General features: G+C 39.2%; 5 protein-coding genes and 1 long non-coding RNA gene across 9 annotated transcripts in view; 4 read left to right on the plus strand and 2 right to left on the minus strand.

Moving 5' to 3' along the window:
• LOC113171859 (epidermal growth factor receptor substrate 15-like) overlaps window positions 1-1,268 on the plus strand; it is a 10,819-nt gene extending 9,551 nt beyond the window's left edge. The window contains exons 7-8 of the mRNA XM_026374603.1: window positions 914-1,105; window positions 1,189-1,268. Of these exons, the coding sequence (XP_026230388.1) occupies window positions 914-1,105; window positions 1,189-1,268 (272 nt within the window). The remainder of the gene's footprint in view (window positions 1-913; window positions 1,106-1,188) is intronic.
• A 26,965-nt stretch (window positions 1,269-28,233) lies between these two features.
• On the minus strand, window positions 28,234-35,247 carry LOC113172502 (tissue factor-like). The gene is made up of 7 exons (XM_026375496.1): window positions 35,103-35,247; window positions 34,075-34,186; window positions 32,303-32,392; window positions 31,897-32,000; window positions 31,312-31,490; window positions 30,832-30,997; window positions 28,234-29,043 (listed from the first exon to the last, which is right to left on the minus strand). Exons 1-7 carry the CDS (start codon window positions 35,167-35,169, stop codon window positions 28,907-28,909), a joined length of 855 nt encoding a protein of 284 aa, XP_026231281.1. The 5' UTR covers window positions 35,170-35,247; the 3' UTR covers window positions 28,234-28,906.
• A 9,487-nt stretch (window positions 35,248-44,734) lies between these two features.
• On the plus strand, window positions 44,735-92,729 carry fam110b (family with sequence similarity 110 member B). 3 transcript variants are annotated; one of them, XM_026375491.1, is made up of 5 exons: window positions 44,735-44,870; window positions 62,203-62,332; window positions 75,287-75,874; window positions 87,415-87,827; window positions 88,073-92,728. In XM_026375491.1, the coding sequence occupies exons 3-5, from the start codon at window positions 75,752-75,754 to the stop codon at window positions 88,974-88,976; spliced, it is 1,440 nt and encodes a 479-aa protein (XP_026231276.1). In that variant the 5' UTR covers window positions 44,735-44,870; window positions 62,203-62,332; window positions 75,287-75,751; the 3' UTR covers window positions 88,977-92,728. The 3 variants fall into 3 exon arrangements, with proteins under 3 accessions (XP_026231276.1, XP_026231278.1, XP_026231280.1); XM_026375493.1 differs by lacking the exons at window positions 44,735-44,870; window positions 62,203-62,332 and adding an exon at window positions 73,265-73,765; XM_026375495.1 differs by lacking the exons at window positions 44,735-44,870; window positions 62,203-62,332; window positions 75,287-75,874 and adding exons at window positions 76,759-76,882; window positions 77,117-77,215 and having other exon boundaries at window positions 88,073-92,729.
• On the plus strand, window positions 80,452-82,637 carry LOC113172510. The gene is made up of 3 exons (XR_003299749.1): window positions 80,452-82,007; window positions 82,155-82,182; window positions 82,582-82,637. It is a non-coding gene; the product is annotated as an uncharacterized LOC113172510 (long non-coding RNA).
• Window positions 92,730-116,198: 23,469 nt separating the features above from the next.
• Window positions 116,199-121,664, minus strand: atg10 (ATG10 autophagy related 10 homolog (S. cerevisiae)). The gene is made up of 7 exons (XM_026375498.1): window positions 121,609-121,664; window positions 118,238-118,344; window positions 118,005-118,133; window positions 117,595-117,730; window positions 116,973-117,070; window positions 116,779-116,876; window positions 116,199-116,539 (listed from the first exon to the last, which is right to left on the minus strand). Exons 2-7 carry the CDS (start codon window positions 118,340-118,342, stop codon window positions 116,431-116,433), a joined length of 675 nt encoding a protein of 224 aa, XP_026231283.1. The 5' UTR covers window positions 118,343-118,344; window positions 121,609-121,664; the 3' UTR covers window positions 116,199-116,430.
• Window positions 121,665-127,457: 5,793 nt separating this feature from the next.
• cnpy1 (canopy FGF signaling regulator 1) overlaps window positions 127,458-130,119 on the plus strand; it is a 22,630-nt gene continuing 19,968 nt past the window's right edge. Inside the window, exons 1-2 of one of the 2 annotated variants that reach the window (XM_026375499.1) lie at window positions 127,458-127,577; window positions 129,537-129,639. In XM_026375499.1, the coding sequence (XP_026231284.1) occupies window positions 129,546-129,639 (94 nt within the window). In that variant the 5' untranslated portion in view covers window positions 127,458-127,577; window positions 129,537-129,545. Of the gene's footprint in view, window positions 127,600-129,536; window positions 129,640-130,119 lie in introns of both variants that reach the window. The other variant, XM_026375500.1, reaches the window with a different exon arrangement.

Consider the following 130,119-nt stretch of genomic DNA (forward strand, 5'->3'; position numbering starts at 1 on the left):
CTACACAGCTCCACAATTACGGACCCAACATACATATACAGTACCAACAGACATATGTATATCTCAAATTTTGAAAAAGTCCTGACTGCACTTGTTAATGTTTGGCTTTTTCATCAGCGAGAGTCCCACCCAAACATTTTGTTTTCCCCTTCTTCCAAACTACACTAATGTTCAAATGAACTATGTATTTAAGACCACACAAATACAAAAACAAGCATAGTTTAGCACACATGCTGTATAATGTCAGAGGCATTCAATTTGGTTCCTTTTTCCTTGTTTGGAATCCTATACTATTTATTGTTACTTTATATTTTGTGTTTCTTGAAAATTAGGCTATTCAAAAGAATATTGATTTGTTTGTTGTTTTTGACAGCCAGCCACGCGCTATATTTTTCTTTTTATCCTACCACAACCGATTTTCCAATGTGTTTTTAACTTGATTTGTAGATGAGCTTTTCAATGAAGATCTGTTCCCTAACACTGACTCATCTCGTAAGTAATTCTGTACTATTTTAAAGGTGTTAAGTAGATCAAGAGTGTGACTAGTCAGTTTAGTTTAGTATTGCACATAATGTGATGTATAATGTACAGATGGAATGATGTTATATGTATCACTGTAAATCTAGTGTAAACTATATCATTGTAATCCAATACAGTTCAGAGATATATTTTATATTGTACAGTATGCATTAGTTATAGATTTAGTTGCCTAATGGTGTTACAAACACCATGAATGAGGCCATAATTTATGTTTTTATTTAGCACTTAAAACATTAATGCCTTGTTTACAATAAATGTGTGCTAATGCTCAAGTTTTCCTCTTTCTGATCAAAATTATCAAATGACAATATGATGGCTATCCTGTTTTATCCAGCATGTCACTAATTTTTATGTTAACTGACATGTCTTTCAGATGGATTCACTTCAGACCCTTTCAAAGGCAGCAACCCCTTTGCAGCAGATAGTTTGTTCCCAGAAGTGAACACCTGCATTGATGAAGGGGCAACAAATATCTGTGATGAGGTGGACACTAGTCTGTCCTGTGCTGAAAACAAAGCCTCAACAGGAACTCAGTGCTTTGAATCTGAATTCCCAGATGAAGACAGTGACATAGAGATTAGCTATAGTCACGAGGACCTCAATGCCATAGCTGTGGTTGATGATTCTCTTGGATTTAAACCTATTCAGAGCTCATCAGAGGAGCTGGCACTGGAGCCCATCCAGGGCTGGAGGTCTCATGGTCAGTATTCTGTAGAATCAGACCCTAATGGGTATGAGCTGGACCTTGGTGCTGGTTCCCCTTCCTATGACATAGAAGAAAAAAGTCTGGGATCTTTAGCTGGAGAGGCTACCACTGAGGCAAGAGCAGATCAAGGTAATTTATACTCAAATGCAGTTCAGCTTTTCAATATGACTGCACATCATTTAGATGATAATTTTTCTTTTGCCATTTCACAACATTAATCAGTGCATTTACATGCACTTAACTAGTTGAGTAACAGTTGGCTTAATCAAGTAATCAAATTTCTTAACTGTCATGAAAATGGGAAACCCTGGTTACACTATTCAGAATATGAGATTAGAGTAACCTGATTTCCCAAGGTAGATTTCTCCCAGAAAAATCCAATTGAATATGCAACCATATGTATATCTAGAAAAGTGTATATTCAATATTATGAATTAATTGTTTTATTCTGTCTTAATTTCAATGTGACTTATTTTATAAGTGTTAGCAGTGCACTTTTAATTGAATTCTCTCCCAACACACCTCCCGTTGGGCTTCCTGTTAGAAGACCTGAGGTGACATTCACCTACACTACCCTCCTCCATATCTAGTAGGGAGGAGGATAGGCAAGCTAGCTATGGCAAACAAGTGCTGGAATCAAAGCTAACTGCGGTCCAGCTAAATATTAGATTGTGCGACTTTTTTTTGGACGGGCAGAGTATTCTTTCCAGGCACTTAGCTGTGGCATTCAATATATGAATATAACATTTCTGCATTTATGCATATTTGAGGTTTTATGGAATAAATGCAAAGAAATTACAGAATGTATGTAACCAAAACAACAAGTAGGTAGGCATATAAAAAGGGTCAGAATGACAAAATCTGTAACATCCTTTAAATAAACAGAATATAGACACACATTTGTCAACATCACCCCCTAAGAAGCAAAATAGATGCTAAGTTTAAAACTACATACAGTATTTCACTATGCCGCCATGTTACTACCATAAAATCCAACTAATTGCAATTTTTTAAATACATCTGCTACCAATATCATATTTAAGGAATAAGGTCAACAGCTACTCAGTCAGCTCTTCAGCTACTGGCACTTACAGAAACCTGGACCACTCCAAAGAACACAACTATCCCAGCAGTCTTATCCACTAATTTCACCTTTACCTTCTCACACTCCTCACCCATCAGGACAGAGAGGTGGGGTTGGACTTCTCATCATTGACACTAGGAATTTTTCCCTCACACTAACTGTCAACAGTCGCTCATCACTTATGTATGTGATTATAACAAAGCCTGCTGGGTAACTTCTGTGATGAGCTTGACATGGTGATCTCCCACTTCCCTGAAGATCACACTCCTCTCATTATCTTTGGGGACCTGAACATACACTTTGATAAGTCTCAGGCTACTGAAATCCTTGCACTTCTGAACACGTTTGACTTGAGACTGGTCCCCACTTCTCCAACACACAGAGCTGACAACTACTTTGATCTCACTCTCATCTGGAACTGCACCACAGATAACATCTTAGGTTGCTTTCACACTTTAATTCCTTTGCTTTTGTCCAAATCAGTTGATGAGTTTGTAAACTTGGAGCAGTTTCTCCTTGGTTTGGCTTTGTTTCACACACAGAAAAATCCAAGCGAAGAAACACGTCACTTCAAACTACACAAGAACATCCTCTCCACTTATTGGTCAGATGTGTCTGCTGCGGGAACAGGAAAAGTAAATACAGGAAGAAGGTGAAGTGTTGTGCACGTTTGTGTGACAGCAGGGAGATGATTTGACTATGAATGTTAACGCAGGTTGGTCATCCCGTGTGATTATTGCTTATTACGCTACATCAGACCTGGTGTCTGTGAGACACTTCATCTCCTCATGTCTCCACGTTTGTCCTTGATTAATCAGACAGCATGTCATGACAGAACCTCAGCACTCTCAATCCTGAGCAGTTTTCTTCCCTGGTCTCTACTATCCTACCCCACAACATGTCCTCTCTACTCTTGACACAGACACAGCCATTTACAGATTCTGCACTACATTTTCAACTTGTCTGGAGAGTCTCTCTCCTCTGTCTTCCAAGCCTGCCCTTACATCAGCTACTAATTCATGGCTCACTAACCAGATTTGTGAACAACTCAAGAGTGATTAGAGAAAGTGGCACAAGTCCAAGGCTCTAGCTAACATATATCATATGATATCAGAACCTGCTTGCATCTTTTTTCTCATAACATCACCAAGGCAACAGAATAGTACCAGGAGAAAACTCAACAACACCACTGAATCCAGGAAGCTTTTCTCCACTTTAAATCACTCATCTAATGCCCTCCACCTAACCCCACCCACCTCTCTCACTGCCTATGGCTTTGTCACCTTCTTTACTAGTAAGATGACAGCCATCAACGCCCAGTTCATTCCTTCAGCACGTTGCCACTTTGACCTAGGATGATGCCTCCACCTTCTTTCTCTTAAACCATCCTACCACCTGTTCTCTAAATCCCATCCATCTTTTTCAAGCAAGCACCCACACTTATCCCAGCCATTCCACAAATCATAACCTTACATATCTTACAACAGGCACCTTTCCATCCTCATTTAAGCAGGCCCACTCCTTAAGAAACCTACTCTTGACCCCTCCCTTGTGGAGAATTCTGGACCAGACTTTTCTCTTCCATTCCTGGCCATGACCCTTGGACAAACAGTCTTCAATCAATTGACTGACTTTCTTTCTAGGAATGACCTCCTTGATGTCAACCTGTCTGGCTTCAAGAGTGGTCACTCCACAGAAACAGCACTTCTGAAGGTCATGAAATCTTTGCGGGCAGCAAAAGCTGCATCTCAGTGTTGCATCTTAATCTTACTTGATCTATCTGCAGTTTTTGACACAAGTCTTACTTGTCTTGGTGAACATTAAAGGTATCTTGGCAGGGGCATGCTCACTGCCTCCCCCCCTAGTATGCAGCAGGGTTTAGTTCTTGGTCTTCCAGTTTTTTTCTATCTATACTACATCCCTAGGTTCCATCATTCAGTCACATGGCATTTCCTATAATTGCTATACTGACAACACACCCTTCGGACAATGCAGCCTAGTTCACTGGCAGGCACTGGTTATATCTTATCTCGACTACTGCAATGTCTTATTGGTGGGATTACCAGCATGCACTATCAAACCCCTCCAGCAGCAGCATGTCTCATTTTCCATCAGCCAAAAAGGACACACATTACACCACTCTTCAGATCTCTGCACTTGCTTCCTGTAGCTGCCCACATTCCACATTACAATCAAAGCCCTGATGCTTTGCCTACAGATTGGTCAGCCCAACAGCACCTTTAATAAATGAGCAGATGTTTGAGATGCAGTGATATGCTACTCACTGCATCAGTTATGGTTAAATAACTTGTTGCCAGCTGAAACATAATCATCTAAGCAGTAATTATCCAGTGGGAGGTTTTTGCCTAGCTGGCCTTGGTCAGGAAGACAACTATGTGCCTAAGACATAGCCTGTAATCACCCATATGAGGATGGGTTCCAATGTATGGCGCCACTTGTACAAGTACATGTCCATGTTTCCTAGCATCTCTGCTAGGAAAAATGCTATAAGCTGAAGGGGAGGCTACCATAGCGCAGTAGGGCTAATGAGAGGGAGACAGATTGAGAGGGCAGGAAGGGGATCTGGGATCATGACAGTACGTCATGTAGGGCGGCCATCGATTGTACGGTTCAGCACACAACCTCCCTATGAGTGAGGGTTTGAGTTTGGCACGGTAAAAGTCCTCCTCCACAATGAGGGCAATGTCCCAGTGTTGTGTCTGGTGCTGTGTGAGAGCCTGAGGTAGAATATAAACGGTGCTTGGACTATGACAGATATACTCCCGAGGAAAATAAAAAGGACAACATTTAATGGTCAGTAGCTCCATGTTGGGTGTGCAGGAGCATGTGAGAGGTAGAGTGCTTGTACTGTTGCACCATTAAACACACACCACCTCCCATTGACTTCCCCGATTCCAAAGTTCTGTTCATGCGATAAAAAGTAGAATTTGGTAATCCTTTACAGTAATAAAATATAAAATACTGGTAAGCGATTACTACCTATTAATATTTCTTCTGATACGTCAATCCTCCCACCTAAATTTTCACACTCAAAAGTTAAATCTAATGCTGAAGTGTTCCCTGTGCGCATATCTATTCTAGTATCTAGAATACCAGAATAATCTAGAATAATTTAGTATTTACAAAAACCATGTTTATCCCATTTCTCTATTACTTCCCCATCTGCATCTATGTGCATTATCCCCACATTCCTACACCCGTCATCATCCATATCTTTATTTGTATTAAATTATCTAAACATAGCCTCTTACAAGGATTATAATAATTACTAATTACAACTTTCCATTACCTCATCAACATTACATAATTTTGTTTGAACAGAAGAATAACCAACTATTCTGAAATCCAAATTTGATCTCAACCACATTTCCTGAACACAAATAACATCTGACTTCAGGGCTAAATCATCATCAATAGATCAATACTTGAAGGTGACTACCTTCTTCAGGTCAGCCATTATCTTCCTCTCATTTACCCGATCTGATTCCTTATTTAGATGTTTTCATGCACTGCTCCTTCCTTCATTACCTCCTCTCATCTTCACAGCCTCTGCATTAGTTATCTCACTTTGAAATTTTACCCGCTGTTTTTCCTTTTCCCTTTTCATTACCTCACAGTCACCATATGCCACATTATAATTTCCATCACAATTATTATCTAGCACACTTCTTCTTCCTTTAAACGTCTTGGCTATATTGCCAAGTCTTGGCAGTTAACGCCTCACTGTAACTCAAAAACCAGTAACTCAGAGAGAATTTCTTCTTCAAAATCAATTACCACATACTCACTATCTATTCTTGCTCCCTCATGAGTTACCTCGTTGCCTCCAAGCACCCTTCACATTTTTTCCTTTTAAGTTTGCCTTAATTTCATCCAAAGTGACACTGACTGGAACTCACTAGATCACTCCTTTTAGCCACTTATTCTTCTCCAAATATAGGGGTGCTTAAAACCACAGCAAAGGCACAGCGTGTGATTAATAAAACCAAAACTTTTTTTTAATTGGCCAAGACACTTTGCAGCGAGTCTACTCTATGTGTCACTTGCTCGGCACAGCTATCTATTCTTAAAGTCAAACATGTTGCGCTTACCCTGGCCATGAGTCCATTAAAAGCTAATCCGTGTGTTACTGTCAGCAGTGAAGCGCAGCTGCAGCACTAAGGCACAGAGTGTGATTAATAAAACCAATATTTATTGACCAAGACACTTTACAGCAAGTCTACTCTATGTGTCACTCACACGGCACACCGATCTTTTCTTAAAGTCAATCATGTTGCGCTTACCCCTGCAATGAGTGCATTAAAAACTAATTCATGTGATGCTGTCCATGCTAAAGCACTGCCCAACAGCACTATGGTGGCCCCACCCCCTGCCTCCAATCTCAAATCCTCATCAAATATGTCCAGTCAAACGGACACGGCCGAATATCTCACAATGACAAAAGTTCAATCGTACAGTGGTGTGAAAAAGACTTTGCCACCTTACAGATTTCTTATTTTTTTGCATGTTTGTTACACTTTAATATTTCTGATCATCAAACAAATTTAATTATTAGTTAAAGATAACACAAGTAAACACATCATGCAGTTTTTTAAATTAAGGTTATATTATATTATTATTAAGGGTAAAAATAAATCAAAACTAAATTGTCCTGTGTGAAAAACAGTTTGCCCCCTAAACCTAATAAAGTTGTTGCTGCTAAGGGTGGCCCAACCACCCTTAGCAGCAACAACTGCAATCAAGCGTTTTCGATAACTTGCAATGAGTCTGATACAGCGCTGTGGAGGATGTTTGGCCCATTCATCTTTGCAGAATTGTTGTAACTCCTGACGCAGCAAAACAGCCTCAGACCATCACACTACCACCGCCATATTTAACTGTTGGTATGTTCTTTTTCTGAAATGCGGTTACTTTTACGCCACACATAATGGGACACACCTTTCACATTTTACAATTACATTTTAGTCATTTTAGTCAGACGCTTTTATCCAAAGTGACTTACAAGTCATTACAAGGTAGGCAGGGCAGTGTGAGGAGGTCTTGCCTAAGGACCCCTACTGGAGGTAGGCCACAGCTGGGATTTGAACCCCAGTCTCGGTGATGTTACCACTACACTAACCAGCCGCCTTTCCAAAAGCTCAACTTTAGTCTCATCAGTCCACAGAGAATTGTCCCAAAAGTCTTGAGGATCATCAAGATGTTTTCTGGCAAAACTGAGACGAGCCTTTATGTTCTTTTTGCTCAGCAGTGGTTTTTGTCTTAGAATTTTGCTCAGTTTCTGTCTTATGGTGGAGTCATGAACACTCACCTTAATTGAGGCAAGTGAGGCCTGCAGTTCTTTGGATGTTGTTGTGGGGTCTTTTGTGACCTCTTGGATGAGTTGTCGCTGCGCTCTTGGGGTAATTTTGGTCGGCCGGCCACTCCTGGGAAGGTTCTCCACTGTTCCATGTTTTTGCCATTTGTAGATAATGGCTCACTGTGGTCCACTGCAGTCCCAAAGCTTTAGAAATGACTTTATAACCTTTTCCAGACTGATAAATCTCAATTATTCTCTTTCTCATTTGGTTTTTGAATGTATTTGGATCTCGGCATGATGTCCAGCTTTTGAGGATCTTTTGGTCTACTTCACTTTGTCAGGCAGGTCCTATTTAAGTGATTTCTTGATTGCAAACAGGTATGGCAGCAATCAGGCCTGGGTGCGGCTAGAGAAAATGAGCTCAGGTGTGATGAACCAGAGTTAAGTTATACTTATGTTATGTTTGACTAATAATTAAATTCGTTTGATGATCAGAAACATTAAAGTGCGACAAATATGCAAAAAAATAAGAAATCAGTAAGGGGGCAAACTCTGTATATCCCTACTTTTCACACCACTGTATATCCTTATCAGATGTATCCAAACAGCCGCCAAATGACCACCACGATATTTGATTGGTTAGATGTAATACCTGATCTATTCTCTGTGTATGATCGAATGGAGGAGGGGTGGGCTGTGTATGAGGTCTTGAGGGGGATGCCGGGTAATTTTGAACAGTCGGGCTGTTTTGCATTTGATAGGTTAGAGCTCTTATTTCACCTATCAGCCCCTGGTAATCCCTTTCTGAGCAAGGAGAGGAGGATGGTGAATGAGAGCTGATAGTAGCTAGTTGTTGCAAGAGAGCGACTAATTGGGTCAGTTTATGTGTCATCACACGATCGCTGTTATCACGGTTTGGCGAGAGAGGTCGGCTATCACAACGAGGCAATGTGGGTGGTGACGAACCGTTCACAACTTGGGAAACAAATTCTCTCAGATCATTAAGCTCCATTATTTTGCCTAATTTCACAAACAATAATAATGAAAAATAAACAATGATGAATATACAGGCGACAGGCTCAAGTCAGCTCGCAAACGTATTTTATTTTTTTCACAACAAAGACGGTCTACACCCCAGGATAACCTAGAGTAGACGAGTGGCATAGTTTGGCAAGTTTAGGCGCTGTTAACAGGAATACATACTTTTTTGTACTTGGAATTAACATGGGCTCGAATATGGTGGAGGACTTACATGGCGTCATAGTTTTTTTAAATGTCTCAGTAACACTGAAAAGAATATAATTCTTAAGGGTTACTTACTGTTTGGATTTTGCCGGATTTTGTTGACGCACACTCATCAGCTTAAAGTAAACCGGTGAATGCTAAAAAAAAAGCATGATTTCTTCAGAAAAAGCTACACAAAGGTAAGAAAAGAATTCCAGCCTTCGCGTTAAAAACACATGACTTGCAACAGTTTTATGACCAAGATTTTAAACATAATATTTTATACATTTAAATGGTAAATGGTCTGCACTTATATATCGCCTTTCTACCTAGCTGGTACTCAAAGCGCTTTACACTGCGTCTCTTTCACCCATTCACACGCACAAGCACACACACATTCACACACCGATGGCAGAGCTGCTATGCAGCTGCCTTGACTCACCGGGGGCAACTAGGGGTTCAGTATCTTGCCCAAGGACACTTACATTTAACATGGGCTCGAATACAGTGGAGGACTTACGTCACGTGAAAGCTTTTTCCTAGCGACTGTGCTGGGTCTCAGGTTTTAAAAATGATTATTGGAAAGGTGCAGAATTTGGAAAACGTTACATCGCAGGATTACATAAATTTCCCATCAACACTGAAAGGAATACAATTCTTAAGGGATGCTTACCGCTTGAATTTTGCAGGATTTTGTTGACACACACTCATCTGCTTAAAGTGAACCGGTGAATATTCAAAAAACTAAGTTTTCTTCAGAAAAAAGAAGCGTAGGTCGTGAATGACTGCAGGCTTTCTGGGTAAGTCATGTTTTCTTCAGAAAAAGCTACAGAAAGGTAAGACAAGAATTCCAGCCTTCGCATTAAAAAAACATGACGTGCAGTAGTTGTATGACCAAACTGCTAACCAAAAGTTGAAAATTAACTTTGAAACATTAATTAATTAAACTTTAAGTTTGAATTTAACATTAAATAAACAAACATACCTTTTCAGAGTCAGCGTTGTGTCCATCCCGTTAAAATGACAGAGGCGAATGGCAATGCGCCTCCTAAAAGACTCAATTGTTGATGTGACCCGTGTTTTAGGGGTAGGGTTCTTATGCACTCAAGGTGAGATGACCGTTTGCCAGCTGTTTGGTCACGCCTGATAAGGAGACACACGTGGCTCGTGTCGTTGTGAGATAATCAGTCGTGTGCGTTTGACTGTTGTCCGCACATACCTAATGAGGGTTCGAGACTGGAGGCAGGGTGTGGGGTCACCATTGTGCTTTTGGCTGGTGCTTCAACATGGACAGTAACACATAGTTTTTAATGGACTCATTGCCAGGGCAAGCGCTACATGTTTGACTTTAAGAATAAATTGCTGTGCCGGGCAAGTGACACATAGAGTAGACTCCCTGCAAAGTGTCCTGGCCAATTAAAAAAAAATTGGTTTTATTAATCACACGCTGTGCCTTAACACATCGGTTTTAAGCACCCCTTTTGTATAGACGTTAAACTCTCTGGGTCTATTGAAGGTAAGTAAACCCACGTTGATCAAAAAAGTGAATAGAGACAGCTGTCATTCATAAAGGGCATCTGCTATTAATTATGTCAAATTAATATATAATTATGGTTTCATAATTCATAATTATGGGTGTGGGACTATGTAAATTCAATTCAGTTCAATTCAGTTTTATTTGTATAGCGCCAATCCACAACAGAAGTTATCTCAAGGCACTTTACAGTGTAAGGTTTAAGACCTTATAGAGAATATTTATACAAAAAAATTATACAGAAAACCCAACAACCCCATTTGAGCAAGCTTTAGGCAACAGTGGAGAGGAAAAACTCCCTTTAGAGGAAGAAACTTCCAGCAGAACCAGGCTCATAGTGGGCGGCCATTTGCCTCGACCGGTTTGGGTGAGTGGAAAGAGAAGAGAGAAAAGAACAGCAGGCAATAAAGACAACAACAATCAGCAAGAACATTGGGCAGGTCAATTGGATACTGGAGATGTACAGCTCCAGGCCGAGGATACCTGCAGAAAAGTACAAAGAGAGAGGGAGACAGAGAGGAGGAAACACAACTACAGGAGAGAGAAGACACAAAGTTAATGACATGAAATGTTGGAATTTGCATTGATACAGGAGAAAGGAGAGAGGAGAGGAGCTCAGTTTATCAATAGAGTTCCCCCAGCAGACTAACCTATAGCAGCATAACTAAGAGATGGTTCAGAGTCACCTGATCCATCTCTAACTATAAGATTTATAAAAAAAAGGAAAGTTTTAAGTCTAGTCTTAAATGTGGAACCGAACCTGAACTGGGAGCTGGTTCCACAGGAGAGGGGCTTGATAGCTAAAGGCTCTGCCTCCCATTCTACATATGGAAACTCTAGGAACCACAAGTAAACCTGCAGTCTGAGAACGTAGAGTTCTGCTTGGAAGATATGGAACTATAAGTTCTTTGAGATAAGATGGAGCCTGATTAGTAAGGGATTTATAAGTGAGGAGAAGAATTTTAAATTCAATTCTGGATTTTACAGGGAGCCAATGGAGAGAAGCTAACGTAGGAGAAATATGATCTCTCTTGCTAATTCCTATCAGAACTCTGGCTGCAGGAATTTCGATTAACTGAAGTCTTTTTGATGAGTTATTGAGACATCCTATTAATAATGAATTACAATAGTCCAGTCTGGAAGTAACAAATGCATGGACTAGTTTTTTTAGCATCACTTTGGGACAGGATGCTCCTAATTTTAGCAATGTTTCTCAGGTGAAAAAAGGCAGATCTAGAGATTTCTTTGATGTATGAAGTAAAGAGATATCCTGGTCAAAGATGACTCCGATATTTCTTACAGTATTACTTGAGGCCAATAATAAGTCATCAAGGGTGAGAACGTAATTAGACATAGTGTCTCTGAGATTTTATATAACCTCCTTCTTGTCTGGATTTAGGAGAAGGAAATTGGAGGACATCCAGGCCATTATATCTTTTAAGCATGCTTGAAGTTTGACTAATTGATTAGTTTCTCCTGGTTTCATAGAGAGGTATAGCTGGGTATCATCTGCATAACAATGGAAATTTATAGAGTGTTTCCTAATAATATTGCCTAAGGGGGACATATATAAAGTCAAAAGAATCGGTCCAAGCACAGATCCCTGTGGAACTCCAAAGCAAACCTTTGCTGTGCATGGAAGATTCATCATTAACATGTACAAACTGAAATCTATCTGATAGTTACAATTTAAACCACTCTAGTGCTGTTCCTTTGATCCCAATGACATGTTCCAGTCTGTGTAATACAATGTTGTGATCTATAGTGTCGAATGCAGCACTAAGATCTAACAAGACGAGTATAGAGAGAAGACCATTGTCTGATGCCAATAGAAGATCATTAGTAACCTTTACCAGTGCTGTTTCTGTACTATGATGTACTCTAAATACTGACTGGAAATCTTCATACAAGTTATTGCTACTCCTTCACCCCGACCTGTGCTTCTAGGAACATGATAATTAATATGACTTGAGGGGGTTGACTCATCCAGAGAGACATATTCATCCTGCCACAGCCAGGTTTCAGTAAGACAAAATAAATCTATTTAATGGTAACTTATCAAATCATTTACTAATAGGGATTTAGACAAGAGATATCTGATATCTAACAGTTCACATTTGATTGTTTTATTTTTATTTTGTTCTGAAAGAGGAGTTGTCTTTATTTGTATTAGGTTCTTATGAATCACTCCTTTTGGGTTAGTTTTTGATATAAATAATTTAGGTACTCAGGGAGCAGACACTGTCTATGGGGTTATGGTAGTTTTTGGGGGGTGACAGCTGTAAGGAAGCTGCAGAGAGGTGTGTAAGACTGTGTCTCTGCGTCCTGGGCTCCACTCTGAGATGTCAGGGTTTAGGTTGTCTAATAAACTCTGTTATATTTCTAGAAAGCTAACCATCTAAAGTGGGATGGATGCTGTCTCTTCTAATCAGCCCAGGTTTTCTCCAAAACATTTTCCAACTGTCTATGTAGCCCACGTTGTTCGCGGGACACCACAGCCAGCGGTTAAATGACACCATGCGGCTAAACATGGCGTCACTGGTCAGATTGGGAAGGAGCCCAGAGAAAACTACGGAGTCCGACATCGTTTTAGCAAAGTTACACACCAATTCAACGTTAATTTTGGTGACTTCCGATTGGCGTAATTGGGCGTTATTAACTCCTGTGTGAATTATTATCTTACTGTATTTACGCTTACCCTTCGACAGGAGTTTCAAATAGGACTCGACGTCGCCTGCTCTGGCCCCGGGAATACACTTGACTATGGCCGCTTGAGTCTCTAAGTTCACGTTTCTCACTATAGAGCTGCCAATGACCAGAGTGGGTTTCTAGGCGGGTGTGTTGCTGAGTGGGGAAGATCTGTTAGAAACTTGAACCTGGTTGTGGTGAACCTTGGGCGAGTGTCTGGGGTTATGTTTCCTAGGGACCGTCACCCAGCTGGCCTGACTGCTTGGGAACTGCCGGGGGACAGCTAGCGGGAGCTAGGCTAGCTGGTTTATTTTCCACTGTGCGGAGCCGAGTCTCCAAATCAGTCAGCCTAGCCTCCAATGCTGAAAATAAACTGCATTTATTACAAATCCCCTTCGCACTAAAGGAGGCAGAGGAGAAACTAAACGTGACAAACCGAGCAAGAGAGAGCAGGAGGAGAAGAGGGAGAAGAAGAAGAGGTAGAGGCAGCCATGGCTAACAGAGTAGAGCTAACAGACCTCACAACACAAGAAAACAAGAGTCTTAAGTATTATGAATGGTCTTTAAGCAACACGAGTGTATGTTACAACTCTTACTCCAGTAGTGTTTTTCCCTAAAACTATGAATTTAGTTTTAAGTTTGTTAAAGTTAGCAGAACAAACAGAGCAACTGAATAGCGAGTCAGCGTCAACAACAGTAAGTGATACGATACGCCTACCGTAGGAGGAGCAGCAGGTCAGCCAATCGTCCAATGTCATAACTTCCGGGGGCAGATTGTGACGTCACCTCAAGACACTTTACAGTGTAAGATTTAAGACTGTACAAGGTATAATTGTATAAAGAAGTATATAGAAAACCCAATAGTCCAATTTGAGCAAGCACTAGGAAACAGTGGAGAGAAGAAACTCTCTCTAGAAGAAGAAACTTCCAGCAGAACCAGGCTTAGGGTGGGTGGCCCTCTGCCTCGACTGGTTGACGTGAGTGGACAGAAGACATTGGACAGGATATATGGTAATGGCAAAGAGGCCTAGAGCTCCACTGCCCTCCCTCCTTTGGGCAAGTCAGATCAGAAAACAACAAAGCCTTCAGCATAATAATACCATGGTGTGTGAAAGTGCATAAGGACCATCACTGGCTACAAGACCAGCAGCCAGGTGAACATCAATAGGGCCATTTTAATTGAAACATTTTGTCAATAGATTCCAGGTTTAGTCACCTCTACTTTAGCTTCACTACTGGCTCCTCCTTTCCCACAAGATCATACATCAGAGCAAATAGCTGAGAAGGTCATTCTCACCAACTAGAAACTTGATGAAAATAGACGTGTTGCAATGACAACTGACAACAGGAGCACCATTGGGTATATCCCAGTTCCCCTAATTGCATCCAGGTTTCCCTCACTTGCGTAATTTCCTTGCATCTTAGTCTCTCACACTAAAGATACATGTAAGGATATGTGGGGAGAAGAACTGAGGAAACAGGTTTTTAGGAGAGATGAGACCTCCTCTCTGAACTGTTATTTGCTGCGACGTCTGTTCTGATGGCATTGTATCAGCTGTGAGTCGAGCTACTCTTTATTAAAATCTGCTTCTGTATTTTACTTACCTCAGCATCTTATTTATTTATTTGGACTTTAATATTACGCTCCGGATTTTAATGACAAACAGGTTTAGTTATAATTTTGTTACTAAGTTGCTTTACTATTCTTTGTTTTTATTAAGTTTTTTTTGTATTGATGTTACAGTGGTAAGAAAAGGTCTGTGAACCTTTGATTTGGCCACTCCAAAAGGCAGATTTTGTTTTTCTGAAACCCTTTGGTTGTGGTATTTCTCCGGTGTTTTAAGTCAGGTCATGTAGCATCACCCTACTTCTACACAGTTTCAACTGACGTACAAACATTCACACATTATCTTTTTGATACACTTGCGAACTAATCTTCCACCAAATCACAGCAAGCTGACTAGGCCCTGATGCATCTAAGCAGGCCCAAATTATGATGTTTCCCCCACTATACTTTATGATACATTACTTTATAATGTTATTTTTGTCACGATCCCAGCTCATCCTGCCTGCCTGCCTGCCTGCCCCTTATTTCCTTATTTGGTTGGTTTCCTGTTTTCCTCCTCCTGGCCTAATTACCCTTGTCTACTCATTGCCTGCACCTGTGCTACTCCAGCCATAAGCAGGTCCGTTTGTCTCATACCCTTGCCAGATAGTCTCACACATTCCTGAGATATAAACTATCCAGCATTAACGTTCAAACTGACTCCCTGTTGCCCTAACCTGACTGACCTGAACCTGCCTCTTCCTGACCCCTCTTCTATTAGCCTCTCAGATTCAACTGTTCGAACTCTCTCCCTGTGTATGACTAAGGATTTATGTACTGTAGAGTACTGACTTATGGACTGTATCTCTCTGTTTTGGATTATTGGATTTTGTCACTGGCTCACTCTCTGTCAGAACTGCCCAATTGTGTATGAATCCGGACTTATCAATCTATTTTGGGACACTAACTGTTTCATGTTGAGCTTGGGCCAATGGCCATCTTGGAAGTATTGTCCTACTCACCTCTCGCCCTTGTCAATCACCTCTGGATCTTTACCAACTCCACCATTTTCTCTTGTTCTCCACAGCAATTCACATTCAGACCTTCATATTCATCTTCTCCCAATTGGACCTCTGCTGAACGCCCGTTTCATCTGTTGCCTACTGATATTGTTAATAAACTTTTCTAACTCTATCCTGAATCTGTGTTATCTCTGACTATGGAGTCCTTCCTCCGCTTTTTGACAATTTTAGTAAGCAGCTGCTTTCTTTGTGTTGTCCTGCCCATAGACACAGTGCTTGTTCGGTGTTTTACATACTGAAGATTCATGAACACAGATGTGCCAGTTCCAATGATGCAGTCAAATCTGCCACTCTTTGTTGTTTCTTTAATTCATTGATGAGAGTTTGTTGTGCTCTTGGGGGTCATTTGTGACTCTTCACCCAATTCTTGTTAGAGTGGCCACAGTCCAAGAGTGTCTCCATTTGCAGATTGTTTGCTGTAGACCGGTGAAATTCTAAAGTCTTTGACATCATTTTATAACCCTTTCCTGCTTTATATAAATCAACGATTTTTAGCTGTACATTCTCTGAAAGCTCTTGAAAGCTCTTATTCTTCTTGTGCGGAGCAAATTCTAAATGTTTGAGGGGTTTTTGTCAGTCAAAGTATCTCTAGTCCACATGTACAAGCAAATCTTTTTAACAGGACTCAAGGTATGCTAATACCTAACCTGTTTTTATGGTTGTTCTAATTAAAGACATTCTGTCAGTGTAGATCTTTTTTTTTCAGTGGCTCTTTACTTTTGAATTGAGAGCAGCTGGCAACAAGGCAAAACAATTTCAATTTGGGATTATTAAAGTTTGTTTGTGTGTTATTGTGAGCCTCTTTCCACCGCGGATTTCTGTGTATCACTGTTTCTGCTTTCACTGTCTCGTTCCTTGCCCCCGCTGTGCTGTCACTCTGCTGCTACATAAACACAGCGAAAATAAGTCAGAAAGCAGCGTGCATGTAAACTCTTTAATACACTGTTTACTGACCAGTGAGAACGCTGATTTTGCTGTGCTTCTTTTATACATTCACTGGTACCCTGAACTTCTCCAGACTTTACTCAGGTGGGCTGCATGTGAGAACAAAGTTATTCAGTTCAAAGATAACACAGACTTTTTATTGTGAGCCCTTTAGTAGAAAGTTTGCCTAGTGTTCTTGTGAGCCCAGATGTGAATCCACCTGGTAATTGAGTATTCACAGCAAACGAGTGAGAGATATATACATAATGCGTTGTTTATAATCATATGACTTGCTCTATTGATGCGGTATAAACAAAACAGAATAGCACACTCTACACATCAACCTCCCTTCAAGTTAAAACATATGTCACATGTTATACGTGTGATTTTCTTGATTTTCACTCTCCCTAAATGTTTTGCCTCTAAAGGTTTATGTTTCTAGCCTTGACCTATTGTTATCTTCTCCTAGGTCTGAGTTCTGGTTTATCTCAAATTGTTCCTGAGCTCAGCAAACAGGTGATATTGGAATCAGACTGGACTCGTGACACTGAGCCATCTCTCTCCTGTGTTGTTAGCTCCAGTGAAGCAGAAGAATGGGTTAATGATGTTGAAGAGAATTCTCGAAACCTTGCATCTCCTCAAAACTCAGACTTTCAGAACATTTCAGATCAAAAAAGAAAGCTAAGCTTTGAGTTGAGCTATGAGCCAGGTAGCCAGTCTTCTTTTGATCCATATGGATTTAAACTCAGTCCAGAACATGCTAGTCATACCCTCTTAGACCCTGATGAAGCTGAACTGAGCCCAGAGCCTACTGAAAAGGATCCTTATGGGTTTGATATCACTTCCTCCAAGACTGTACGGGACTCTGACCCTTATGGCTTTAAGCTCAGTCCTGAGGAAGAGAACCAGGAAGTTCTGGAATACTGTGGCCATAACAACCAGAAAGCAATGGACCTTTGCACCTATGACAGCATAGAGCAAGTAGAACCATCCAACTATAGCAACCAGGAAATACTGGAACCTAATACCTATGAAAACCAAGACGTGCTTGTGCATTACAGTCACAATGATTGTATAATGCTGGATTTGTACAACAGTGGAAATAAAGAAGTGCTGGAATCATCTAGCTTTGACAACAGGGAATTAGTCAACAATGAAAGCCAGGAATACCTCTCTCATGACCATGAAGAAGTAGTGAAACATTGTAGCAATATCAGCAATCAGGAACTACTTGAACCTTGTGGTAACAAAGAAGCCATGCAATCCTGTAGCAATGGCAGTTTGGAACTGTTGGATTTCTCCTGTCCTGAAAATCAGGAAGTGCTGGATTGTGACAACTGTGGCAATCAAGAACTACTGGATTTTAGTCACAAAGTAAATCAAGACATTCTAGTTTCAGGTAGCCATGACAACCAGGAACTCATGTCACTTGGTGGAAATGAACGTCATGAATTGCTAGGCTTAGGAAGCCATGACAACCATGAAGTTCTGGACTTCTTGAATAAGGATGATTTCACTGAAGCAAACAACAACAAATGTGGTGTGAAACAAGAGCTCAATGTCAGACTCATCAATAACAGTTCAGACAGTTCTGACAGTGATGTGGCCTCAGAAGACCTGCTTGGACTGGAACTTGACAGCAGTACCTGCACTACCAGTACTACAAACACCAGTACTTGTGACAGTTTCAACATTGCCAACCAGGATCTGGCGACATCCAATGCTCCCACCAGACACAACTTGCTTGCTGAAATTGATCTGGGTTCAGTGTTTGGGGCTGGAGGATACATTGGTTGTCCTGATGTAGCTGATGACTTAGAACCCCAGGACAGAAGACAGACAAACTCAGTCACAGGGCCAGTACAGCCTGTCATACCAGTTAGGCCTCCTCGGCCCTCTCTCAGGGTAAGTTGGAAGTCACATAAATTGGGCGACATTCAAAACATAGTCATTTGATTCCAGTATTATCCCACTTTAGCCAAACCTGTCCAGCTTAGCTGTTCTGATTGAGTTCCTTTTAGAGAGAGGGTTTTTTGGATTCTCCATGAATTTGAGATGACTTTTTTTCCTACGATTAAATTAAGTGTACATAAGGACTACAGTGAGATGATTGGGTGTTATCACAGCACCGATATGTATATATACTACACTATACTAAAACTATATACAGTGACAAGAAGAAGTGTGTGAACCGTTTGGGATTACAGTATGTGGAGTGTTGCATGAATTGGTCATAAAATGTGCTCCGATCTTCATCTAACTCAAAACAATACAAAAACACAGTCTGCTGAAAATAATTGTACACAAACATTATATGTTTTCATGCGTTTATTGGACATAACATGTAAACATTCACAGTGCAGGGTGGAAAAAGTATTTGAACCTTTGGACTTAATAACTGGTTGACCCTTCTTCGGCAGCAATAACCTAAACGTTTCCTGAAGTTGCAGATCAGACTTCAATCTGAAGTAATCTGGAGTAATTTTGGACCACTCCTCTTCACAAAACTGTTTCAGTGTAGCAATATTCTTGGGATGTCTGGTGTGAATGGCTCTCTTGAGGTCATGCCACAACATTTCAGTTGGGTTAAGGTCAGGACATGACTGGACCACTACAGAAGGCGTATTTTGTTCTGTTGAAGCTATTCTTTTGTTGAATTACTTGTATGCTTTGGGTCATTGTCCTGTTGCATCACCCATCCTCTGTGGAGCTTCAGTTGGCGGACAGATGGTCTTACATTTTCCTGCAAAATGTCTTGATAAACTCTGGTATTCATTTTTCCATCAATGACAACAATCCGTCCAGGCCCTAAGGCAGCAAAGCAACCCCAAACCATGATGCTCCCTCCGCCATGTTTTACAGCGAGGATGAGGTTTTGATGTTGGTGTGCTGTGCCTTTTTTTCTCCACACATAGTGTTGTGTGTTTGTTCCAAACAACTCAATTTTGGTTTCATCTGTCCACTGAATATTTTGCCAGTAGTGCTGTGGAACATCCAGGTGATCTTTTGCAAACTTCAAACATGCTGCTATATGTTTTTTGGACAGAAATGGCTTCCTCCGTGGTGTCCTCCCATGTATTCCATTCTTGTTTGATGTTTTCTTTATTGTAGATAACAAAAGTGTTAGCATGTGCAAAGATTTCTGTAATCCTTTAGCTGACACTCTAGGATTCTTCTTTACCTCTATCAGCATTCTGCGCTGTGCTCTTGCAATCATCTTTAAAGTACGACCACGCCTAGGGAGAGTAGCAACAGTGCTGCAACAGTAAACCAAAAACTGGTGTGTGTTTTTAAAGGGCAGGACAGCTTTCAGAAACACATCCAATATTATCACACTGATTGGACTCAAGTTTGGCTCACTCCTGGCTCCAATTAGCTCTTGGACAAGTCATTAGGCTAGGGGTTCACATACTTTTTCCACCCTGCACTGTGAATGTTTACATGTTATGTTCAATAACAACATGAAAACTTATAATGTTTGTGTATTATTTTCAGCGAACTGTGTTTTTGTATTTTTGTGAGTTAGATGAAGATCAGAGCACATTTTATGACTAACTCCATGTAATCCCAAAGGGTTCACACACTTTTTCTTGCCACTGTATATCCTAACTTGTGGTTTTGTCTGTCTATCAGCGAGTTATATTCAGTAGATAATCATCTCATAATTCCTTAATAAACAAATATAAGGACTTTCAATAAAAATCCTTGAAACTATTCTCACAATACATATAAATTAAGTTGTAAAACCTGTAATTTGGTCATTTAAATAGTTTCTGAATAAATGGTGCTATAATGCTGGTAATACTCATAATCATACAATGCATGCACATTTGTTTCACTTGTCTCAGTTGTCAGGACATACTCATTGACATAATGCATTCTAGTCCCTTACACTAACCTTAACTATCACAACTAAATGCTTAACCCTACACTTTATCCTAACCACAAGAAAACCTAACTCTAACACTAAAACCTCTTTTTTAGCATGTTTATTTACCAGAAAGTAAATCTGCTTTAGCTACTGGTTTACATACTGTAGCTTCATAGGTGGTAGTGGACTGTAATAACCATCAAGAATAAAAGTGAATTTTGTCGTAAATTACATATGTTGATAGATGATTACCATAGAATACCAATATGCACTAATCTGTTATTAGGTAGGTCTTCACACAGACCCATTTGCAAGATTTGTAGATTAAATGTTATAGCACCAATTTAGATTTCAATACATTTTTTTATGTTGATTAACATGCTGTTTGTTGTCTTTCGTGTATTTTTTAGGCTAAGGAGAGGGCTCAGTCCGAGACTCAGGGCATCGACCTGAAGTGATCTCTGACAACATCATGTTCGATTACCATGTCACCATGGTTCCTATGACAGCAGTGGCAACAGAAGATACAAAGAGTATGTAAGAGTAAGGGGAAGGGAAATAAGGGAAAAGAAGATAGAATTGAATTGGGTGAAGTTAGAAATCATTCTGCTGTATTTCTAGTTTCAGATGTTTTTATGTGTGGAGGTTTCCATGAAAATATTAAAGTCAGAAGAAAAACATAGCAAGATTTGAAACCTATTATGGTGCCATGGGACCAGGTGATTTCACAGGGTTAATTGAATACAGTTAAAAAATGTTGCTGGTCCATCAGCAAGACTGACAGTAAGGTGGATATTAGCAGTTCTCTAAACACAATATCAGCTGCCAGTACACTCTAATGGACACAGTCTCTTAAACTATTCTATGCTTTGCCAGAGGTGTCGAAAGTGAAAAATAACTTTTCCTATTTTGATTTTACAATGAACTTAGCACTGGAACATGTGTAATTGGACTTTGTCACACACACTACCCTCTAAAAGTATTGTAACAGTAAGGTCAGTTCCTTTTTTTTTGCTGTAGAAAAAATATTTGGGTTTAACATCAAAAAAAAAAAAAAAAAAAAAAAAAAGAGACAAAAGATCACAATTTCAGTTTTTATTTCAAGGTGTTTACTTCCAGATCTGATACACAACTTAGAAGATATCATTTTTTATTTAAACCCAATCATTTTTTTTTTTGTTTTCAGACAGACTTCAACTAGATTAAAGTAAATAAGGCTTAATATTTAGCAGGAAATCCTTTGCTTGCAATAACTGCATTTAGCCTCTGATCCATTGGCATCACCAAACGTTTGCATTCTTCTTTTGTGATGCTTTTCAAGGCTTTTACTGGAGTCTCTTTCAATTTCTGTTTGTTTTGGATGGTTACTGCTTTCAGTCTCCTAAATTGCATGCTCTATAGGGTTTGTCTGGAGATCAACTTGACCGGTCTAAAATCTTTTTTGCCCCTAATGAACTCCCTTTTTTTTTGTTGTTGTTTATTTTTTTTTTTTTTTTTTGGGGGGGGGGGGGGGGGGTTGTCATCCAATCAGTTTGGTTGCATCTTTCCTTAAATTGCTGATAAAATGTTTCTGTAGACTTCTGAGTTCATTTTTCTGCTGCCATCATGTGTTACATCATCAGTGAATATTATTGAGCCTGTCCCAGAAGAAGCCATGCAGCCCAAGCCATGACATTACCTCCACTGTGCTTCAAAGCTGAGCTTGTATGTTTAGGATCATGACCGTTTTTTTTTTTTTGTTTCTCCAAACCTTAGTCTTCCATCACTTCACACCATCACAAGGTTTATTTCTGTCTATTTTTTTTTTCTTATTCTGTTTTTTACAGCTCTCACAATGTCTCTGTCTTTGAGTTCTTTAGTATATCTGTTTCTTTCTTCTTCAGGACATTCCAAATGGTTGTACTGGCTATAGCCAATGCTTGTGTAGAGACTCTGATTGATTTCCCATCTTCTCTGAACTTCACAATTTTTTGTTTTTCACCCATAGACAGCACTCTGGTTTTAATGGTGGTTACACTTCTTAACTATAACAGGCAAAACAGTAACATGTTCCAATACTTTTGCTCACATGAAAAATGGGTGGGTTCAAACTAAAGGTGCTATCTTTTTAGTTGTATATCAGACTAAGACGTAAACACCTGAAAATGAAAGCTGACCTTTTGTCTCATATTTATCTTTTGATGTCATCCCAAATGTTTTCAATCTACTGCAAAAAAAATTAAACTCACTGGCCTCACTGTTTCAGTATGTTTGGAGGGAGTGTAGATAAAATGTACATAAATTATATAGTCCGCTATTGTGGTTTTAAAGACCATCTAGTCAATTAATAGTTTTAGGTGTAAGTTAGATGTAAAGGAAGAATGTTGTCAGGTTGTACAATGAGTGCATATGCATAACATCACCACTACAGCAGTGCTTTAGTCATCTTACTTTTAAGGTGCAGTGTTGCAAGCCTGTTTTCCCTTTGACCACATTATCACTGTTGCACTTGTAACCACACCCAACAGTGACATTAGACCATCTTATACCACTGGAGGTAAAAAAAAAAACAACATTGTCAGGAGTTGAAATTACTCTTAACAGCATTTAACCAGAGAATTTAATTCTTAAACATTAATCATTAGCAGTAAACAATGGAACCATCAAGGATTAGTGATTGGTAGAACAAATGGATCAGCTGTTTTGCTTATTCATAAACAGTAGGGTTGGGCATCTCTGATGTGAGGTCGAGGCAATGTGTGTATGTATATCAATATACTGTTAGCAATCTGATTCAGTCTGATTCAAACCTCAATGTGTGGTGTGATTTAAAGCGATCAGATGCAACACAGTGCAATTCGATGCAGGTCAAAATAAATGTGATTGATGAACTGGAAGGAATGATACTATGCAATTCAACAAGTTTGATTATTAACTAATCAAATCAAATCTAGACCTCTGATAAACTTTTCTCACAAGTTCTGTACTATGATTTCTGTATGTTTATAGTATAACATGTTTAAAACATCTGGCTCACAAAATTAAGCCTGCACATTTGTGTATCCAACCAGTTAAATCTAGTAAAAATTTCCATCCTTAATATACAGTATTCAGTACCACTGAAAAATGTGATTATGTATGTCTTTGGTTTGTGAGGAGAATAGTTAGTTCTGCAAGTTTTATGTAAAACATGGTCCCTGCCACAAATAAAGCACTGACATATCACCATCTTTTGAGCTAGTACAGGTAAATGTGTTAGCAAGCATAGAGAAGTCTCTGTTTCTGTGTGCTGTCTAATGTATTGCTGTGTTCTGCTGTGGCTGAAAATGACACTGTGGGGTTGATAAGAGTGAACCAAAACAGTGAAGCTGCGGTCCAGACACATTTCTCATTAATGAGACAAGACTTACTATAATGCTGTGTAAAGCTGAGTGGAGCTGGAGATTCAGCTGCTCATTCTCTTTAGGTTCATCACGATTACAGAAAACCTTCACCTTGTCATATGACCTATTATTTTATTATTATCAATGAAAGCCACTTTAAAATTAAAACACAAAACAAACATTCTAAAACTAAAATATTACATTGTTCTCTCTGTTGAAACTTTTAAAACTGCAGAAACACTGTGCATTCAATGTATTTTGTCCACCTCTTGATTAGTTAACTCACAAATGTAAATGTACATCTATAAAATTAATACTATATACAGTGAAGATGAACATTTGAGAGAATATTGGTGTGTCTGATGCCTATGAACATGACTATCTACCTTCAGGCTGGAGAAGACTTAACAGATTCTAAAGGAACATTTCAGTTGTTTAAGTTGACTTCTACCTCTGTATCCCTTTGCCATGATTGCATGATAACACTGTGAACTTGCTGCTGTCTTTTGCTCTTCTGCAAATGTTCTGCTAATAACCATTTTTGCCCAGCAATATAACTAGTATACATATTTATTTAGATGATATCCAGATGAAACACCTTTCACTTCGCTTTCTAAAATGTGTCTTATGATGGGAAAGATTAATAACCCCTCTGTAACAGTAAAGAGTTCCTTGAAAGTTCAAGATTTTTATTTCTGTAGAAATATGACCATAACATCAGATTTTCACTCAAATACTAGACATGAACTAGATAAAATTTTAAGTCAGCATGATAAAAATAATTATTCAAAATTTTCATTCATCAAATAAGGAACATTATACATTCTTTGTGTATTATTTTTTATCATCATTTGAATGAATTAGAGTCTCAAGCAATGGAATGGCAATCTGATGTGAATCTGAAAGACATAACCCTGTTTAACAAAGAGAAATCTTCACTATCAACATCTGCCTCACACAATTTAATGACAACAGGTCTGTAGAAAAGTGTCACAGCCCAAATGAAGGAGATTTCTGAAGCTCTGTTCTGTTAAAACAGCAGAAATAGTATGTTTCGGAATGGCCCAGTCAAAGTCCTGACTTTAATCCTATGGAAATGCTTTGGAAAGACTTGAAGCAAAAGCTAAGAAGCAAAACAATATTTGAAGCTGTTCTGTAAGAAGGAATGGGCTCAAATCCGGCCAAGCTGATGGACAATGCTATTGCTGCTAAATGGAGTCACAGCAGTTACTGAAGGCACAGGTTCACATACTTTTGTTACACACAAGTATCTAAAGATTTTCCACTATAAATTAATTAGTACATTTTTGTGTGTCTCATTGATAAATTAGGTTCCCTTTATTCACTGTTAGGATTAGAGCTTAAGTCAGGTTTATGCACAAATTGTCAACGTTCATAAACTTTGACTGTTTCTGTAGTGCCATGTCTAGATGTTGATAGCAATTCAGAGATATTATGTGTTCTGGAGAATTTATTAGACAATTACTACTATATCAATAACCAGACATGGATTTAATTTTAATTTAATACCTAACAGAATAAATCTTAATAAATATCACATCATAATAATATTTATATATTTTTCATCATTTTTATCATTTGTCCAGATGTGTTTTCAATTTCAAAGTAACATTCATTGTTTTCAAAACCAGGAGAAATCATAATTGACAGATGTAGCATCTGACTGACAACTGTTGTCCACACTGTACAGTAAAAATTTATACAGTGTTCTTATCTTTATTTAGAATAAGGATTTATTGGATAATTACTACTATATTAATAAGCAGACATGGATTTCTGTTTTATCCTCTTGTAGAATAAGGATAAGAACATAGGGACCTCCTTAATTAGTTTTTACCAGGTCAACAGCATATTTGTTTTTACTTTTGAGAAATTAAGAAAATGTACCACTTTGGACAGAAAGCACATTTGGCTGGTGAAATGTTATTCCATGAAATGGAATGAAAGATTAACAATCAAATTTGTTATTTAAACCAATGACAGGTAAATTATTTTGTTTTGCTTTGATTTGTATTTTTTTACTTGCTGCTTAAAATATTTATTGTTACATGGTCACGACATGGACACATTCAGAATGTTAAAAGCAGTTGTCAGAGCAGAGGGGATAAAGTAACATTTGCATTAGCTTCAAAGTTTTTGCTTTATGTGTTCACTATCATACAGATGTACTTTATAAGCCATAGTTGAGTAAATTAATATTCAAAACAGTGGAAAACAATGTGGTGATAATACCTTTATTTGTGATGTATGTATTGCTGTCTAAGTGATGTTCTGTGTTTGAATAAACACCATATATAATTAATGTAGCCTGTTCTTGAAGATATATAAAAGTCTATTTTCTGCACATTTTAGCTGGTTTGATGATGGTGGTGGATGAGAGCAGAGTTGATGCCACATAACATTGGTAAGTCAGATGGAGAAGTCTCCTTATGATACACAGTGGTGGCTGTGGTTCAATAGGTAGAGCAGTTGACTGCCAATCACAGGATTGGTGGTTCGATTCCCAGTTGCCATGTCACATGCCAAAGTGTCCTTGGGCAAGATACTGAACCCCTAGTTGCCCCCGGTGAGTCAGGTCACATTCACACACTGCTGTGTGTGTGAATGGGTGAATGAGAAGCAGTGTAAAGTGCTTTGAGTACCAACTAGGTAGAAAGCACTATATAAGTGCAGACCATTTACCATTTATACACAGTACTAATGCACTTCAGATAATTCAATTCTGTTTGGGTTAAAACAAAAACCTAGCATTATTCCCACTTCTGGTGTGAAAAAACATTTCACGTTTTCAGCAGTTAACAGCAGTTTACAACAATGTAATTCAATGATTATTATTGTGGAAAGGTGTTAGCCTCTGTGTCTTTTCTTTTGGTTTTGAAAATTATTTTAGTTTTCAAGAGGCAGCTGTGGGTGAAATAATAAGGAAGGCTTAAGTAAAGATAAAAAACATAAAACATTTGTTTTGAAATTACTCCTATAATTAATCCTACTTTAATAAACCTGATTGGAAATTGCTCTGCCTATTTACAGCTGCTCTCTGCAAAGTTGCCATTTTGCAAAATCTGAGTCAACGTGAGCACTAAGTGAATGACTGACCATCCTACACATTTAATACTAATGATACAGTGCATCCAGAAAGTATTCACAGTGCTTAACTTTTTCACATTTTGTTATATTATAGCCTTCCAAAATGGAATTAATTCATTATTTTCCTCAAAAAATACCCCATAATGTCAAAGTGAAAGAAGTTTGTTTGACATCTTTACAAATGTATTAAAAATAAAAAGCTAAGAAAATCACATGTACATAAGTATTTGCGCAATACTTTATTGAAGCCCCTTTACCCCTAGTTACAGCCTTTTTGAGTATGATGCTACAAGCTTGGCACCTATTTTTGAGCAATTTTTTTCTTTCTTCTTCGAAGTACTCTTCAAGCTCCATCAAGTTGGATGGGGAGTATCGGTGCACAGCCATTTTTAGATCCCTACACAGATTCAATCAGATGTTCAATTGAGTTCAAGTCTGGGCTGTGGCTGGGCCACTGAAAGATATTCCCAGAGTTGTCCCATAGCCACTCCTTTGTTAATTTCACTGTGTGCTTAGGGTCATTGTCCTGTTGAAAAATTAAACGTTGCCCCAGTCTGAGGTTGAGAGAACCTTGGAACAGGTTTTCATCAAGGTTGTCTCTGTACATTGCTGCATTCATCTTTCCCTCAATCCTGACTAGTCTCACAGTTCCTGCTGCTGAAAAACATCCCACAGCATGATGCTGTCACTACCATGGTCACAGTAGAGATGGTATTGGCCTGATGCTGAGCGGTGCCTGGTTTTATTCAGACATGACACTTGGTTCAGGCCGAAGAGTTCAATCTCTGTTTTATCAGATCAGAGACCTTTGTTTTTCATGGTCTGAGAGTATTTCAGGTGCATTTAGGCAAACCTTTACTAAGAAGCAGTTTCCGTCTGACCACTCAACCATACAGGCCTGATTGGTGGAGTACTGCAAAGATGGTTGTTCTTATGAAAGGTTCTCTCCTCTCCACAGAGCTCTTTGTTACTGGTACAAAGAGCTCCAGCCTGGACCATATTCCTGGTCACCTCCTTGACTAAGGCCCTTGTCTCTCGTTGATTAGTTGGGCCAGGAAGCCTGGTCTAGGAAGAGTCCCGGTGGTTCCAAACATTGACAGATGATGGAGGCCACCTTTAATGCTACAGAAATTTTGCTGAACCCTTCTCCACATCTGTGCCTTGATACAATCCTGTCGTGGTCTACAGCTAAAATTAATCTGTTTCAGCACTAAGTTATGTCACTGAAAATAAATGAAGAGTCTGGAGAAAGTTTACACATTTAATGTTGTTGCTTGTTGCTTTCCCTCTCTTTTGTTTAAGAAAAGGTAGTATTGCATTTATCAAAAGCAAGAAAGTAGAGAAGAACTGATTCAATTTAATCACAAATCACAGCAGAAGTCATCTCAAGGCACTTTACAGTGTAAGGTTTAAGACCTTTCAGAGTATAATTGTATAGAAAATTACATAGAAAATCCAACAGTCCTATTTGAGCAAGCTTTAGAGCTGAATCGCTTGCATATTTGTAGTGGTTATGTATATTTTGGTTTTGACAGAACTATGGAAAATATGTTCAGAGAAAAACTGTGTATGATAAAAGTGTGACCCCCTCACAATCTGAAATGTGTTTAGAGTTTGAGTGTTTAGTCTGCACTTATAGAGTCTAATAATTAGAAAATCACATTTAATCTTAATTAAAACTGATACTTCGGTTTGATGAAATCTCCTAATGCACTGATGTACACAGGCGCACATAGGCCATTTAAACACATGATAGCACAAATGCCAAAAAACGTACATGTGGTGCTCAAAATGTCAGTAGTGGTAGAGATGTTCTAAGCAATCTAGATGTTCACCTTGAACATAAATCAAAACATTGAATAAGATAACAAGACTTAAATGACCAGCTCCCTGCGTTGGAAAAACACCTCTTTAACCCACTTAAATGGGTTGTGATGACTGAGATGTATGGAGGGGTTTGTTTCTTTGTCTGCAGCAGAGGACCGTCACTGTAACAACGATGATGATGACTGTGAACAGACTGAAGACTGCACCAACCCATGCTCCAACACTCAACTCTGGAGAGGAAATGAGAGTTAGACACAACACACATTGTAGAGTTTATAGACTACACAACAAGAGGCCTGCACCCTTTGTATCACCTGTTCTGCCAGTTTAATAAATAAATAAAAAAACAAAGAAAAATACAGTGTACAATGTACTGTATGTATTTGCTTTACAGGTATGTATGTGTTAAAACATGCTTGGGTTAAAAGTTTTTGCTTTAATAACTACATGAATTGTCCAGCAGAGGGCATCATACATCTGTCAAAAACAATTGCAACAATGAAATCAGTCTACTGTCCAGTCATAGCTTTGGCATGTAAAGGTCATGTCACAATAAAAAACTGAATGATCACCGCTTAAACATGTGTTTCATAGACCTCTGACATATTCCAGTCTGGACACAGACTTGTCAACTGTTTATATTTGACTTAACTTCACATCTCAGTATGTAGAACAAAAGAAAGTATGCTCATGTCTGTCTAATGTTATAGTCTGAAGCAAGACTCAAAACATAGCAACAATTTGGCATCATAGGAAATATCTTCGGAAACTATCTCAGGTTCAGTAAAATAAATTAATATTCTCCCGCTTTTGTGAGAAACATTTGCTACTGTTTTGTGCGTGTTCAAATAACCCTCTAATTAAAATAGTGATAAATCCCATTACTGCCTCAAATTTAGGTAGGGACCAGTCCTCTTGCTGGTAACCATTTTGAGTTACTCTTGTTCATAAAGCTGAGCTGAAACAGGCATAGTTAAAAAATGGCACACTGCCTATTTAGAAAACAAATTGGGCTGATATTTCACTTTATAACTTCACTTAACTCTAGTAGTATACTACTGTAATATTCTCCAGATCCCCTATGTCAGCGGTCACTAACAGGCGGACTGCGGTCCGGATCTGGACCCAGAAACTGTCCCATACGGACCCGGAGCTACAAACCAAACCAAATGTTTTGATTCAGAATTTAGCAGGACACCTTAATTTTGTGAAATGTGATATTTACAGTAGTTAGTTAGTGTACGTGAGAACGCATTGGCCAACTGAATGCGACTTAAGCCATCCCATGTGACTTCACTTAGCTAATCGATTCTGTGGATCACAGGCGGGAAAATTAGCGACTCAACAGAAGATGAGAGAAAGTTTAAAGTTGGAAAAGAATTAATAAAGAAAGAGACAGAGAGGAGAGATACAGATGATAGAGAGGAGAGATACAGATGATAGAGAGGCAAATGCTGACAAAAGGGACTGTGAGACTGAAAAAGGAAGAGATAAATATAAAAATGTCCAAAAAGTGGACAGGGAAAAGAGAGTTTTTAATCCAGAATGAACAGACTCCTTCCTGTTCATATTACCACTGGGAGCACTAAACCAGTGTGTCTGATATGTTCAGAAACTGTGGCTCTTATTAAAAGTGCCAATGTCAAACGGCATTATGAGACAAAACATTAAGGTTTAGAACACACATACCCACTCAAATTTGAAGTGGGATCACAGAAAGTTGCTAGTCTCAGAGCCCAGTATTACCAGTCCACCAGGATCTTGAGCCACATGCTCAATTCGATGTTACATAACAATAAATTTGTCATAAGATTTTTTAATTGTACTGAATTAATTTGATTTGACAGTCAAGTAGCAATTGATTACATGCAGGCTACTTAATAATATATCGCGGTAAATAGTTAGACATTATAATCTTCTGGACCTTTGCTTCCAAAAAATTTGTTTAACCGGACCTCTTTAAATTTTAGTTGAATAACCCTGCCCTATGTAGTGTAGAGTATAGAAAATGTACGCACCTTGTAGAGTGTTTCTTTGTCCATGTGTACAATGCTGTTTGCTCCAGGCACCGTGCTGCTTGGTTTTGGTTCTGGAGGGTATGTAGGCTGCTACCATGAAGCAATAACTGACACCTGCATCCAGTTCTGATACCTCTGCTATACTGGAGTCAGATATGATGTCTCTCTATCAGGTCAGAATAGGAATTGTTATAAGCATTCACTTATTGTACATCTAGATGTACCTACCTAATTTAACATTGATACATTAGACAGTCAGCAATTCAACACACCCTGATCTGACTACAAAATGTATGTATACTTTTAATTTAAAATTAATATTGAAGTAGTCAGTAACCAACCATAATGATAAATTAACTAACTAACTTTGTGGTGATAGTTAATAGGTGTATCCTGAATGTGTATGTATATTTATGGTGATTTATAAGTAACTTGACTGATTCACTCATTAAGATAAGTGTGATTGACAGCTCAATGTACCTTGCCTGTACTTCCAGACTTCCAGTAGCTGATCTTGTATTTGAGGCCATTTCTTAGAACATCTCTAATGCTGAGCTGCTTTGCATCCTTATAAATACCAGTCAGATGATCTGTGATGTTGACCATTACTCTGCTCTCATCCACAGCCCGCACAGTGAATTTTACAGCACTGATATTACCTGAGCACAGAAAAAGTCAGCAGTGATTATAAGACTTCCAGGAGTCAGGAGTTGACATTAAATCAACTGTTTACAACATTACCTTTGTTAAAACTTGCTCCACATCAACCAACTATATTAACTATTTAGTGTTAAATTATAATGCTGCTATTAAGGCACTTTTTTGCAGGATACAGTATGAGTACTGTTAATTCAAATAATTTGGACTGCATTTAACTAATGCTGTGATTTTGGGATTATAAAAGCAGAACCTTTATCCATGATTGAATATTTTATTTTTATTGCCTTTTACAGAATAGCTTTTTCAGTCCTTTTCAAAACATAATGTCCACAGCAGTGCAATTTAAGTTCAGACATTTCATATATAGGTTAGGTGTGTGTGTGGGTGTGTGTGTGTTATACCTACTTTGTCTATAGGGGTTAAATTTTGGGGAAAAAGTGTGAGGTAACTCTTCCTGGTCATTATTATAGTCCATCACAGGTTCTGTTTTAATATCAGCAGAGTAGGCCCTGTGCAACATGAATATATAAATAGGACTTATTAATAGGAGATATGTGATATGCATTCAACATACAGTACTTGACAAAAGTCAAAAATAATAACATAACAACAAAAAAGTCGCTGTAAGAAGAGAGCAGACAATTATTAATTATCTGATTCTTGTCTTTTCAGTCCCTCTTTAAGCCTTTAAGGGGCTTAGTTGGTAGGGCTGTCATCTACAAACACAATTTCCCTTAATGTTATTACATAATAAATAACAAAGGTCTTGTTAAAATATAATAAAGGGTTTAAAATAAAGGCTTGCTCCTACCTGTCGTAGGCTAGAAATTCATTGGTGAGATCACATTCTGATTCTGACACTTGGATGCAGTTAGGACTCTCATTCCAGTTATTATCATCCCTGATGTCACACAACAACACACAGAAAACAGGAGTATTATGACCGCAATTTCGAAAACACAGACTGCTGAAATATGACATATTGCATCTCTCACTAAATCTGTTATATTTACTTAAGATTCAACTAAGTTTTGAAAATACAGATAAGATATTCAGTTTTTGCTGGAGACAGAGGAGCACTGTTTCACTTCATTACAACAGTACATTGCAAACAAAGAAAGGGTTAGTAATTGTAATAATAGTAATTAAGAAAAAAATTATAAGAATGATTATGAGAAAGATCCTTGACACTTATTTTTACAATAGTATAAACATAAATACGGCTGAAAAGTGCATTGGTAAGGTCATATTAGGCAAGATCACATTACACTTAACCCTATCTAGCTTGGAAAAAACAGTGACACAAGCTAAGTGTTATGCTGGTTCAGATTGCCTGGTTTAGCAAGGCCTGTACCAAATGCTGTGGAAGCAAGACAATCTGCAAACATTTCAGGAACAAGAGTGGGGAACCTAGAGCTGATGGAATGCTCAATGTACAATAGTGGTCACTCAGAGAGAAGTTAATCACTACAACGGTGTGAAGATACAGATAAGTGCAGGCTATAGGAAAAATAGGAGGGGCTCGAGGGTATCATATGTACAGCAGTGTATCTGATGACTATCAGGTGACATAGTGAGATGGCCAAAGGAGGACATGAAGACTGAATATATGAAGACCTAGAAATTCTTCATAATGCACAGCTAGGCTAAGTCCAATACGCCAGTATGCCAGCCCAAAAGAAGGTGGATAGAGCATGATGAGTCCTGAATGAAACTCAGAGACAAGCTAGAATGTCTAGCCCACCCACAGGAGGTGCCATGGCAACACCAGACCCTGCATGGTATGTGTCATTGACCGCTAGACAACAGGAACAGGCACTAAGCACCAGGTGCAGACCATGCAAAATGCCTCAGAGACAGTCCAGTACAGTGGCAGGATGCAAGATGAAGGTGGGAATAGTATACAGTGAATGTTTCGAACAAGGGCTAGGCACTCCCAAGTACAGGTGAGAGACTCCTCACAAAGTTGTGGAAATTAAGAGGGCAAATGTCATGTGGGAATTGCACATTCATATAGACAGGAAAGTACTGACTAACCAGACAGTGCGGTGGTAGACAAAAGGAAAGAAGGAGGCAGTGGTGATAGACATAGAAGTTCCAAGTGACAGAAACATCCAGAAGAAAGAGTAAGCTGGAGAAGTACCATGGCCTGAAAGAATCCTTCCTTCAATATCTGTGAATTGTTGGGGCTGTAAAGTTGAAGGTTCACTGATATGTCTGTGTGGTTTAGTTGTATTGTTTTGTTATGTTTACCTTTTGTAGTGGTGGTTTCCTTGAATGCATAAGGAATTATTCATTTTTTTTTGTTTTGTTTTATCACTAATGACATCTAAATACACTTAACATTTCCAGAAGGTTCTCAGCAACTGTGTTTATACTGTATAAGCAGCCACATCAACATTCCTAAACTATTTACCAATAAAATATATAATTACCCAATGTGTTATATTAAAGTTTGATATGTGTGTAATATGCTTAAAATGTTCACTGTCAAATCAAAAATATTCTTTCTCTTTCAGAAAAGCACTTCTGTAATTCTGCAGTATGTACCAAGTGTGTGTGTGTGTGTGTGTGTGTGCTCACCATGAGTATAAGACAGTGTACGTGTGGTCAGACGCATTGGCAGTCCACGTGAGGATAGTTTTAAAGTCCAGCGACACCCATCGAACATTCTCTGCTTTTGGAACGTTTGAATCTATGGGTCAAGAACATGTTATTTTTAATTAATTTGCTTTTTTGATTTCCCATTCTGAATATCCTGTCATCCTGTTTTAATTTTATCAGTAAGTCAGCTTAACATATCATTTACTATCTTGCTACATCAGTTTGAAAAGAACTTGAACTTAACCTCCTCCTCTTATTTCTCATAAACAGATCTGATTTAAAGTCAGATGCTGCCAGTGATCAAAGGTAATGAGTCAAAAGTGACAGAGTGCCTGTTTTTCCATAAGTTTTAAAGTACTTATAAAAACTGTCCACAGTGAGATATGAAAACATTCACCACTATTTTACTGGGGTGGAGGCAGAAATCCCATGGGCAATTTTCAAAGGCTGGACAAATGAAAGCAAACCTAACACTACAACATCAAACATCAGTTTCAGATCAGATCTCTGTTAACTTAAGACTAGGTTAAAATTAAATTGCAATGATGCACTAGCAAGCTGTACAACAACTGAAAGCTGAACACATTAAAAAAACATCTGACCATTAACAAACATCTTCCATCTTGCAAAGAGGAGACACAACACAAAATTGAATACTGGTCTCAGCCTGAACTGAATACTGGACGGTTGCCATCTTGTCTCTTTTGCAATTGTACATAATGCCCAGAAGTAGTCATAACTGTCCTTAAGGGGTTTTACAAACTGCATATCACAGCTTGCCTGTCCTCAGGCCCTCATAACTATTCCTCTTCAGAAGAACATTTGTTTCTTTATCTAATTAAATAAGCACTAATCGTTTTTTCTCTTCATTAATGAAATATACTGCTTTATTCCGATACTTGTAAAAACTAAATCTAAATTGAGACAAAACCTAAATTATAGCAATGCTAAACAAGCAATGCTTCAAAAGTAGCCACCAGAGAATTTTCCTAATCATGTGCTGTTACCTGCAATTTTGGTGACCCACGCAGATAGACAGACTCCCAGATAAAACACATATATAAGAGAGGCCATGTTGAAAAAAAAAGCTTAATTCTTTCTCCTTCACTCCTCAGTGTGGTTCAAACATCTGGCCCTGGGAAAATGGCTGTGGATTATGTTCCAGACTGGAGACCATTCAAGGTTCCGCCCTGTTCTGTGTGCTGATCCCTCCCATATGCCTGTTTGCTGTTGGGGATTGTACAACCATTTGCTTAGTTTGAAATCTGATTAGGAATATGTATGTCTAAGGTCTGACACATCCCATGCATTTTACATGTGGAATGTGCCTCTCTGTGATTGTTAGGATAATAACGTAGGGGCTGGATGGACTTAATATGAAAAAATCTTAACAATAGTGAAAACCCCATATGACAAGTAGTTGAATTCTTTTGTGCAAAGAAGATTCTCACCCTGGTGCTCACGTATTTAACTGTGTTTCTGTTGAAACCCCTGTTGCCTTAGTGGCTTTGTCTCAAGCGATTCAATAGTTCTGCCAGAACCTGGCAATAGGAAATATGGAAATAGAATTATATATAATATATATAATCATAATCATATAATATGATTTTATGTAATATACACCCATTATAAAACTATTAAAGGTGATGATTCACAGTACATGTGAATGCTTTAATTGTTCTAAAATTATCATTTTTTTTTAAAAAGAGGAGTATGTATTTTTATTCAGGTTTATTTTTGGTGTAGTTCTTGATTGGTGTATTTATTGTAAATTGGTCCATATGCATAGATATTACCAGCTTAAGGATTGCACAGGTGACAGAGGGAAGGGAGAGAGAGACGGGGGAGACAGTGGTGGACAAAGGGAAGGGGACAAACACCTAAAAATAGTACTACCAGCAACAACAATACACACACAAAAAAAGAAGAAATAATAATAATATAATATATTAATTAAAACTGGAAAAACATCAAAGAAAAACATGTATGTTAGCTAAACAGTTCATCTTGCCTCCAAAAGCCTTTCTCTCCAACAAAACAGATCATACATGTTTCAAAATAAAATCATTCCTACACATCACTGGAAACAAGTCTCATTCAATCCAATCAGTGCTGATTTAGTACTGTGACGAGTTTTAAACCCAGACTGAAACACCTCAATAATATTATGTTCAAAGAAAGATTTCAAAAGGGAGTTTAGAGGTGGTCCTAAAATTTGAGAATATTGAAGTGTCTGAGTCATGCTTATTAAGTAGTGGTGTCACCGCTGCATGCTTAAAGCTCACAGGTACAATCTTGCTAAGTTGCCTTAATAATATTGGGAACAAAGGGTCTTTAGAAAGGCGAAGTGGGATTGGGTCATTGAGAGATCCAGAAGGCTTCATATGACTATCATGAGTGTGATTATTTCCTCCTCACCAAATTATGAGTGTTGGAGTCCATGATTCACTAACTGTGGCCCTAATCTCATCAGAGAGCACAACTATTGGTCTTCCCCTTCTTCCCCTTCTCTCTCCACCAACCTGTCCTATTTGGACCATGTTATATAATTCTATATACAGTTATAATTTGTAAGGTCTTAAGTCCTACACTGTTAAGAGCCTTAAGATGACTTTTGTTGTGATTTATAAATAAACTGAATAAAATTTCATCCTGATTTGATTATGTTTTTAACTGTTTTAAACAAAGTATGTTAGCATTTGCGTTCATGAATTTTGATGACTGTGGTTGCCGAATGCATTTTATGTGAAAGTAATGAAAAGTGATTCACACTTTGCTCCACATAGACTTCTGTTTTGCTGACTGTTTAAGGAGTTTTGAAAAAAAAGTTAATGAAGAAAAGGTACAAAAAATGTAATGTAAAGTGTTTAGTTTATATAGTTAACTTTATTAATTCCTACAAATGTGACTTAGTCTTCCTTCTGCTCTCCAACTGTTAGCCCCATGGGACAGAAGAGCATGAATGTGGGACTGAAGAAAAGTCATAGTTCACAGCTAAGGCAGTGAGTATTAAGTAAAGGCATTTAGGAGTACTGCAGTAAATACATGAGAAGAATGTCTGAGCTACTATGGGAACATTGCCACAATATTTGTCATTTCAGGGAAACCTCCTGGTAGCAATTAGAGACCATGTGACCTGTAGTTGGGTTTGACCTCCACACACATTCACAAAAACTCAGTGTGAGAATCAAGATATTTAAGCAACCAATGCCTAAATGTCACCCAAAATTCGCAACTTAACTGTGTGTGTGTGGTGGCGATTTCAACACTTCAGAATCATCAATACCAGCTATGCAACTTTATGAGGCCTTTTCTCAGTTAACTACATTTCTTCTATGCTCCATACTGCCCACAATGTTGACTGATTGTTTACAGCACTGTAAACAGTTACTTACTAGTTACTGCCATGTAAAATAGTTGTGACAGTTGGAAAGTTGGAATTTTGAAATTTTGAAGGTCCCATCTGGCCGCTATACTCAAAGTATGACAAAAACACAATGTCAGAAACCAAGCAAAGATTGTGTGTGCACTCCACCCCTGGGTGGGGTGGGGGAGGGGTTTGGGGGTTAATCTACGGACAGAAACGTGATCAATTTGATGGAAGATGTGAGGGAATTGCAGAAAGCAACTAGATAATAATAATAATAATGAATACTTTTTTGGGGAAATTGTGGGTGGACAGCTGCTAGACGGTATGTCAGTGCTACACCACAGGTTTCGGTGTCTTGTCCAAGGACACAGAAACCCCGAACCACTCACCCTGGGGTTCGTAGGCGACTGGTCTACCACCTGAGCTACTGCCGCCCCAACTAGCTCCAATTAGTCAGTAATGGACATTTTTAAATATATTCAGTATCAAAATTGTGCTGTTTACTTCCCTGACAACCATTGGAACTATATGGTTGCCACTACATACATAACAGTCCCCAAAATCAGGTCTATGTTGTTATGATTAGGGAGGGGTGAGAGGATTCTGCTCATCAAGATTTTTATATCTTATAACTGAAAAAAACGAATCAATTTGAAGAGGGTTGTGCCCCTGTAATATTTGTATTTGTTTTTTTCACATGCATGATTTTGCAACAGACCAATAAACTTTGGTAAAGTACCCGTTACTGAATGGAACATAATCATAAAAACAGGGCTGGGGATAAAATGAGGACTCTTTGTAACAACAACAACCAGAAAAACACTGGGGAAATTTATTTAAACACCAAACCCATTCTATTTTCATGTGATTGAGAGTGTTGACGTGTTAGAGTTTATGTTATGAATATGAAGGCAAAAATAGTGAAGATACACTAAATACTTAATGAATGAGATGCTTGACTCAACTATTCTTAACACACCTTTTTTGGTTTTCCATCAGGCAAAGGTCATGAATAGTACTTGATATCTGTACTTTCTCCTTTGTATTTCTTCAGCACAGTAAGGAATGATTCTCCATGTCAATAGGAAAAAGAAGGAATGACAAAAGTAGGGTGAATAGAGGCATGTATTGGAGGCAGGCAGACCAAGTGAGAGAGAGATGACAACGATACTGTGGAACTGCAAACCCTTTCTTCATAGAACCCCATTTTATTTAGAATCTTGTCATCCACTGATGTTTTTTTACCCAACTGCACAGATGTTGTTGCAGTACAGTGAAAAACGTTCTATGTTTTCTCTTCTGCAGGCAAGGAGGTTTTAAAATAAATGAATGAATCTGAGTGTTAGTGTAGTGCAGTATTTCTCATTTGTTTAAATACTTGTCTGATCTAATATTTTTAAAACAGTGAAACACAGACTGAAACAGAAAATAACTGGCCAAAATGTTTTAATCCTAGTAAAACATTAAAGTTTTTCTCAGTGTCATAATCAAACTGGGATCCATTTGATCTTCATCATCAGCTTCTTAACACAGCAAAGGTGTTTTCTTAACAATGTGTTTACACTTTTGCATTGGTTTCAAATATTTTTACATCCCTTTTTAAAACTTACAAAGATCTAGATTTTTATTGGATTAAATGTAGCTGATTGCAGTTAGTTGCTTCATTATAAACCTTAATGCACATACAGTGGCAAGGTGAAGCATGTGAACCTTTTGAAAATTCATTCTTTCTGCATTAATTTGTCATATAATGTGATCTGATCTTAATCTAAGTCAAGGATATTAACAAATATAATGTGCTTAAAATATAAGTGATCTTTCCTGTCTTTATTGAGAACAACACAACAGAACAAAAATATTATAGTGCTAGTAAAAAGTATGTGAATCCTTGGAATTAATAACTGGATGGCCCCCCTGTTTCCTCCACCACACTATTGGGAGGATGTTTTCATGATTATATGTAGTACCCTTTTTACACCAGATGTAGTGTTGTGTGTTCTTTCAAAATAGTTCAGTCTAAGTTTCATTAGTCCACAAAACATTTTGCCAATAACGCTGTGGAGTCTAAATGGGACCTTTTGCAAACGTCAGGCATGCAGAAGTGTTCTTTTTAGTAAGTAGCAACTTCCTTCATGGAGTCCTGCCATAGACCTTGCTTGTTCAATGTTTTACCTACTGTAGACTCATGAACACAAATGTTAGCCAGTTCCAATGATACCTTCAAATTTTTGACTGTCACTTGGGGTTGCTTCTTTACCTCATTGATGAGTGTTTATTGTGCTCTCGACTGGCCGCCTACTTCTTGGTAGAGAAGCAACAGTCCCAAAGTGTCCATTTGTAGACTGTTGACTGGTGAATTTCTAAAGTCTTGACATCATTTTGTAACTCTTTTAAACTTTTTGTAAATGATCAAAAAGGTCATATGGTCATAATTCCTTAGAAAGCTCCTTTTGGCGAGGCATGGCTCAAGTAAGCGTATTCTTCTTGTGCGGCGCAAACCCCAAACGTTTGAGTGGTTTTTGTCGGTCAAAGTAGCTCTAGTCCACACCTCCAAACTTATTATCTTTACTTATGTTAACACTCCAATTCACTGCAATTAGTTTTTTTGAGGTCAATATTCCAAGTGTTCACATACTTCGCACTGAGAGGTTTTTATGCTTGTTCTTGATGAAGACATGAAAGATCCAAATTTTTTTGTGTTGAGGCATTGTATTTGTTAATACGCTTGACTTAGATGAAGATCAGATCACAGTTTCTAACAAATCAATACAGAAAACTATGAAATTCCAAAAGGTTCACATACTTTTTCTTGCCACTCTACAATATTCAGAATTCTGTTCTGCTTTGGGTGTTTTTATGTGGGGCTTAAGTGGGGCTTCCCTCTGCACTGTTATGTAAGGGCAGATTCCAGGAAGTAAGACAGCATGTCTGGACAGAGTTTTTATGAGCAGCCAAAGTGTAATATTTCAGAAGAAAGGCCTCCTCATCCTTCTCAGAGTGCCAGTTTTCTGGAAGTATGCTGTATGGCAATGCACAGCTGGCTTGTAAGCCTGTGGAATGGAAATGTAACAGTGACTCACTTAGACACTCATTCTTTCTGATACGTTTTACTCATTGTTTGTGATACATTTTACTCATGCTTCTGACACAGACACTGAATAACTGCACACTGTTTTCATTAACCACTTGTCCACATGACTTCCCACTCACTGCTCTGTGGAATGTCGATGGAGTAATCTTGTAATCATAAATAGTTGCCAGCTTCAGCTTGAACATCCACACTTCAGAGGATTCATTTCTAAATAAGGAATAAAGTCATGGGATTTAAAATAAAAATAAAATACATTCCTCAAAAAAATTAAGAGAACATTCGGCCTGGCCTTATTATTTTTAATTAAGGGTTTATATTTTCATTCAGGGAGTAGATTATATAATTTTCAAGTTTTAAAAAATGTGCAAATCAATCATCATGACGTGGTAATGCCAATAGCTTATCTGGCCTTAAGAGTGAAACGTCTCATTTTAGCACTTCCTCCACCCCACCCTACTCTGTTCTGAGTGGAGGGGGCAGACTATGCTAAGCTTGACCACAGACTATAAACCATACTGGCTTAACTTGGTTACAGTACTACTTAACTGGGTTAGCAGAAAGACTAAGTTTGCCAAAAATGGATGGATTGGATGAGATATGAAACCAGACCTATGTGAAGTTCTTTGATCAGATAAAAAGATCATTGCTCAAAGTCTGTTTCTGGCTCTGTCTTTGGGAAGAGTAAACAAAGTTATTTTTCCTTCACAGCTGAGAAAACATTTCCCTCAAGTTTTGGGCCTCTGACTTAACTTAACTACCATTGTGAAGTTGAGTGCTTCACAGTGGTATGTATATATATAATGAAACCACAAAATGCATAGTATGACTTCTTTAAATCACACATCCAATCTTGATGAACAAATTATTTAAGTTAAAAGTTTTTACTGACATACATTGTATAATTTGTTCAGAGCAAAATTGTATAACAATGGCCAGTGGAAACCAAAATCATCAGCCTAGGGAAGGCTGTATTCATTATAAATTTTGCCTTGTTCATCAGCGTGTGTAGTCCAGGTAATTAGACCTGAAATCTCAGCTGTTGCAGAACCAGTCTCAAACATCTTTGGGACATGGGATTCAGTGCAACAGATGCAAAGTCATTAAGAGTATGTTTAGTCAATTTTAGTCCTTCTTTCATTTTTTATTATGTTAAGAAAGACTATTAATCATAATTCAATTATAAAACACCAAATACATTATACACCTCTGCTCTTGGCATATGTAATTATACACTCCCCTTCAAAAGTATTAGAAAAGCAAGGCCAGTACCTTTACTTTTGCAAGACAATAAAACAAAAAAACCCTGACCGAGTTATAACCTTCTGCCACTGCAATTAGGATAATTTGAAAGCTCAGCTCATGTAAACATGCTCTATTCCAACTTCAACATCAGACATCTGCCCCACAAGATAATAATAACATAATGTGTTATTGTTATATCCCTGAAAAAATTGTGTTACCACTATGAGAAGGTCTCTGGACATGCCTTGAGACTATTTTCCACCTCATCCATTTACTGTGGTTAAGCAATAATGTTTTATCTAGAAGCATTCCTCCCTGTGTAACTACAATGGTTTTCATGTTGTGCAGATCACACTGTGATATGATATGGTTACCAGATAAAGACACAACATAAACTTGTTCAGTTACTAATTTCTTCATAACTGCTGAAGCTCCGGTGCCCATACGTTATATATCAATATTAATGTAAGTACATTCATACCTAAAATCAAAACTGATTTAGGACTGAGACTGATGTACAGAATATAATTCAGTGTCATAGATGCCTTCATGAACAAAATGGAATATGCTCTAGGACTGAAGAAATAACATCATTATAAATGGTAAATGGTCTGCACTAATATGGCGCTTTTCTACCTAGCTGGTATTCAAAGTGCTTTACACTGCGTCTCATTCACCCATTCACACACACAAACACACTCACACACCAATGGCAGAGCTGCTATGCAGCTGACCTGACCTGACTCACCTGGGGCAACTTGGAGTTCAGTATCTTGCCCAAGGACACTTTGGCATGTGACATGGCAGTCGGGAATCAAACCACCAATCCTGTGATTGGCAGACAACTGCTCTACCTACTGAGTCACAGCCACCCCAATATATAGGGCAAAACTAAATATCTCCACTATAAAGTATGAAGACCTAGATGCTTATCAGTGAGAGCATGTCTGTGTCTGCTTATGTGTTTGCTGCACTCTTGTGGCTGTTCATAAAATTAACATGTCATTTTTTCACATCCACACATGTGAATGTGTGATTTCTTCATTTGAACCTTTATTTATATGAAAGAATTTAAAGAAAGTAATTTTTGTGTTTTCACTGAGTAATGAAAAGCCACCATTTCAGGTCTATATAACTCTGTATAAATTATAGATATATTGTTGTAAGGTCTTAAACCTTACACTGTAAAGTACCTTGAGATTTCTTTTGCTGTGATTTTCCGCTAATAAATATATATATACCATTTACCATTTATCTGGCTGATTGAAAACCACAACAGGAGATCAAGTAAGCAATGAAACAAAACAGCAACAGAAAAGGTAGCATGCAAGGCAGCAGTTAATGTGTATGTTTAGTAAGTGGGGTTGTGAACATGATTACTGTTACAGTATGTGGTGTTTAGATTAGTAGGTTAGATCAAGGTTACTTTAGAAATTAGTGGCACAAGGCTTAACATGTAGTGTGCACTAAAAACAGTTTGAACATTGATATTGTCAGCCTCTTTCTGTTGACAAAAAATATCTTTATATGCCAATTGTGAGCTGGACAGGACGTGACGAGAACCAACTGCCATGTCACAACTGCCATTTGTTACGTCTTTAATTACAAACAGACCAACAGAAAAAAATCTCCCTCCCATCTGAAATCCATAGAAAGAACTGTATGTGTTAGATACCTCATGTTTTGCCTCTGTCAGCTCCTGTGCTAAGGAATGCATGCTCCCATGCACAAGAGAAAATAAACTACTGCCTTATTGAATCTCATTGGTGGTCCTGAGAAGTTAGTTTCAGAAATATTCCTATCACCATTTACATTTAGTCAATTGGCAGATGCTTTTACCCAAAGTGACTTAAAAGGGACAAGTCAAAGGCAAGGTAAGCATAAGGAGCTCTTGCCTAAGGAATCCTAATGGAGGTAGGCAACAGGTGGGATATGAACCCTGGTCTCCCACGTGGAGGGTGGCAATGTTACCACTACATTATCAAGGGGAAATTCTAAGAATTTTCTTCATCACTATAAGGAATCTGAAAGTAGCATATAAGTGCAGATTATTTGCTGTTTCACCTAATGAACTTATTCCGGCCAGGGGGAAGTGAAACCAAACCTGGACCATAAATTTCTAACCAACTACAGTATCTTCAGACTAAGCTACTTGGATGAGTAGTGAAACATTTCTACCTAACCTAACATGACTCTTCCAGATAACTTCACCTGGATGACTGAGAAACAAAAAAAATCTGATTTGATCAAGTGCACTGGCCCTATAATCAAAAGACCGCTTTATTCATATTCGCAAGGGATAACTGAGTGGCTAACAATTAGATGAAAGCAAATTTTACAATAATATAAATAGTCGTGGGGATATGCTAAAGGAGAACACACAAAAAGTCAAAAAATCACAATGTGAATGCTTACAGTTGATACAGATCTGCTCTCCCTTTCATCGCATTCATTTGTCTCATTGCAGTATGACCTGATGGCAGCTGTGTCGAGATAGACAACATTGGTAATATTTTTTATTATAGGAATTTAACCTTCAAAATAAAAGCCAGGGTGGAATTCGATTTACAGCAACTGCAATTTAGGCTATCACACCTCTCTATCATTTTACACATTTTAAATTCTTGATTAATGGCTCTTTTACTTTCACTATAAGACCTCATGCACATCATCATTGTGTAACTTTTTAAATGTTATTACAGATTTTTAAAGCATTTCTGACTGTACTAGGTCTATAAACTAAATTTGGGGTGGGCTGTGCAGGCTTTGCAAGTTTTTGCAGTGAAACAAGCAACAGCCGGAGAGACAGTTTCAATTGTTATGTATTGAATTATTAGCTATTTGACTGAAATTAACCAAAATGTCCTTCATTTCTTTTGTACATGAAAGAACACTGTCGGGCACAACATTTGGCTGTTATTGTGAAAGCTGTGAGCGGATGTGAATCTTATTGCCGTTCAGCGTGACAGTGCTGCTGTCGCGTAACAGGATGCTGTCAAGCCGAGCAAACGCACCGACCTAACGGAGAGAAACCGCAGCAGCATCCTTTGTTTTCAGGAGCTGGATATTCAGGTAAAGACGGATAACTCGCTTAGCTGTTATGTTATCCTGGCCGCTTGCCAGACGTATAAGAACCGAAACATTATTGACATATTGGTATGCTGGACCTGTCTTTTTTTATTTCAAGTCATGTCGAAAATACGGCTATTGTTTAGCAACGTTATACCGTTACTGTTAAACAGAGAGCAGTTAAGGAAAATTCATTGATGCAGCAGTTGGTAAGTTAGCCAAATAAGTCAGGTTAGTGGTGATTGTGTGGCACCGTGATATTACACAGTTTGAGGTTTGACGTGTTTCAAAGCTAGCATCTAGCTCAGGAACACAGACATGCAGTGCTGAAGGCTAATCCATCCATGGCTGTGCTCATGGAGCCTGTAAGTGGGGGTTTGGGATTGCATCACCAGCGCGCGCGCGTGCGCGCGCAGGTGCAGCCGGTGCGGTGTCAGCTGCTAATTTGCAGTCGGATCTTACCAGCTAGACACAGGCGCTTATAGCTATGCAGTAACAATCGATTGTACAAGTTGCTTCGCTTGTGTTTAGTCAGGTATTCTCTTTATTATTTTAATAATTAATTAAGTTATCTGATAAGAAATAATTTCGCTTTGTTAAAGAGCAGCCGTAAATATTGCTAAAAAGTTTATTTTTTTAGACAAATCAATATTTTGCTTAAATTGCAAACAGTAATATTGTCAATGTACACTCAAAACTAAACCCATTTAGTCCATTTAGGGGCTATAATACATTCTGGAATTTGAAGTAAAGGTCTTCTAAAATGCTAATAGTAATAATGCTTAAATTATGCCTTTAGCTTTTGCAATTTAACTTTCAGAATTACAAATTTCCTACCTTACTACAGCTCAGGCATAATGTCAGCCTTTACTGTCTTCTTGAAAGATTTATAGTTGTTCTTGGCAAATATAGACTAGAAGTGTCATCAAGAGTCAGCACAGACCAGAGTTCGGCATAGGTCCAGTTTTGCTAACCTAAAAGCAAAGTTCAATACCAGGATATTGTGTGTTACATTACATTTTTATGTAATTTGCAATAGTACAGATAAATATACTGTCACAGAATAAGACCTGATTGACTGTATGGTATGTGATTCAGTTTCCACACTATCAGCCTACAGACTTTGGCACTTAAACTTATTTTCCAAAGACTGCTTACTTTAAAGAAACAATACATAATACATTTACTATGCTAAATAGTAAAATTACCACTATATCACATCAGACATCAAAGGAACATGCCAAGTTGGACTTCTATGTTCTCTGACAGTTTCACATACTGTGTACTACTCATCATCACTGTCTCTTCAGTTCACACCTGTGAAAACACTTCATTACCTCATAACAATGCCTCAGACAGTATTTTGAATTTGTCTGCTTTTTTGCCTAGAGTCAAAAGACTACAGTCTTACAGATTGTTATTTTAAATGCTGAGCCAGTGCCATGTACTTGCAATACAATGGTTGACAATGGCTAAAACTACTAGAGTAAGGGAGTACAAGACATGCAGTGTAGTTGGTTGCGCTGAGAAACACATATTGCTACTACCAAAAACACATGAAGCAAGGGGTCAATGGTTGAACTTTATTTTTGATGTAAACGTTCCAGACAGTGTGAGGAAAGTTTTCTTTTTATAATTTGTGTGAACCAGTTTTCCACCATCAGCGTCACTAACCTGTGACAGTTAGTGTGTTCACAGGCAGTCAAGTAACCAGGCTGGTTACTAAGGTGATTTTTAAGTGTCATGTAAATGGGAAACCTGGTTAACAGGTTTCTCTGCTTACTCCCAGAGAACTCTGATTACTCTGCCATATAAATGTAACTGGCTTTTAAATCGGCTTATACAAGAGCCTAGTGCATACCAAAGGCTGTGGACACTTGCTTCTTTACAACTGTCAGCTGAGAGGAGCTGCTGGATGAAAAGAGAGCCCCTAAATCCAACTAAAACTTAAACAAACACAAATAATGCAAAATGTTACATTTATCACGCCATGGAAGGTATGCTATGGCACACCTCTTTTCTGGTATTAAACCAATTTTAGTGAATTTCATTTACTGTGGTTTTGCTCAACTCTCCAATCAATTAAGGTTCCACAGCTTACATGATTGTGTGATTGCCAAAAGCAATCATACTGTGTGGGCATGTTCCTGATGAGACGACGGATGTTCTCCTGAGGGATCTCCTCCCAGACCAGGATTAGGGCATCAGTTAACTCCTGGACAGTCTGTGGTGCAACGTGGCATCTGTGGATGAAATGAGCCATGATGTCTCAGAGATGCTTGATTGAATTCAGATCTGGGGAGTGGGCAGGCCAGTCCATAGCATCAATGCATTCATCATGCTGGAACTGACAGCCACATGAGGCCAAGCACTGTCATATATCAGAAGGAACCCCGGGCCCACTGCACCAGCATATGATCTTACAAGGGGTCTGACGCTATTATCTGGGTACCTAATGGTAGTCAGGGAACTTTTGGCTAGCACATAGAGGTACCTCGCCAGATTTTAACTGGAAGATGTTGCAGGCAGCAGAATGTTCTCCACTTCTGTCACATGTGCTCAGTGTAAATCTGCTCTCAGCCATGAAGAGCACAGAGCACCAATGACGAATCTGCCAATCCTTGCCTTCTCTGGCAAATGCCAATTGGCCTGCACTGTGTTGGACTGTAAGCACAGGCCCCACTTGTGGATGTTGGGCCCTCATACCACTCTAATGGAGTCTGTTTCTGACAGTTTGAGCAGAAACATGTATCCTCCTGTTCCTCCTTGTACAAAGGAGCAGATAGCAGTCTGCTGCTGGGTTGTTGTCCTCCTATGCCCCTCTCCACGTCTCCTGGTCTACAGGCCTTATTTCTGGTATCTCCTACATGCTTTTGACACAGCAAACGTTCTTGCCACAGTGCACATTGATTCAAGATTCAGATTCAAGAAAGGGAACCACAATCAAAAAAGTTCCACACCAAACAAATACATACATATTAATACAATCTCTCTCTCTCTTTCTATATATATATATATATATGTATATACACAAGCAATTATATGAGAGAAATCGTCAGTTCCCCCAACCCTTACAGAGGGGGGAGGAAGTGTACAGGACAATGGCCACAGGTAGAAAGGATCTCCTGCAGCACTTAATGCTAATCTGTCTTTGGCTGAACATGCTTCTCTGTCCAGCCAATGCACTGTATAATGGGTGGGAGAGGTTGTCAAGGATTGAGAGGAGTTTGGACAGCATCCTCCTCTAAGCTACAACATGTAGAGCGGGGGTGTCAAACGTACGGCCACTTAAGATAAATCTGAAAGTGAAAAAATGCAATGAGACATGAACGAGAATTTCTAAAAAAATAAACTATTCCTAAATTGTCCGCTAGAGGGCGCTATGGTATTCTAGACACCACAGCGCCACCGAGTAGCTGAAAGACGTTGAAAGAAGTCTTTCTCAAAAAGGAGAAAAGTGGACACCGAGTGTAGAGTTTTTCAAGAAAAATGTACCGCTTCCTATTTTTTCACAGAGGTGAACGGGAAACCTGTGTGCTTGGTGTATATGCAACATGTGTAGTGGGTTCCAGCAATATAATATTCGGCACCACTATGAGACTCGCATGGTGAAAAATATGACAGCCTGCAAGTACAACTGAGAAGAGAGAAGATAAATGAATTGCTGGTGGGTCTGAAGAAACAGCTGTCTGTTTTCACTCGGAGCAGAGAAGTTAGTGATGCAGCAGTAAAAGCTACATAATTGCTAACGAAATAGCATTAGCATCAAAGCTGTATTATAAAGGTGAGTTCATCAAAAAATTCATGCTGAAGGCTGCAGAACTCGTATGTCCCGAGAAGCGACAAGCTTTTGCCAACATCAGCCTGACAAGGAATACTATTGCAGAGAGAAATTCGGAACTATCTGCAGATTTGGACAGCCAACTGAAACATAACACTAAGTCATTTCTAGCATTTACTATTGCAATTGATGAGAGCACTGACATTACAGGCGTTGCTAAACTGGTTATATTTATTTGTGGGGTTGATGAGACATTGGCCGTCACAGAGGAGTTCCTTGGGTTGGTGCCTATGATGGACACCACAGAAGATGAGGACATTTTCAGCTCTCTCTGACTGGTTGCATGTTGTCAGCTTGGGTACAGATGGTGCGCTATCAATGATTGGGGAAAAAAAGCAGGAGTTATGACAAAATTCAGAGAGAAAGTACAAGCTGCGAATGGAGGAAATGCTTTTTGGACATTTCACTGTATTTTGCACCATGAGGCATTTTGTTCCAAGAAAATGGATCATGTCATGGAGGTGGTTGTCCAAACTGTTAATTTTATGCAAGCCAGAGGTCTTAATCATCGCCAGTTTGACTGCCTTCTCAGTGACAATAGCAGTAGTAGAAGTAAGATGGTTAAACCGAGATGCTGTGCTCAAGCGTTTCTTTGAGCTACGAGCAGAAATTGGAAAGTTTATGGAGACAAAAGAAAAACCAGTGATGGAATTGCAATCTCCGGAATGGCTGCAGGATCTTGCATTTATGGTGGATATTACAGAGCACCTCAATATTTTGAACAAAATGTTGCAAGGCCGTAAAAAGTTCACGCAGTATTATGACAGCATACGTGCATTGAAGTTGAAGCTGACTTTGTGGAAGACACAGCTGGCATGTGGTGACCCTGTTCATTTCCCCCTGTCTAAGAGATGTACGTGCAACTGTCGTTAATGCTGACATGAAACGGTACAAGATTTCAGGATTGCTGTGGGAGTTTGAGAAACGGTTTCAGGTCTTTGGTGAACTTGAGACAGAATTCGCAGTTTTTCGCTAACCCTTCACAATCAAAGCTAATGATGTGCGTGTCGACATCCAACTAGAAATAATTGATTTGCAATGTGATACAAATTTGAAGAACAAATTTGCCTCAGTGGACTTGGACACATATTTTCAGTATCTCCTGCCAGGGTAAAAGTTTGAGCATTTTTGGGACTACCTACTTTTGTGAACAGGTTCTCTCAGTAATAAACATTAATAAAACAAAGCTGCGCTCAAGGCTCACACACCAACTTGTAAATGACATTCTGAAACTGGCATGACATGATGCCTGACATTGATGCACTTGTGCAGGCTAAAAGATGCCAAGTTTCAGGAGCAAAAACAAAGTAGTCTAAACTAGACTAATTATTGTAAAATACTGCATCAGAAACTTTTTGCACTCAAAACATACAGTTCTGTTAAAATTAATCCTTGCTGTAATAATAGTTAGAAATTTTGCAATTTAATGTTAGTCACCAGCTTCACTACAAAATAGTTTGGTCATAAATTTTATGTATAGATTTTTTTGTGTGTGTTTCATGTATAAATCTTATAGGCCAGGTGATTACTTTCTTTTGTATACATTTAAAATGGCCACCACTTAGGTTTGTAAGATGTGGGGAGTCAATTAAGTTTTGAGAATTATTGCACATGTGAAAAATAGAGTAAAACTAATTCCTATATCTTGCTAAGTTGATTTAATCTTCAAGTGCAATAGGCTACCATATTTTTCAGATCTAAATACCTGTGAGTTTGGTGTTTTGTGTCTTTTGCACAATCACTGTGATCAGTTTTAATGCACACTTGTAAATGATAAACTGAAGCAAATTGCATGTTTTTCTTGAGAAATTGGACTTGCTTCATAACATGTTTTGTAAAAGGATAGTTCATTAAATAAAAAAAATATCCTAATGTAATTAAAGATGGCACTGGCTCCATGGTGATGGAGCAGCTGCTGCGCTCAGGTCTTTCATATGGCTGAAAATATGACTCCAAAGTTAAAAATGGAGATGATCTGAGAGGGTATAACTTAATTTCAAAACTACTTACTTATCTACACAAAAATAATAAAAATAATAAAATTAAATACAGAAAAGACATCACAAGGAGGAGAACAACTGTAATCAGCTGCAGCATGGCTCGCACCTGCCCACTACTACACTACTGTGCCATCCTGGATGAGCTGCACTACCTGAGCAACATCTGTAGGTTGCAGACAGTGCCTCTTACTACCTCTAGTGGTAAGGACACTGGCAAAGTGCAAAAGTGACCAAAAATCAGCCAGAAAGGATGAGGACAGGGAAATAACTTGGACTTACACTGGAATGATTATATCTTCCCTTTTTGAGCAGTGTATTATTCTGCACTAACTTTTGACCGCTAATAACTTCTAAACACTAACAGCTGTGGACAGTTAGTACAGTTTTTCCAAAACTGTAAGTGGTCTTGGGGTCTTGGGAAATTCAATGGTGTGGCTCCTTAATACAGTTTACCAGGCAAACTTAAATTTGCATATTATTGTAGAATAGTACTTTATCTACGCCTGTAGGGTTTTATGCATATTGGCCACTAGGGGGCGCTATATGAGGGCTTATGTTTTCATCTTTATCTTTAACTCAAATACTGTAATGTTTACAGGTGTGAAATTTCCTACACTTCTACCATCTGCTGGCATGCTTAACATTCTAAAATATTACATTGCCACCATGTGGCTAGTTATGGAAATGCAAATGTTGAACTTATGGTGAAGTTTAGGTAATATAAACAACTCACTGTCAGTAACTGCAAACCACACTGAAGCCTAATACCATACTCCCACCTGCTGGAGAGTTTGGAAAAACTACAAAAACTATCATGCTTACATTTTCCAGTAATATCAGCTACAAGGAGCTGTGACAGCTTGCTTTTAACAATCACACGCACTTTCTTTAGGAAATGCACATTCTAGTTATTATGACTTTTCTGGACCTTAGTCTAGAGATCAGGGAATCTAGCCACAGGGGTTGCAAGCCAGTGACTTCTGTGCCGGTCCCAAGCCTGGATAAATAGAGAGGGTTGCGTCAGGATTCATGCGAATCATCCATAAGACTTTCTACCTGTGGAGGTGTGGAAGTGCTTAGGAGAGACAGCAGTGGAGTTTCTAACCAGTTTATTCAATAGGATTCTAGAGAGTGAGAATATGCCTGAGGAATGGAGGAGAAGCGTTCCGGTTCCGATCTTTAAGAACAAGGGTGACACGCAGAACTGCAGCAACTATAGAGGAATAAAGTTGATGAGCCACACAATGAAGCTGTGGGAAATAGTAGTGGAAGCCAGGCTTAGGAAGAAGGTGGAGATTTGTGAGCAGCAGTATGGTTTCATGGCCCCGTAAGAGCATCACTGATGCCATTTTTGCTTTGAGAATGTTGATGGAAAAGTACAGAGATGGTCAGAAGGAGCTGCATTGTGTCTTTGTGGATTTAGAGAAGGCGTATGACAGGGTGCCGAGGGAGGAGCTGTGGTACTGTATGAGGTCGTCGGGAGTAGCAGAGAAGTACGTCAGAGTAGTTCAGGACATGTATGAGAGAAGTATGACGGTGGTGAGATGTAGGTCAGACAGAGGAATTCAAGGTGGAGATGGGACTACACCAAGGATCAGCTTTGAGTCCCTTCTTGTTTGCTATGCTGATGGACAGGCTGACAGATGAGGTCAGACAGAAATCTCCCTGGACAATGATATTTGCGGGTGACATTGTGATTTGCAGTGAGAGTAGAGAGCAGGTAGAGGAACAGCTGGAGAGGTGGAGGTTTGCTCTGGAAAGAAGAGGCATGAAAGTAAGTCGTAGTAAGACAGAATACATGTGTCTAAATGAGAGGGATCAAGGTAGAAGCGTTAGGTTACAGGGGGCTGAGGTGAAGAAGGTGCAGGAGTTTAAGTACTTGGGGTCAACAGTTCAGTGTGGTTGGGGAGTGTGGAAAAGAGGTGAAGAGGCAATTGCAGGCAGGTTGGAGTGGGTCGAGGAAAGTGTCAGGAGTGTTGTGTGACAGAAGAGTGTCAGGAAGACTCAAAGGAAAGGTGTACAAGACAGTGGTGAGACCAGCTCTGCTCTATGGGTTAGAGGCTCACGTTGCCTGCATTGGCAAGAAAGTCAGATAGGCCAGACTGCGATGGTTTGGACATGTGCAGAAGAGGGATAGTGAATATATTTGTAGAAGGATGTTGGAGATGGAGCTGCCAGGCAGGAGGGCAAGAAGACGGCCAAAGTCGGCTGGTGTGAAGGTAGAAGATGCCCATGATAGACTTAGGTGGAAAAGGATGATTAGCTGTGGCAACCCCTGATGGGAAAAGCCGAAAGAGAAGAAGTAGTCTAGAGATTGGGCGCTCTGCTGCCACTTTCGTGAGGTTGAGAATTGCTTTACATGAAAGGCTCATCTTGGCTGATCTTGGCTTTGTGTTCAGGTGCAGCTTTGCCATTACCAAATTGAGTGGTGAACTGAACATTGCTCTTTGCCATGCTGTGAACAAAATGTATATGGTGGGGCTATTGCTGATTCCCAGGGGTAAATTGTTTTGGCTTGTTACAATTGGCCTCAATTCAGACAGAAAGAAAAGAAACCACAACTAGAAAAGATTCACACCAAACAAAAACAAAATACCATCAATACAGAAATGAAAATTATGAAAATATGTTAATAATATTAGTCCAGTGGAATAACAACAAATATGACATAAATAATGGTTCATCATCATCATTGCTAGTTTCCCACCTCCTTACAGAGGGGGGAAGAGTTGTAGAGTATGATTGCCACAGACAGTAAGGATCTCTTGTGGCGCTGTTGGAGCACTTGATGTTGATGATCAGTCTCTGGCTGAATGTGCTCCTCTGTCCAGCTACCCACTACTGTGTAGTGGGTGGTAGGAATTGTCCATGATTGAGAGGAGTTTGGACAGCATCCTTCCATTTCCTTTTTTAGCATGTGCGGACAATCATGCACAGCATTGATTTACCTATTGCATCGCGTGCACGTGAATGAATGATCTTAAGTAATATTCTAATTTTCAGAGATACTGAATTTGGGTTTTTCATTAGTTGTCAGTTCTAATCATCAAAATTAAAAGAAATAAACCCTTGAACTATGTGAGTCTATGTGTAATGCATGGATATACTATACAAGTTTCACTTTTTGAACAGAATTAGTGAAATAAATCAACTTTTTGATGATATTTTAATTATATGAACAGCACCTGTATATGTTTTCATGTTTTTATTGAACATAACATGTAAACATTAACGTTGCAGAGTGGAAAAATTATGTGAACCTTTGGACTTTATAACTGGTTGACCCTTCTTTGGCAGAAATAACCTCAAACCTAATGATTCCTGTAGTTGCAGATCAGACCTGCACAACGATCTGGAATAATTTTGGACCATTCCTCTTCACAAAACTGTTTCAGTGTAGCAACATTCTTGGGATGTCTGGTGTGAATGGCTCTCTTAAGGTCATGCCACAGTGTTTCAATCGGGTTGAGGTCAGGACTCTGACTGGACCACTCCAGATGGCGTATTTTGTTCTCTTGAAGCCATTCTTATGTTGAATTACGTGTATGCTTTGGGTTGTTGTCCTGTTGCATCACCCATCCTCTGTAGAGCTTCAGTTGGTGGACAGTTGGCCTTACGTTTTCCTTCAAAATGTCTTGATAAACTCTGGAATTAATTTTTCCATCCATGACAACAATCCGTCCAGGCCCTGAGTGCTGTGACTTTTTTTCTCTACACATAGTGTTGTGTGTTTTTTCCAAACAACTCAATTTTGGTTTCATCTGTCCACAGAATATTTTGCCAGTAGTGCTGTGGAACATCCAGGTTCTCTATTGCAAACTTCAAACTTGATGCAATATTTTTTTTTGACAGCAATGGCTTCCTACGTGGTGTGCTCCCATGTACTCCATTCTTGTTTGATGATTTCCTTATTGTAGATGTGTCAACAAAAATGTTGAAAAAAAGCATCTGCCAGAGATTTCTGTAAGTCTTTAGCTGACACTCTAGGATTCTTCTTTACCTCATTCAGCATTCTGCTCTGTGCTCTTGCAGTCATCTTTACAGGACAACCACACCTAGGGAGTGTAGCAACAGTGCTGAACTTCCTCTATTTGCAGACAGTCTGTCTTACCGTGGACACATGAACATCAAGGCTTTTGGAGATACTTTTGTAACCCTTTCCAGCTTCATGCAAGTCAACAATTCTTGATTGAGCTCTTTTCTGCGAGGCATGGTTCACATCAGGCAGTGCTTCTTGAAACCACTAAGCCTAAACTGGTGTGTGTTTTTAAAGGGCAGGACAGCTTTCAACAACACATCCTATATCATCACACTTATTGGACTCAAGGTTGGCTCACTCCTGGGTCCAATTAGCTCTTGGAGAAGTCATTAGGCTAGGGGTACATACTTTTTCCACCCTGCACTGTGAATGTTTACATGTTGTGTTCAATAAAAACATGAAAAGATATAATGTTTGTGTACTATTATTTTCAGCAGACTGTGTTTTTCTATTGTTGTGAGTTAGATGAAGGCCGGAGCACATTTTATGACCAATTCATGTAGAAAACCATGAAATTCTAAAAGGTTTACAAAGTTTTTCTTGCCACTGTATCTGTGGCACTCCTGGATTAACCTTTGTGTTGCATCTGATCTAGTTAGCAGTACTAATTGGACTGCAGTTTCAAGTTTCTATTTTAGATTCCAACATCTAAGTAGAAAAATACATTTTGTAGACCACATAATTGTCATCTCTAACTTCAGTTCAAATGCATCAATTGCATTTAACACGGTAATTACAACACTAAATAGCAATTTGGAGTTTTTATAAACTAATTTTAAATTTAGTTTATTTATTTATGAATTGATTTTATTTTATTGAGCACAACATGATCATTTATGAAAACTGGTGAGTGATGAGAAGCTGGAGGAGAAACGCTACTTGGATGGCTACTTTGGGCAGTTATGGAGCAGAAAGGAATTTCTGAAGTTCAAGTTGGTGTAAGACTGGGGCCTGATTAATTATAATAATACACGATTGGCAATGCCACCAAATAACTGATCACCCTTTTCTTCTGCCTTCATCCAACTACTTGTAAATAGTAATGGGGCTCTGAGTCTCTCCGATTTCCCAGTGCAGAGTTATGCCTGATCACTTAAACATGTTACTTAAACAAAGCTGATTTGAACGGTAATCATTAACATACAAGGCACTGGTCCACACGTCCACACTGAACCCCCATGTCAGCTTGATACATCACAGCCAAGTGGCCTATTGGCGCAGTGAAGCCTAGAAGAGACGGTGTAAAAGGGGCTTGTGTCACATAAGTTAACACAATTACTTGCACTCTTTCTTCTTCTGTGTATGTCTGCATCAACACTGAAATAACGCTCAATATTTAAAAAACAGGAAGCTGTGCCACCATCAAATCAGAAACAAATATCAAAGAAGAAATATGAATCATTGCAAGTTGATGATGATCTGAAGTATGCGATGATCTGAAAGGTGGGCAGATGAACAAAAAAAGCTGTCCTTGGCTAGTAGTGTGATTAAGGCAGGAGGGTAAGTCTGTAAGAAGTGACCTGTGGCTCTGTGGTAAACTCATTAGCTCATTCAGACAGCTTAGCTCTTATGCTTCTTACCTGGACCAGGGCTTCCTCGTCAGTCATTTCTTTCTTATTTCCCTTGAAATTAGGGCATGTTCATCTTGGAATGCTAAAGATTGTTATTTGAATTCAGTTTTTCTTTTTTTTTTTTCTTTATTTTGTGACAACTATCTATGAATCTCTACATTTGTGCATATTTTTGAGACAAGACGGGCTTATTGTTGCCATGGGCAACAATGTGTACTGTGATTGCATGCTTCCTCATTCGTCAGGTTATCAAATGCTTGATAACTGTATGGAATTCCAGGAACTGTTCTTGTGGTAAGTCTGTCTGATTAAATGTGGCATGTAGAAGCAAGCTGGTCTTTGGTTGAATATGGACTTTCACAAACAAAAAAAAAAATGTTCCAGATTACTGGACAAACCATAAAGTAAAAATGCAGCTCTGTATCGTTCTCCCCCTAAGTAAATAGCTATAACGTGTTGTTTGTGGGTATATGTAACATTACTGTGTGCAACAGAGAAAGTGAGTAGGTGGAGTTTGGACAGAGCTGCTTTTTTAAAATGTATTTATTTATTTTTTTAATATTTTAAAGGAGGGACCGTCACCCTACATCTCGTTTCAGTTTTGCCCTGGCACTGCTCACACAATGAGCCTGAAGCATTGCAAAGCCGGACCATGAATGATTTTGATTTTGAATGGCTTTGAGTGGAGAAGCGAAGCGGATAAACAGTAGGAGAGGAGCAGAAATTCTCACTGCATTCTAGTGCATGATATGAACCATCTTGCTTGTAAATGTGAGCGACACAGACTGATCGGCCTGTTGATTGAGGTGAGATACAGTAAATAACACAGTGTGTGAGTTTAGAAAACTTGTGAATCTGCTTAGAGCATTTTACATACTGAATAAACTAGCATCCACAAAACAACTGGAAGCTGGTTGATACACCCTCCTTTACACATGGTGAAACATGGTGCACCTGAGAGCAACACTCAGTGATTGAGAGCAGAAGTATTTCATAGAGTGGCACAAATATGGAAATATTGTTGTCAATATTCTTATATAGTTCCTTTTTTGTTTGTTTTGTTTTACATTACATATTTACAATATGTACAATATACAATTTAGTATAACTTTGTCTGATTGTGTGTGTATACAGATGCAACAGCTTACAGCTTGCATACAGACTTACAGCTCCCTCTCAATCACTGAGTCAAGGATTTTATCATGAAGAGCAAACAAAAGCAGAGCAAACTGAAAGTTCAAATTAAACTCATCAAATGAACAAAATCAGGAGGCTTTGTTTAACATGTAAATAAATAGCTTTAACCAAACACGACAGATGTGTAAAAATTGGCTCAAAAATGTTAAAATTAATGCAGTTCATTGATGTGATCATATGTTATTGTGCTCAACCCATTACTCAAAATCTATCTGACATACTGCACACCAAGGACAAAATCTTCTTTCAGACTCTGGGTTAGACCTACTGCTGGTGGTGGTTGTGCAGGTGGATTTGGAAAGTTCATAAAAGTAACTGCTTTGTCGCAAAGTTTATTCCAACAAAGCAGTTGTTACTGGGCTGAACAGTTCTTACTGAAGCACTTCTTTCCTTTAATGTTACTACATTGGTGATTTTATCATCAAAATAAAATGCACAGAATTACTGTTAATTTTAAAATACATTTTAACCAATAATTTCATGCTGCATATTCAAATTTAAGATTGCTGTGGTGAAAGGACTGATGTTATCACATGTAACTACTCAGTACCTGTACATAGACACCTGAGCATGTTTCTTAAAAAGAATTAACTATTAGATTTTTGCAGGGATAACCCTGACAGGTGACAAACAACTGGAGCTGAGCAAGTTTTTGAATACTTGAATGGAACTAGTCATCCTGAAACTAAACAGTTTAGATTCAAGATTCAAAAAACTATATTAATCTTAGAGGGAATTTGTTTTCCCTTGTTACAGTTGTTCTCAACACAGAGAGAAAGAAAGGAAACCACAACCAGAAAAGATCCACACCAACACGAAATACACAATAACATCAATATAGAAAACTCAATATATATATAGAATAGGTGAGATGAATGAAAATGGGTCAATATTATATAGTAGAATGACAGCAATTAGAGAGAAATTGTCAGTTCCCCCACCCCTTACAGAAGGGGGAGGAATTGTAAAGATTGATGGCCACAGGTAAAAAGGACCTTCTGTGGCGCTCTGTGGAGCACTTAATTTTAATCAGTCTTTGGCTGATTATGCTCCTCTGTCTAGCCAACACACTGTGTAGTGGGTGGGTGGGATTGTCCAGGGGTGAGAGGAGTTTTGACAGCATTCTCCTCTCAGCTACAATATTTAGAGGGTCCAGCTCCACCCTTAGAACACAGCCGACCACAGCATAGAAGATGACACTGGCCACCTCAGAATCATAAAACATCCGCAGCATGGTGTTGCAGACATTGAAGGAACTGAGTCTCCTTAGAAAGTACATCTGGCTCTGAATCCTTTTGTACAGTGCTGCTGAATATTTGTACTCGGATATAACCTCCACCTCATATCCCTGTATAAAGAGAGGGATGACCGGAGTTCCAGATTTCCCGAAGTCTATCACCAACTCCTTTGTTTTATTGATGTTCAGTTGAGGATGATTGAGTCCACACCAGTCCACAAAACCTTTACGCTTTTAATTGTGATAGGCTGCCTCTGAACCAAATGTGTGTATTGTGGGAGGAGATGTACCAGGTTAGTAAGGTAGTCCGTGATTCACAGAAAGAATGTGATCCGACTTTCCCAGAGGGGGGAGGGCGGTGGAGCTGTACGCTTCATTAACATTACCATACATCTGGTCCAGTGTCCTCTCCCACCTGGTGGGACAGCTCACAAACTGGGTAAATGTAGGAAGTGTCTTGGTAAGGGTGGCGTGATTAAAGGCTCCAGAGATCATAAAGAGGGCGTCAGGGTGTCTGGTTTGCAGACTGGCGGTGACCGTCTATATGACGTCACACGCAGCAGCGTCATTAGCTGATGAGGAATTCCAAGCAGCGGTCAATATGGAGTGAGAAAACTCTCTGGGCAAATAATATTGATTGAGTCCCACAGGCAGCAGTTCAATGTCAGTGCTATGGACACACTCCTTCACAGTTACTTGGCCAAGATGGGACCACCTTTTGTTAATGAATACGGCAAGCCCCCTCCTCATGCCTCCTGTCCCAGCGCATGGTGCTAGAACCCTCTATATTAACGCTGGAGTCTGGAATACCATCATGCAGCCATGTCTCTGTAAAACACATCAGACTGCACTCTGCAAAGATTTTCTCCATTCTCATCAGAGCTATCAGTTCATCAATCTTATTGTCCAGTGATCTCACATTTCCCATAATCAGAGACTAGAGATGCAGCTTAAATCTTCTCACCTTTTCTCTGTACATCGCTCTTCTCCTCCCTTTATTTCCTCCTTGTGGTTTTCTGCCTCCCCTGCATCCCCTCATTGTTCTTTCAGGGATCAGCATGAGAAAAGATCGACAGTGTCAAAACAGTCCTTCACAGCTTCCTGTATATGTGACTGTGGACACGGATCAGAGTACCCATGCTGATCCTGGTCCATCATAGTATTAAAACCACCAAATGATGTGTTGAACTAGGCTATGGGTATGAATTGGGTTGCGTGAGTATGTATTCCATTTAGGGAAAAGCGCAGTCTGGTACCGAACTTTGAAGGTGTAGGTTTGCAAAACTGGACCCGTGCAGGACTCTAAGTGCACACAGAATGTCTGCATTATAATCACACAGTAGGTAACCGCATTTCATAATATTTGATGCTGCAAGTTTGGACTGTGTTTTTACCTGGGGAGTAATTAATGGTACAATAATAACTGTATGGGGTGGTGACATCATTGAATTTTAATTATGATAAGCGTGCCTAAACAAGCCAAAATGACTCAACAGTGTGCTCTATCTACAGTACATTATGTAAAGCTACAGGTCATGCACTGGTTTATGTGTTTAAATTTGTGTTTAAACATGTTTTTGTGAACAAAGTACCACCTCCTGTGGTGCCCAGGAATTGCATGAATAGGGGCTTAAGTGGAGGTGGCTACTTTGGAATGTATGCCACTCCGAACAGGGAAAAGGAGAAGGGGGCAGCTGAAAGGTAGCTGGGACTGACAAAAAACTGTCTGTACACCAGCTGAAAGCAGCAATTTCTGAGCTGCTATGTGTAGATGCCACTATGAAGAGTTTAATAGCAGAAGCAAAGAAGTTGTCTTCTGCATTTTGAGGTAAATAGTTGTATTATTAGACAGATAGTTGTAGATAGTTATAATTTTTATTTTTATTTGTCATAAAAACTTCATTTAACATGTTGGTGGTTTTCACATCACTTTTCTTTTTTTTATTACGATTTTAGATTTTTTTTTCTCCTTTTTTGGTTCAGTGTTTCATACAGTATGTCAAAATGAAACTGAATAACTGTAAAATCACATCAATAATGTCGTCTTTATCTCTCCTCTCTGTCGTCTGTATCTCTCTCCTCTCTGTCGTCTGTATCTCTCCTCTCTGTCGTCTGTATCTCTCCTCTCTGTTGTCTGTATCTCTCTCCTCTCTGTCGTCTGTATCTCTCCTCTCTATCGTCTGTATTTCTCCCTCTGTCGTCTGTAACTCTCCTCTCTGTCGTCTGTATCTCTCCTCTCTGTCGTCTGTATCTCTCCTCTCTATCGTCTGTATTTCTCCCTCTGTCGTCTGTATCTCTCCTCTCTGTCGTCTGTATTTCTCCCTCTGTCGTCTGTATCTCTCCTCTCTGTCGTCTGTATCTCTCCTCTCTGTTGTCTGTATCTCTCCCTCTCTCCTCTCTGTCGTTTGTATCTCTCCTCTCTGTCGTCTGTAACTCCTCTCTGTCGTCTGTATCTCTCCTCTCTCCTCTCTGTCGTCTGTATCTCTCCTCTCTGTCGTCTGTATCTCTCCTCTCTGTCGTCTGTATCTCTCCTCTCTGTTGTCTGTATCTCTCCCTCTCTCCTCTCTGTCGTTTGTATCTCTCCTCTCTGTCGTCTGTATCTCTCCTCTCTGTCGTCTGTATCTCTCCTCTCTCCTCTCTGTCGTCTGTATCTCTCCTCTCTCCTCTCTGCCGTCTGTATCTCTCTCCTCTCTGTCGTCTGTATCTCTCTCCTCTCTCTCTCTCAGTTGTCATCGTCTTTGTTTATTAATTCCTTTCAAACCTCGAACTTTCTCTCATCTACTGTTGAGTCGGTAAATTTACCGCCTGTGATCCACAGAATCGATGTGCTAAATTGAAGTCACGTGGGATGGCTAAACTCGCATTCAATTGGCCAATGCGTTCTCGCGACCACTAAATAACTACCATAAAGATCACAATAGCTGCGCCGATTTAAATTAAGGTGTCCCGCTAGATTTGGAATCAAAACGTTTGGTTTGGTCTGAAGCTCCGGGTCAGCTGCTGGGTCCGGATCCGGACCGTGGCCCGCCTGTTAGTGACCGCTGATGTAGGTGATTTGTGAACTAGCATTGAGATCTAGTACCTGCACCTATGACTTCCTCAGACAGCATAAAGAAAAGGCACATAACTACATGATACATTACATAATTACTTACAGTGTCTATACAATTTCTAAGGGATAATACAGTACATACAGCTTATTAAGGGTTTAGTTGAAACTTGGCTGTGTAAATCATATTTGGCCCTGTGCCCTTACAGATCCTGTCAGTGGAGCTCTGGGTTTACGCTGTTTTGTCCTTCAGTAAATTAAAGGTCAGAGGATTAATTTTATGCCTCCAGAGTCCCAGGATGTTTACTTCAACTTCATGATATTACCTCGTCCAAGTCAGTTTTGCCAATTTAATACTGGAAAAAAAATGTTTTCATTGATTCTTTTTTTTTCATTGACAGCTGTGACGCCCACTGACAACCTGCATCATCTGGAAGAGAAGGGGGACGTGTCCACATCAACAGCCAATAGCAAAGGTTGAAACATTGAGACAGACTGTGTCTGAAACTGCACTAAACAATAGGATTGCTGGTAACATCTTTTTTTTATATTATTTTAAAAGATTTCTAAATAATATGTTGTGTAGCTGCACATAGACCATGGCACTACTTATGGGCTTTCAGTGTCATGTCCAAGGACACTTGCCCACAAACAAACCCCCACTGCTGAGAAAATGCACACTCTGGAGGTGGATTTCTAAGCGGCAGATAATGCATAAATAACTTCACAGAGTGGGCGGCCATCTGCCTCAACCGGTTAGGGAACAACAAAAAAACAACAATAACCAGGAAAAACACTGGACAGGTTAATAGGGCCAATAACGGCTTTCTGGAAATATACAGCTTCAAAGCAGAGGACACCTGCAGAAAAGTACAGAGAGGAGGAAGCACAACTACGAGAGACACAAAGTTAATGACATGCAACAGTGACATTTGAATGGATAGATGAAAGGAGAGGAGCTTGATAGCTAAAGGCTCTAGACCTGCACTGCACAGCAGTGTTCTGCTGGGAAAATATGGAACTATGAGGTCTTTAAGGGTGCTTTCACACCTTAATTTGTTTGCTTTGGTCTGAATCAGTTGATGATTATAAACTTGTAGCAATTTCTGTCTTTCTCCAATTTCTCGGTTTTACACAGAAAAATCCAAGCATACCAGCGTCACTCCAAACTAGTAAATACAGGAAGAAGGTGAGGTGTTGTGGAATACTTTATGTTTGTGTGAGAGTAGGGAGATGATTTCACTATGAATGTTAACACGGATTGATCTTCTCGTTGGTTATTGTTTTTTACGTTACTTTGCCTGCATAGTCATCAGACTTGGTGTCACTTGGTGACACTTCACCTCCTCACGTCTCTACGATTGTCCTTGATTAATCGGACAGCATATTTTGGTGGACAAAGCCCTTAAATCACAAGATTCCTAGTGTTTGGTCCTGCTTTGGTTTGATACGCGTTCTCACCAGGGGGAGCGCACCATTTTGGGGTCTTGGTGCGGTTGTTTTGGTGCGCTTGAGTGCGATTACGGTGCTTATACCAGACAAAACAAACCGCACCAAGAAAGAAAATGAACTTGAGTACGATTTAATCGAACTAAATCCTGTAGGTGTGAAAGCATCAGGATATGATGTAGCTTGATCATTAATCATCATGCTTTGATGAATGATCATGCTTTATTGGTAAAGAGAAGTATTTCAAATTCTATTCTGGATTTTACAAGTAGCCTGTTGGAGAGAAGCTAATGAAGGAGAAATGTGATCTCTTGCTAATTCCAGTTAGAACCATGGCTGCAGCATTTGGATTAACTGGAGGCAGGATGCTCCCAATTTTAGTAATTTTAGTAATATTCCTCAGGTGAGGTGGAAGAAGGCTGTTGTGTTTCTTGAGTTAACCTTTTTTCTTTGTTCTTTATATATATATATATATATATATATATATATATATATATATATATATATATATAAAGAACAAAGAAAAAAGGGTAACTCAAAGGTTAACGCTAGGCTAGTTGAAAAGACAGCCCAGTATATATATACTGGGCTGTCTTTTCAACTAGCCTAGCATTTTAGCATGCTCCGCAAATAATTGCAATGAAACACACTCTTCTCTGGGGGTCGTGGTGATGCATTCTTCTGTGTCCTTTTACTCCATTTCTTTAAAACTTTCTGAATTTCATCTGTCAAAATTATCCAAGCACCCTTACTGGAAACAAGCTTTTCTTCTCAGACCACATGGCTCACTTTAAATATTTAGTATGTCTGTCACAATATATGTGTATGGGTGTTCAAATGCAATATACTGTGACAAAAAATGAATACATTTAGATAGCAGCAGAAGCAGTAGCCAACAGCTGAAAACAAGAACAATTCATTAGACTATTCTGAAGTGGCCTTCCATGAGTCCTGATATAAATCATATACAGCATATGTGGAGAGAGCTAAAACATGCAGTCTGTAGCAGAAACCCCTAAAACCCTAAACAGCTGGCACAGCTCATGAGGAGTGGGCCAAAATACCTGTTGACGGGTGCAGAAATTGCTTGCTCGCAGTGAGTGCCTCAAAAGGTTGTGCAACAAACATTAAGTTAAGGGTGTCATCATTTTTGTCCAGGCCAGTTTCATTCGTTTATTTAAAAAGAACTAAAAAGCAATGTCATTGCCAATAATTTCGTCCAGGGCTGTATAATTGGATAAACTCCCAGTCAATATTAGGCTTCTTGTGTCAATCTTTGGCTTCAGCCACCCTAAAAGCCTGCAGTACGTAACCTTGTAGCAAAGATAGATTTATCTGTTTTAATATGGGCATGGTGACTTAAGGTAAAACACCTTTGAGCAGGTCAGGATAGGGTCTAAGACAGGGGTGTCAAACTCATTTTAGTTCAGGGGCCGCATACAGCCTAATTTGATTTCAAGTGGGCCAGATGATTAATATCAAAGCACAGCTCAGCATCATAGGTCATCATAGCTATAAAGAACAATAAATTCATGTTTTTCCCTTTGTTTTAGAGGAAAGAGGTACAATAACATTAGGATATTTTTTTATTTAATGAACTATCCTTTCATAAAACATGTTTTGAAGAAAGTCTGATTTCTCAAGAAATATGTGCAATTTGCTTCAGTTTATAATTTACATGTGTGCATTACAACTGATTACAGTGATTGTACAAAAGGCACAAAACTCACAGGTATTTAGATCTGAAAAATATTGTAGCCTATTGCATTTGAAGATTAAATCAACTTATCAAGATATAGGAATTATTTTTACTCTATTTTTCACATGTGCAATAATTCTCAAAACTTAATTGACTCCCCACATTTTACAAACCTAAGTGGTGGCCATTTTAAATGTATACAAAAGAAAGTAATCACCTATAAGTCTATAAGAATTATACATGAAACACACATAAAAATGCATACATAAATATTATGACCAAACTATTTTGTAGTGAAGCTGGTGACTAACATTAAATTGCACAATTTCTAACTATTTTTACAGCAAGGATTCATTTTATAGATCTGTATGTTTTGATTGCAAAAAGTTTCTGATGCAGCATTTTACAATAATTAGTCTAGTTTAGACTACTTTGTTTTTGCTCCTGAAACTTGGCATCTTTTAGCCTGCACAAGTGTATCAATGTCAGGCGTCATGTCCTGAGTAACAGCCAGTTTCCAAATGTCATTTACAAGTTGGTGTGTGAGCCTTGAGCGCAGCTTTGTTTTATTAATGTTTATCACTGAGAGAACCTGTTCACAAAAGTAGGTAGTCCCAAAAATGCTCAAAATTTTACCCTGGCAGGAGATACTGATAAAAATGTATCCAAGTCCACTGAGGCAAATTTGTTCTTCAAATTTGTATCACATTGCAAATCAATTATTTCTAGTTGGATGTCGACACACACATCATTAGCTTTGATTGTGAAGGGTGAGCGAAAAACTGCGAATTCTGTCTCAAGTTCACCAAAGACCTGAAACCGTTTCTCAAACTCCCACAGCAATCCTGAAATCTTGTACCGTTTCATGTCAGCATTAACGACAGTTGCACGTACATCTCTTAGACAGGGGGAAATGAACAGGGTCACCACATGCCAGCTGTGTCTTCCACAAAGTCAGCTTCAACTTCAATGCATGTATGCTGTCATAATACTGCGTGAACTTTTTACGGCCTTGCAACATTTTGTTCAAAATATTGAGGTGCTCTGTAATATCCACCATTAGCTAACCTCTTCTGATGAACTACCATCTTTTTCAGAGGGGCAGCAGTATGGACTGTTGTTCACAGTGGGGCTCCAGTATGATGATGTTGACTCGTACTAGAGTTAAGATGGCTATGCTAAAAGTCAGTATAGTAAATTCAAATGTTATTAAAAATGGCCAGATAAAAGAGTATTTTGGGGAAAAACAAATGATCAATTTCAAAACTGTGTCTTAAAACAAGTTCAAGGATGTGATTAAAACTATGAGTGGGGCTATTTACATCTACATGAATATTAAACTCACCCACTATACTGACTTTATCTATACTAAGAACTACTGTAAATCAGGTAGAAAATGATGAACAGGGAATTCAGTTAAGGGACAGGAGTAAGGAACAGAAAGTACACAATAACAAACAGAACTGATTTTTGACATTTCTAGATTTTGAAGAATGAGGCTCTTAAGCAATGTTTCTTAGCCAAAATCTCGCCTAAACTGGACTCATGATATGTCCGTTCCAGCTCTGGGTCCAGAAAGGATAGAGTCTCAGTCTGGATCCAGCAGCTCTTTGGATGGAGCTACCAATATAAAGTTAAAAGTTCACTTAGTGAGGAGACCCATCATTACACTGAAAAATAACATATATCTACAAACACAGCAAAATCGTAAAGTGTGGCAATATCAGCTTACATTGCTAAAAAGAAGGAAAGCACTGGTGAGTTCAAAAACAATGAAAAGGCCACAGGGCTTAGTTCTTGATTTTTTTTCAATGATACCACATCCCCTAGCTTGCATTATTCAATCACATGGCTTTTCCTGTCATTCCTGTGCTGACAACACACAGCTCCTATCTTTTCAAACGGATGACTCCAATGTCTCGCAGATTTACCCATTTCAACATCAAAAGATCACACCCTACCTTTTGGACAATACAACACCACTCATTGTGCAGACTTTACTCATACGCTATATTGCCAAAAGTATTCGCTCACCCATCCATATAATCAGAATTAGGTGTTCCAATAATTTCCATGGCCACAGGTGTATAAAATAAAGCACCTAGGCATGCAGAATCTTTTTACAAACATTTGTGAAAGAATAGGTTGCTTTCAGGAGCTCAGTGAATTCCAGTGCGGAACTGTGATCGGAATGCCACCTGTGCAACAAATCCAGTCTCGAAATTTCCTCGCTTCAAAATATTCCACAATCAACTGTCAGCTGTATTATAAGAACGTGGAAGCGTTTGGGAATGACAGCAACTCAGCCACAAAGTTGTAGGCCACGTAAACTGACGGAGGGGTGTCACTGGATGCTGAGGCACTTAGTGTGAAGAGGTCGCCAACATTCTTCAGAATCAATCGCTACAGACCTCCAAACTTCATGTGGCCTTCAGATTAGCTCAAGAACAGTGTGCAGAGAGCTTCATGGAATGGGTTTCTATGGCCGAGCAGCTGCATCCAAGCCCATACATCACCAAGTGCAATGCAAAGAGGCAGTGGTTACAACACTGTGTCCTGCTGCCACTGGACTCTAGCAGTGGAGACATGTTCTCTGGGACTCTGCGAGTCAAGGCAGGTGAGCAAATACTTTTGGCAATATAGTGTATCTCGTCTGGACTACTGTAGTTCACTGTTGTACAGTAGTTCAGCAGTAGTCCAAACCCCTAGGGCTGGTAACCTTGCATTTTTTCTTTAAAAATGCAGCCGCACTTGTCATTTTTGAAGGACACTTTACACCAATTTTACACTGCCCGCGTCAGTTGCAAAGCCTGCCTACCTGAACTCCCTCATCCAGGTCTACAATCCCTTTCACCCACTGTGCTCTTCAAGCAAACAACACTTTGTGGTTCCTTCACCTCACCTCAAAGGATCCTAAGCAAAACATTGACCTACCTAGCTCAGAGTACATAACAAAGAAGAGAGTTCCACACAGTGATAATTTAAGTAATAAATTGTAATAAAAAAATTGTATGATAACATTTATTAATAACTCAAATTGATAGAGGCGAGATCAGGTGATCAGAGGTGGATCAGTAATAAAATGAAGGTGATAAATGCAATTGAAGCCTGTTCCCATGAACTGAACACACTAACCAACACAACCAAATCAAAACCAAACCTGTGATCTGTATAAACCGTCACTGGCAAACAACATACACTTCAAAAAGCTTTAATGCCCAGATCAAAGCAAGAATCTCTTTCTATCATTTGTTTCAATAACTGAATAATTCAGCTGGTGATGACTAAACAACAACCTGACACTGGTCCACCAAATGGGGTGTTTTTCGTAATTTTTCCGTCATTCTTCGGCGTAACGGCGTAATGAAGGTCGCTGGGCCTCTCCTAGTTTGTTAGCAGATGCTGGCTTAGCTTTTCCATTTTCCACCATATGTTTGACCTTCATCTCCATTCGCTGGCGCTTTACCACAGGCAATCTGTATCACTGTATGACTTTAATGGGTTGAGCATCCCCACATCAAGTCATGCTTAATTAGGTTAGTGCATGACAATACATCTGAAAAGAGTGACCTATATGAATTAATCAGCTTCACCAGTGTCTCACAGCCTTATTTTTTATGGGCAACTGCACAAGCAATATACAGTTTTGCAAAGATTTCAAAAAAAACAAAACTATGTTAGGGGCCTCCAAGGAGAGAGAGGGAGACATCTTGGAAGTCAACCAGCTTTTATAGACTTCATACAGGTGTGGGCAATCCCTCAGTGAGGTGAGAGTGGCTATGAGATATAAAGAATGTCTCAAACAGAGAGAAGTCAAACACAAACACCCTACAGAACTCGTTCTAATCTATCTCTGCACTTAAAGCTCACCTATTGTGCTTTTCAGACTATAGAATATTTGACCTGGATGTTCTATCAATGTGTCTGTAAATTTTCATGCCGAAAGACCATTTAGATTACCTGCACTGGCCTGTCTGAGTTTTCAGCGGAGGTCCATTTAGACGTAGAAACCTTTCCATTAGGATGTTCTGAAAGGTCAGTAAACAAGTTTGTGTAACTAACCGTGTTTAGTGTCGCATGTGACTAACACTGAACGTGGTTAGCGTTAGCAATTTTGGTTGCTAACTATATAAACAAAGTAGTGGAGCGTTAGCTCCAATCTAAGTTGGTCATGTAACCAAGTTTGGTTCAAGGATAATTCTGTTACTTTCTTTGCTGTTTTGTCTGTCTTTTGGTTTGTAATAACAGGTTTGTAACAGAACGTAACGTTAGCTCGGCTCTAAGTAACTAGGTTACGCATTTCTAACTGGTAATATTTGTCAATAATGATTTTAACCTTCATTTAGTGTGCCTTTTGTAATAGTGGCCTAGTCGTTTTGCATAGCAACTTAATGCTGCCACAGTAATGATAAAAACACAGTTACACAATGCCTGGTTTAAAGTTTCATATGCTTGACTCTGCTCCTAGTTCAGATTTTTTAACAAAATTGTGCAAGGGTGTCTACAGAATATAACCTCAGATGTATGTATATTTTGCTAACATCATAATTTATCTGTATTTATTATATACCATGACACTTAGAGTATCTAATTCACTCTAGGTCACAAGAGGCAGCAGGACCAGTCTCCCTGACCTGGACTGTTTGCTGGCTATGGGCATTTAAAGCTTAGAGTAACACAGCAGTTAGTGTGGTTTGCTGTATCATATCACAATTATTTAAATGCCTTTATGATAATTGAATTATGACTGAAAAATAACATAACATGACACAAATCAGCTAAATGTGAAACCACATCAGACATTTACAGTCGTTTTTATTAACATCTCCAAATAACACAGACCAGGGGTTGTCATACCTGGTCCTCAAGGACCCCCTTGTTTTCTAACTACCACTGCCCACAGATGATTACCTGGATAAATTTTTTCTTCCAGCTTCTGATTGATTGAACACACCTGATCCAAGTAATCAACTGTGGGGAAGGGCAGAGATAGTAGGAAAACTAGCAGGGGGTCCTTGCGGAATAGCTTTGAAAACCCTGGACATAGACAGTGCATAAATCACAAATTGCTATTAGAAATATGGTACTGATAACTGAAAGTACTAACCCTAACCTAAAATAAAAATGTGTTTAACATGTTTTTTTCTCAGGTTTCCCAGGTTTCAAAGTCCTTGGTGCTGGTGCCTCCCTAGATGTAGGAGATAAGCTGTTATTCCAGCCAGTGTGGTTTGTGGGTTCACAGCAAGCAAGAACACCCCACTGGACCAGGACACTTGGGTGGCAATGATGTTGTTAAAAATAAAGGAATATATTCTTACAGAATTACAGCTCAGTCCTCATTTATTTGGTTTAGAATTTTTGCTTCCTGGTCTGTGAAGGAAGGGTCCCCAGCAGATTGTTTAGCTTGTAGTCATTTAACATTGTCATTGTAATACAGGGTGGACCAGGAAGTCTTTAAGTACAGTATAAATTTAAAAAAATCAAAATGTTTTTACAGCAAAGCAAAGACAAGCTTCTTATAATAAAAGTTACAATACGTAAAGTACATGCACTTTTTTTGGGAGCAAAATATTGGTGGAATCAACATTAACTACCACAAATTAAAAAGGAGAAAAAAAAAGTGTATTAGTAATGACAGTGTTTGTGCTAACTCTGCAAAAGACCATTAACTGAATGAATAGCTTTAAATGTAATATATACACTGCTGTACTGCTGCTGAATGCCATTATACAAAAGGTGTGTCTGCCTAGTCTGCCCTCATAAAAAAAACCTCTGTCAGCATTCAGCAACACAGGTAAAAGTATAAGCTGAATCTCTAAATAACAACATTCAGCTCAATAACAAGCTTCACAGAGGGAGATTTCTTCTAAATCAGCTGATGATTTGGTAGAAATTTTAGTATCTCACAACATGTCTGTTGACTCTCTTACAGCAGTCTGGATCTCCCTCCTCAAGGTCCAGGTGACATCTCTGATAGTTTCTTGCCTGGAGAGTTGTATCAGGAATTCATATTTTATTAAATATTACCTCATAAAAATTCACAGTAACCCTGGAAGTACTGTAACTACTCAAGGCTGCAACAGGTACTTATTGAAAACTTATCTAGAGCAGCTAATATAATATACTGTCCCGGTGTGTAATTCCTTCTGCTTCAAAGTCTGAGAGAAACTACTGTTAGCCACGTTAGCTGTTAAGCATTATTGACTACATTCAGCAGGTTAACCCAGCAACACATTACAATGGTAACACTTTCAGCTTCAAACTTTGAATGAGACTCAAATTTAGTTAGCATTCAGAATAAGTCCATCTTTTAACTTTAGTCTTGGTGGTGTGATGTCAGACCCTAAACTATGTTTACTAGGAGGATAATTCTGAATGAACTGTTCTGGGAGAGGATCGGACTAAACAGGAAAATGTAAAAGGAAGGAGGAAGTGCCCTTCTAATATACTCGTGTGTGTCTACATGCACCCAAGAGTCATATAAATGTACTGAAATGTCCAAAAAGTAGATTTTTCATAATAAGCGATAGGTATTAAACCTTTCTCTGCACTTCAAACCTAAAGACTCTTGCACTTATACCCCATGGAACTGAAACTAAAACTTCCCAGAACACTTTACTTAAAAAGTTCTTCTCCTTGGATATTTTGCTTTCTTTGTACCTCACTTGTAAGTAGCTTTGGATAAAAGCCAAATTACGAAATGTAAATGTAAAATCATTAATATAAGCTTCTGTTACACTAGTGAATTTCAAGAAAAGACCAAAAAGCCTTTCATGTTCTGGAACAAGATTCTTTGGACTGATGAAACCAAGATTAACTTCTGTCAGAATAATGGGAAAAGTATGGTGAAGTAACACTTTATGATCTAATGAACACCACATCATGTGTCAAAAATGGTGAAGGCAGTCTTATAGAATGGGCTTACTGATGTTTATAGATGATGTAACTGCTGACAGAAGTAGCAAGATGAATTCTGAGGTATATATGGCTATGCCCTCTGCAACTATTCAGCTAAATGCTACAAAACTGTTAGGACACCACTTCACAGTGCAGATGGATAATGGCCCTCAGTGTACTGTTAAGGCAACTCAAGTAGTAAGTAATAAATTATTCATATTCATCAGTGACCAAGTCAGTCAGCTAATATCAATCCAATAGAGCAGCTTTTCAGTTAACTCAAGACAAAACTGAAGGCAGAAAGACCCACAAACAAATAGCAACTGCTGAATGGTTGCAGGGAAGGCCTAGCAAAGCATCTCCAGGGAAGAGAGAACTCATTTTTAGAATATTTCTGGACCTAATTATATGTTTACACACAGATCTGTGTGTTTAAAACTAACACTCAAAAACTGTTCCAAAGACATGGAAGTGGTATACCATGGAAGGTATCCTACAAACATCCATGAGTAGTATAGAAAACCCCAAGCTGATTAATGGAATTTATTAATTTGTGTTAGTGGGTTTTCTTTCTCAGTAATGCTTTATAAAAACTGCACACTATTAGCCATTAGTTAAGCATACTTGTTTCATCATTTACAAAGCATAGCTTTTACATTAATAGGCATTAGTAACCTGATTATGAATACCACTGTAAATGCTTTATTCTTGATCAGAAGGCATATCTATACTCTAATGTGTTTGATAACCACTGAATGCTCACAGTATTGGTTTCCTTCTTTAATGTTGCATTTGGATATTATTAATGAGCAATTTGTCACTTTTAAAATATAAAGTTTCATATAAACCAATTATTTAGGGGATTTCAGTGGAAATATATGTAAATTATTAATAAATTATTTAAATGTATAGTTACACATCTAATTGTTAAACATGCTGTTACTGTGTGTGTGTTAATACATGCTTTAACAATATAGATTCTTGCTATTGGTCATGTTTAATTCAGGTACTACATGACACAATTGTTGGTACCCTTCTGTTAAAGAAAGAAAAACCCACAAAGGTCACTTATATAACTTCAAGCTGACCAAAGCAATAAAATAAAAATCAAAATTTACCAAACATTAAGTTGAATTGTGGTTCAACAGAACTAATGAAACTGGCCTGGACAAAAATGATGGCACCCTAATGTTTTGTCGCACAACCTTTTGAGGCAATCACTGCAAGCAAATGATTCGTGTAACTCTCAAGAGACTTCTGCACCTGTCGTCAGGTCTTTTGGCACACTCCTCACAAGCAAACTGTGCTAGCTTTCACAGGTTCACAGTGCCTTCTCCAGACTGCATATTTTAGCTCCTTCCAGAGATGTTCAATGTGATTTAGATAAGGACTCGGAAGGCCACTTCAGAATAGTCCAGTCAGTTGATCTTAAGCATTCTTGGGTGTTTTTAGCTGTGTTTTGGGTTATTACACAGACTTAAGACAACCTGGGTCAGATGCAGTAAAGCAGCAGCACAATACAACCAAGCCTCCTCCATGTGTCATAGTAAGTACAGTGTTTCTTTTCTTTGTATGTGTCATGTTTGCATGTGTGAACATAGAGCTGATGTGACTTGCCAAAAAGTTCCAGTTTTTTTCTTGTTGTGGTTTGTCAATATACAGTATGTTTTCAACAGTGAAGTCATCCTTGCTCCACTTTGGCACAAACAGTTAATGATGGTGTGATCTGATGCTGATCTACCTTGAATTAGGATTTAATCCTTATCCCTTTGGAAGTTGTTCTGGGTTCTTTGTTTCATATTATCTGTCTCTTCAGTTTGTCATCGACTGTCCTCTTGTGACCACGTCCAGAGAGGTTGGCTACAGCCCTGTGGACCTTAAACTTCTGAAAAATATGTGCAGAAACATCAAGCTGCTTGGTGATGATCTTACAGCCTTTAATTTTAACATGTTTGTCTTTCACTTTTTTTCTATTCTCCTGAGACAACTCTCTCTTTAGTTTTCTGTGATCCATGTTGAGTGTGGTACACATCATAATACCAAACAGCACAGTGACCACTTTTCACCCTTTAAATAAGCTGTCTGACTGATTACAAGTCTGACGACACCTGTGATGCTAGTTACGGGACACACTTTAGTTTGACATGTCATTATGGTCAAATTATTTCACATCTTTTCTAGTGGTCCAGGTCATTTTTGTCCAGGTCAGTTTTCAGCATTTTATAACAGGATTTATAAACTGTTTGCTAATGCTTATTAACTAGTGTTTACTAATGCTTTATAGAGTGCAGTTATTTCAAACCATTACCCCTTTATCCAGTTCTAAGACAAATTCTTAATAACTAATAAAATCTAATATATTAGGTCATATTTTAGGTCTGCAGAAATAGAGAACAAATTTATAGGTTCCTACACTTTCAAGCACCAATTTAGGGAAGTTTAAGAGATGTGAAATCCTTTTTTTGAAGGAAATCCCACTGACTGTATATTTACAGTCACTGGCATTTATGTGCCTAAGGAGAAAATAAATAAATATCTCTCTGTCGGGAGACAGGAAATAACTGAATAGTACAGGGATACATTTTTATATGATAAAGAAGTAATCTAGCAATATCAATGATAGCGACACAAAGATGTGACGCATTTATGTTCCCTAGCTCACAGAAAGACCCAGCCTAGTGTTACTCGAAGATGATGGTTCTCTACTATCCTACCAGTTTTTAATAATGCATTGGACAGTTCTTCTTTTAGTAGTTGTAGTAATTAGCAATTCCCTTAGATGTTTTCTTTGCTTGATGCATGCCAATATTTTGACCCTTCTAAAACAGATGAACATATTTTCCACGACTACAGGATGCGTCTTCTGACATGGTTTAAGGAATGAGAAGCTATTCACTGCATCAGTTAGGGTAAATTACTTTTTGCCAGCTGAAACATAATCATTCATGCAGTAATTATCCAGTGGGAGGCTCTTAGGTATTTGCTTAGTTAAATCCAGGTGGTGACTTTATTTTTGGAGAGGCAGTGTATGTAATATTGTTTGTAGTTGTCTCCTGTGGACCAACACAATAGTCAATTATATGATATAGGTTACATTACTAGCTGACTGCACACTACCGTAGTGTTTTTATTTAAGTTTGCATGTAAGTTTTTTTTTAGTTTTTTTAACTACACACTAGGATAGGCTAGTGCTGTGCAGAGTAGCCTGAATTATACAGCCAGTGGCCTGTATAATCTTTGTGTGTGTGTGTTTGTGGCAGAATATAGAGTGTGTGTATAATGTACTGTGCAACTGCCTGGATATACGGTATACTGTGATCTAAGTGTGTTGGTGTGTCTTGGCTATTCCTGTTATTGTTACTAGGTGCATGATGTCATAGCCTAACTCAACACTCATTTGATGTTTCTTTTTCTTTGTCTTCTTTCTTTGCCTATTTCAGAATGTGCTGGGGGCTGAAGGAAGAAGTGACGTCTATTGACAACAGGGCTGTGCCCTCCAATTTTTCTCAGATTTCCTTTGGGCCCCGGGAAAGGACTCATCCACACCACTGCACTGAAACACAAATTTTTTCTACTTTCCTTTCATTAGGCTATCAATCTAAGGACCACAAAATATTAGAGATGTGTCAGTAGTCAAATGAAGTAAATTAGCTGCAACAGACAGTTTATCCTAGTATAATACAGTAGTATATTTGACAGCAGTACTTCACCATCCTTCCAGCTTATATATTAGTTCTCTTGGATCCCTCGGAATATGAAGACAGTAAGGGGCTTCATCTCTTTCTAGACTTTCTCTTCTCCACCTTTTGTCTTCATGTTTTGGGGGTCCTCTGGTGCCCCTGTCCTCTGTCAATCCCCCCAAACTATCTGCCACCACGGCCAGCAATCCCAGTCGCCTTGTTGCCATGCCGACAGAGACACTGGCGCCAGCCCTGCCAGATAGCAAGGCCTCTGGGCCCGCAACATCCTTCAGTTCTACTGTACCCCTTCGCATTCTCAACAAGGGCCCTGACTACTTTAGGAAACAGGTATGTATTAAGTCATTATTACAGTTTGCAAAATCAACTAAATGTGTTATTGGTATTTATTATAGTAGTACATACCTCTATACAACCAAATGTCATTATAACATTGTGTGGATTTTGGGAAAAGCAGAAAGTGAGTATGTCAACTACTTGTCCTTTGTTTTTATTAAACTGAATTTGGCGATTCACTTTATACAGTGGCAAGAAAAAGTATGGGCACCCTTTGGGATTACGTGGAGTTTTGCATGCATTGGTCATAAAATGTGCTCCGAACTTCATCTAACTCACAACAATACAAAAACAGTCTGCTGAAAATAATAGTACACAAACATTATATGTTAAAGTATGAAACTACAAGTGGCATAAGAAGCTAAAACAAGAATTTTGTATTTCTTGACTGATGAATATAGTGCTGAATATGGAAGCCATTATAGAAAAAGAACTAAAAAGCAAGGCTGCAGAATAAGTTAGTATACCTGGGCGTGTACGCATACATCAGTTTGCATAACAGATCAGACGCAATATACACTGCCCTCCACTCTGCTCTCAGTTACTTGAAACACAAAGACAGTTTTGTAAGAGCTTGAACTTTGGGGTCTAAGTTGGATGGGGTCTAAGAGAAGTGTTACTGGTTTCGATAAAGTAATGGTTGAAATCAGCCCAGCGAGATGTAAGGGAACGGACGCTTGTAAGATAAAAGTAAGCTGCTTACACATGTGCATTTACACCCTGAAAATCTCTGGACTTTACCTGGGTGGGCTGCATGTGAGAAGGCAAATGTCTAAGTTATTCACATTGGAGATCAACCGGACTTTGTCCTGCAAGCCCCCTAGTAAGGAATTTGCATAATGTCTGTTTCAGCTCGTGTGAAGACAGCAGGTAATAGTCCACAGTATTCACTGTGAGCGAGGGAGCATTTTAGCTGAGCCACTCAGCACAACACCAAGCTCAGGAGGTAAAAACCAGGCTTTCTGACGTTGGATCGTGCTTCTTTTCCTTAGGAAACTGGAGGTATATACACAATTTTTAATCATGTGACTTGCTCTACTGATGTGCATTGTGAAAAAAAACACAATTAATTCCCGCAGTGTACTTCTTGTATCTTGTCATTCTTCTTGCATGCTATACACAGCGACCACCTCCACCAACCTGAAATCAGACGTATTTGATTAGTGGGAATGTATGTCCTGCTGTGTACTGCGCAATGTCCAGACCTATTCCTCCTGTGTTTTTCTGTGTTCACAGTGCACATTAGTAGATGTGTGAAAACGGCTAGACCAAAGGCAAGAGCAAACTGCAGGGAAAAGGAGACAAATTATGATCTTTTTGGCCTTTGAAATAAAGGTAAAGTTGTTGGCTTCTGCTGGGCAGGCATATGTCATGGAAGGAAATGATGATGCAATAAGACAGGGGTGTCAAACTCAATTGCACAGGGGGCCAAAATCCAAAACACACTTTTTAGGTCGCGGGCCAAACAGGATAAACATTTATTGAGCACACTAAAACTTTAAAAACTTTTTTAATATAAACCTTAAATAACTTTTACAGAAATATATCCTCTCTAAATTATATATTATATATTAAGGTAGAAATAAAGTAAACATTAAAAGAACAAACATTCAAATTTCTTTAATCTTATGTCATTTTATATAAAAAGTAAACTTACATTTTAAATATCCCAAAAGATTTTGCTCTCCATAAAAATATATCTTGTCAAAATTATACAAATTCAAAATGTGAATATGCTGCATAACAAAACCTGGAAATATAAATAAAATTTGTGCTTTTCAGCAATACCAAATCAAATCATTCAGTCTTTGCTCTTATGTCATTTTATCAGAGCTGCATCCAGAGCTTTTTGGCAACAAGTTCGTTTACATTTGGTTTGAGGTTCTGTGTTGTGGAGATTCTCAGGATGGACTGTACAGTCTTGTTAGTCTTCATCACTGAGAAGAGCTTCTCACTAAGATTTGTGCTACCAAACATAAACAAAGTTCGAGCCGCATGTGGACGGAGCTAGGACATTTCTGCGGGATTAGAGTGAATAAACTGTGCGGGTCCTGCAGTGTCCTACTTTACCTTTAGTCATTACACTGCAGCTCAATCAGCTCCATCTGAATCTGCACAGGTGCAGTTTACACATAGACGGTAAATGGGTTGGGAAGCAACTCAAACTTATTTTCTTGTTCGTCAAAGTCACCACAGCTCCGTGAGAACTCAGTTTATCAGCAAAGTGCGTATTTGCGAACACCGTTGTAACGATATGGTTCAACATTACTTGGCATCCTGAGGACTAGCTTTGCAATAACTTGCAGCATCATAAGCTTAACTTGATTAATGCGGAATGTGTTCGGCAAGGCAGCTGAAGCGCTGCATTATGGGATTTGTAGTATTAGCGATGAATGAATGTCCTGTATAATACTGGCGGGCTAGCTCTAGTAGTCATTTGGTATAGCCTCGCGGGCCAAATAAAATTACACTGCGGGCCAAATTTGGCTCGCGGGCCAGAGTTTGACACCTATGCAATAAGAGATTGAATTAGCTTTAGTTTTATCAGCTAAACCTCTAGTAGTAGTCTCAGTTTCTATTTTTATGAATATCTCCACTAGTTTTGATTTTTGGTTTAGATAATTTTGTGATTGGGGAGCAAGCACTGCTCACTTTGAGGATTTGTGGGTAGACGGGTGGGGGCAGCAATTCAATGACATGCGGTTATACATGTCATCACTGGTCAATTAGTAAAAGAAAAAAAAACAGTGTCTGACATTGTTTTTCCAAGTTACACACCAAGGTGACACAGGTTCCACATGGTGGTCCATTTGGTTTGTTTCATTTGCCACATAATTTTTCTTTCAGTAGAAATGGGTCTGGGTTCTTATGGGTTAATATAAATTCTAGCGACCTCCAATGGTGAAATTGAGAGTCAGTCACTCATACTACAACACAGCAAAGTATGTTGTTGTAGTAAGAGGACGTCACAGTAATCGCTTACTGTATGAAAAGCAGGAAGTCAGACATCAAATATACAAATGTTTTTGTGGGAAATCTGCCTCTGCATGCAGGTTTAATAATTTTAATAATTTAGCAAAAAAAAAAAAAAAAAAACTTTCTTTTCATTATAAATTGTTTAATTGTAAATGGTCTTTTCTACCTAACTGGCAAGTGCTTTTACACATCTTCTCATTCACCCATTTGTACACACAAGCACACACACACACTGATGGCAGAGCTGCCATGCAGCTGAACTGGAGTTCAGTATCTTGCCCAAGGACACATCGACATGTGACAGTAAGAGCCAGGAATCAAACCACAGATCAACTGTTTGGTAGACGACTGCACTACCTCCTGATCCACACAAGCCCCTGTGGGTTATTGGGTATCGTGTTATTGAGCGCAGATTTATGGAGAAAAAATACTGATTATTATAATTATTATTACTAAATTTGCAGTAAAATGTACACAGCAAATATGCATATATTACATATAGGGTAGTGGTACGATCGCTACCCTCCATGCAGGAAACTGGGGTTTGAAAAGGTTGGGGCCTACCTTCTTATACTTACCCTTAAGCAGCTGGTTAGTGTAGTGGTAACATCACCACCTCCTATGTGAGAGACTGGGGTTTTATTCTCAGCCTCACTTTTTTGGGGGGGATAAAAGCATCTGCCAGGTTACTAAATGTAAATGTAAATATATATATCTGAAAAAGAAATGTAAATAATTTGTTGTGAGATGCTAAGAAAACATACCGTATTTTCCACACTATAAGGCACACATAAAAGCCTTCAATTTCCTCAAAAGCCGACAGTGCGCCTTATAATCCGGTGCGCCTTATATATGGATCAATATTGAGTCAGTCACGCAGTAGAACATGGGAATAGATGTTTAACATTAACCAATCAATGGTGCGGAAGTGGAGGCAGCAACAAGATGGCCAAGTAAAGAAGACTAAACAGAGTTTCCGAGGGAACAAAGCGAGATGGCTACAGGTGGAGGACAAACTCCTATCTTTTCTTTATGTAACTGAAAGAAACAAAATTAACAAATAATACACATCGTTACACATTTCTTATGTTACACTCACACCCGTTAGCTTGACTTGAATGAAGCTAATTACAATAACACGCACACGTAATTTATCACATGTAACAGGTAACAACTAACATACTGCTAATTACAATAAACATGTTAATACTTACAAAGACAAAAGCTTTCCAAGGCACAAACGTATAAAGCACACTCAGCATATACATGAACCAGTTCGTTTTACAAAACTACACAATACTTTACTAAAATACACAACTCTCACTCTGATAATTTTTTAAGAACAATACTATAACACTTTTTAGCTGCCTTTGTCACAACTTATTGTTATTTATTTATCACTTGAACTGAAAGGCATGACGGCAATCTATTAATAAAGTTTGACCTACCTCTCTGACTGTTTTGTTTACATTCCCTTTAGCGCAGCTCCATCTAATGTTGCATAACGTAATGCCAGCCTCTACTGTAGCGTCTATTCTATGCGCCTTATAATGCGGTGCACCTTATATATGAAAAAAGTTTTAAAATAGGCCATTCATTGAAGGTGCGCCTTATAATGCGGTGCGCCTTATAGTGCGGAAAATACGGTAACCTTGTCACACTGTAACACATTTCTGTAGTTTTTAAAATATTATTACTGTAAAATTAATAAATTAATTGGGAAATTGTCAAAAAGTCAACTTTACTGTAAATTACAATGGGTAATTTTGAAAATTCTTTCAGTAGGAACAATAATTTGAAATACAGAGGTTTTCTTGTTTTTGTTATCATCCATACAGAGATCCAGTTAAAACTGTTAATTTACACAAATAATGAGAATTTGATTTCATATGGCCCCCTGCTTTTATCCTCACAAATTGTTGTAAGAGCTTACTGAGAAGATTCCAGAGAAGATTTCTTCAGCCTCTGACTTCAGCAAGGTAACTATGCTATGCAAAGTTAACAAACTCATTATTTTGCTACTGTTCGTAGATTTAGAACAATTTTGTTATGTATTGGTATGTAAGCAACTTAAATAGCACTCTCAAAGAGAGAAGTAGAGACACATTTTTCTAAGATGGTACAGTAAGCAAAGTTAGATAGCTATTCGCACCTTGTACTTGGACAAGTGACAAAGAAGTACTAGATCATTATGTTAAAATTGTGTGTATACCAGTGTATCATGTTTGTGTATGTTATGTAATGTTATCTAGCTCGCTCTATTTCACTTATTAACATACTTGTTTTATTTTTAACATAGGTATGGGCACCAAGAAATAAAGTGGACCAAGGTGACACAGAATGCTAGAACAGATAAGACTTAAACAGAATTGTGTAGTTTCTGTAACAGCTAAGGGAACTGGGTAGATTAAGCTAGCTGAGAAGATTTTTGCTACCCCAACTGTTGCATAGGGGTCTCATTCCTTCCTGGATGAAATACTAGTCATGATTACTCACTTTCAGAGAAAATCAAACAAAAAACAAAACACCACATACACTGAGGCCCCTATTACCCTGCATAACAGTCAAAGGTTCGGTCATGTGATCACTGTGTGCCCTGAATTGCTGACACAATTTTTACTTACAATCTTCACATTACAAGAGATCATTTCTGGCTTCAACAGCAATATGCTGCCATAGGTTCTTCTTGCACTCATTATGCTATACAAATCCACATTATCTAATCATATAATAGGATTTATGAAAGCAACCTGTTTATCAGTTCTTTACAAAAAATGCAATTTTACATGCACATAGCAGAATGTCTCAACATCTGAATTAAGTTAGATTTTCAAAAGCATCAGTGCACAGAAGTAAAACTCTTGCATGTGTGTTTGGGAAGTCCTGAGCATATATCTGGATACTCAAGACCTATACAGTATGAGAAGTGTGAGCTTTTTAAACAGAACTTTTGGTAGCCTTTTGCTGTTGTATAAGCATGGAGCATTTTTTAGGTGTTAAATGTGATTCTTGATTTATGTTAAATGTCAAACCCTATGAGGTTGAATGGGGTGCAGAGTTGCCCTGTAACTGAGTGACCATTCAGATTTTTTTTCTGCTTCAACATTGAATATCCAGATGAGGCAATCACATTACTGGAATTTATCCTGAGGTAAGCAGTTATTTATTGTTGACACTCTTATTTATATAGTGGTATTTGCTGATTCATATGAGTTTATTATGTCCACAATCAAAATTTGAACCTGAAGTTTTTTTTTTGCTAGGATAATGTATTAATTAATGTCTTTTGCATTTACAGGATTTTGTCAAGATAAATCTAAAGCAAAGTAAGGGTACTTTCCATGTCTAAGGACTGTCATGATGTGGCATGATAGTCCAACAAAAGAATCTCAGAGTCTCTCAGTGCACATGTGGCGGAACATATTGTCTCGATAGTGTAGTGGTAACATCGCTGCACTCAATGTGGCAGACTGGGGTTCATATCACACCTGTGGTCTACCTCCAGTAGAGGGTCCCTAGGCAAGACCTCCTTATACTTACCCTGCCTTTGCCTTGTACTTTGTAAGTCGCATAGGTCGGAACACATGGGACTCAGTATTACCCTTGAATATTTGTATGTTATGTTTTAGTGTCAGTAGGTGTTGCGGTATTTATTAAAAAGAAGTAAAAAGAAGATAAATATTTATCCTTTTTTTTTTTTTTTTTTTACATTTTGTTCTCCTCAGGAGACCCCAAACAAGGAAAAAGCATCACATTCAAGAAGCAGAATCCTCTTCAGAAACAATTCAGTCAGTCTTAAGTATTTTGTTCAAAGTCTTTGATTCATTTCATTTCTGTCTTTTTATAAACTACCACTTTAACTGAACATTAAAATTTTTCCAGTGTTGATATTTGTAAATAATACTTGAAAACATCTTGTGTGACAGTTTTTTTTATGATGTTTTCTCCACTTTCAATGTTATAGGATATGTGACTGTGAGCAAGTCTCAGAAAATAAATGTACAATAGACACACATCTTTACAACTTCTTACCTATGTGATTTTTTTGTTTCCTCTTTTATGTACATTTGATAAAATTGAGTAAGAATCCTCAAACAAGAATCAATCATATAAATATGTCATTTTGAAACTTTCTAAATATGCATGGCAGTTTAACAAAATAATTTGTAGTATTTTCAAAAGTGTTTACTAAATGAAAAATGTAAAATTAAACCCATTTAAGATTATTAAAAGTTGAATGAAATTATATACTAATGGTTTTTTTATTTATAATAAAACTGTCTTGAATCGAGGAGCGAGTCTGACAGTTTGTTATTTTAGTGATAATTCTCTCCTCTTTTCCTTTAAACATTGAACAGGTTGAGAAACTAGTTTTCACAGTTTTTGAGACATTTTTTTACAAAAGAATTGCCAAGATTTTAGAGGAAATTTTAAGATAAGGTGCGCTTGTAACTTCCCCACCCAACTCTTTTGCAAGTGTCTGAGACAAAGGGAAGGACTTCCAAGATGCTGTCTGTGAGTCCTTGGAGTGCCTGATGAAGGTTATGATTGGTAGCAGCTGCTAGCTCCTATGCATACCACATAAACTTAGTTAATCAAGAGCAAGAGGACAAAAGAGATTGATTACAGAAGTTACCCAAGTTGCAGTCCAACTCCATTGTGTTGAAACTGAGCTACATCCTACATTTGTTTGGTGAGTGTGAGACATTCAAAATAAAAGAGCTCAGCTTCAAAGCACTCAGCCCAATTTAACCCTAATTATTATTTTAATTTTAACCCTATATTGTAGCTGCAAACCATTTCAGGATGCCCCTTTTGGATAGCTACCAGAATTTGTTAAGGAGCAGCGCTTTTCAACCTCATTAAGCAGTGAACAGTACTGATGTGGGTTAAGCCACTTGCCATTGTTCTAGTCACCATTTTTAATTGTGAAGTGTGTCAAGAACATTTTTATTCATGTCAGTATTATCAAAGCCAGTGAACCACTAGAGAACATGAATGATGTAAGGAGGTTGCGAGCATGAGTAAAGCCATTTCTGTTGTTTAGAGAAATTAAATTCAATTTTATTTTATTTGTATAGAGCCATCCCTAACTGTAAGCTTTATAAAAAAAAGGAAAGTTTTACAGTGGCAGGAAAAAGTATGTGAACCCTTTGAGGTTACGTGGAGTTGTGCGTGAATTGGTCATAAAATGTGCTCCGATCTCCATCTAACTCACAACAATACAAAAACACAGTCTGCTGAAAATAATAGTACACAAACATTATATTTTTTCATGTTTTTATTGAACATAACATGTAAACATTGACAGTGCAGGGTGGAAAAAGTATGTGAACCTTTGGACTTAATAACTGGTTGACCCTTCTTTGGCAGCAATAACCTCAACTAAACATTTCCTGTAGTTGCAGATCAGACCTGCACAACGATCTGGAGTAATTTTGGACCACTCCTCTTCACAAAACTGTTTCACTGTAGCAATATTCTTGGGATGTCTGATATGAATGGTTCTCTTAAGGTCATGCCACAGCATTTCAATCGGGTTGAGGTCAGGACTCTGACTGGGCCACTCCAGAAGGTGTATTTTGAAGCTATTCTTTTGTTGAATTACTTGTATGCTTTGGTTCATTGTCCTGTTGCATCACCCATCCTCTGTGGAGCTTCAGTTGGCGGACAGATGGTCTTACGTTTTCCTGCAAAATGTCTTGATAAACTCTAGAATTCATTTTTTCATCAATGACAACAATCTATCCAGGCCCTGAGGCACCAAAGCAGCCCCAAACCATAATGCTCCCTCTGCCATGTTTTACACTGGGGATGAGGTTTTGATGTTGGTGTGCTTTGCTTTTTTTTCTCCACATAGTGTTGTGTGTTTTTTCCAAACAACTCAGTTTTGGTTTCATCTGTCCACAGAATATTTTGCCAGTACTGCTATCAACAAAAATGTTAGCATGTGCCAAAGATTTCTGTAAGTCTTTAGCTGACACTTTAGGATGCCTTTTTACCTCATTCAGCATTCTGCACTGTGCTCTTGCAGTCGTCTTTACAGGACGACCACGCCTAGGGAGAGTAGCAACAGTGCTGCAACAGTAAACCCAAAACTGGTGTGTGTTTTTAAAGGGCAGGACAGCTTTCAGCAACACATACAATATCATCACACTGATTGGACTCAAGGTTGGCTCACTCCTGGCTCCTATTAGCTCTTGGAGAAGTCATTACGCTAGGGGTTTACATACTTTTTCCACCCTGCACTGTTAAAATTTACATGTTATGTTCAATAAAAACATGAAAACATATAATGTTAGTGTACTATTGTTTTCAACAGACTGTGCTTTTGTATTGTTGTGAGTTAGATGAAGATTGGAGCAGGGTTCACATACTTTTTCTTGCCACTGTAAGTCTAGTCTTAAATGTAGAGTGGGTGTGTCTCCCAAACTTGAAGTAGGAGCTGGTTCCACAGGAGAGGAGCTTGATAGCTGAAAGTTCTGCCTCCCATTCTACATTTGGAAACTCTAGGAACCTCAATTAAACCTGCACTCTGAGAACGGAGAGTTCTGCTGGGAAAATATGGAACTATGAAGTCTTTAAGAAGAAGAATTTTAAATTCAATTATGGATTTCACAGGGAGCCAATGGAGAGAAGCTAACGTAGGAGAAATATGATCTCTTTTGCTAATTCCAGTCAGAATTTTGGCTGCAGCATTTTAGCAGCATTACACTGGAGGCTTTTTAAGTAATTGGGACATCCTATTAATGGTCAAGTCTAGAAGTAACAATTGCATGGACTAGTTTTTTCGCATCACTTCAGAACAGGATGCTCCTATTTTTAATTATATTTCTCAGGTGCAAAAAGGCACTTCTAGAGATTTCTTTTATGTATGAAATAAAGGAGATATCCTGGTCAAAGATAGATCAGAGATTTCTCACAGTGTTACTTGAGGCCAATGCTAAGTCATCTAGGGTGGGAATGTGATTAGACATAGTGTCTCTGTGATTTTTAAGACCAAATAAAGTAACCTCTGTCTTGTCTAACTTTAGAAGAAGGAAATTGGAAGGCATCCTGGCCTTTATGTCTTTTAAGCATGCTTGAAGTTTCATTAATTGATTAGTTTCTTCTGGTTTCACAGATAAATATAGCTAGGTATCGTCTGCATAGCAATGAGTGTTTCCTAATAATATTGCCTAAGGGGGTTATATAGAGTGAAAAGAATCAGTCCAAGCACAGAACCCTGTGGAACTCCATAGCTAGCTTTGGTGTGCATGGAAGACTCATCATTAACATGCACAAACTGGAATCTATCTTTAACCCCAATGACATGTTCCAGTCTGTATAATAAAATGTTGTGATCTACAGTGTTGAATGCAGCACTAAGACCTAACAAGACAAGTATAGAGAGTAGTCCATTGTCTGATGCTAATAGAAGATCGTTTGTGACCTTTACCTGTGCTGTTGTCATACTATGATGTACTCCTAATCCTGACTGGAAATCTTCATACAAGTTATTCCTGCGCAGGTGGTGATATAATTGCTTAGAAACTACCTTTTCAAGAATTTTAGAGATAAACAGCAGATTGGATGTTAGTCCATAATTTAATAACACCCCGGCATCCAGAGTAGGCTTTTTGAGTAGAGGTTTGACTACAGCAAACTTAAAAGCCTGTGGTACGTAGCCTGTTTGTAAAGACAGATTGATCTGATCTAATATGGACGTGCTGATCAAGGGTAAGACATCTTTGAGCAATGTAGTTGAGATGGGGTCTAAGAGACATGTTAATGGTTTAGATGAATTAATTACTGAAATTAATTCAGAATGTTCTATGGGGGAAAGCAGTCTAAGTAAGGGTGTGGTCTTACAAATTAATTTAGAGCTATTGTACATACAAGACCATCCATGCAGTATGCAGAGAAGATCTGATAAAGTTTTTCTCTAATAGTTATGATTTTATTTGTTAAGTAATTCATGAAATCATTGCTGCTAAGATTTAAGGGGATACTAGGCTCAAAGACAAAGAACAACTTTGGCAGCTGGATGCTGAAAATTGTGCCTGATCCTAGTGTTAGCTCCATGCTTCAAAAACTGCATTGTAGTGTCCTTCTGCTCCTTGGGTTTAAGTTTTAGTTACTTTTCGTGACTGTGCTAGCAAACTAGTTTAGCAGCCCCAGTTTGATCTTAATAACCTTAGACTTCCCTGTGCTGCATCCCCCTGTGAGTGAAATCTTACTACATTTTTGTAGTTTTGTTGTGCATTTTTCACATTGTGTTTTGTATTCTTAGTGTTGGTGTATAAATGAAGTACATGACCACTTGAGTAACACCTATTATTCAGCCCAGCTGTACAACATAGTGTAGCTCCATCTCAACTCCTCAAACACTCTTACTTCTCAGATAGTTTAGCAGTCTCCAATACCACCTAGTAGTTGACACATGGAATATCCTGTCAGGACCCCTTGTCTTTTGCAACAGATTGGATTTTTTCATGCATTTTTTCATTTAATTAAAAAAAAAATTTTGTTACAAATTTTTTTTAATGTAATATTTTTATATTTATGTTTTGTCTCAGGTGGAACCTAACCCAAAGCGCCTCAGTGCTGTAGAGAGACTAGAAGCTGACAAAGCCAAGTATGTGAAAAGCCAGGAAGTTATCAATGCCAAGCAGGAACCAATTAAACCACCTGTTCTGGCCAAACCTCCTGTCAGTCACACCCTCCTGTCGAAGCGAGGCTCTGCAATTGGCGGAGTAGGGAATGGAGGCAGGGTACCTTTCAAAGCATCCAATAACAATGCCAAGTCAGACACATGTGCAACAAGCAGCACCAGCAGCAAACGGGAGAATTTAAACCTGGAGATCCTAAAAAATCTGCTGAACTCTTCGTCCTCATCAGGAGCTGGATCTGAAGGACTAGGAAGTGGGGCTAAAAGTGCTGTGCTGATGAGGTCATCAGGGGGAATTGCCAGAAGTTGGACACCGTCAGGGTAGGCAAATATGCTGGGCTTTTGTATTGTGTGAAGTAGTATACATAATTATATATAAGTATTAGTATTGTGTACATAATACTTTAACATTCAAGCAGTGTGCTCGATTTATCTTCCCTACACTTAATATACATAAAGAGCAGCTTATGTCCTTTGTATATACTCTCCAAATCAGCTATTTACCCACTCTGGATTTGGTTGACTTTATTATACTGCATGACATGTATTCATCTTTTTGTTTTTAGGTTGCCAATAACCTACCGATCTACAATGACACTTAATGAGCAACCACTAGACTCGGCTCCCAGTCCAAGTACCTCACACTCCCTCCGATCCTTCTCCCATTCTCTCAAGGTGCCTCCAATTAACAGCGGAGGACGTTGCAGTCAGCAACATGGAGGAAACCTAAACCTTAGTAGACGAGTTGTGGACGAGAGAGGAGTTGTAGGAGGGAAAAGCGATTTCTATCACTTCCCACTTTCACCTTTGCTTACCTCCCACTCTTCATCTGACCTTCTGCGACTGTGCAATGGCAAGCCACTCCGAACTGCCCGATCCAGCAGCTCCTCAGCTCCACCTCTCCCACCAAAACCAAACCCTTCCTGTCTCCCTCCTCCAGCACTTTCCTTATCACTGCCTCCCCCTCGTACTACTTCAGCTCCCTTGCCCTCTGACAATACTACCCCTCAGTCGCTAACTTGTGATTTTGGAGATCCTTCCAGTACTTTAGGTGATCCCAACCTGGAGCTTGAACTAGGTTCATCAGTGGCTTGTCGATCCACACTCCACAGATCTAAATCAGACCTGTCAGACCGTTATGCCCGGGCTGGAGCTGATGTGGAAAGATTTTTTAACTATTGTGGTCTCGACCCTGAGGAGCTGGAAGCAGTAGGTCCAGAGAACTTTGCGCGAGCCAACTCAGACATTGTCAGCCTCAACTTCCGATCAGCTTCTATGATCTCCTCAGACTGTGACCAGTCGCGGCAATCCTCCAATGATGGGCTGTCAGACGGGGACAATGATGAGGACGAAGAAGCCGGAGAACGTGTTCCATATGGCATCTCAGCTGTAGAGCGAAATGCAAGAGTTATTAAGTGGCTGTACAGCATCAAACAGGCAAAAGAGACGCAAAAAGTCTCACATGTTTAGGACAAGCACAATAGACAAATGTGTGCCCTGTTTGTGTCCTGTCTGTTCGAATTGTATGGAAGAGAAGGTCTGACAGGTGAGACTAGGTCAGAGAAAATTTATTTAGAAGTTAATAATGAGAAGAGGAAAGATATCCTCTTATTTCTAGAATAACATGAACAGAAAGAAAACAAAAAAAGAAAGGAATTAAATGTTCATCAAACATGAGACACTTGTTTGACACTGTTTCCTCTGTAAATAAACAAAGTCTGTCAGTTTGTTTAAGCAGCAAGAGCAAGATGCACTACTATTGTCCAAGGACCCATAGCGTGACAAATTCACAGTCCACTGCAGTTATAACTAACTCTCTCTCACAGTAACATTAAATGACATCTTGGCTTGTCAAACTTTTCATTTGAACTAACTTTTCATTTTGTTATAGTCTGGTTTCACACCTCTGAATCATCACCCACATCTCTGATCTTTTCACTGATTCAAATGTGCCTGGTTCTGTGCTCATCGACAGTTGTTTCCCCAGTAGCAGAAATAGTCAACCAGAGCATAAGTGCTATGAATCATTCTCTCTGTCCACTTCAACTTCTGCTCAACCATCTCTGACAGCTGTCCTGTCAGCAGCTCCTGAGGAGCAAAGAGGACAGCAGACCACCACATTGTCATAACCAGGCAGAATTTTATAGAAAAGAAAAAAATGTTCTTGTTGGCTATTTATTGATTTTATTTCCTTGCCCACTAAATCAGGCAGAGGAAATCTGCCTACAGTGAAATTGGCAGGCTCATATCACACTGGGAGCCCTAGTCCGTCATTTAGATTACACATTATTAAATACCCTGACAACATAAAAATAGCAGTAGATCTGTTAAATTTTAACAGCTGTTTGCACGAAGTCTGCCCGAGAAATAAAACAAACTTGTGTCTTTGATGAGACCTGTCTTTGAGTGTGTGTGGATTGATACATGTTTTAAAATGCAGACGCTTGCCTTTACTGGGAGATGGGTGAATCTACAAAAGCATTAAATATGGATTGGCTTTTAATCAGCATATTTCTTCAAATGATCTCAAAGATAGCCAGTGCTTTTAATAGGCTAGGGTTAGGGTTAACCCTACCTAACACTCAAAATAATCATGTAAAAAGCTTACAGAGAATTACTTGACTTTGCTGATTGCTATTTGTGTGCAGTAGTTAACAGTGGTTATTTTAGCTAAACAGGGAGAAAGCTGAAAGACCAAGGATACATTTTACATTTACATTTAGTCATTTAGGAGACACTTTAATCCAAAGCGACTTACAAGTGAGGAACAAGGCAAGCAAACAAAATCTAAGTCAAGGAGAAAAAACATCAAAGCAAAGTGCTATCAAAAAGGTGTTTTTGTTTCAAGAGATGTGAGTACAAAAAGCAGAAAAATGTTTTTGTTTTTTTTTATTTAGTGCAAAGGAAGATGCGGAAGTTGGATAAACAGAAGCTTCTGATAGGCTCTTTATTATCATGCCGAATGCAGCACTTCAAATCTGCTTTACCAGTCTTTGTATGTTCATGCCAATTACAGTGCCCACAGTGCACAGGGGGAAGAGGAACAAACAGGTGAGAGGTGTATTCAGATGAAGCAATGCTAATCAGATTGTGAATTGAGTGAAAACAGGCATCGGAGAACTTGGAGTGTCTGAAGTTCATAATATCACTTAATATAGGAACTTTTTTTAATCTAAGTTTATTCATGGTGTTTATCTTGTTTACAATAAGTACAATTAAGTCACAACTTGTTAATATGATGTGTCATCCTCAAACTTTTTTTTCTCAAAGTTCTTCAGCCTAATTTCCTAGTGGAACCTCTGATGTTGAGGGCAGAAGCAAGGGCTGGCCATCTCCATATTGCCATGCCATATTGGTATGAGTGTAGTGCCTCAGTCAGCATGTACCAACTGTCTGTCAGTCCTTCATTTCCCCTCTCCTAAATCTACTTCAGTGTGTCCCACAACAGCAGCAACTGCTTAGCTAGTCTCTTGTAATGATGAAAGACCTGATTTGCAAGGGAGATCAGGTTACTGTCACATTTACAATAAATTGTAATGCAACTAGGAAACACACGCTCCAAGATGCAGGTGTGGACAAATTTCCTTTCTCATTCCTCTCATAATCTATTGACTTCTGAATTATTTTGAGAAACTACCAATGTACCTATTTTCCTGTCAACTGAACCAATAAAAATAAAGAAGGTCTATCATGTTTTACAAAGCATAATGTTGCAATACCATAGATATACCGATTCAAATATTTTCATGGTCTGTATGGTCAGTGTGCCAAATACAGTTGTGGAACAGAATGCAGTGGAAATAGTAACTATTATAGTTTTTTGTTTGTTTGTTTGTTTTTACTTGTAATTCTTTTATTTATTGTTAAATAAATAAAACCTACCTACTCTAAAGAGGAAGTACTAGTAGCTGCAATGTCCTGCTCTCTCTCTGCTCTCTGTTAAAACTGCACAATGCTTGATTCAGTCCTAAATCAGAAGAGGGCATCATCTAGCGCAGTGCTTGTCCCTGAGATTAGTTGAAGTTGGATGTACTACAATTTCATGATTAGACCTGATATCTACATTTAGTCATTTAGTCATTTAGTCATTTATATCTAACCTAGATATATAACCATATCTAGGTTAATTAACAAATTGCTACATCTTCAGGTACAGCTCCTGAATACCTAAAAATGATTTTCCGTGCATACATTTTCTTCCTGTCTTTTAGTGGTCATTTGAAGAAACCTCAAACATTTGAGGTTGTCACACAATCCTCCTCCCTATACTGATCATAGCAGTATGTTTTCTTTAACTACTGTGAACAGGGAGAAAAATCCACTATTCCACATCCAATGCATTCTAAACTCAAAACTAAAGTTAATGTGTTTCAGCAGACAGTTAACCAAATCATCATATGAATCATGGTGCAGGAAGGTGTCTTACACATGACTGATGATACAGATTCACTCTTATTTTAATCCACACAGTCTCCTCATATATTTGCATTTCACTTTTGCTTTATGAGTATAACTGCAGCCAGAAGCAAATTTTTACTTTAGGCACTAACCACTAAGTGTATCATTACGCATATGGGCATGTAAAAATCAAATGTATAAATAATTTCACACTTAGCGATATTATGCAAATGTATCAGTTTGGCTTACATCAAGTGTGTTTATTACAGAGACATTAGGATCAGCCACCATTGCTTATGAAAAACCAACTTAAATTATTTTAATCTAATCTAACGTGTTTGCGCAAAACAGCACTGGGGATCTTTAAGGGAGTTTTAGTTAAAGCATAGTCCCTAACAAGACAAACCCTAAACAAGACAAAAGTTGAACTGAAGTGAAGTCAGCTCATTTAAGCATGTTCCTGTCCCAACAGGCTATTCTGTCATTACCACATATCTTCCTAGTGTGTCCTCTCTGTAGCCCAAGAGACTTTCTAGCAGTATCATCATGTTTCATTGTCACATCTGTCCATATAGTGTGTTTTTGTTTTTGACAGAATCCTGTAGAATTTATGTTTTAGGGTTTTTTGCCATGTGTAATTGCTGTAAGAACAATGTATAAATCTGATTTTGAAAAAGCAGTGTATTGGATTTCAGTTTTTCTTCGTCTGAACAAAAATGTGTTCTTTTGCTCTTTGCCTCTGGTTCAGAACTAATCTGATCAAACTGGGCTGGATTATATGAGAGACTTAGTGTTGACTGTGTTTTTCAGTGTGGAAACTTACAATTTGCTTATTGGGAAAGGTTCATGATTAGTTTCTTTTGCATTATTTCAATAAATGGTTTTGTTCGCCTAGGCTCATCACTGATGTTTTACATTAGTTTAGATTCAACTATATTGTCATTATACAGAGTCCATGAAATACTTAGCCAGATGTGCAACAATAAGAGAGAACAGATCTGATTAAATAGGTACTGTTAGGTTGTGCCATAAACCTAAAATATTTCCAGTGTATGTGTGCAGTGGAGAATGCAAGATAAAGATTTGCTACCTATACATATATATGCAAAACAGATAGATGGAATGAATGGAAAGAGAATATAATGATGATTATAATATATTGATGATAATATATTGAGTTGGATTAGAAGTATACTCATATTTGCAGGATAAAAAATCTCATCTACAGTTGGACATATATACAGAATGAATAGTGCTAATGTGAATGACATGAGTGGCTCAGTCTGTGGTAGTTTAAAGTAGTGCAAATTGCAAAGTAAAAAATAGAATAAACAGATTCATTATTTTAGTAAATTACTAACAAAGCAAGATAGGCAACTGCTCTTGGCATTAGACACTGCACTCTGAGCAAAAGCAGCATCTGATCACTAGAGCTTTTGATGTCCACCAAATCTTGTATTTGTGGCAGCAAGGTCGTATATTGGGATTCAACCAAAATATGTCAGTCACAATATCAACACCACCTGTAAGTCTTGTTAATGTTGTGATGACCAGGAGTTAGCTTGAGCACTCATTTACCCATTCTTTCTTGTCCATTACTACATTAACAACTCGGTGATGCATATGGGTGTGCACGTCACAGAACACCTCTCCTGGACTGGACACTGCATCACTGGCCAAGAAAGCACAGCAGCATCTGGACTTCTTCTGCAAACTCAGAATAGCCCGAACCCCAGCAGCCTGTGCACTTTCTACAGAGACATCCTGACCAGCTGTATCACTGTGTGATGCACACTTTGCAGGTGATGTGCACCACGTCATGCTGCAAAGTCATGCACCGCATTGTGAGGACAGCTCAGAAGATCATCTGTGTATTTTTCCAAAGGATCTCATCTCACTCACAAAGACCTGAGTATTGCAGGTGATCTCACATTTTCTTCAGTCTTCTGTCATCAGGGGGGAGACAGCAGACTCTCTGGGCTACGACAGCTTCATTCACCAGGCTGTCAGGAAGCTCAACTCAGCTCAATAATGTAGACTCTGACTTTACGAACAACTGATTTTGAAGTAGGTGCTGCCCAAAGGGACATGAACAAAATGACCAGTTGACCTGACCACTGTTAAAGCCTGCTTTCCACTCATCTCCCTCCCTAATGTACACCAGTTGATATGTGTTTCTTACATCTTTGGTGAAGACCATGGCCCCCTGCTGGAGTTCAAAGGCAGAAGTTAGTAATGGATGAGGATACCTATTCTTAACAGTAGTTATACCAGTGACACTATTAAGGCACTGGAAGTCAATGCATGAGCAAGGGATCCTATCCTTTTTCCCCACAAAGAAAGAAATCTGATTGTTAACCTGGGTTAGATGTTTCCCATGGGCTTGGATAGTGGTCTCTACAACAGTAACGAACTTCAGTGGTGGTGGCACTGGATGCGTCCATATTGGCCTGACTTTACTGTAATGATTTTAGTGTTTTGAGGACCTGATTAAAATACCAGATGCCATAAAGAAAGACAGAATAATAGAGTAAAATGTCATCATTGGAGGTGAACACAGGAACATTCAGGGCGGCTGATTGGCAGCAGAGATCTATTAAGGAGAGACAAGTTAGTAAAAGGAGTATTGTTAATCTGGTTAAAATCAAGTGCGTGGTGGAGGAAAACCTAACCAGCCCCAGAGGATTTGTCAGGAGAAGCACAGGGAGTCACAGTCTGGAGAGACAATGTTGACCAATAAGTTGGTCAAATGTGATCTAATCTTCACCAGATATTACTTTCCCTTGCAACTATATATTGTGTTCCGCAAATGTTTTAGTTCAAGCATCATCAAGTCATGTCATTAATCTATCTTTAAGGTTTCAGGTTGTTTATTTAGACTATGTGTAGATTAAACACCATGGCAGTGTCAAAAAATAACCAGACTGAGCAGGTTTTTGTTATGATGATATTACGTTCTCAGTTGGTGTGTAAGACAAAACAGAGTTAAAGATATTTTTAATATCATAATTAAATCTGTATTCAAGGATTGTGTTGAGGCACAGATCTCGGCAAGTGTACAGAAAAATTTCTGCAACAAGTCCCAACCAGTGACCTCCATTGTCTGTAAATGGAAGGACTCTTCTGATTGAGAGACAAGAGCCTTAGTCAGGGCCAAGAGCCCGAAGGTCACACTAAAGATCTCCAGTGTTTCTCTGTGGACAGAGGAGAACCTTCCAGAAGAACAACCACCTATGAATCATTCCACCAATCTTTCACATTATCATTATAAGGTACTGTTTGCAGTGTGAGTGTGAATACTTTCTGGATGGACGTGCACATGGATTGGCCACCACAGAGTTCAGACCTTAACCCCACTGAGAATCTTTGGAATGTGCTGGAGAAGCGGTCTGGCTCTCCAGACATCAATCATCTTGATCAATACAAGATCTTCGTAAAAAGTTAATGCTCTGCGTTGGGAATAAATATTGTGACGGGACAGGAAGAGGTCTCAATAAACCTGCAGGTGCTTGAGCGGGGCTTGTTGCAGGCGCAGATCGACAGGCAGCCAAGTACCACTTGATGTCCTCCTTAAGCAAAGGCCACAAGTACCTCTGTGCGATTAGAGCCGTAGTGCGAATAGCACCAGGATAACAGGCCAGCCTCGAATCATGCCCCCACCAAAGCATCTGCAGATGAAGAAGGGACAAACGACCCACGTGGCAAAACCACCCTATGTGTTTGTAGGAACAGAGACAGTATGTGGGTAATGATTGTAATAACATGATATGCTTAACACGTGCATTATTATATAATGCACTCCATAAAATAATATGTGTGAAAAACGATCTATCTAAACTCTTAACCACTACACAGGTAAGAGTCATTTATAGGATAATATATAGATATAGGTTTTATTCCCTATGACAGTCTTGCAAAGCACATTGTTTTTCAGCTTCCATCTGGCAGTGTTAAGTGCACTGACCTGCAACCACTTTAAATCCATTGTGACTGATCCAGTTTTCAGGATCATGGCCACTTTGCTTGGCTGGAGGTAAGGACATTTGAATAAACTGTTTTCACTTACAAGTGATGACCTGTTCTTCCTGTAACTAACAGTACAACAATTGTGTGGGATTTACAGCAAATAGGAGGTTTACCATGCTTTTACACTGATCGCAAACTCTGCTCTGACTCATTACTGATAATATTGTTTACCTCTACATCCACACAACCACAATAATGTTATTAATGGTTTGTGTGTTGTAGTTTAATAAAAGGTAGCTGTGTTTTTGCACGTGTAAACATCTGCTCCTAATTTGAAGCTTGGTGTGGTTGTCCTACAACCCCCATCCCCGAGGGTTGTAGGTAGGGCATATTTCCCTCAGTATGTCATAAAATTAGCCATTAGCAGAGATTGAAGAAGCCCTTATGCACTCATGTTGAATTTGGTGAGCAGGTCAAATAAAAAAAGTTAAGTCTTAATACATTTTTTACGCAAAGAATGCACCACCAGACTTTCCTTCTCTCTGTATCTTTGAATCTGATCTCCGAATTTCTTGTAACCATTGGTACATGACCCAAGTTTTGGGGCGGCTGTGGCTCAAGCAGTAGAGCAGTTGTCTGCTAATCATAGAATCGGTGATTGAATTCCCTGCTTCTCCTGTAAATTGTGGACCATTTACTGGAGAATTATAGAAGTACTTGCAATTTCCTTTTCCCTTATTAGTTTTCAGATTCTTAATACAAAGTAGCGATGGTCTCACTATATATAGTAATGTATAAAATAAATAAAATTCCCAAGTGTTCCTATCACCACGGGTACCACTTGTGCCTTCACCTTCCACATCTTTTCCATCTCTTCTTTCAGCCCTTGATATTTCTCTATCTTCTCGTGCTCCTTCTTCCTGATGTTACTATCACCTCGGATTGCTACATCTATCACTACAGCCTTGTTCTCTCGTTTGTCCACCACTACTATGTCAGGTTGGTTGGCCATCACCAGTTTGTCAGTCTGTATCTGGAAGTTCCACAGGAGCTTAGCTCTGTCATTCTCAACCACCTTTGGAGTTGTGTTCCATTCTGACTTTGGCACTTCCAGCCTGTACTCGGCACAGATGTTCCTGCACACTATGCCGGCCACTTGGTTATGGCGTTCAATGTATGCCCTGCCTGCTAGCATCTTGCATCCCGCTGTTATGTGCTGGATTGTTTCCGGGCCATCTTTTCACAGCCTGCACCTGGGGTCGTTTCTGGTATGGTAGATCCCAGCCTCTATCAACCTTGTACTCAGAGCCTGCTCCTGTGCAGCTAGGATTAGTGCCTCTGTGCTGTCTTTCAGTCCAGCTTTGTCTAGCCACTGGTAGGATTTGTGGACATCAGCCACTTCTTCTGTCTTCTTCTTCTTCTTCTACGGATTGTCCTTTAATGAGGGTTCCTCCTCTTCCTTCCCTTGCTCCTCTGGCACCTACTGGCTGAGGTATTCACTAAGCGCGCCATCAGTTGGGGCCATCTTCCTGATGTATTCTCGGAGCTTAGTTGTTTCATCCTGGATAGTGGCTTTGACACTCACTAATCCTCGCGCTCCTTCCTTCCGCTTAGCGTCCAGTCTCAGGATGCTGGATTTGGGGTGAAACCCTCCGTGTATTGTAAGGAGCTTCCTTGTGTTGATGTCAGTGGCTTCCATCTCCACTTTTGGCCAGCTTATTATGCCAGCGGGATACCTGATGACCGGGAGGGCATAGGTGTTGATCACGCTGACTTTATTCTTCCCATTCAGCTGACTTTTGATTTGATTGATTGATTTGATTTGTCTTACCCTTTGGAGGTACTTAGTGGTTGCTGTTTTCCTTGCGTCCTCTTCGTGGTTACCATTTGCCTGTGGGATTCCAAGGTATTTGTAGCTATCCTCAACATCTGCTATGTTGCCTTCTGGTAGTTCTATCGCTTCAGTTCTGACTACCTTTCCTCTCTTTGCTACCATGGGACCACACTTATTCAGTCCGAATGACATTTTGATGTCTTGGCTATATATCCTGGTGGTAAGTATCAGCGAGTCGATGTCTCGTTCGCTCTTGGCATACAGCTTGATGTCATCCATGTAGAGGAGGTGGCTGATGGTTGTGACATTTCGTAGTTGGTACCCGTAACCAGTCTTGGTGATGATCTGGCTGAGGGGGTTCAGGCCTATGCAGAACAGCAGTGAGGACAGAGCATCTCCTTGGTATATGCCGCACTTGATGTTGACTTGAGCAATTGGCTTGCAGTTGGCTTCTAGGGTTGTTTTCCACTTTCCCATTGAGTTCTGGATGAAGGTTGAGTCCTGTTAAACTTGTACAGTTCCAAGCATTCCATGATCTATGTGTGAGGCAAAAAACCTATACATACAAAAACATATACAAAAAACTAAAGACCTGGAATTTAGATAATTTAAAAATTTGTCAATTTAAAATATTTTATTACTCAATTGTAATTCATTTAAATTTGCCATTATGTTTTTACCAAGCTGAGCTCTTAATTGACTTATCTTAATGAGACATGTACACATTAACGAATTAAATGGTGTTTAATGACCATATCACCAACAGTAACAGTCACAGTATTGAATAGTCACACAAAGCACTTGTAGCAGTATATGTACTTTCCCATAATTCCTGAGAAGCCTGTATGAATGTGAGGGCTGTTTGGTTCCTGTTTCAGTTCCATTTTACAGAACCAACACTTGCGTCCTGTGGGCTGTGATTCAGTCCTTTTTTTCTTTTCTGCTGTTCTCTTTCCTCCTTCTTTTTCTTTGTGGCATCCAGTTCCAGCTGAAAGAACTGTGTCTTGGCAAAGTCTTCAAAGGGCATTTTTGGAATCGTCAGACCTTCAGCACCATAAACTGCTCTTGTGGAGCAGTAGAAATACCTGACAGGAGCTTGCTGGGAAAAAAAAAGTGGACGGAAAAAACATCATTTTCATATCTTATTTTGTCTGGCCACAGGAGAGACAAGTTTTCCGTGTCTTCTTTTGCCCTTGTTGTTGTTGTTGCTGCTGCTGCTTCTGTTGTTGTTGTTGCTTCTCCATGATGTCTAGAACAATTTTTTCAATGGAGTCTGGGGTTAGAGGTGTGGCAAGGGGCTATACAGGTGGAGGTGGGTTAACCTCTGCGACCGGCATGGTAACTACTGGCACAGAGGTAGTCTCACTCCCTACTGTCAGAGTGTGCCAGAGTTGTTGCCCCTCTTGAAGTTAAACTAAAGGTACACACTCTTATGGATGAAAAAACACCACTGTCTGATTTGTGTACATGAAAGTTTAGTAATACGTTAAATATCTTTTTAAAAACTACAGTTAAGAAATGAAATCTCTTGGATTCATCTCCACTAATGTCTTACAACTGTTTACCTGGCTCAGTCTTAAGTTCAGTAGCTGGTGTTGGAGTCCCATCATCTACAGCATCAGCTGGAGTGCAGGCTGGAGACTGAAACAGCTTTGCTGGAGCTACGGAGAAAGCCTGCAGAAGCTCAGACCGTGTCACAGATGAGCTGCCTTGAGGAGCAGCACACAGATGGGGGTTATGGGTAGAGCCTGTCTTGGTGCTGTGCTTATCCCAGCCAAGTGGAATTGGACGAAAACCAGGTTCCACATACCCCAGTCCAAACTCCTCCCCGATGTCGCTGGCAGACAGATGAAGGGCAGGATATTTAACTTGTCTGAGCACACGTTCAGAGGCTGCATTGAGATCTGCAATTAGAGCTGGGTCAAAGGCAGCTGGAAGGCAAACACCTGGCAGTTTCAAGTCCACCAGACATTGGTAATTCCACCGGGCCACCCCAGTCATCCCCTGAGCTTAAAACAGCTCTGGAGAAACACGAGTTGCACTGTTACTCCATGTCTGTACAAGATCCCACCTTCCACCTCGGGGATCACTAAGGCAACCACGGAGGATGTGCACCCGCTGAATCCGCCACACCTTCAGCATTGAGGGCTTAAAGAGAGACACACCATTTGGGTTTTTAGCAAGATGGAAGTGCTGGAAAACCCACTCAACTCTCTGGATCAGCTCATCCGGTGGTGGAATCGTGAATGTGCTGTTTTGTGGGGTTGGCAGGTTGAATCCTACAAAACTTATAAGCGTCTTAAAGCCGCTGCAGGCCTTCCTAATCCACCACAGAAAAGGCTGCAGACAAGAACTGGGCAAAAGAGCTGTACAGGGGATGATGCTCTGAGACACACTCACGGAGAAACCACCTCATACAGTGGAACAAGTGCAGCTTGATGAGGATGTCTGTATTGTAATGGGACCTTGATGTACATGTGTACAACAGGTTGCTCGAAGTGGCCTCAGCAGCAATGGCATCAGATGTCCGCCAAGCATCCCAGTTCAGGTGCTCTCCTGAAACACATTCTGCCACCTTAAATGCTGCACAGCAATACCTGAAGGAGATAAAAAGGGAATAGTATACCCCTCAGAGTTGAGCACTAGTAATGAAACTTGCTTATCCTAGATGAACTGCCATCAAACTGCAAAATATGATATGAAATGTAATTTGTAATTATTGCAAAGTAAATAGCCAGTCATACTGAGCCTTCTTTATTCCTGCAGTGCTGTAGCGGTTCGCAAGTCCCTCAAACATTGGCCCCAGTGACTTCTCTGTCTTGGACTGTACCATCACCCATGAAACAATCATCCAGTTTTCATTCATCACTGCATGTGATGACATTGTCCCAGATGAAAAGGTGACCTTCCGAGCAACTTTACGGGTGTGGTCTGAGCAGATTGTCTGCCCAAACATTCCCTGCAGCAATTTTTTTATGGCCTCCTTCTGGTGCTGGTACTCATAAAGCAGACAGTCAGTCAGGTAGTGTGCCGAAACAGAGATCCCATTCCATGCCATCTGAATCAGAGTATTCACCAAAAGAAGCGGGTTTTGTTTCTTGAACTTAGTGATGTTTTTTTGCCCATACTTTCCAGACTCACCATCTATGATGTTTTGGCAGCTGAGGAGGAAGGCCAGGTTGGCACGTTCATATTTAAGGTGCATTATCTCTGTGATCTGGCTTGCCATGTCTGTGGGTGAGTTACCTGTGCGCCTGAGTTCATCCATAACTAATTTGCATATTGCCTTCTTGTAGGTGAGTATTGCTGGCAACACGTTTGTAAACCTCTTTGGAAGTTTGTCAAGCCACAGTGGGTTGTCAGCATACCACCTCTTCCGACAAACTTTGCAACACAACCTGGATGACAACAGGTAATACTGTCCAGTGAGTCCTATAATCACACGCGGTCTGTAGTTAAATACAGTCTCTGCTAACGTAGTTTAGCAGAGACATATTGTTACAGTTCCTCCCTCTGCCCCCTGTCTGCAGCTTTGGTTTTGTTTTGTTCTGGTCTCACCCTCCTGTCTCACACCATATATGGACTTCCTCCACTTTCCACCCTCCACTCCACACACCGGACTAATTACAGATTCAAGTCACCTGTGCATCACTCTGTTTTAAAAGCACCCCTCAGTCCTCAGTTCGGTGCTGGTTTGTCACTTCTGCTTATTCATTCATGCTGCACACTACTCCTCCATCTCTGGTCGGTCTGTTCGTTCGTTCGTTCGTTCGTTCGTTTGTCTGTGAGGCACCTGTCTGTTTTTGGTTTGTAGGTTTTGAATTGTTTGGTCTGCGTTTATGCAGCATTTTTAGTTGATACTTTGTCCTGTTAGTTTTGTATGTTTGTTCCTGTTTGCCTGCCTTGCGCAGTGATTTTGGTTTGTCACTTTGTACATTTAGTTTGTTAGTTTCATGTCCGCATTAGTGCGTGGTTTTTTGTTGGCACTTTGTATGTTTGGCTAGGGTTTTGTTTGTACTTTGTAGCACCGTGTGTTCGGGTCTCTTTCTTTTGATACTTTGTTAGTGTTTGTTAGTTCCCTGTGTCCCCTGCCCTTTTTGTTTATAAATATCCTTTTGTTCATACCCGTTTGGTCCTCGTCCGTCCCAGTTTGTAACACATATAACATACATATAAGTTATAATGAGATATATAACTATGGAGTTCCACTGGGATCTGTGCTTGGACCGATTCTTTTCACTTTATATATGTCCCCCTTAGGCAATATTATTAGGAAACACAATAAATTTCTATTGTCATGCAGATGATACCCAGCTATACTTATCTATGAAACCAATTTCAAGCATGCTTAAAAGACATAAAGGCCTGGATGTCCTCCAATTTCCTTCTCCTAAATCCAGACAAGACAGAAGTTATACTGTTTGGGCCTATAAATCTCAGAGACACCTGTTGTTGTTGTTGTTGTTGTTGTTGTTGTTGTTGTTGTTGTTGTTACTTCCAGACTGGACTATTGTAATTCATTATTAATAGGACGTCCCAATAACTCATTAAAAAGCCTCCAGTTAACTCAAAATGCTGCAGCCAGAGTTCTGACTGGAATTAGCAAGAGAGATCATATTTCTCCTACGTTAGCTTCTCTCCATTGGCTCCCTGTAAAATCCAGAATTGAATTTAAAATTCTTCTCCTCAATTATAAATCCCTTAATAATCAGGCTCCATCTTATCTCAAAGAACTCATAGTTCCATATCTTTCAAGCAGAACTTTACGTTCTCAGACTGCAGGTTTACTTTGATTTGAGGTTTGCTGATATAGGTTAGTCTGCTGGGGGAAGTCTACTGACAAACTGAGCTCCTCTAATCTCTCCTTTCTCCTATATCAATGGAAATGCCACCATTGCATGTCGTTAACTTTGTGTCTTCTCTCTCCTGTAGTTGTGTTTCCTCCTCTCTGTCTTCCTCTCTCTGTACTTTTCTGCAGGTATCCTCGGTATCCCTGGAGCTGTACATCGCCAGAATCCAGTTGACCTGCCCAATGTTCTTGCTGCTTGTTGTTGTCTTATTGCCTGCTGTTGTTTTCTCTCTTCTCTTTCCACTCACCCCAACCAGTCGAGGCGGATGGCCGCCCACTATGAGCCTGGTTCTGCTGGAAGTTTCTTCCTCTAAAGGGAGTTTTTCCTCTCCACTGTTGCCTAAAGCTTGCTCAAATGGGATTGTTGGGTTTTCTCTATAATTTTTTTTGTATAAATATTTTGTGTAAGGTCTTAAATCTCACACTGTAAAGTGCCTTGAGATAACTTCTGTTGTGAATTGGCACTATACAAATAAAACTGAATTGAATTGAATTAAATTGGAATGCTACTACACACACAAAACTCATGATCAAGACTAACACCTAAACAACTAGTATCACAGTGCTCTAACATCCGCAAGAAACACCTCATGTCACAACTAGAGATTGATGAGGTTGACAACACAAATGCTACGGCAAGGGGGAGCCAGGACGACAGGTCAGCGGTGAGCCCACAATCAGAGATTGGGTTCCAAGCTTAATGCAAGCGCAGCTGACCTAAGATTGAAGATCATGGCTAAGATGGACACCTGCGGCCTCTGAGTCCGGTTACGAATAATTAGTGAAGTACCTTCACATCTTCTGCTAGAAGATCTTCCATGGAAACAGAGGTTGGAAGCCAAGATCAAGGCAACACGGAGAGAGGTTAGCCAAATATCAGAGCTACAGAAAGGCAGCATGAAGAAGAACCAGGTGCTTAAGAAGTACAGTAAGATGACCATACCTGAGGCCTTGGAGACTGCCAAGCAAAGGCTCACAGCCCTGGCTACCCAGCTGAAGAGATACACCAGAGAAGTTGAGACCAGGAGAGACCAAGGTCACAAATGAATTACCTACTAGTGGTTGGAATCCACCCTGAATGACTAACTGAAGGCTGGACAGTCCTGATCCTGAAGGACCTCCCATCCAACTACCGCCCAATAACATGCCTTTGCACAACATGGAAGTTACCCTAACCCTGTCACGCATCATAGCAGCCACATGGATCAATACATTAGCAGTGCCCAGAAAGGAATTGGTAGTAACACCAGAGGAGAAAAGCACCAGAGACTGTAAGACCAGACATACCAACCTGTGCACTGCCTGGATTGACTACAAGAAAGCCTATGACTCAATGCCTCACACATGGATCATGGAATGCTTGGAACTGTAAAAGATCAACAGGACTCTAAGAACTTTCATCCAGAACTCAATGGAAAAGTGGAAAACAACCCTAGAGGCCAACTTCAAGCCGATTGCCCAAGTCAAGATCAAGTGCGGCATATACCAAGGAGATGCTCTGTCCCCACTGCTGTTCTGCATAGGCCTGAACCCCCTCAGCCAGATCATCACCAAGACTGGTTACGGATACCAACTACAAAATGCCACAACGATCAGCCACCTCCTCTACATGGATGACATCAAGCTGTATGCCAAGAGCGTACGAGACATCGACTCACTAAAACATACCACCAGGATATACAGCCATGACATCGGGATGTCATTCAGATTGGATAAGTGTGGTCGGATGGTAGCAAGGAGAGAAAAGGTAGTCAGAGCTGAGGGGATAGAACTACCAGAAGGCAAGATAGCAGATGTCGAGGATAACTACAAATACCTTGAAATCCCACAGGCAAATGGTAACAATGAAGAGACCGCAAGGAAAACAGCAACCACTAAGAACCTCCAAAGAGTGAGGCAAGTCCTGAGAAGTTAGCTGAATGGGAAGAACAAAGTCCGGGCAATCAACACCTACGCCCTCCCGGTCATCAGGTATTCCGCTGGCATAATAAGCTGACCAAAAGTGGAGATGGAAACCACTGACATTAAGACAAGGAAGCTCCTTACAGTGCACGGAGGGTTTCAGCTCAAATCCAGCACCCTGAGACTGTACGCTAAGCGGAAGGAAGGAGGGCGAGGATTAGTGTCAAAGCCACTATCCAGGATGAAACAACTAAGCTCAATGAATACATCAGGAAGATGGCCCCAACTGATGGTGTGCTTAGCGAATACCGCAGGCAGCAGGCTCCAGAGGAGCAAGGGAAGGAAGAGGAGAAACCCTCATGGAAGGACTGAAAGACAGCACAGAGGAACTAATCCCAGCTGCACAGGAGCAGGTTCTGAGTACAAGGTTGATAGAGGCTGGGATCTACCATACCAGAAACGACCCCAGGTGCAGGCTGTGCAAAGATGCCCCGGAAACAATCCAGCACATAACAGCAGGATGCAAGATGCTAGCAGGCAGGGCATACATTGAACGCCATAACCAAGTGGCCGGCATAGTGTACAGGAACATCTGTGCCGAGTACAGGCTGGAAGTGCCAAAGTCAAAATGGGACACACCTCCAAAGGTGGTTGAGAATGACAGAGCTAAGCTCCTGTGGGACTTCCAGATACATCAGAGATCTCTGTCCAGAAGAGTGCAGTCCTAGGAACAGCTAAGATAGTGCGCAAAACCCTCAAGCTCCTAGACCCGAGCTTGAAGGAATAAAGACCGCTCCAAAGAAGGAGAGAGTGGGGAATATATATATATATATATATATATATATATATACATACATACATACATACATATATATATGTGCATGATAATGAATGGGATTCACAATGTAGCACACTGTATGATATGTGTAAATTAATTTAAATTAAAATTCTCTCCCAGGCCCCCGGATCTGCATCCTCCCTGGTCCCGGTTCCAGCCATCGAGGCCGCTCCTGCTCCTGTCATCGCAGCTGATGGTGCTGGCACAGTTGCTGCTCCTGCCGCACCTGTTCCGGTCGCAGCTGCTGCCTCTGCTGCTCCTGCTCCTGTTCCTGTCTAACGCTCCCATGCTATGCTGTATGTACCCCTCGAAATTGAAATTGAAATTTTGACATCTGGCCCACTCCTATGCCACTCTCTGCACAAGCTGCTGAGCTTGCAGCATTCACGGAAGCATTAATAGCTGCAGAAGGTTGTTTAGTAACCATTTACACAGACGGTTGCTATGTTTTGGGTGTTCTACACAACTTTGGCACTAGAGGAGCTTCCTTAAATCTGATGGAAAACCTATATTCCATCATGACAAGGTTGCAGCATATCTTGATGCTATTTTGGTACCTTCAGCTATAGCTATCTGCAAATGTCAGGCACACACTTCTTTCCATGATTTTGTCTTGTTAGGCACGAGCCTACAGACAAGGCCGCTAAGGCTGCAGCATGTAAACCATTTCTACTTTCCTCCCCTACTCTTCTCTCCTTCTCTCATTCCCCAGCCCCCCTCCCTAATGGTAATGCAGTCTTTTTCTACCCCAAAGGAAACACGTCTATGTAAGAGCGACAGCGCACACTTCACTGATGGTGGTGGGGTGAAAACCCAATGAAAACCTTGCCCCCTGAAACACTTTTTTCCACACTTTGCTAAATTGACACATGGGATGCTAGATACACTCACACAACATTGGTATACAAAAGGGTTTTCTGTTTGTGCACAAAAACACTGTGAAGCTTGCATGATCTGTGCTGCACACAATGCAGGACACTATGTTAAGGTACTGCAAAAATCTGTCCACTGTGCTATCTGAAATATCTCAAAAGGGGAAGGATGCACTTCCTACACAGTCCACAGGATCGCTGCACTCCCTTCAACCTGGAGATGGGGTGATCGTGAAAGAACACATATGAAAGCACTGGAACTCCAAACCCTGGAAGTTAACTCTACAGAAGCAACACTAACTGTAGGTCCTGATTAAGGCTGTACATTACTTGATTGTCAGAGATTGTTTTATTGTTAGAGGTAGTCGATCTCAAGACGTACACTAAATGTTAACTGTGTGTCACAGACACTGACAGACATAAACCTAATATGAACAGTATCTGTTCATTAGGTGACTCGTGTCAGTATACTTATATATAGTGATAAGTGACAACACACACACATACAAACACACAAACAGGCTTTCTTAAAGGCTCTATGTGTATTATTTCTGCCAAGCATCCCCAGAATTCCTGCCTGCAGAACTGTGTTTCTCTGACACTGTAGTCTGTAGCACAGGTGCTCCACAGGAGACAGTCCTGTCTCCCTTCCTCTTCTCCCTGTACAGTGGCAAGAAAAACTTTGTGAACCTTTTGGAATTTCATGGTTTTCTGCATTAATTTGTCATAAAATGTGGTCTGATCTTTATCTAAGTCTCAACAATAAAAAATACAGTCGGCTTAAAATAATACTACACAAACAATATATGTTTTCATGTTTTTATTGAACATAACATGTAAATATTCACAGTGCAGGGTGGAAAAAGTATGTCTCCAAGAACTAATTGGAGCCAGGAGTGAGCCAACCTTGAGTCCAATCAGTGTGCTGATATTGGATGTGTTGATGAAATGTGAAGTCCGATGTGATGTGAACCATGCCTCGCAGAAAAGAGCTCTCAGAAGACCTACGATCAAGAATTGTTGACTTGCATGAAGCTGGAAAGGGTTACAAAAGTATCTCCAAAAGCCTTGACGTTCACAGACTTGTCTACAAATGGAGAAAGTTCAGCACTGTTGCCACTCTCCCTAGGTGTGGTCGTCCTGTAAAGATGACTGCAAGAGCACAGCGCAGAATGCTGAATGAGGTGAAGAAGAATCCTAGAGTGTCAGCTAAAGACTTACAGAAACAGATGAAACCAAAATTGAGTTGTTTGGTATAAACATGCTACACTATGTGTGGAGAAAAAAAAGTTGTGAGTGAGTGTTGGGAGAGCGCGATCAGCCGATCTCTGATGTAAACAATGCATCTGCTCCTGGTTGCATCCATTGTTATTCCCCATCAGTACATAGAGTGTTTGAAAGTCATGAAAAATGGGGAAAAATCATAAGTAAAGCCATATCCAACATGAAGTAAGTTGTTTAAAAGGAGAGTATAAAGAGAATAGTAAGGAACGGAAAAAAAACGCACAAACTAACTACAAAAATACAATCTAATGGGAGCTTCTGCAACAGGCAGACACATGAGGCGGCGCCATCCTGATAACATTTGTCATGTCACCTCTACTTATACATTTATACATGTATTTATTTATGTGTAATAAAATTAAATTTTTTATATTTTTGTATAATCTGAGATGTGTGTTTAGCATAATAATGTAGACAAACAATAAAAACCATTATTATTGATCATTTTATTAAGGGGTTCAGTACTGACTGTCTTGTCTAAAATAGCCACAACACTTTTTATACACTAAGAGACAGAGACAATAAAGCACAACAAGGACACTTGTTCGGCCTTTTTACTTGCAAGGGGAGCCAGCCTGAGGTCTTAGCATCATAAATGCTTCACTCAGGAATTTCCATCTCCGACTCCGTCTGTCTCCCCTTTTTACAAGCTTTTTATTAAAAATGAGACACTCCCTGAAGTTACAAATGTGGGCGTATGCTATGGTTACAATAAATATAGGATGATCATATTGCAAGAAAAAAGAAACTCCATATAAAGATAAAACACTTGTAAGAAAAGAACTCCATACAAGGATAAAACATTTCTTATAGGCGTACAGCAACAAGAACTGTTCAAGGCCGCTGACCTTTTTCTGACCTTTCCTGTTTCCTGTCTGTGTGCAGAGTGCAGCTTCAGCAGAGTACAACATGCTCTTGTTGCTTACAGAATTAAACATCAAACACATTTATCCTACATAATGACAATAAGTAAGAAAACAGAAATTATCCTTATGAGTGACATAACATTGTAATAAGAAAATTATAAATCAGTGAATAAATAATTTTTTACTCTAACACTGACATTTTGGCACTTTTTCCTTTAAGTGGACGAATTATTCAGCTTTTCAGGCTAAAGAATACTGCACCTAGATGTCCCAAGAATGTGTCTGTAAATTGCCAAAAAAACATATGGATCGCCTCCACTGGCCTGTCTGAAAATGTACTTTTTAAGCCTTCTGACAGAGTGAGCTGTTTTCGGGGTATTTTTGCTTAGTATGCAAATGAGGTTTGATCCCAATGCCTCTTCGAGGAAGTGCATATGACATAGAAAAGTTCAGGTTACAGCGTCCTTCCTATTGCTCTTGTTGTAATTTACATGGCTGTATTTCAAATGTACCATGACCTTTACCTTTTCTAGTTCACACTAGCTTACAAAAAACGGGAGAGGCAGCAGGACCAATCCTCCTGATTGAGGGTGTTTGCTGACTATGGTCTTTTACAGCTAACACAGCAATAAGTGTAGTTTGCTTTATCATTTCACAATAATTTTTTATGTTTACAGAAAAAGGTCTTTATGATAATTAAAACATGACATTTTATAGTTTGTTGTTTGATCCTATCATATCTTAGGCTAAGATGCTTTACATTTCTTCACATAATGTACCAATAATGGGGTAAAACCACCACAGAAAAATACATTTTTTTGTCTATGTACCCAGTTTGGCCTTAATCAGAATATGTAAACACATTTGACATTTTATTTGATATTGTAAAGTTTTCATTGACATCACCAGTAGTTGCACCTTACAGTGACCAGACCAGGAGTTCTCATGCCTGATCCTTAAGGACACCCTGCACTGCTTGTTTTTTTCCACAGATGATTAACTAGATCAGGGGTCAGCAACCATTAACACTCAAACAGCCATTTGGACCCGGTCTCCACGGAAAAGAAAACACTGGGAGCCGCAAATACTTTTTGGCATCTAAAATTAAGATAATATTGTTTTTTTTACCTTTACGCTTTGTATAAACAACTATAGTGTGTTTCTTATAACATTTATGAAGGAAAATTGAATTTCATTTATGTAACAAACACATTTTGAACATGTTGAACTCTCAAAAAAATAATGACAAAAAAAACATGCCGAGTTTAAGGTCTCTTTCGAATGAATTAAAAATCTGAACTTAAATTATCCACGTAGCAAACAGAAAATGCCCTGAGCTGTCATCCTTATAACGCTTTATAAGCTGTCGTCTTTGAGGCGTGAGCGGTGTTTGTTTGTAACGTAGTTCATGGTGGAGAATACAGGTTGCCTGTGCTACCCCTGTGCTAGAGGGAAGATAAATGCAGCAATGTACAGAGACATCCTTGATGAAAACCTATTCCAGAGTGCTCTGGACCTAAGATTAGGTTGTTATCCTGTTGGAAGTTCATCTTTCTACGACCCTAAGCATACAGCCAAGATAACAAAAAGGTGGCTACAGGACATCTGTGGTAATGTCCTTGAATAGCCCTGCTAGAGTGTAGACTTGAACCCAATTAAACATCTCTGGAGAAATGAAAATGGCTGTGCACCGACGCTCCCCGTCCACTCTAATCTCAAAAATAGGTGTGCCAAGCTTGTAGCATCAAAATTAAAGCATTGAAAAAGGCTTGAGGCTGTAATAATAATAATTATAATTAATAATAATAAAAATAATGTAAATACTTACTTTTTTTTTATTTTAATATATTTAAATAAAAATGCCACATTAGGAAATGGCAAATTCATAATTTCTTTCTATGACAGTCTAAGTCATTTATGGAAGTTTTACCACTCATTGTAATGTCTCCTGCTATTTACACCTTGGGGCAGGTCTTTAAGGCTCTGCACTGATTTGCCCATCTGTTTTGTGACAGTCACTGACACAGTGCATTCCCTGGCCCCTTATCCTGACATTAAATGTAAGCCAACTGCAGTTTTTAAACAGTTTTCCTTAGGTTCTACATCTAACTGTGATCCTCTGAGTTGAGTCTCCTTTCTCTAGATCATGTTAAAGCATGTTAAAGACTGGAATGGGGGCTGATGCCTGATAACAACAGAAAGTAAGTAAAGTAGTGTAAAACCCTTGTGTTAAAATCTGTTCACCATCATCTGTTTCCCACTAAATCATTTTTGGTTTCAGGAAATGCCTATCCTCAATGACAAGGACAAGATAAGGTTAACTTAAAAATGCACTCTGTCAGATCCTTGTTCTAAAATCATGTTGCCTAGGGTGTTTCACTTCCTGTCTGTCTCCCTGGCTCTGATGATTTGGCACCTGTGAGTGAGGCTATTTAAGAGGCCGGTCTACCAGTCATTTGGCCAGATTCTGCTTGTAGTACCTCTCCAGCCTGTGAATAGCCAGTTTTTTCCCGTGGCTTTTTCTCTGTTCACCTTAAACCAGCCTGAACTCCTGATGATCTCCCACCCAAGTACATCAGTTTGGCTGGTCAGTCGGACTCGGATCTGTAAGTCACTGCTCTCCCTATCTTTGGATTTTGGATTTGCCGAGTTTCTGTGTTGTGGATTTGGATTGCTTAAATGTGTATATCTTGAAAACAGACCATTTCCATTTTTTTGTTTTGTTTTAATACGCTTCTGCAATGTCACAACATTCATTCCTATCTAGAGTTTCATAAATTTTGCCAAGATCTTGTATTGAAGTTTTCTCCAGCACATCCCAAAGATTTTTAATGGGGTTAAGGTCTGGACTTTGTGGTGGCTAATCCATGTGTAAAATTTATGTGAAAATTTGAGCCCAATGAATCCTGGCATTGTCATCTTGGAATATGCCGATTACATTAGGGAAGAAAAAATCCATTGATGGAACAACCGACTATTCAGTATATTCAGGTAGTCCACTGACCTCATTCTTTGAGCACATAACGTAGCTGAACCTAGACTGGACCAATGGCAGCAACTCCAGACCATTGCACTGCCCCTACAGCCTTGTACATTATGCACTAGGCATGATCACTTTAAAACAGGGCAAATCTGGACTCATCAGACCACATGACCTTCTTCTATTGGATAGTTCTTAACCAATTTTTAGTAGCCTACTTTCAGCAATCTCCTTAGATATTTTCTTTGGTCCTTCAACGTCTGCAGCACCATGCTGCGGATGTTCTGTGAGTCTGGTGACCAGCTTCGGGGTTGCATTAGCTCAGTTGGCGCACTTGTCTATAAACCCTAGGGTTAGTGTTTTAATTCCCAGTTCCTGCTGACTACTTGTCAAGGAGTCCTTGGACAAGACACTCAAACCCTGTAGTAGCACTAATATGTCCTGTCTATCATCAGAATCATTGTTTATATCATTTATGTAATTTTTCCAATTACGTAATTGTTATTATTGACCTATTTTCATCAATCTTTACATATTCTATGTATATATTGAATTTTTTGTATTAATGTTGTTTTCACTCGCCCATTTTACATTTGCTCTTTTCTCTATTAACCACATTAAGAAATGAAATGGTTCACACTAACACTGCAATCTGTTACACCACTAATAGATCGTATACACATTTTCTAATTATTCCACTTTTTATTCCCTTATGTCTACGTCTTATGTCTATTGTTTCAGGATCACACAAAGCACCGTAGATAACCTTTTCCGGAAAAGGAGCCTAAATCCATTTGCACCACCGTATTTTTGACTATTACTATTACTATTCATTACAAATCCACTGTGCATCCTTCTCAAGGTTACTCACCCAAACCACTCAATTATAATTGTAAATGATGCTTAATGTTGTGTAGGAACTCTACACATTTCTCCAACATTTCTCCAACTCAGGTACTTTAAAATGAGTAATATTCAGCTTGTTCAGTGTGTGGAGTGCAGGATGTTTAGACAGTCTTCCTCCGTCGTTAGCGATAATTTTACCTGTGACAGGTGTGTGTTAGTTAGCACTCTGACGGAGAAGATTAGCGTTAGAGGAGCGCATTCTGACTTTAGAGAGGGTTAGAGAGAGTGACAGTAGTGTTATTTCTGTAGCGGAAAGTCTGGGTGCCGCAGGCGGAGATAGCCAGTCCCCGACTCCGGCATTAGAGCCCTCACAGCGAGGCGAGTGGGTGACGACTCGGCGGCATACTCGCGCAGCCAAAGCTAAGGCTAAGGCAGGGGTCGGGAACCTTTTTGACTAAGAGAGCCATGAAAGCAAAATATTTGGAAGTTTTTTTTCAGTTAGAGCCATATAATATATTTTAAAAGTGAATTCAACTAAATGTCAGTATAGTAAGCCCCAGAATTTATTCTTTTAAATAATGTTGTTATAATACTCACCATTAATGCGACTTCTGGTGCTGCATGGATTTGCTGATGTCTTTGTAGTCTGGTTGGTACTTGGTGAGGTTAAGCTTCATACAAGCGTTGAGACTTTCATCCGTTAAACGTGATCGTAGATTCAACTTGATGTTTTAAGATGTGAGAATGACTGCTCACATGCATACATAGATCCAAACATGGTCAATACAGCAATGCTCACACGCTGCAGTGTGTGGTATGTGACAGGAAGCGCGTTCCAAGTTTTGAGAATCAGCTGGTATTCGGGTTGAAGTTTTTTTTATTTCTGTCCACATGTGCTTGCTCACCAACTCCGCTTTCTGTCGTGCAATTCTTTCCAAATCTTTATTCGGTGACTTGAACTTGTTCACCCACATGTCTGAGGCCTTCAGGTCAGCCACTTCCGCTTCAAAATCTCTGACGGAGACACCAGCAATGTAACTCAGGTCGGCTGTGTTCGGTCACAGCCGAAACACTCGTTTGGATGGGTAATGAACTTAAAAAGACGAGTGTACTCACAAAATTCTCCAAAGCGTGCTTTGAAGGACTGTAGGAGACTGGATGTGAAGCCAGCTAGCTGGTGGAGATCAAAGTTTTGAATGGGCTCACTTGCTGAGTGTGCATCTTTAAACTGGCTCAGTTTTTCAAAATGTAGTAAACGACCTGGTTCAAGATCCATAATGAACAGCTCACGCTTGTTTTCAAAAGCAAACACAGCTTGTTGAAGGGATAACAATTTCCAATGCCTTGCATTTTCACGTTGAGCTGGTTCAGATTTTCAGTCATATCTACGAGATAGTAAAACTTGAGGAGCCACTCAGTTTCGGCTAGCTCAGGATGCTCGATGCCTTTCATTTCAAGGAAAGTCCGGATTTCGTTTAGGCAAGCCGCAAAACGACTAAGCACCTTTCCTCTTGACAACCAACACACATTGCTGTGAAAAAGCAGACCAGGATAGTTATTTTCAACTTCATCCAGCAGTGTTTTAAACTGGCGATCATTTAAGGCTCGGGCAACAATAAAGTTGATCACACGAATGACCAGCGACATCACTTCGCCAAACTGCCCGTCACACATCTGAGCACAAAGTGCCTCCTGGTGTAGAATGCAATGGAAATTTAGGATGGGTCTATTTTCATGTTCACGAAGAAGCGCCACAAATCCTTTGTTTTTCACCACCATACACGGAGCACCATCAGTACACTGAGAGAAGTTTATCCATAGGTAGATTTTTTTCTTGAGCAAACTCCATGAAAGACTTGAATAAATCCTCACCTCTTGTGGAAATTTGTCATTGCAAATTAGAAACAACGCAGAACCTGCTCTCTCCACAAGGGCGAATTCTTCGGTCCATTCGTCCAGAAATGTACGATACTCGTCATCTTTTTTTCTTTTCGCCATCTTCTTTGTCGAAGGGTTAGCTTTGACCTACTGACCCAGCAGACTGATTCAAAAGGGGGCGTTTACCTGTTTACCCAGCAACGGCCAACGTAGGCCAGTATCATCTGTACTGGAGCTAACGATATACGCCTTCGTCAGTCTGAGGCTACCATGAATAACTTTAAAGAGGTGTTTAAATTAGCGACGGCGATGTCCAAAGTGGTAATCTGCTCTGGCCCCCTCCCAATGAGACGAGGTGACATAACCTACAGCAGGTGATGGTCACTGAGCCGCTGGATGTCCAGGTGGTGCTCCGAAAACAATGTGGGCTTCATAGATAATTGGAGTACCTTTGAGGGCAAACCTGGCCTGTTAGGCCGGGACGGTGTCCATCCCACTCGGGAAGGTGCTGCTCTCATTTCTTGTAGCATAGCTCATAGTCTGAGAACAGGCCTAGCTAGTCTGTGACTACCCAGAGCCCAGGCCAGGGAGCAGACAAACAGGCTAAACCAAGAGTCGCTGCACAGAGTCGTCACTCAGGGTTCAACATATTGAGACTGTGTCTGTTCCTCGAGCTAAACCAAAAGTTAGAAAAACCCAGAGAGTCTGTTTTAATAATTTAATTAACATAGAGACCTCAAATTCAGAGCACACTGATTGTGCAGCCAGCACCTCTGATCTGAAGTTAGAATTGTTAAATATTAGGTCTCTTGGTAAAGGGTCTGCACTTATATAGTGCTTTTCTACCTAGCTGGTACTCAAAGCGCTTTACATTGCGTCTCATTCACCCATTCACATACACATTCACACACCGATGGTAGAGCTGCTATGCAGCTGACCTGACTCACCGGGGGCAACTAGGGGTTCAGTATCTTGCCCAAAGACACTTTGGCATGTGACGTGGCAGCCAGGAATTGAACCGAACCAACTGCTCTACCTATTAAGCCACAGCCACCCATAAATAAATCTCTTAAAGTTAATGAAACTATCACGGATCAGGGGTTTGATATACTCTGTTTAACAGAAACCTGGATTAAACAGGACGAGTATGTAGCTTTAAATGATGCACTCATAAAGCGGGTCACACTTAAGATTTAATAATATCCTTCGGTTTAAGTATAAGAAATTTACTTACGCTCCCACTGTCTTATCTCAAAGATTCTCGAAAAGACAGTGGCTGGGCAGCTATGCTCGTAGCAGAAGGAAGTCACAGATGGAAAATAAATCATATGATTAAGTCTTTAACCTGTTCCTGTTCTTGCTGATCTGACCATGCTTTTAGCCCAGGAATGGAATTTCCTACAAGTCTACCAGAGCCTCTAATAACTAACTGGACTCCTTATTAATTTAAAGAAAACAATGTTATACTGAACTGCCTTCTGCCTAACACATAGTATATGATCACCCATATGAGAATGGGTTTCCTGTTGAGTCTGGTTCCTCTCAAGGTTTCTTCCTGTTGCCTTCTCAGGGAGTTTTTCCTTGCCACTGTCGCCCTCGGCATGCTCATCAGGGACAATCTGATTATTATAATTCATACACATTCACTGTTCATGTCAACTTCCATAGTTTCTTTGCTTATGTAAAATTGCTTTGCGACAATGACAATTAAAATTAAAATGGAATTTAATTGAATTAAACATGCCTAGTGCCTACTGTACAAGCCTGTGGGGGCAGTATGATTTGGGGTTGCTGCCATTGGTAAGGTCTACGTTCAGATAGGTTATGTCAACTGCCTGAATATCTCAATTACCAGATTATTCCATCAATGTTTCTTTTCTTCCCTGATGGCATGGACATATTTTTAAGATGACAATGCTAGGCTTTATCAACATGTGAAAGAGTGGTTCAGGGAGCATGACACATGATTTTCACAAATTGATTGATCCAGACCCCTTTAAGAATCTCTGGGATGTGCTGCAGTAGAATTTGCACTTGGATTTCTCTTGACTGAACTTATATGAGTAAGACTGTTTCCTGGGGCACTGACCTCAACATGATGACATAGCTGTGTAAGTAGTGCAGTGAGCTTCATCTAAGTGTTCATTGGTATCTTGCCTCCTATAATAGCAATAGCAAGTTTATAAACAAAATTGATTTATTCAATTCAAAATATTTTACAGGAATTTTCTTCCATTCATTCAGACTCTCCTGTCAGCAGTGCTTCATTATGCATTTGTCACAAAGACAACCTTGGACCTCTTTTTATTTTAGGTCACCAGGGCAGTTGTCCCCAGTTAACATGTTGTTAATTCAGCCTCCATAAAGGCTCCACACTGTTGCTGATTGAGTGAAGCAGAGGATGTGCAGCCTCAGTCTGGTTCGGTTGCAGTATGAAGCTGGGTGGAATACTTGAGAGGGATGTCCAGACCCACCAGAGGTCCCACCACACTGAGCCACATCAGGACATAGTTTACTGGCCTGCCCACATACACACAGAGTGAGTTCTATGAATATGGTAGACAGCTAAGTCTCACTCTCAGAATTTAGTTGATACATATGTGTTGCATGAACAAAGATGCATTACTAGTTTTAACTTATTACAAAAGTTATAAGTTAAACACACTACAACATAGATACAACATCTATGGAACCACTTCAAGTGTAATAGCAGCCTTCCATTGAGTTTCTGCATTTTTGAAACCAACAGCAATCCTTACCTGCATTGCTCCTGAGCTGCCTGCAGCACAGGCCTCATGAACTCCTGTGTTCTACAGGGGTGGAGCATAAAGAAGGGTTGACCCAGCAGAGGATGCTCCTGTCACACCAACCCAAAGACAAGAACTTAGTGGAAATTCAAAGAGGACGATAATAATTAAAAAAAAGCTGACAGCTGCATTTCTACTTGTTTTACCTGCTGAGTGATTGTATTGAGAGGACTGTTGTGAAGTTTAACCTTAAGGTTTGGATGAACAGAGCTCCACACTTCCTCTAATAACAGACTCCTACCATCTAACAAATAAAAAAAAGAAGACACAAAATGTCACATTGGACATCTTGCTGAAAATACAGACCTTGTTAGACAAGATGATACACAATATTAAGTTTACAGGTATGAGTTAATATTTTAACAGTAGTTTAAGAAATCACTGGAAAATAATATGCCACAATTCTTCTTTCTGAGTATGAATCATATGGAGTAAAGACAAAAGACAAACATTCAAAAAATGAAGATTGAATTAAACAACAAAAAATTGTATATAAAAAGCAAACCCTTTTTCACCTGCCTCACAGCGTTATCATTTAAAGCAGTCACACAAATATTTACTTTGAATCACTCTATACAGAAACATTATATTCAAGTACACTCTGGCATTTCCATGTGTGCCAACTCTGCAGAACTCTGGTGCCTGCTGACACTTGATTGCTGCTGCAATCATAGTTATGCCTGGCAGTAAAACACAGCCAAACCACAATCAGATAAACACATTAACTTAAAGTCTAAATCCACTGACACTGTCTCACATGGAACCTACCCAGAGTAGAGACTCTGAAATACAGCACAGGAGTATTGTAGCTGCAGGAGTACAGGATATGATACTCATACTGAAGCACCTGACTGTTGCCTGCTGGCACCATACAGTCCCCATCATCTTCATCAATAAGAACTGACTGTAGAGGAAGAGACAGTGGAATTCACCATATGCACCAGCTCAGTCTCTCTGGTAGCTCCAAACCAGAATAATTTAGGAAATGTGTATATATATATATATATATATATATATATATATATATATATATATATATATATATATATATATATATATACACATACACACTGTTAGAGCACTGTTAGCACATCATTCAGTTTAAGGCAGATGGAAAAAATCTGTGATATATATAAAAGGCACAGATGGAAAATAAATCATATGATTAAGTCTTTAACCTGTTCCTGTTCTTGCAGATCTGACCATGCTTTTGAGTTTGATTTAGATCGTTCCTGGTCCCACAATGGATTTGAGTTGATGACAGCTGACTTGAGAGCAGCCTTCCTCAGGTAGCCCTCCTGTGAACCCTGAACACAGATCAGAGACTGACATCACTTTCATGGCCTGCAGCCAACTTCAGGTTTTTAGGTTCTGTCTACACTAATGAGAGTGACAGCACGGACCTCCTCACCTGCACTGACTCCCAGCTCCAGCCATCTCCCAGCTGCTCTGACTTCTGCAAGAATAGGTGACAGCAGTGAAAGAAGGTCTCCTCCTCCAGTGTCCCCAAGCTCATCTCTGCAGGGGAACATGCTAGCAGGTAAATGCTAAATGTTTTCAATGTGGAATTACATGTTTTATTGACTGTGAAATGATTTGCCAGTTTGTTGGTGAAGATTCTCAGTCATCCAGGTGAAGCTATCCGAAAGTTGAGTCATATCAACTGGACTTCCTTCTTGTTAGATCGAACGTTTCACTACTTATTCAAGTAGCTTCTTCAGTCCAGGGATAGTTGGTTGGCGACCACAAATTTATCTTCAAGGTTGATTTTATTTCACCTAGCCTGAATAGGCTTGTTAGGTAAAACAATGGAAGGTGTAGAGTGTGAGTAGGGAAATATCCCAATTCCCTCAACTGACTCCTAACTCTGTTCCTTGATTCTCGAACCTCGCTCACTCCCAGGAAGTTGTTCTGTGACAGGCCTAGCAGCATACTCTTTCAAACTCCTCCAGATGATCTATGATGCACCAGCAAGTCTAATTTGATCAGCCTAAAATAACACACATCATTCTACTTTTTAGATCTCTGCACTGGCATCCTAGAGCTGCCTGCATCAGGTTCAAAGCTCTTACCCTTGCCTTCAGAGTGGTCAACTCAATATCACCTGCCTACCTAAACTCCATCATCCTGCCCAAAAAACAGAACTCATCTGCAATTTCCTATGTACTAAAATCTCTGTTCCATTTTGCACTTGCCTCACTTGTAAGTTGCCTTGGATAAAAGCGCCTGCCAAATGACTAAAGGTAAATGTAAATAAAAGTAAGCAGTTTAATTCTGTAACAGACTGAGTGACATTGTTGTTAGGCTGTTATACACATTTATTTCACATTGTCTTTTTGGGGTTTTGTTTGTAGAATTTTGAGAAAAATAGTTAATTTATACCTGTCCCTTAGTCTGAGTTTTTAACTGAATGATAAGTAATAATAGTGGGGGACTTTGACCTTCATATTGATTTTAGGCACACTCACTGTTTTAATCACATCCTTGAATTGAAATTGATCAATTGGTACTTGTTCAGCAAAACCCTGTTCCTTTCTACCTAAGAAAAAATCCTACTACAGTACATTTTGAGCCTAGTATCCCCTAACCCTCAGCAGCAATTACTTTGTAAATTTCTTTATAAATAAAATCATAACTATTGGAAAACAAATTGATCAGATTCTCCCTGCACTTGTCTTGAATGGACTCACATGTACAACAGCTCTATATTTGCTTGTCATACCTCAGTCGTACTTAGACTGCTTACTTAGACTGCTTCTTGCCCAAAGATCATGCTGAGTTAATTTCAATAATTGATCAATCTAAACCATCATCATGTCTCCTACACCCCATCTGTACTAGACTATTCAAAAATGTTTACCTTCGATCGGCATGTCTGTATTAGTTAAGATATATAATAATAGTAAATAGTAAACATATCTTTACTAACAGGCTACGTACCACAGGCTTTTAAGGTCGCTGTACTCAAACCTCTACTGAAAAAAACCTTAGGTTTAAGTTCAAACAATTAATGGCATTTATCCATGCAGAGAATTCTAATGACTGAAGTTTAATACTGACCCTAATTCTTGCACATTCTCTCACTCAGGAATGGAAACAATGGGACATTTATTTAGTTATTCTAATACAGTGCCCGTCAAAAAAGAAAATATTTTGAATGATCGTGCTCAGCTATCCCATAACTGTTTGATGAAATCAAATCATAGAAAAACAACATCATAGAAAAGCAAGAGCATTTCCACACACACAATGCAAAGGGAACTCAAAGGATTGGGACTAAATTGTGTAGCCTTAAGAAAGCCACTTGTCTGAGAGGCTAATTCGGAAAAAAAAAGGTTCAATTTTCTAGGGAGCATAAAGATTGGACTCTGGAGCAATGGAAGAAAGTCACGTGGTCTAATGAGTTCAGATTTACGCTGTTCCAGAGTGAGGGACACATTAGGGTAAGAAGAGAGGTGGATGAAGTGATGCACCCATCATGCCTAGTGCCTACCATACCATACCTGGGGTTGCTGCAGTTGGTGAGGTTTAGCAATGTTATGTGTCCAAAGAATAAGGTCAGGAGACTACCTGAGTATAGTCAATGACCATGTTATTTCATCAATGGACTTTTTCTTCCTGATGGCATATTTCAAGATGACAATACCAGGATGAAATGACTGAAATGATGCCATGTTGAATGAGTGCCATAATCAAAACTAAATGTGTTTTTTTTTTTTTTTTTTGAACGAACAGTGTATTTCCTGTGTATTCTGGGAGAATGTTCATAAATGCGTTCAGGGTCAGGGGTGAAAACCACTGATCCAGCAGATGTTCAGCACTTGTTGTCTGTTTGTCCACCATGTTCAACCCCCACAGCATCCAGACACACTTCTCTGAACAGCAGCAACAGCCACATCAACTTGTGATGTAGGAGTAATTCCTTATTACAACAGACCTCACAACCACAACAACAAAACTACGAACAATGTTTGAGATTTTTTTTATTGTATTTTTTGGCCATTACACGTTAATGTACTGAAAACCAGACCAACCCTGAGAAAGAAGCTCCTGTCAGTGTTGAAAACAGACATTAGAAGAAGCTGAAAGTGTCTGAATACACAGACACGGTGGACATTTATTCACTTAAACATTACTCCAAAGACGAAACGGACAGCTTTGATGTTTGAGTGAAAACAGACCAAAGTCACGAAGAGATTTCCTCAGTCCACTGAGGAGCCTCTGATTTCAGACACTCTCCTAACACAGTACGAGCAACGTTCAAGCTGCGTCAGAGTAGTGCTTGACGTTCTTGTCGAAATACTATTTAGCTACGTGTTAGGTTTAATAAAATAATGAAAAACAGTCAAATCGGCATGACAAGGACAGCTAACGATCTCTCTTCCTGTTTCCAACAGCTGCCGTAACTAGCAGCAACGGGAGACGCATTCGGAAGTTAGTCACCAGTTAACGTGGTCACTCGTAAATCTGGAACACCGCTGATCGCATCTGCGCAGACCTGGCTAAACTCGAACGAGCGCAAAGCTTTTAGCAGACACTCAGCGTCATTCGTCACATCACTACTAAAGACATCGGGTCGACATTCCTCACTGTTCATGTCCATTCAATATCCGTTATCAGACAATTCATCATTACTACTAGCCTTTCAATCTAGTCACAGTCTAGATTCTAACAAAATCACTAATTAAAATGTACTAACGTTTACCATTTTCTTTGTTTGTCAAAATAAATCTGAACGTATAGTGTGTACTGTGCTTCTGTTTCATGCAGTAAGCTACTTACTGGTGGACGACCACTGCTGAGGAGAATAGCAAAAAACAAAACCAACGTTTGTTTCTCTTCCGGGTCGTGGGATCACGTGACTTCCACCGTTTGTTAGTTTTTTTCTCCTTGTTTTTTTTTTATTGCAGAACAAATATACAATCATCAGGGCAAAGTAAATGTATGACTCTTCACACTAAGTAATAAAATACAACAAACAAAAATTAAATATAATGAATTAAATAAAATAATTCTACTTTATTTGTATAGCGCCAAGTCACAACAGAAGTAATCTCAAGGCACTGTACAGTGTAAGGTTTAAGACCTTACAGAATATAATTGTGCAAAAAATATGTATAGAAAACCCAACAATCCCAGTCACATGAGCCATCTCTAACTATAAGCATTATAAAAAGGTAAGTTTTTAAGTTAAGTCTAGTCTTCAATGTAGAGAGGCTGTCTGCCTCCACTAGGAGCTGGTTGCACAGGCGAGGAGCTTGAGAGCTAAAGGCTCTGCCTCCCATTCTACAGGAGAAGTGTTTGAAACACCATTCTGGATTGGAGAGCCAATGGAGAGAAGCTAACGTAGGAGAAATATGATCTCTTTTGCTTATTCCAGTCAGAACTCTGGCTGCAGCATTTTGGATTAACTGAAGGCTTTTTAATGAGTTATTGGGACATCCTATTAATAAAGGGTTAGGGTTAGGGTTATTCCTATTCAAAATTCCTAAGTCTTCATACACTCTAAGCAGGCCAGGTATAAGCTCTAAGCGGACCAGTGTAAAGTGGCAGGAAAAAGTATGAGAACACTTTGGGATTATGTGGAGTTTTGCACTAATTGGTCATAAAATGTAAAATGTGATCTTCAACTAACTCACAACAATACAAAAACACAGCCTGCTGAAAATAATAGTACACAAACATTATATCTTTTCGTGTTTTTATTGAACATAACATGTAAACATGAACCCCTAGCCTAATGACTTCTCCAAGAGCTACTTGGAGCCAGGAGTGAGCCAACCTTGAGTCCAATCAGTGTGATGATATTGGATATGTTGCTGAAAGCTGTCCTGCCCTTTAAAAACGCATACCAGTTTTGGGTTTACTGTTGCAGCACCGTTGCTACTCTCCCTAGGCGTGGTCTTCCTGTAAAGATGACTGCAAGAGCACAACGCAGAATGCTGAATGAGGTAAAGAAGAATCCTAGAGTGTCAGCTAAAGACAATCAGCTAAAGAAATCTCTGGCACATGCTAACACTTTTGTTGACACATTTACAATAAGGAAAACATTAAACAAAAATGGACTACATGGGAGGACACCACGGAGGAAGCCATTGCTGTATATATATGGCAGCACGTTTGAAGTTTGCAAAAGAGCACCTGGATGTTCCACAGTACTACTGGCAAAATATTCTATGGACAGATGAAACCAAAATTGAGTTGTTTGGAAAAAACACACAACACTAGAGACTGGAGAAAAAAAAGCACAGCACCCCAAAATCAAAACCTCATCTCCACTGTAAAACATGGCAGAGGGAGCATCATGCTGGGGCTGCTTTGCTGTCTCAGAGCCTGAATGGATTGTTGTCATTGATGGAAAAATGAATTCCAGAGTTTATCAAGACATTTTTCAGGAAAATGTAAGATAATCTGTCCGCCAACTGAAGCTCCATAGAGGATAGGTGATGGAACAGGACAATGATCCAAAGCATACAAGTAATTCAACAAAAAAATGGCTTCAACAGAACAAAATACACCTTCTGGAGTGGTCCAGTCAGAGTCCTGACCTCAACCCAATTGAAATGCTGTGGCATGACCTTAAGAGAGCCATTCACACCAGACATCCCAAGGATATTGCTACACTGAAACAGTTTTGTGAAGAGGAGTGGTCCAAAATTACTCCAGATCATTGTGCAGGTCTGATCTGCAACTACAGGAAACGTTTGGTTGAGGTTATTGCTGCCGAATAAGGATCAACCAGTTATTAAGTCCAAAGGTTCACATACTTTTTCCACCCTGTGCTGTAAATGTTCATGTTATGTTCATTAAAAACATGAAAACATATAATGGATGTGTAGTATTATTTTCAGCAGACTGTCTTTTTGTATTGTTGTGAGTTAGATGAAGTTTGGAGCACATTTTATGACCAATTCATGCAAAACTCCACGTAATCCCAAAGGGTTCACATACTTTTGCCTGCCACTGTATGTGTTTGAAAAGTACAGTATCTACACATACATTTACTGAGCAGCAGTTGTGAAGTGTGCTTGTGGCTTTGAATATGTGAGTGGAGTAAATAGTGGATTATTTTGTAATATGCAAATGTCATACACTACATACACTAGTATGATGTTGACCCTTTTTCGCTGAGAACATGCAATTCTAGCCACAACAATGCATTTGAATAGCAATAACAGGTTTGAGTGGTGTAACTCTCCCAAAGCAGTTAAAAAGGTGTTTCTCTGTTATTTAGATTCTAGAAGGAAGATATTTTCAGGTTAATATAGTTTTGGTGATAAACAATGCTTGTAAATTAAATGACATGCACTACTATGATATTTGCCTCATTTAACTGAGAATAGGTCACAACAATGCATTTGAATAGGTACAAAACGTTTGGCTGGTGTAAACCTCTAAAAGCAGTTAGAAAGGTGTTTTCCCTGTTCAGTCCACAACAAAATGGCTTTGTGAAGATCAGATCATGCTTTATGACAAAGTAAAGGTTTACATACTTTTTCTTGCCACAATACAAATACAGATCTCTGTAGTACGATTTCCTGGCCATTCACTCACACTGTGACACGTCTCTTCATAAAAAGAAGCAATAGCTCTTGGAGTGATTAGCTCCGCGCATTTAGATATCACCACCTCACCCCACAGTTAAACTTTCTAACCTAAACAGATAAGTTATTCATCACTAAAAAGGTGAGCACAAAAAATTTATTTGGAGCTTCATCCCAAACTGCGGGTTGTGCAAGATCTGGCTGCACTACACTCTCTCTCTCTCGTGCTCAATTTACTCAACACACAAAAAACTTTTTTTAATTTCTCATCTGGGCCAAATCCAATCTGTGGGACCCACATCAGCTCAGACTTTTGCACTTTGCAGCCTTCTTAACCTCATGAATTTAGTTGAATGTTATCCTATGTCCATTGAATAGAATTAAAATAATCTCTATTAAAATCCATAGATAGATATTTTTTTAATCTTAAAAGGGAAATGCTGGTGTTGTAGCCATTACACAGAGATACATACATACATACAGTAGATAATAGGAATAATACACAAAGGAAATCACCTCTAAACACATTGCATCTAAGCTGCTGTTACGAACGAGAACATGTACAAACAAAAAAGGATTTTATTTACTTCCTGGTCTCAAAAACAGGTCACAGGGAACCAACTAGATGGGGGAACTGACAGACACTACAACATAAAGTACAAAGTGACAAACATGAAGATGAAGAGATCCTAAAAACGGTGACGAACAAAGTAACAAAGTATGAACAAAGTGACAAACAAAATTCAAACCCTCAATCCAAAATACAAAGTAGCAACAAAAACAAACAAACAAAAAAAAAAACTGCACTGACAGAGGCAAAAACAAACCAGCATGCTGACCTACAAATACAAAGTACTAACAGAAAACACTGCTCTAATGCAGGCAAAATAACTAACATACAGACTACATTTACATTTAGTCATTTAGCACTAGCACATTTAGACACTTTTATCCAAAGCAACTTACAAGTAAGGAATAATACTCAACTAAACATGCAAAGTAACAAAAATAACTGCTCTTATGCAGACAAAATACTAACAAGAAAAACAAAGGACCAACCAATATAACACTGCAAAGACAGGCAGGACAAAATACTAACATACAAACCTAAGCACCCAACAGAAAATCACTGCACACAGCAGGAAAACAACTCAAACAGGGGAAAACAAAGTCCAGAAAACAAAGGCAAAGTCCAGGGTGTAACAACGTGGGTAATCCATGCAAGAGTCAAAGTGACAGTCCATGTACGAACAATCAAAGGACCAACCAACCAACCAACCAATATGGGTATGGGTCATTAAATTTAGGAGTCAATTGGCTGCATATCCTTATCTGTCTTCATGATGCCCAGATTCTGTAGTAGTAAAGATTAGACCACAGACAAATTGATACAGTTCAAATGAACATTTATTGTAATACTAATTATTTAGGCAGAGCACAAAGTCACCTTTTTTCCAGCTGGAAAGGAGAATGTGTATGTCTTGGGTTCCAGCCAGCGCGCTCTTGCCTTCTTCCCCCTCTAACTTCTGATTCCCTCTTTAGTAACCATCTCTACCTCCCAATCCCAATGTGTCCTGTTTTTCCTGTGTTTTCGCCTTTTCCTTGCTGCTTGCTGGATCATATCTCAGCCAACTGAGATATGTTTCTTTACCTCATTGATGAGGTTGTGCCCTTGAGGTCATTTTAACTGGCCACCCACTTCTTGGTAGAGTAGCCGCATTCCATTTGTAGATTGTGTGCCTAACTGTAGAGTGGTAAATTTCTTCTTAAAGTCTTTTTCACTTTGTAACTGTTTCCAGTTTTATGTAAATCATCAGTTCTTGATTATAGATCCATGGCTCACATATGAACATTCATTTTTGTGTCGAGAATTCAGAAGGTTTGAGTGTACATATATACTTTTTCCACAAGCAGCATGACATTTCTATGGTTGTTTTCAATAAAGACATGAAAGGCCAAAAATTTCTGTGAGGGTGGGTTGGTAGGTCAATGGGTAGATCATTTGCCTTAGATGCAGAAGGTTCATGGTTCAAACCCTGTCATGCACACTAGGTGTGTCCTTGAGCAAGGTCCCCCACAGGGGGATGGGTTAAATGCAGAGGACAAATTTCACTGTGACAAATAAAGGCTTTCTTCTTCTTTGTATTATTATTTCTCTATTTGTTATAACTTGACTTAGATGAAAATCAGATCATGTTTTATGACAAATGAATGCAGAAAACCACAAGATTCTAAAAGGTTCACATACTTTTTGCATTACCATGCAGGTGACACCCAGCTATATATATATATATATATATAGATAGATAGATAGATAGATAGATAGATAGATATAGATATAGATATAGATATATAGATATATATATATATGTGTGTGTGTGTGTGTGTGTGTGTGTGTGTGTATATATATATATATATATATATATATATATATATATATATATATATATATATATATATATGATCTCTCTATATACAGATATAGCTAATCTATATCAAACCACCGACCTTATGATTAGCAGACAACTGATTTACCTATTGAGCCACAGCCACCCCCGAAAGATTTTGTAAAGTAAGACTTACTTTTCAAAGTAAGACTTTTCAGTGCAATAAATCTTAACTGTTATTATCAAAGGTGCACCTTATAAATAAAGTTTATATAAATAAAGTTGAAAGACAAAAAAAAAAAAAAAAAAAAACAGAAACGCCGCCTGAGACACCGGGTTTATTATTGGGCCGTGCTCTTTGAGTCTACAACACGATTGGTTAACCAGGCCGATGGCTCACAGAACGTGGCTACACTACATTATAGCCGTACTCGGCTGTAAATAGCATGAAGTGTAGGTAGAGGGAGAGGACAAGTGAGGTCACTATGACTTCAAAATAAAAGTACATGTCGAATAGCATGGAGACTATGCTAAACTATCTGACGAACATTTTACAAAAACAAAGAGAAAAAAGACAATGAAAAAACACATTTAACTCACGTCCACGCAAACCGTTGTCTCAGTTCTACTGTTGTACTCACATTTTAAGAAGTGTTAGTCAATAAATATTTTAGTTTGAAACATACAAGCGGAAACTGCAATGAATAAAAGCTTTTGGTGTGGATGATCGAGATAAGTGGAGTAAAGTTATTAACTATAAGGAGAATCTATAGATGAAAGCGTCACCGGAGTTCGGAGTGTAGCTTGTTTTCCTCGCCAGGTAAGACGTGCTACCTGCTAACGTAAGCCGATCCTCTTTTTTCCCCCCAATTTGGTCATGTATACTTACAAATAATGTTCTAGTCCAGATCGTAATAAAATAACGATATTTTTACTACCTATTTTACATTGAGTTAATCCGTCATTCTCACTTGACCAAAGTCGCTAGTGGTAGATGCAGTCAGTGTTGCAATAATCGTAAAACGTCACAGTCTGTGGAAACAATATGTTGCTCAAATTAATCGAATAGGCCCACTAAAGTGTCCTAAATATGTTTTTACTGAAAAGAGAAAACATGACGCACAATTGCCTGCGATCACATCCTTTTCTTCATTTTCAGGATATAATGCTAGACCATAGAACCTCAAACATAGAGAATAATCTGTGGAGTGTCTTTTATATTTTTTACAATACAGTCTGTCAGTGATTCGGTTTACATGCGTTTAAATAACCATGTCACAGGTTTTATCTGTGTATAGCATTTTTACAAACATTTTCAATAGGTCACAAATCTGGACTGCAGGCAGGCATTCACGCACAAACAAATGATGACACTCTGTGTCTATGAAACACAACTTCTTGGAAAAAAGACATTGCTTAGATAGCAGCTTATCTCTCTCTAAGATCCCAAAATATGTTGCATATATACGCATCAGTAGTATCTTCACATATATGGAGCAATGTCGTGGACACTGATGCATCCCCATGCCACCAAATATGTTGGCTATGGCACCATTAATAATTTCATGTTGCCTTTCTGGATGCACCAGTTAACAGTGTTCAGTGAAAGCAGTTTTCCAAGGTACAAAGTCCAGGTAGCTTCATTCAGATTCCCATGCAGACTTGCCTGAGGGTTTGTGTTCAAAGGTCACAGACATTCACAGTGGTTTCTGCTCTTATCCTTCATTTACTAAGATATCCCCACTCTTTTCATAGTTGTAATGTTTTCTTGGTGCAACTAACTATATGTCTATCTTTAAATTAGGGATGCACAATCTAATGTCGATATCAGATATCAGATATTGTCCCAGATGGTGCATAGATAGCTAGATTGGGAATTGTATAATGGAACTGATCTATGGGTCTAACCTACTCTGTTAAATTCCATGTTTGTGTGTTATTGCAGTTTGCACTAAATGTTTACAGTTAAAGTTTGATTCCGGTTTGTTTGAAATGTTTTTGCAAGTTGCTTTGTGCTGGTAGAAATGTATTTATTGTTTTAATAATAAAAACAATTTAGTACCTTTACTTGTTAATTTAATGTTACATTTTGTTTTTAGGTTGTTATGGGAGCAATGATTAGGTCAAGGCCAATGTCTCTTTCTAAATGTCAGTCACTTTTCAGTGTCCCTCTGGAAAGGTGCTGTTGCGTCTGCAAAAATAATATTATTATTCGATATAAGTGACACTGCTGGGACAAGCTTGTTGTTGCTATACGTAGTGACTCACTAAGCCATTGAGTCCTGTCCTTTTGTCACATAAATAAAGATTCAAGCAAAGTGACAAATTATATGTTTGTAAATTTTAAACACAGTTGTTCATCTTTTGCTGATCCAGCTGCAAGTCACTAACAATGTGAGGGAAAATGAATGTGAAATCGTACTTTTTAAAGGTTTCTAAAGGGCATAGGTCAAAGAGGTGCCTTAGATGAAAAACATCAATCAGAGTTACGGAAAAGGTACTGGCACTTTACTGTTACTCATAAGACTAATGTGACTAGTGCTGGAAAATATTCATGTATTCAGTTTGCTAGCTACAGTATACTACACATCTATTCATATCTGTGCACAGGGCTATCTATTGGTTCATAATTAAAAAAGAAATGGGGAAGGCAGGTTTATCATTTGTTTTGCTCATTAAAATCTCTCAGTACTTCAAAATTTGAATGATACTTTATATTAGAATTCAGTTTGTGCTACTGGTCTTATCAATTAGTCTGACTATCTGAATATCCTGTTAGGTTATCAGTATGGGCTCGTGGATAATTCAGTTCACTGTGATGGTGATGTTTGGCTTCTTCAGCAGAGTCCAGGGGAAAAGAGACAAGATACTCTATTGTTCTGGTAAGTTGGCATACACTGAAGGGTTTTATTCAATGAAATATACTGCCCAAAAAAGTCAAAGAAACACTTGAATCACACGGCAAATCTTGATGAATGAATGTATTCAAGTTGAAAATCTTCATTAATGTGCATTGTATAACAATGGTCAATGGAAATCAAAATCATTAACCCATGGAGGCCTGAATTCAAAACCAACGTGAAAATGTTGAATCACAGGCTCATCTAAGTTGTATGAAATTTATCTCGCTAACTCCTAATGTGTGTATGGCCACGAGCAATATTTTGGTGTAGTCCTGCTGAGGATCCCCTGAAGGATCAACTGGATAGTATAGTGGTAAGATTGCCGCCCTCTATGCGGGACACCAGGACTCGCATCCTGGCTCTGGCCTGCTTGCAGCAGGGTTTCTTAGGCAAGACCTCCTTACGCTTACCCTGCCTTTGCCTTGTACCTCACTTGTAAGTCGCTTTGGATAAAAGATC

The sequence above is a fragment of the Anabas testudineus genome, chromosome 17, assembly GCF_900324465.2.
Source record: "Anabas testudineus chromosome 17, fAnaTes1.2, whole genome shotgun sequence".
Taxonomy (NCBI): domain Eukaryota; kingdom Metazoa; phylum Chordata; class Actinopteri; order Anabantiformes; family Anabantidae; genus Anabas; species Anabas testudineus.

What these genes read in the sequence shown, in the direction of transcription:
- LOC113172502 (XM_026375496.1), bottom strand. Translation starts at nt 35,169, where the DNA reads ATGGCCTCTCTTATATATGTGTTTTATCTGGGAGTCTGTCTATCTGCG. An exon ending in GTGGGTCACCAAAATTGCAG is followed by an intron (nt 34,187 to 35,102) that starts GTAACAGCACAT and finishes CTTGACCCATAG; the next exon opens with ATTCAAACGTTCCAAAAGCA. An exon ending in AGTCTGGAAGTACAGGCAAG is followed by an intron (nt 30,998 to 31,311) that starts GTACATTGAGCT and finishes CTGACCTGATAG; the next exon opens with AGAGACATCATATCTGACTC.
- fam110b (XM_026375491.1), top strand. Translation starts at nt 75,752, where the DNA reads ATGCCGACAGAGACACTGGCGCCAGCCCTGCCAGATAGCAAGGCCTCT. An exon ending in CTGACTACTTTAGGAAACAG is followed by an intron (nt 75,875 to 87,414) that starts GTATGTATTAAG and finishes GTTTTGTCTCAG; the next exon opens with GTGGAACCTAACCCAAAGCG. An exon ending in AGAAGTTGGACACCGTCAGG is followed by an intron (nt 87,828 to 88,072) that starts GTAGGCAAATAT and finishes TTTTGTTTTTAG; the next exon opens with GTTGCCAATAACCTACCGAT.
- atg10 (XM_026375498.1), bottom strand. Translation starts at nt 118,342, where the DNA reads ATGAGCTTGGGGACACTGGAGGAGGAGACCTTCTTTCACTGCTGTCAC. An exon ending in GGAGCTGGGAGTCAGTGCAG is followed by an intron (nt 118,134 to 118,237) that starts GTGAGGAGGTCC and finishes ATCTGTGTTCAG; the next exon opens with GGTTCACAGGAGGGCTACCT. An exon ending in GCAGCTCAGGAGCAATGCAG is followed by an intron (nt 116,540 to 116,778) that starts GTAAGGATTGCT and finishes GTATGTGGGCAG; the next exon opens with GCCAGTAAACTATGTCCTGA.